The sequence below is a fragment of the Trachypithecus francoisi genome, unplaced genomic scaffold (genome assembly GCF_009764315.1).
Source record: "Trachypithecus francoisi isolate TF-2019V2 unplaced genomic scaffold, Tfra_2.0 Lachesis_group11, whole genome shotgun sequence".
Taxonomy (NCBI): domain Eukaryota; kingdom Metazoa; phylum Chordata; class Mammalia; order Primates; family Cercopithecidae; genus Trachypithecus; species Trachypithecus francoisi.
Window position 1 is genome coordinate 79,240,856 of NW_022681456.1, and position 144,179 is coordinate 79,385,034.

At 39.1% G+C, this 144,179-nt stretch overlaps 2 protein-coding genes and 1 long non-coding RNA gene across 6 annotated transcripts in view; 1 reads left to right on the plus strand and 2 right to left on the minus strand.

The window, feature by feature from the left end:
* Positions 1-8,334: 8,334 nt before the first annotated feature.
* LOC117089982 lies at positions 8,335-29,245 on the minus strand. Its single transcript, XR_004439830.1, has 3 exons — positions 29,117-29,245; positions 15,020-15,113; positions 8,335-9,550 (listed from the first exon to the last, which is right to left on the minus strand). It is a non-coding gene; the product is annotated as an uncharacterized LOC117089982 (long non-coding RNA).
* Positions 28,927-64,474, plus strand: TESPA1 (thymocyte expressed, positive selection associated 1). Of its 3 annotated transcripts, none has more exons than XM_033221783.1 (12): positions 28,927-29,075; positions 29,358-29,508; positions 39,522-39,729; positions 40,611-40,653; positions 46,179-46,228; positions 46,855-46,908; positions 47,665-47,701; positions 47,945-48,043; positions 50,145-50,353; positions 50,860-51,671; positions 52,830-52,929; positions 63,407-64,474. In XM_033221783.1, the coding sequence occupies exons 3-11, from the start codon at positions 39,567-39,569 to the stop codon at positions 52,926-52,928; spliced, it is 1,566 nt and encodes a 521-aa protein (XP_033077674.1). In that variant the 5' UTR covers positions 28,927-29,075; positions 29,358-29,508; positions 39,522-39,566; the 3' UTR covers position 52,929; positions 63,407-64,474. The 3 variants fall into 3 exon arrangements, with proteins under 3 accessions (XP_033077674.1, XP_033077675.1, XP_033077676.1); XM_033221784.1 differs by lacking the exon at positions 28,927-29,075 and adding an exon at positions 29,195-29,213; XM_033221785.1 differs by lacking the exons at positions 28,927-29,075; positions 29,358-29,508; positions 39,522-39,729 and having other exon boundaries at positions 40,616-40,653; positions 46,064-46,228.
* A 79,664-nt stretch (positions 64,475-144,138) lies between these two features.
* MUCL1 (mucin like 1) overlaps positions 144,139-144,179 on the minus strand; it is a 3,936-nt gene continuing 3,895 nt past the window's right edge. For both annotated transcript variants that reach the window (XM_033223541.1, XM_033223542.1), the window contains exon 4: positions 144,139-144,179. This exon is cut by the window's right edge and continues 153 nt beyond it. The gene's annotated coding sequence lies outside the window, so the exon portion shown is untranslated.

The window sequence follows — 144,179 nt, forward strand, 5'->3', positions numbered from 1 at the left end:
ACCTCACAATCATGAGGGAGGTGAAAGGCATGTCTCACATGGAAGCAGACAAGAGAAGAGAGCTTGTGCAGGGAAACTCCCATTTTTAAAACCATCAGATCTCCTGAGACTTACTCATTATCATGAGAACAGCATGGGAAAAACCTGCCCCCATGATTCAATTACCTTCCACTGGGTCCCTCCCACAACACATGGGAATTCAAGATGAGATTTGGATGGGGAGACAGCCAAACCATATCATTCTACCCTGGCCCCTCCAAAATTTTATGTCTTCACATTTCAAAAACAGTCATGTCTTTCCAACAGTCTCCAAAGTCTTAACTCATTTCAGCATTAACTCAAAAGTCCATAGTCCAAAGTCTCATCGGAGACAAGGCAAGTCCTTTCCACCTGTAAGCCTGCAAAATCAAAAGCAAGTTAGTTACTTCCTAGATACAATGAAGGTACAGGCATTGAGTAAATATAGCCATTCCAAATGGGAGAAATTAGCCAAATCAAAGGGGCTACGAGTCCTATGCAAGTCCAAAATCCAGGAGGGCAGTCAAATATTAAAGCTCCCAAATGATCTCCTTTGACTCCAAGTCTCACGTCCAGGTCACGCTGATGCAAGTGGTGGGCTCCCATGGCTTTGGGCAGCTCTGTGACTTTGCAGGGTATAGCCCCCCTCCTGGCTGCTTTCCCAGCCTAGCATTAAGTGTCTGCAACTCTCCCAGGCACATGGTGCAAGCTGTCAGTGAATCTACCATTCTGGGGTTTGGAAGACAGTCACTATTTTCTCACAGCTCCACTAGGCAGTGCCCCAGTAGGAACCCAATGTGGATGCTCTGCCCCACATTTCCCCTTCACACTGCCCTAGCAGAGGTTCTCCATGAGGGCCCCTCCCCTGCAGCAAACTTATGCCTGGGCATCCAGGCATTTTCATAAATCCTCTGAAATCTAGGTGGAAGTTCCCAATCCCCAATTCTTGACTTCTGCACATTCACAGGCTCAAAACCACATGGAAGCTGCCATGGTTTGGGGCTTGCATCCTCTGAATCCATGGCCTGAACTCTACATTGACCTCTTTCAGCCCCAGCTGGAGCAGATGGGATACAGGGCACCAAGTCCCTAGGCTGCAAACAGCATGGGGACCCTGGGCCCAGCCCAAAAATAATACTTTTTCCTTCTAAACCTCTGGGTGTGTGATATGAGGGCCTGCTGCAAAGGTCTCTGACATGCCCTAGAGACATTTTTCCCCATTGTTTTGGTGATTAACATCTGACTCTTCATTATTTATGCAAATTTCTGCAACCAGCTTGAATTTCTCCTCAGAAAATGGGATTTTCTTTTCTATTGCATTGTCAGGCTGCAAAATTTCCAAACTTTTATGCTGTGTTTCCCTTTTAAAACTAAATGCCTTTAACAGCACCCAAGTCACTTCTTGAATGCTTTGCTGCTTAAAAATTTCTTCTGCTAAATACCATAAATCATTTCTCTCAAGTTCAAAGTTCTACAAATCTCTAGGGCCAGGGAAAAATGCTGCCAGTCTCTTTGCCAAAACATAACAAGAGTCACCTTTGCTCCAGTTCCCAAAAGTTCCTCATCTCCATCTGAGACCACCTCAGCCGGGATTTCATTGTCCATATCATTATCAGCATTTGGGTCAAAGCCATTCAACAAGTCTCTAGGGAATTTCAAACTTTCCCACATTTTCTTGTCTTCTTCTGAGCCCTCCAAACTGTTCCAACCCCTGCCTGTTACCCAGTTCCAAAGTTGCTTCCACATTTTCAAGTATCTTTTCAGTGGCACCCCACTCTACTGGTACCAATTTACTGTATTTAGTCCATTTTCACACTGCTGGTAAAGACATACCTGAGAGTGGGCAATTTACAAAAGAAAGAGGTTTAATTGGCTCACAGCTCCATTTGGCTGGGGATGACTCACAATCATGTTGGAAAGAAAGGAGGAGCAAGTCACATCTTACATGGGTAGCAGCAGACAAAAAGAGAGGGCTTCTGCAGGGAAACTGCCATTTTTTAAACCACAAGATCTCCTGAGACGTATTCACTATCACAAGAACAGCATGGGAAAGACATGCTGCCATCATTCAATTACCTCCTACCAGGTCCCTCCCACAACATGTGGGGGAATTCAAGATGAGATTTGGGTGGGGACACAGTCAACCATATCAAGTAGGCATTATTATTATTACCTCTGTTTTATAAATTAATTAATGGGATACAGAGAAAATTGTTTGCTCAACATCATAGCACTCATATCCAAATCCCACAGGGCTGGTATTTGGATATAAGCAGTCTACCTCCACTACACTATATTGCCATCCAAAAGCAGGTAATGGACAGTTAAGTATAAGTCCAGAATCTATTCTCTGGATGCTCTAGGAAGGACACTAAAAGTAAAATGATTATCAGTAGTTCTTCTGGTGACTCATCCTGAAGCAGCTGGTGAGATGGCATCCTCATTTGGTTCCCCATTGTCCAGAATATGTTCAGAAGAGCCATATTTTGCCCACAATATGCTTGCTGGAGATTCAATTTTAGGAAATATTTTTGACCACCACAGCTCACAATGCAACATGAGAGGATGGTAGTATCTTGGTTCCTAAAAGCTTCTACAATAGGAAACATACCCTCCCACTCATGGGCCCTTCCCTGAGCCCTACCTTACGTCAATCTCATGTCTGAAGACTCTAAATCCTGAATATAGAGCAAAAAGAATAACCTGTCTCATGAAAATAGAATACAAAACCCTTTAGGATTTGAGTCAATTAAAGTGTTGAAAGGAGACCTTTGTGGGAGCTGGTTGTAGAAGCAAGCCATATTCTGTTCACCAGCCTGAGACTCAGCTTCCAGGTGGAGTTTTCTCATTGTTCCACTAACTTTAAGAATCAAAAATAGCAAAAGAATACAAGAAATATTCACATAGCCCAGTTCTTCAACTCTGACATTTTGCTTCTACTATAAATGATTCTTCTACCACAAGATCTAGTTGAAATTCTCATTTTGCCCTTGTTCCTGCCCTCCTATTCTCTCAGCTACAACTACTTTAACTTCTAGACTCCTTAATGCTGGTATGAACTAGGATGGCAGGGAGTCAAGAAACAGAGGCAACACATGCCACACAAAGCTGTACTAGCCCTTTGGAGTTCAAAAGTGAGTATTTTAAGATACCAGAATTTTAGGGTGGGAAAATGGATAAAGATAAGTGAAGAAACTGACATTTTCTAAGGGTCTGTACCACACAATTGTTGTATAGTAGTCTGCATATATTATCATCTCCTTTAGAAATACATATAACCAGCATTATCTGAGCTTTTTGCATTGAGTTGACAGCATTACCTCATCTAATTACCTGAATTACCTCATTTAATTGCTGCAACAACTCTTTGGGATGAGTGCTATTTTATCACTTTTATTAGGAGGTGAGGAGAATGAGGTCCATTAATTCATCCATTCAATAAATATTTGAGTGCTTTCTATGTGCAATAGGCACTGGGGATGTATCAGTGAACAAAACAGAAAGGACAAGCAACTTGTTCAAGATCACACAACCAGGAAATAAATGCTGTACTTTGAAAGCTTGCTTATTTCTATGCCTCTTTTATTTATTTTTATTATTATTCTATCCCTTTATTCTTGAGCATTGGAAGGATAGGATAGATTTTAATAAAAATGAAATAAGTTAATACCCCATTCCAGAATCCCATCTCCTCCAAAGAGTAACATTGGTTAGATAAAGGGAAGTAATGGTCCCAGGGAGTTACCATAAAAGGAGATTCCTCATGGCAAGTTGAATAGTTTCCACAACCCACCCCTGCCCTCTCCGCAAACATACACACACACACACACACACACACACACAGAGAGAGAGAGAGAAGAAGAGAAAGGGGGGGGGAGAGAGAGAGTGAATACACAACTATATGGTTACATGCCAATTTAGTCACATCCAGGGTGACAATGAGTTCTGGTTTTCTTAGCACAGTCATAGTTACCACCTGTTATAGATCAACTAATGCCTATTATTTTTAGAGCTTCACTTACTTTTTAAAATACCACAGCTTGTATGTATATTGTATTGTCACCCCACTCACACTGTGCATTGAAGTACCAAACTTGCCCATTCCTTGACTTTAGGACCATAACGCTCCCTGGTTCATCCTAGTTAACTCCATCATTAAAGGAAAAATCTGTCTCATCCTCGCTAGGCTGAAAAGGGTCATAATGAAGGGAGTTAGAGGAGTATAGAGATATTGGAGGCTCAGGGTTTAACAAATAAAAGATGATTAAAACGAGAATTGGAAAAGTAAAGTGAGGGAGGGGGAGTAAAAAGGCAAAAACAAAATCAAACTCTCTTTACCCTATCCAGTGACTCAGTGAAAAAATACTCTCTTTATATTCAGCCTCCACTCCTTCTACCTTCACCCAGATGAATCCAGGAGTTAGAAGTTCAAATCCAGCTTTAAGGGTGAGAGTTGTTTTCCCCCAGGCTAGAAGAGATTTAATGTCTTTAATAGCTAAATTCAGGCTCTCAATATTTCCTGTGGGTACCAGCTGTGGCCAGGCATAAACCACTGCGCTATCCTCTAGGAACCTCCTGTGGTAATTGGCCCGGAGATGTTGCTACCTATTACTAAGGGTGTTGGTGGAGTCTTTGCCTGTACACACTCATGTATAGTTATTTATTTGTGGTATTAAGGATTTTATCTTGCACTTAAGAATGAATGAAATGCCCAATCAAGTTCCCTGAGGCCTTAAGATGTGATAGATCTGCCCTCCCTGTCCACATCTTCCCTTTTACTCCCAGATGGCTCCAGAAAAATGCAGGCCTCCAGATGTATGAGCTTCTTTACCCTCTCCCTAACTAATTCCCTTCACTCTCTCTTCTTCAGGCTTTTGGGTATCTCCACCTCCCTCGCAGCCCCCTCCCTACTGTGTGCCCTCTTCCCCCTTCCTTCTTTCTTCTTCTTTAGTGCACATGTTCCTCGATTTGATTTACTTCTGTACATTGTGTGGCTGTGCAACCGTTGGTCCTTAGAGAGCCCTCAAAGGGAGCACTCCATCTGTCAGCCTTTCACCAATCCCACTCTGGCCCCCAGCCATCACTCCCTCCCTTTCCTCTTCCCTGTGGGCAATTTCTAAGAGAGCTGTGGAAGATTTAGGTAAACTTCCCTTTCCCCACTTCAGCCCACTTCAGCCCTAGCCGGAGGCCTCTATTTTCCCTGCTCTCCCCCACGCTCACTCAACTTGATTCCTGCTATCCCCTCAAGAAAAACCTTTGAAGTCACTGAAGTCAGTGAGAACAGTACTGTTCAGTGAAGTTGCTCTCCTACTGGGATGCCTGAGGCTACATAATTAAGACTTACTGATGCAACAGTACATCGGGTTATCAGTAAAGTCAGGATCAGGCACACTGATGGTAGGGAGTAGCGATGCAGAAAATGCCAATCACCTGATAATCCAAAATTATATCCCATTCAACACATATCTATTTGTTCAAATCCTGTGAGGTGCTGGGGATGCAAATGTGAATAAAATAGGAAATGATTCAGGAATTCCAGAGTTTCATAGTCCAGTGGTGACTATTTGCACATACGAATAACTTTAGTAGAGGAAAAGGTATGATGAGTATAAAACATGCTCTAGGATTCTAAGAAAAGCTGTCTCATGGCTCAGAGAATGGTTCCAGTAGGAGGTGAAATTTGATCTGTGCTTTGAGACAGATGCAGCTTTGTACTGTATTTCATTAACTCAGCACCAAATATGGTCTGGATATTTACATGAATTTTTCTCTAAAGCTTCACAGTAACCTACTTTAGGTACCATGTATAAGTAAACTTGCAGGCGTTTAACTTAAGAAGAATTTTTTAAAACTTAGGTGTTTTATTTTTGATTTTGGTGTGGAAGAGTTGTGAGAGCTGGAGAAAGTCAGCAGATTTCCTTGGTATATCATTTTTGACTGGGATTGATAATGCAAATATTTGTTTTCTGGGAAAAGTATTGCATAATAGTGCTAGCTTTTAAGATTCTAATCATTTGGAGTCATAGAGAATATCAAACTCCTATTTGCCAAGACCTCTAAATGTCTGCCTTACATTTATTTTTCCTCCATTGGGCAGAAAGTTTGGATTATTTTGTGGATGAAAATAAAAGAAAAACTAATATACCTATAGTGACTTGAATGAAGTTACCCACTACAATGGCTTGACTTATGTGACTGGAGTTTATCTGGAAATAAACAAAATCAAACCACTTATAGCCTCTTTGGAGTTGAGATGTGACTATATTCCTTTTATCTCATATTTTACCTAAGGTGTTTCTATCTACAGGAAACAATCCCATATTCAGAATTATTCTTGTGTGCAAGTAAATTAATCTGTTATCTGTATAAGTCAAAATAGGAAATAACTGAAATGGGCTCAGTAGAATCATTAATTCAATTTAGGTGAGCTCAAAAGATGAAACATCATAGCTTTTACCTATAATGTTTGCAGTAGATACATACAACGTAGAAAAGGCCATAAAGTAAATAAAAATGACATAACATACAAAATTATACAATATGATCACAATTACCTACAAGGCATACTAAGAATTTAAATCTTTCTACACCTGTAGTGTAATGGACTCACAGTTCCACGTGGCTGGAGAGGCCTCACAATCATGGTGGAAGGCAAAGGCACATCTTACATGGCAGCAGGCAAGAGAGAATGAGAGTCAAGTGGAAGGGGAATCCCCTTATAAAACCATCAGCTCTCATGAGACTTATTCATTACCACAAGAACAGTATGGGGGAACTGACCCTGTGATTCAATTATCTCCTCCCGGGCTGCCTCCCACAACACGTGGGGATTATGGGAGCTACAATTCAAGATGAGATTTGGGTAGGGACACAGCCAAACCATATCACAGGGTTTCACCATATTGCCCAGGCTGGTCTTGAACTCCTGGGCTCAAGTGATCCGTCTGATTTCCGAAGTGTTAGGATTACAGGCATGAGCCAGCATGCCTTACCAAAAATATGTCTTAAATAAATTTTTTTTCAGAATTCACAAAAAAAGATTAAATGAACATCCAATGACTGTTCACCATCCAAGACTCTTCAAAATCCTCACCTCGTAACTCTTATCTTGCTTTCTCTCCCCATTCTAAACTATTATATTGTCATTCTTACTCAGTTCTATTCATTCCTCACATTGAAAACTCTTTCTTAAACTATGCCTGCAAACCTTATAAATATCTTGACTCCTCCTTGTCTTCATAAAAAAATAACATTAAAACTCTAACAAGATAGTGATCTCTCTTGCCAGCAAAAAACTCAGCTTTGTACATTCATGTGGCCAACAAACATGAAAAAAGCTCAACATCACTGATCATTAGAGAAATGCAAATCAAAACCACAATGAGATACCATCTCATGCCAGCCATAATGGCAATTATGTCAAGAGATAACAGATGCTGGTGAGGTTGCAGTGAAATAAGAATGCTTTTACACTGTTGGTGGGAATGTAAATTAGTTCAACCATTGTGGAAGACAGTCTGGTGATTCCTCAAAGATCTAGAAGCAGAAATATCATTTGACCCAATAATCCCATTACTGGGTAAATACCCAAAGGAATGTAAATCATTCTATTATAAAGATACACACACAGGTATGTTAATTGCAGCACTATTCACAATAGTAAAGACATGAAATCAACCCAAATGCCCAATAATGATAGACTGGATAAAGAAAATGTGGTACATGTACACTGTGGGATATTATGCAGCCATAAAAAGGAATGAGATCATGTCCTTTGCAAGGGCAAGAGAGAAGCTGGAAGACATTATCCTTAGCAAACTAATGCAGGAATAGAAAACCAAACACCACATGTTCTCACTTATAAGTGGTAGCTGAACGATGAGAATATGTGGATACATCGCAGGGAACAACATACACTGGGGCCTGTCAGGGTTGGGGGAGAGCATCAGGAAGAATAGGTAATGCGTACAGGGTTTGATACTTAGGTGACGGGTTGATCTGTGCAGCAGATCAACATGGCACAAGTTTACCTATGTAAGAAACCTACACATCCTGCACATGTACCCCCGACTTAAAATAAAAGTTGATGAAAAAAAAAAACTCAGCTTTGTCTTATCAACAACTTATTTTGGGAGACATTTTAGAGATTCCATATTTAGAAACACTCAAAGAAAAAAGATGGGAAAGAAATATGACAGACTTTTAGCAATAATTATCACTTGGGCAGTAGTCTATGTGTGATTGTTTTAATTTTTTATTTTTAGAATAAAAATGTTTTACCACTTTAAAATAAGTTAATAGTCAAATGTACCATTCCAATGAACATTCCACATCATTGTAACACAGAGAACATTAAAATCATTTAGAAAGCAATTCACCAAGGTGGAGCAAGCCACAGACTTTGGCATCACAATTCTCTCTTCCTTCTACAGTCAACTAAATGTATATTATTATGCTCTAAAGCCATCTTGTCAAAAAGTGATGATGTCCAAGTATGCATTTTCAGCCCAGACTCCACCCTGGACTCTAGACCAGTACATCCAATTGCCAACCTGATATCACGAAACAATGACTAAAACATATCTCGAACTTAGCATGTCTATAGCTGAGCTTCTGCTCATCCCCCATATCGCTCCTCCTCCAAGCTTCAGGTTCTCAGTTACTATTGGCAACCCCCTTTCCCCAGTTGCTCAGGCCAAGAACTTGAGGTCATTCCTGGGTGCCCTTTCTCTTATGCTTCCAATCCATCAACACATTTTTATTGATCCCACCTCCAAAACTTAAGAATCCCACTAGTTTTGCCACCATCCTTGTCTGAGATGCCATCATGTTTTACCTGGAATACTGCCATAGTCTCCTGACTGGTCTTTCAACTTATGTCCTTGATCCTTTCATTCTATTCTCAACACAGCAGTGAGAGAGACAGTTCTGCCCCTTTTTAGCTCCAAAAATTCTAATGACTTTATATTTTACTCAGAGTAAAAGCCCAGATTCTTACAATCACATCCCAGACTCTCCATATTCTGCCCCCCTCCACTTCCTATCACTCTGATCTGATCTTGGACCCACTTTGGCTTGCACATTCTACTCCAAGATCATTGGGTTTTTTGCAATTCCTCAAAAGCCCTGATCCTGTCTCAGGGCATTTGCACTTGCTGTCTTCTCAGTGAGAAATGCTTTTACCCCAGATATCTACACACTCCCTCCCTCATCTCCTGCAACCCTTACTCACATCCAAATCATATTCAGATTAGATTATTCTGCCTCCCTTTATAAAATGAAATAATTTTTATTCTTTATTTGTTAAAATCCCATTTATTTGTTTAGTCCATACCATCTTCTCAGGGATTTTTCTTTCCAGGCTGAATCGGTCTTCTGTCTTTCCAGTAAATGAACAAGCACTTGATTTTTAATCTCTGTCATAGCACTTGTTCCATGCTGCATCATCACCATTATTGCTGTTTGTTCATTTCTCCTACAGAATGCAAACCCTTCTCAAGCTGAAAACTTGTCATACCCCTCAATGTAGTCTCTGCAACACAAAACACAGTACACTTATTACGTATGTTGAGCAGAACTCTGGTTATCTCGACAATCCCCACATTATTGATGTGACAAACTGACATCATTGCAGAAATATTTACAAAGTATTTATGATGCCCAGGCATTGCTCCAGGCACTGGGGATCTTGTGGAGGAATTGGACTAACGAGTTTCTTTCTAATTGAACGATATTTTTTATGTTTAAATCCAAACTTGAAAATTAAATTTCACAGCTTTTCTTAGGAAAAAATCTCCTGACATTTACAGTCAGATGTTCTACCTTGGTTTCAGCTTGTCCTACATCCCTCCTATTATGAAAGAAATCCTGTTTCTCTTTTCCAGGGAGAAGTTATTGTTGAGAATTCTTTACTCAAAACAAACATCTTTGTCCCATGCCTCAAGGAGCATATGACTTTAAAATACTTAAGACACTGTGGAAATGATTGAATTAAATGTGTTATAGTATATACATGCATGGCAAGAGGACATAGTGAGAGGTCTGAAGAGTCAGTCTGCAAAAAGGAGAAAGGAGAATGGCCTAAAATGAGAAGAAAGATGTAGAACTCTGCCTTCTCTGTCTTTATCTAGAATCTGCCCCTCCTTCTCCCATCAGCTCTCTTCCTTCTCCAGGATGATTTCCTCCCCTCCAATCCTCTCTACTCTTCTCCATATCTTGGTCTTGGATAACTCATCCTTTGGCTGGGTGGATACGTGTACAGAAAAAAATGGCCATAATGAGCAGCAAAGGGACACAAGGAACTGCTAATGAGGGAGCAGGTCTAGTAAACTGCTCAGGCTCTGCAGCATTTTCAAAATTAGGCAAGAAACAAATTATACGTTCCTTTCCCATATTCTGAAAGCAGCGCCTGTTACAGGAACACTTAAAATTTTGAACTTCAGACCCAGATGCATTGTTGTAAGTAGCTATAATGTTTGTTATCACCTTGTAAGCTGTGTTTCTTTTAGACATATGTTCAAACTGATTTTAGTCCACCAATAAGCAAACTGTGTGCCTGCTCTGAAAAAGGTCCTAGGAAAATGGTTACAAAGAACTCTGACAAATTATCTTTGCCCTTAAGGAAATGAGAAAGAAAATTGGCATATCTTGAGTTAATTTCACACCATTTTCTAATTTAATATTCAATATAAATTATGAAGAAACATTATTGCTTTTTTTTTTTTTGAGATGGAGTCTCGCTCTGTCGCCCAAGCTGGAGTGCAGTAGCGCGATCTCAGCTCGCTGCAACCTCCGCCTCCTGGATTCAAGATTCTCCTGCCTCAGCCTCCCAAGTAGCTAGGATTATAGGCGCCACTCCACCCAGCTAAGTTTTTGTATTTTTAGTAGAGACAGGGTTTCACCATGTTAGCCAGGATGGTCTCGATCTCCTGACCTCGTGATCCGCCTGCCTCGGCCTCCCAAAGTGCTGGAATTACAGGCATGAGCCATTGTGCCCGGCCTATTGCATCTTTTACAACAGATAAGGACACTGAGGAGCTAAGAGGAACATTAATCACCCAACGTGCACACTTATTAAATGCCATGGCTGGACTCTAACCGTTGTCTGCCTGACTGCAATGTTCATAATCTTCTTATTGTTCAGAGTGGTTGGGGAGATAGATAACTGAGCGAGGAAATGCTTGAAAGACAGCATGAAAGACAGAAGTATGTCCATATAAGGCATGTGTTTAGGAAGTGTAAAAATTGTCAAGGGCTATGGAATTCCAGACCTGTATCATGCTGATACAGTCTGGTTTATTCTCAAGAGAGGTCTTAAAATAAGTTGTTTGGTCTACTGTCCCTTTCTGAGAACAGTGGTTCATTCTCTCTAAAATTATAATATAGGTGTTGTGCAAAAATTAAAGCCCAACAGTGTAGCTGATTGGGCTAAGGGTCAGAGAAGACCTTGTGTGGATCTGACATGGAGACCAAACCCCTATGAAGGGGCCGAAGGCAAAACTCTCACAGTAGAAATGCTTCATTTTGGATGCTGGTGAGAGGAATTTAGCAGATCCTCTCTTGGGATGTAATAGTATTAAGGTTACACAGAAAGTGAGTTCGAGTCCAGATTAGTGCCTTAATTATCTCACTCTCCCTCTCTGTGCACACTGTCCTGGCATCCCTGGGACTCGGAATAATCAGGCTTCTGTTGTTGCATACTCCCGCGCTGTTTCACTTCCCCACATAGCCTTGTAGTAAACACACAGATTACTAGAGTCTTCTGCGAGTCTTTCTTTATCACCTGAAAGACCTTCCCTGACGGAACCTTAAAGACAGAGAAACAAAGAGGAGTAAAGTAGGCACCAGGATGCGGAAATGGCATGCGCCTAGGTGCATTACTTGGTCATCAGGGCCTGCTCAGGGTCTTGCTGAGCTAAATGTACTTTTCCATCTATTCATTCATTCGACCAATCTAAATCCAGTGTGTACACTGGGCCAGCTGTTGTGCTGAGAATATATGGATGAATACGACAGAGTCTCTTTCTGTTGGGATTTCCATTTCACAGGAAAGTCCAGTGATGATGGCTGTGCCTACTCCGGAAGGAACAGAGGGGAGCAGGGGGACGATTGCAGCTGCTGAGGACTGAGCTGTCTCCCACTTCCCCTTTCCCACGTCACACTTACTAACTGTTCAGCCTTCTGCTTTTCAGTGGTGTCAGGGCAGTAAATCCCAAGTCCATACGTAAGAAATGGTCTCAACTGATACCAGGATAAAACAGCTACCAAGCCCATGACTATCTGATCTGTGTACCTTTCTCACATCCCATCATTCACCACTTTGTTTTTGAATACTGTATGCTATAGCGACAGGAAGTTCTTTACACTGCCCTGGTCTATTTGTGCCTTTTCCATACGCTCATGCTCTTCTCATGTCATTTCTTCTATGGGACCATTTCTCTCTAAATCACTGTTTTAGTTCATTTTTACTTGACTCTCTGGAATGAACACTTAGTTCAATCATTCCTGCTTCTAAGAAACTTCTTGATACACTGAGGAAAACACAGGTGCCTATTACAAGTGGAATTGTGTTTTCCCCAAAGAGATACTTTGAAATCCTAATGAGAACCTCAGAATGTAACCTTATTAGGAAACTGGGCAATAGCAGGTGTAATTAGTTAAATGATGGTGAGGTTATACTGGAGTGGGGTGGACCCTAATCCAATATGACTGTTGTCCTTATAAGAAGCCGAATATGGACCAGGCGCAGTGGCTCACGCCTGTAATCCCAGCACTTTGGGAGGGTGAGATGGGCAGATCATAAGGTTGGGAGTTCGAGACCAGCCTGATCAACATGGTGAAACCTCATCTCTACTAAAACTACAAAAATTAGCGGGGCATAGTAGCACGCGCCTGTAATTCCAGCTACTCAGGAGGCTGAGTCAGAGGTTGCAGTGAGCTGAGATGGCGCCATTGCACTTCAGTCTGGGCGACAGAGTGAGACTCTGACTTAAAAGAAAAGGAGGCAACTATGTGAAGACAAAAGCACACACAAAGAACTCCATGTGAAGACAGAGATTTGCATCTACAGGCGTAGGAATGCCAAAGATTTCCGGCACACCATCCCAGAGATTTTCGGCACACCATCAGAATCTAGGAGAAGACAAGGGAGAATTCCCCTATAAGTTTCAGGGAATGCAGCCAGCTGATACCTTGATTGCAAGCTGCTAGCCTACAATAAACACCACTCAATTTCCAGTACTTTGTTAATGGCTGTGATTGGAAACAAACACAATGTCTCCCCTCTGAGCTCTCATTGCATCTTCTTTCTAATTACCTATGTATCTGTCTGTCTTTCTCTAGACTGAGTTCCTGTAGGGGAAAGACTCTCCTTTTCTTCTACCTTGGATCATCTCTGGAGCAGTGTTTGGTATGGTGCTGAAAACCTGGTGCTGAATGAACCAATTAATAAATAAAGAGGCAGAGAAGGTTGCGGAGGATGTGGAAGAACATCAGAGATCCAGTCAGATGTTTTCTTTTGTTTTTAGAAATTCTACCACCTGAATTTTTTCCTTCAATGCTTTGAAAATATCAGATTCTTCTTTAAATGCACTTCCAGAGGAAGTTGTCACACAAAAATGGGACAATTATTTGTGGGAGGAATTACTGTAGGCAAATTTGAGAGGAAAGTTGGTGGCAAAAGAAAAGGCCCTAACTGGGGTTGCCCAGACCTTTAAGAGGCAGATCGGCTCTCCCTCAGTTAGAAGGACATGAATTTGGGGTCCAGAAAATTCCAGAATTAAAACATCCCTCAGCTGCTCAAGGCTGTCTCTGGCTACTCCTTTCATCTTATCCTTTATGTGTGCAGGTCATGAAATTGCTATGACTTTCTTGCCCCTATATCTTTCCTCTCTCTACCCAGAATTCCTATCCTCGTTTTATTGGTCTTCTGAACAATTTTTCAAAACTTCACCAAGAATCACCTCTTCAGCGATGCCTTTTCTGATTCTTATTGCAAGCCTCTTATGCCTCCACTGCACCTTGCACAGATTTCTTGATTTCTGCACATCTACACACATTTAGACCCATCGTGAGGCCCTGATCTTTCTGAAGGTGAGAATTCTGCCTTTACACGTTTCAATACCCATCTCAGTATGTGGCATATGGCAAGTGCACAATAAACGTTTGTGGAATCAAGAAATGAAGTAAACCTGTATCTAGGGAAATTGTTTTACATCAAACTAAAGCCTGGCCTTGGAAAGCCTCTGTACTTTCATACTTAAGTCCTTATCCATAACCTAACTTAGTAGGTAGGCTGGCTGGAAATCTAACTGAGGAGTATGCTTCTGTAACAAAAGCTGAGTCTCAGCCAATCCCAGCAGCCATACTCCAGCCATTCACAGCTGTTGAAACCATGTTCAAGCAAGGCAAAACGCCAAGCTGTAACCAGCCTAGCTATTTCCGTACCTCACTTCCGTTTTCCGTAAATCACTTTCCTTTTTCAGTCCATAAACTCGCTCTGACCGCCAGGCATCCCTGGAGCCTCTCTGAATCTGCTGTGATTCTGGGGACTGCCCAATTCATGAATCTTTTTTTTTTTTTCTTGTTCCGTTAAACTCTGGTGGCCAGCACAATGCCACACACCTGTAATCCCAGCATTTTGGGAGTCAGAGGAGAAGCATTGCTTGAGCCCAGGATTCTGAGACCAGCCTGGACAAGATAGCAAGACCTTGTCTCTGAAAAAAAACTTATTTTTTAATTAAAAAAATCTATTAAACTTTGTTAAATTTAACTTGTCTAAAATATCTTTTTTTCACAATTGAAACTTTTATGTTGTTCCAGCCATAAATAAGGAAAGGTAAAAGTTGAAGGATCGGCCTTGGAACAGTGTTCTGCAAGGGAAGCAACACTCTTTTTCACATGAGACAGAAGTAAAAATAATTCAGCAACAATCATTTCAGGAGAGGTTGCAGTGAGTATCTGGAGGAAAGATTTCGGTGCTGGGACTGAGGGAGGGACTCACAAAGGTAGCAGAAGAGTCTCATTCCTGAGAAAGGGTTCCATGCCATTTTCTCTTCCTTGGCCTGACGATGGTGGTCAGGCCCAGCTGAGCTGACCTGCAGGAAAATGGATGGGACTTAGAAGGGTCATTTGAGTAAAACTCTCTTCTCTCATTCTGGTGTAATCTAATTCAAGGGCCCAGATTGGTTGGGGAGGACAAAACCACCCAGGCAAGAAGAGTCAAATATCCTCTGCAAATATTGGCAGTGCTCATTTACTTTTTATTGGCCCCGTACCCCAAAGGTGGGAGAGACAATTCCATCCCAGAAAATATAATTAGTCGGCCTGCTGGTTTGGACTCTAATTTAATCTGGGCAGCTGTGCCAGGAGCTTATATTAGCATGACACTGGGAGGCGGAGAATATAATTACCAAGCAATAGAGAAGGGGAGGAGAAGTGGGATGGTGACCAGTGTGCGTCTGTGATACAGGATGGAGTCGGGCGGGGAGGGTGATGTCAATGAAGGGTGAGGATTCCTTTGGGAGTAAGGAAGAGGAAAGGGGCTTCTGGCAGTGGATGGACGGTGACTTTAATTTGGCTTTTGAGAAATTATGTGTGCAGTGTATGTGTGTGTGTGAGTGTGTGCGTGTGTGTTGGGGTGTGTGGGTGTTGGGGGAGGGGGATTTGTAGCTCCAGGCTGGTCCACTCTGCATGACAAAGGTGAGTTTGAGAATTGATGGATGGGCCTTGTGAGTTACCCTGGAGGGAATAGATGGGGGATGTTGGAGCAGGTTATGGCTGAATTTGGGACAAATATTCTTAGATACATTTTCGGTGGATCAATCTAAATGGGGGAAGCAGAATGAGGACATGAAATTTGCATATCTATTACCTCCTTTTTGTTTCAGGCAGAAGCAATGTGATTAAAAGAGTACTCCTTAGGTGATTTCATTCGTTCATACAGGAAAGCTACCAGCTACAAATTTGCTGCCAGGGTACTTACTTTCAGCTGGGCTCTAGGTTAAGCTGCTTACACTTACTGTCTTAAGTAGTCTTTGTCAAGCTCAACAAAAGTGTTAGATGTTATAAGCCTCATGTAACAATTGAGGAAACTGAGGCCCAGAGATACTAAGTAAAATGCCCACAGTCACATAGCTAGTAAGTTTTAAAGGTATGATTCAAATCCAGGCTTGTCTGACTCGAAACACTATGCTAATAACCCACACCTTCAAATTGCTATCATCCTCTCCATTTATATATGGGGAAACTGAGGCTCAGAGCAGTCAAGTAATTTGCATTTGCTCAAAATGTGAGTTACTATCAGAAGTTAAAATAGAATTTGGATCTCACGCAATACTGCCTCTTTACCAGAGGACATATGGGGGAAAAGAAGAAGATATTGTTTGCCAAGGAGAGAGCTGGATATACAGAAACAAATAGAAACCAGGTTTCCTCACCCTCAACCCAACACTCTTTCACTGGAAGTGACAAGTGTGACAACAGCTAAAGTCTCTGCTCTCTTCTTATGTACTAGATGATATACTAAGCTTTACATACTCCCTCATTTCACTTGCACATCACTTAGAGGTCGCCACCATGATTGTCTCATGTTACATGAGAAGGCGAAGGCTTCAAGGCTGAGTAACTTGCCCAAATTCAAATAGCAGGTTAATGACAGAGCAGGGAGTCAAACCCAGACAGCCCAATCTCTAGTCAATGCCTCCCTATGGAACACACGGCCCCTCCAGGCATCATCACATCCCTCCCATTGTCGGAAAACCTTGGAAATCTTTCTTTATGACAAACCTAAGCCAGTCCCACTCAGATGTGTCTGTTATTGCAGACAGTAGGTAGACATGTAGGGACACACTGGGGATCTCCTTCTTTACCCTCAGAGTTAACTTTCCCCGTTGCTTATAACCTTTCCTCTCCCCTCCAAGGACTCGCAAAATCATTCTTGGCCCTGCCCTAACTGCCTCTTGTCTTATAAGAAAAAGCAGAGGGGAAGCCAGTTTCTCCTTTTCTTTCATACCTTGAGGTTCTGTTGCTCTTTCAGCTCTGTTTTTCCCAGGCAAATACCTCCCACTGGGGCCTTGAGAACCACTGGGAGTCAGAGGGAAGAGAAGCCAGCCTTCCTCCTCCCAAAGGAGGAAGATACGGAGGCCGTGCTCTCAGGCCTCTGGAAACCCAAGTTAGCTAGAGGAGAACCCCCCGACACCTGCCTGCAGAGTTCTGCTTGCTCAGCTGCTCAGCATCTGCCCTGCACCCAGAAGTGGGTGTTCCCTAGGGTCCCTGCCAATCTCCTGGGCTCTGGCAAGAGGAACCAGGGGCACAGATGTGTCCTGCATCCTGAAGCCTGCGGGCATCGCTGGGCAGCTCCACAGCTCACGACCGGGAAGCCATCTTGATTGTACAGATTTCCTCCTGCTGATGTCCTCCACCCCTATCGATTTCTCTCCTTATCTCTTCTCCCTCACTCCCCTAAATCCTCATGTGCCCAAAAAGGGCACAAGATAAAATTACAAAGATCACTCGACTAAAAGTCAAAAGGCTTGATTTTCCCACTAGCTGTGTGGACACTGATTTTCGTCTATCAAATGAGACAAATGTCATCTGCTCTCTATTTCCCACAACTTGTCATGAGAATGTGAGGAAAATGTGTATTTAGGAAGCTGGTATGTCTGTGACAATCAATGACGGGGTTTGCTCTTACAATTCTCATTGCAATCAATGGATTATAAAGTAGCATATATAATGCATGTAGGTTTCAGAATCACAGACATCAAGCTGTAAATCGTGGCCTTTTACAGAGATTCCTGAATCTCAGTTTCTTCATCTGTATAATTAGAATGCTAGTGCCTGCCTTGAAGGGTTGTTGTGAGATTTACATGAGAGGACATACAGAGAAACAACCAAAAGAGAGATGGGTGAGTTGGAAGAGCTTAATGTATGTTTATTTTCTCCCAGATTTGAATGTTCCCCAAATCTAATCCAGAGCTGTTAGGTCTCTGCACTTATGATTGCGCTGGTTGTGCCTTGCACAAGGGAATCTGCCCAAAGGAACAAATCCATCCAAAATGTGTGATCCGAGCCTGGCTGCACTGGCCTGTTGGGAGGGCATCCCCAATCTACCAAGATTCTTATGTGCTAGACTCAAGGTTAAAAGATTACCTGGAGCAGGTCAGAACTTGAGTACCAGAGTCTCAGACAAAAGGAAGGCCTAGGCCAGGCACGGAGGCTCACGCCTATAATCCCAGCACTTTGGGAGGCCGAGGTGGGCAGATCACTTGAGGTCAGGAGTTCGAGGCCAGCCTGACCAACCTGGTGAAACCCCGTGTCTACTAAAAATACAAAAATTAGCTTGGTGTGGCGGCAGGCGCCTGTAATCCCAGCTACTAGGGAGGCTGAGGCAGGAGATTTGCTTGAACCCAGGAGGCACAGGTTGCAGTGAGCTGAGATCATGCTACTGTACTCTAGCTTAAGAGACAGAGCAACATTCCATCTCAAAAAATAAAACAAACCAAAAAAAAAAAAAAAAAGAAAGGAAAAGGAAGGCCTACAATGTATCAGAGTTGAAGATAGTAAAATCACACACACACACAGCTTCTAGGGTGACATTTCTAAACACGGTTCTGATTTTATCCTATCCAATTCAATGTATTTTTGATGACTCCCAACTCTAAAGAAGATAAAATACCAAAATTAGTGGGTGAGAGTTGAAAGTTTAATAAGGAATAGGATATTGACATAGTTTAAAAATATTTAAAAGTACTTTTTAATTTAAAAAGGAAAATTATAAATTTACCGTGGAAAAAAAAGAATACCACCTTATATTACCAATAATAGAAAAACTGATACCACATGCTTCCTGATGTGATACACTGGGAAGACATCATCACATGTAGTAATCCTGACAAAACTGCCTAACCCAGACCGAATAACATGAACTGCAGACAAATCAAATTGAGAGACGCTCTAGAGAATAGAAGGACTATACTCTTTAAAACTATCAACATCGAGTACACCATGGACACAAAGCAGGAAGCAACAGACACCGGGGTCTACCTGAGGGTGATGAGTGGGAGGAGGGTGAGGATCAGAAAACTACCCATCAGGTACTGTGCTCATTACCTGGGTGACGAAAGAATGTGTACACCAAACCCCGCAACACCCAATTTACCCATGTAACATGTACACCCTGAACTTAAAACAAAACTTGGGAAGGAAAAAAAGTCAACTTCCATGAACGATAAAGAAAAGTAGATAAAGAATTTCAGACTAAAGGAGACAAAAGAGACATAAAAACTATATGCAGTGTGTGATCCTATAAATTATTTGGAAAATAATCAAGTTTGAATAAAGTCTGTAAACTAGATGACTGTATCAATGTTAATTTTTAAAATTTGGATAATTATACTATAGTTATGAAAATCGTTGTCTTTAATTTTAAGAGGTAAAGGGGTGTAATATCTACAACTGATTCTCAAAATGTTGGGAAAAAAGACATTATAATAAAGCAAAATGTTAACAATGTTAAGTCAGAGTGACAGGTGTACAGAAGTTCTCTATTTCAAAGGAAAACTGTTAAAGTTCTTAACCCAAAATAGGGTATTCAAGATTTCTTAGCTCTAAATTTAATTTAGGTTAATTATCTCAGGTTCCACTCATTCTTTCTCATAACACAACTCACAGTATGGCCATGCTGAGCTACTTGATTTTTCCCAGACATACTCTATACTTTTCCATCTTGGTATTTATGCTCACTCAGATCTCTCTGCAAGGACAGACTTCTTTTTACTCCTTAACCTTTCGAAATTGTATTCAACTCTGAACATACTTTAATTTAAAATGAGCAATGTGGCCGGGCATGGTGGTAGCTCATACCTGTAATCCCAGCACTTTGGGAGGCTGAGGTGGGAGGATTGCTTGAGCCCAGGAGTTGGAGACCAGTCTGGGCAACTAAGTAAGATCCTGTCTCTACAAAAAAATTATCCAGGCATGGTGGTGGTGCCTAGTTCCAGCTACTTGAGAGGCTGAGGTCGGAAGATCTTTGGAGCCCGGGAGGTTGAGGCAACAGTGAGCCGTCCCCATGCCACTGCACTCCAGCTTGGGCAATAGGGAGACCCTGTCTCCAAAGATGAAAAATAAATCCAAAAAATCAAAGGAAGAAATCTTCGATTGCTTATTCAGCTCCTAAATTCGTTCAGTCTCCTGTGATACAAATCAGACAAAGAGAGCTTGTCCAGATACTCCATAACTGGGTTAATTCATCAGTCTGGATTGGACAGCCTCCTGGGCAGCGGGCTAATCTCAGATTTCCACCTATGTAACTGTGAGATTAAAGAATGGGTATAAGCTGCCACCTGGTGGTTATTAGGAATACAGTCGTGAGCTGCATGGCAATATTCTGGTCAAGGACGGACCATCCCGTAAGATTATAATGGAGCTGAAAAATTCCTATCACTTAGTGACATCGTATCAATGGTAATGTGGTAGCACAACGCATTACTCACGTTTACTCACACGTTTGTGTTGATTGCTAATGTAAACAAATACTGCGTGCCAGTCATATAAAAGTATAGCACGTACAACTATGTATAGCACATATTTAATCATTATAATAAACAACAGTTACTGGAGTAACAGTTTACGTATGTAATTTACGTATTTACTGCACTATACTTTTATGTATACTGCTCTGTTCCTATACATATACTGAACTGCACCACACTTTTATGTATAGTTTATGTATAATTACATATAGTTTATGTATAATTATGTATAGTTTATGTAGTTTATGTATTTACTGCACTATAGTTTTTATGGTTGTCTTACAGTGCACTACTTCTACTTATTTAAAAAGTGAACTGTAAAACAGCCTCAGGCAGGTCCTTCAGGACCTCTTCCAGAAGGCATCATCATCATAGGGACATGACAGCTCCATGCCCCTGAAAACCTTCCAGCAGGATAAGATGTGGAGGTGCAAGACAGTGATACTGATTATCTTGACCCTGTGTGGGCCAAAGCTAATGTGTGTATATGTGTCTTAATTTTTTAAAAAAGTTTAAAAAGTAAAATAAAATAATTTAAACATTTAAGAAGTTTATCAAATAAGGATATAAATAAAATATTTTTGTACAGCTGTACAATGTGTGTTTTCAGCTGTTATTAACAAAAAAGTCAAAAATTTTAAATTGCATAAAATAAAAAATTTACAGTAAGCTAAGATTAATTTATTAATGAAGAGAGAAAAATATTTTTAAGTAAGTTTAGTGTAGCTTAGGTGTCCAGTGTTTATAGAGTCTACAGTGATGTACAGTAATGTCCTAGGCCTTCACAGTCACCAGCACTTACTCAGGGACTCACCCAGGGCGACTTCCAGTTCTACAAGCCACATTCATGGTAAGTGTCCTTTACAGGTGTACCATTTTTTATCTTTTATACTAGATTTTTACTGTACTTTTTCTACGTTAAGATATGTTAAGATCTACAAACACTTCCCACTATGTTCCAATTGCCTACAGCATTCAGTACAGTCATATGCTGTCCAGATTTGCAGCCGAGGAGCAATAGGCTGTACTGTGGAGCCAAGGTGTGCAGTAGGCTGTGCCATCTAGGTTTGTGTAAGTGCACTCTATGATGTTCGCACAAGGACGCATTTCTCAGAGGATGTCCCCATCACTAAGCGATGCATGACTGTGTACCAGGTTGGGGGTTCATCTGTGAAGACAGAGGTTTGCAGGGTGGGAAAAGTCCGAAAGAGACACAATCTCACGTAATTCATCTGTGGATCACAATATCTGCTTTTGAGATTGTTTTGAGGATTCAAGTTAAGATATATTAGTCATTCACTCATTAAATGATAGTAGTATTAGAAATGTAAAACATTACAGTGAGAAGAACCTTAAAGACAATTTATTTTTACTTCCTCCTTTTACATTTAAGGAATCTGCAATCAAGAAAAGAAGCAGAGTAAGGCCTAAAGGACAGGATTTTTTACTTCTCACTCCTTAACACATAGGTCAAAAGAGACAGGTTCAATGTAAGTATAGCGAAAATTATAATATGTAGCTGTGGAGCACTTCGAGTCATTGATATCTCCTTCACTCCCACTTTCTCTTGCTCCTACCTTCTAAGGGAGGCAGGGCAGGCTATGGGAGGGGGATGATTGCTGCCAGGCCAGGTGCCTGAAAAAGATGAGATGTTTCCTCTAGTGGGTGGACAAGAAAAGTTGCCTTTTGCAATTTAGGTGGGTGGTTACACTTCAGTTTCACTTTCTCTTGCATGTAAATCATTTCCCTCAGATTCTCTCTCTGCTTCTCTCTGATTCAGTCTCTCTTCTCTCTTTTCCTCCTCCACCTCTTCCTCCTACTCTTTCTCAAACCTAACAAAGAGAACTCTCCTTGGACCTGACACTCCTGCGTGCACGGACCACACTCTGGGGTGCCACACACACACACCATCTCGCCACCTGCAGATATCCCTCTGATGAGAAGGCCGCAGTTGTCCCACTTCCTCTGATTAACTGACACTACACTGAGGAAACACTTAACATCTTTCCAGAAACATTGGTCTATTGTTCTGCAGTTCATTGCTGAGTGCTGCCCCGCACCCTCTTCTGCTTTGACCTGTGTCCACTCTGCGCACCAGGGTGTCCAGACTCCTGTGCATGGGGAATGCAGTCTGACTTTTGTAAAGTGGCCTCAGACTTCAAGTCTTCTGCTTTGTGGAGATGAGAGATGAACCTAGGCTTAAAAAAAAAATCTGCCCCTTCCTCCAATCTGTGACCTCCTGCCCCTTTCTCACAATAACCCAAGTTTTCATGTTCTACCTCTAAGATCTAACCCCATATTCACTCACCCTACCTATTTTTCCCTTATACCAAATCTACAACAACCCCCAAATTTTACCTGCTACTTTGTCTTTTGATACTTATCCTTTTCAAGGTTTTGGAGTGTTGGGCCTGAAGAACCCAGTTTTAAATGTTCCCCAAATCCATGAAGTCACTAACCCCTGACGCTCCCTTCATGGTTTCTCCAAGGTTGCTATAGTCTAAATGTTCATACCAGCCCCTCAAATTCATATGTTGAAACTGTAACCCCCAAGGTGATGGTATTATGAGGTGACATTTTTGGGAAATGATTAGGTCAGGAGAGCAGAGCCCTCATGATCAGGATTAGTGCCTTATAAGAGAGACCGCAGAGAGCTAGCTCTCCCTTCCCATCACATGAGGACACAGTGAGAAGACAGGTGTCTATGACCTAGGAAGTGGGCTCTCACCAGACACCAAATCCACCAGCACCTAGATTTTGGACATCGCCCCAGAACTGCCAGAAATAAATTACTGTTGTTTGTAAATCACCCATTTTATGGGTTTTTCTCTGTTGTAGCAGCTTGAACATACTAAGGTAATAGCTCAACCCACTTTAAATCTTCTTTCATCTAAAAATTTTGACTGCTTTTCACTGTTCCTCTTCTTTCTTTCCCCGTCAATAATTATACCATTGCTATAAGTGTTTACTTTGTACCAGGTCCCTGGTGTAGGGAGGAATGCTGCTAGAAGCCCTCTTTTCTTCTAGGTAGAGAGATCAAGTTTTAAAACTATTCCACATTTCTTGTTTGTCAAGTCCGTGCGATTTTTCTTGATAGATCTCTCTCTAGCCCCAAAAGGCTCCTGCCTCCCATCCTATGAAACCCCCAGATCTCTCCTCCTCCACTTCACTTACACCCACATCCAGGCTCTGTCCTCCTCCATGGGCTTACAATACACTGAGCACTCACCACGCAAATCACACGGAAGAACTCAATTAAGACCTGTGATTCTGAGTTAAATGGGCTTGATCAAAAGAAAGATGAAACATAGCCTCACCGAAAAGTCAATCCTGTGTTCATAGCCATCTGAATATAATCAAAGATGTTAATGTCACGATTTAATCCAAAGAAGTGTCTGTAGTGCAAGAAAACTTTTCCAAAATAATTTCCTTGGGATGTTCCAAGGAAGGAAGGAAAGATAAGGGAAGGGTGGGGAAGGATAGGGAAGGGGAGGGAAAGGTAAGGGAGGGGAGGGGAGGGGAGGGGAGGGGAATCCATAGGCCAATACATTTGAGAAATACAAAACTTTCCCTTTTAAGAGAGTCACAATTCATGTTAATCTATTAAAAGCCTCAAGAAGTTATGCCTTAAAGCAGGGGGCCCCAACCTTTGGGCCCCAGACCAGCGCAGTTTGGTTGCCTGTTAGGAACCTGGCCGCACAGCAGGAAGGTGAGTGGCAGGCATGATGATCTGAAGTGGAGCAGTTTCATCGCCAAACCATCCCCCTCACCCTGCTCCCATGGAAACATTGTCTTCCATGAAACCAGTCCCTGATGCCAAAAAGATTGAGGACCACTGCCTTAAAGGAACATGTTTGTCTTTTGTTAACCCTGTATTTCCCCAAATTACTTGATCATACTAGAAAATAAGCCCTCTAAGGGATAGCATTTGACACTGTTTCTCCCCCTTGTATATCTTCCTCTCCTTCTACACTCCCCTCAGCCCCTTCCCCAGATCTATCTCATTTCCAGCACTCAGAAGGTATCCAGTAAAATACATTTTGGGTAGAACCGCAATCCAGATCACTGAAAGAACACCCTCTGCAGAGGCCTGAGATGGATTGCTCTTCTGTTCTACTGGACTTTTACAGAGGGAAGATACTGCCAGACAGAAGGAAGAACTTTCTGGCATTGAGTGGAGTAATTTAGGAGAATGGTTAGACTAGAAAAGTTATAAAATCCCATTTTCTGTATCCTTAACAACCAGAACATAGAAGCAGAGAAAAGAACAAGATGACCTTGGTGGACACTTTTCTGCCAGAAAGTTCAGAAAATCTGTGGTGCGTTAAACCACTGCTCTCTCCCCTACAATTCTATCCACTCTCTCTTTCTACTTTTGAGCCTTTGGGATAGGAAGGAAACAAATTCACTCAAACTCCCACATCAGCAATTTGGAGGAACAGACTCCTAGAGAAAAACAAAACAACCAAACCAAACCAAACAAAAACGGCATTTGCAAACCCCAGGATCTGAGAAAGAAGAAGGTTGAGAGCTGAAATGGAGGCAGATGATTTGCATCTGGGCCTGGGTAGAGGGGCCCAGCTGCTCGGCCCAGAGCAGTGGCTCTGAGCAGCAGCTTTCTGTCTTAGTACAGCCTCTATGGACAGCTGTCTTGGCTCTGCCCCAGGTCTGGGCAACCTGCCAGCTCAGCCCTTAGTTCTGCAGCTCCAGAACTTATACCCAACTACAGCCCATCTGTTTGATGGGCACATCAGTGTTCAGAAATTGTTCTTATTTATCAGTGTTTTCAGGTTACATGTGTGGAGGACAATATTATTCAAAAGCAATATTTACTTGACTTTTCCATGGAAAAGAGTATTTCAAAGTACTTTTTCTACTACCTTTATAATAATTTCTTACCAAATATCTGTCACTTAATATTTTCATTTTCCATAATAAGCTACATGTAGTTATAAAAGGGTAGAGAAAAATAGTCTGTACAGATGTTACAGACATCTAAAGCCAAGAGGATCTTAGAAAATATTTCTCTGTTTGTCAGAAGATGATAGTGATATCCAGTGAAATTAAGTAACTAGTATAGTTTTAAACTCAGATAGTTCTTTTACCCCTAGTTCAGTGTTTTTACTAAGTTCTATAAAACACAAGAGAGGGAGCCATGGAATGACAAATAGGCCCTATCATGAGGCACCAAAACTGCTGAATCACACAGGCAGTAGAGAGCAAATTCATTATCTCAGTTAGCATAAGGGTTTTTATTTTTAACCAAGGGAAAAAAATGAACAAGCTCACAAAAAATCCTTCAGAAACCCTGAGCAAGTCATTTTGTTTTCATGAAGCACCTGGGATATATGCTTAGAGAAGTTCGTGGTGCCAAAGATGTAGAGACATTTAATGTTTTCAAAGGGTGGGAAGGGCAGGTGAGAGGGAAAAAAGAGAAAGGGGAAGGAGGGAAGGAGGGGAGGAGAGAAGGAAGGAAGGAAGGAATGAAGGAAGGAAGGAAGAAAGGGAAAGAAGGAAAGAAACAAAGACAGAAAGAGTAAGATGATACAACAGAGAAAGAAGATATACAGAGCAATACCCTGGGCCTCCTTCTCCTCCTAGGAATCATGTGGTCTTCATCTTCGTCTTTCAGAAGCTGCTTGTAGAAGAGAAAAATATTTCTTTCAAAAAATAAACCACAAATGCTATAAACATATAAACCTACATATGTACTCACAAAAATTAAGAATAAATATAAATAAAAATCAAAAATAAATAAATCTTTTTATTAACAAAAAAAATCTCTAGCAATTGCTTGTGAAATGGCATCTTTATTTTATTTTATTTTTTTTTTTGAGACGGAGTCTTGCTCTGCCACCCAGGCTGGAGTGCAGTGGCCGGATCTCAGCTCACTGCAAGCTCCGCCTCCCGGGTTTAAGCTATTCTCCTGCCTCAGCCTCCCGAGTAGCTGGGACTACAGGCGCCCGCCTCGTCGCCCGGCTAGTTTTTTGTATTTTTAAGTAGAGACAGGGTTTCACCCCTAGCCAGGATGGTCTCGATCTCCTGACCTCGTGATCCACCCGTCTCGGCCTCCCAAAGTGCTGGGATTACAGGCTTGAGCCACCGCGCCCGGCCGAAATGGCATCTTTAATGAATGAGGTAATTTTGACAGATAGACATAGCATTTGGATAAATTGAAAATATTATATTTCGTGCAAATCAAAACCACAATGAGATACCATCTAACACTACTCAGAATGGCTATTATTAAAAAGTCAAAAAATAAAAGATGTTGACGAGGGTGCAGGGAAAAAGGAATGTTTATACACTGTTGGTGGGTGTGTAAATTAGTTCAACCCTTGTGGAAGGCAGTGTGGCGATTCCTCAAAGACCTAAAAACAGAAATACCATTAGACCCAGCAATCCCATTACTGAGTATATACCTGAAGGAATATAAATAATTCTGTTATAAAAATACGAGCATGTGTATGTTCGCTGCAGCACTATCCACAACAGCAAAGACATGGAATCAACCTAAATGCCCATTGATGATAGACTGGATAAAGAAAATGTGGAATGTATACACCATGGAATACTACTCAGCCATAAAAAAGAATGAGATCATGTCCTTTGCAGCAGCATGGGTGGGGCTGGAGGCCATTAGCCTTAGAAACCTAGCACAGGAACAGAAAACCAAATACCGCATGTTCTCACCTATCAGTGGGAGCTAAATGATGAGAACCATGGACACATAGAGGGAAACAACACACACGGGGGCCTGTGGGAGGGCAGAGGGTGGAAGGAGGGAGAGGATCAAAACACATACCTGTTGGGTACTAGGCTTCATACCTGGGTGATGAAATAATCTGTACAACAAACCCCTATGACAAGAGTTTACCTATGTAACAAACCTGCACAGGTACCACCGAACTTAAAATAAAAGTTAAAAGAAAAGAAACTATTATATTTCAAGAGTCTTAAAAATAGCTGCAATTTCTTGAGCATTTGCTGTAAGGTAGGCACTGGACTAAATACTCTGTATTCCTTTATTCTTATAGCTCTACAACCACTCCTGTAAGGTTATCCCCATTTAGCAGCCAACGAACTGAGACCTAGAGATGTTAATGTATCTAAGACTACAGAGCTACTTGATGCCAGAGCCTCACTCTAAAGCCTGCTCTCCTAACCATCAAACTATCAATGTTAACAAAATGCTGACATTTGGGCCAGGACAATTATTCCTTGTGCTGAACAGTCCTATCCCTTCCAAAGCACTTATCATCATTGGCCCTCAGGACTAACTACCAGTATCAGCTTCCCATTTCTTTGAAAATTAAATCTCCCTCACATATTTCCAAACTCTCTACAGAAGTGATATTCTCCATATCCCAAACATATTGAAAAACAACTGTTAAGGAAAACATTGAATTCCAGAAACTTAGGATTTAAGAGTTGTTAAGTTTCCATTAGTTGAGTTTTTACAGCTAATTTGTACAGAAAAGAATAGTAAATAAAGAGAATTAGGTGTGTTGGGTTTAGTGTTTTACTTGTTGACTGTGAAGCTAATTCTCAGAAAAGCACATATTTAGCATCTACTATGTCCTGAGAAAACATGTTAGATATTTTCATGCCTATGTAAAAGGAATAGGGTGGGGGAAGGGTTGAGTGAGAAACAGAGAGAATTGTCATTTTCCTCACATTATACTTGAAGAAAATAATGTTTTGGGAACTTAATTTGCCAAACGAGAATTTTATTTAGGATTATTTCTATCATATTATAGCTATACTATGGATACTCAATGGAGTTGTCCTACTGATGATTGGAAATGGAATTTAGAAATGTGGTTTAAAAAAAAAAAGTAGCCAAAAAATCAGAAAGAAGGTAATGAACATGTGAAAATCAGTCACAATTAACACATTAGAGGAGTGCCTTGTAGAATAAATATTGTGATATATATTCATAAATAAATGATTTAAAGAAGGAAACAGTAGAATCAGGAGAAAGAGAGAAAGAAGGTACCCAAAATGCAGCAGCATCCTACAGAGAGGAAAGTGTGTTCGGAGATACTGGAGAAGCAAGGAGGGATCGTCAGCAGTGCTGAATGCCACCGGTGGGTGAGAGTGATTGAGGACTGGGAGAAACCTTTTAGAGTTCATTAAGCCTTCTCCAAACCGAAAACCAATAAACTGAAGACATCTTTAGGGTATAACTGATTTTAAAAGTTCAGCTTTGAAAACGTGGGGGAAAGCAGTCATTTATTACAAAAACGAAAACTTTGAAGTGGTTTGAACATAAAAACAAAGTTGAGAAACTAACAGAAAAAAAAGTAAGCAGTATTCAAAAACAAGCTTCGGGGGAATTTACCAGAGTTTGAAAGTTATAAACACAGAGCGACTGGCTCAGAGCCCTCTCAAGTGTGTGATAGGGCTGGAAACATCTTCTCTGAGATAAACGCCAGATCATTTATGGCAGAGAGCTTTCCCATTTTCAGACAGCTCTCCTGAGACAGAAGGATTTATCTGCAGCAGTGGAATTCTAGTTATATGGTAGGAAGACTCCTGCACACACCTCTTTAAATGGACTGTACCTTTGCCTTAATAGGAAAAGATCTGTTTTTCTGGAAAGACAGAGGCAACTCTGGGGCAGGAAGGTCTTCCTAGTTGTGAGCACCGTGTCTCCAGATGGTTTGTCCTTCCCTCAGTCTCCTGAGCCGGAGCAAAGGATGTGGCTGGGCTGGGAGGCGGGGACTGCGTCTATATGTGTGGATGTGTGTGTGTGTGTGTGTGTGTGTGTGGTGTGTTCTCATTTCCGCTTCCCCTTTTGAGCAGGCAACAGCAGTTGAATGAGTTCAGGGAGAAAGGCATAATCTACAACATGATACTTTCTCCCTCGCTTCACCTCTGTGCCCACACCTGTGAAGGCCTCGGCCCAGCTTCGACAACTGCTTTGCCTCAAACTCAATTTTCTACCAGCGGACAGGTAAGTACAGCCTTTATCTCAGTTTCAAGGCTGTACTGATTTAGGGTGATGCTAGGAGAAAGAAGGAAACATGTCAGAGAAAAATCAGGCTGTCAAGATCAAGACAAGGGAAAATCAGGAGAAAATCTCCCACCGCTCTTACTTCAACCTTAAAAGCATCCATCATTATGCCTAGGAGAACGATACCGGGTGCCTTTTGCTTTCGTTTGTTTGTTTTCTCTTTATTATCAGAGAGGTAATCTTTCTAGATTCTCGAAATTTGGGTCTCTTTGATGACTTAAATAACTATTTTAAGAATTTTTTTTACTTTTCTCACCTGCAAAGTTTCTCTCTGTGTCTTGCTGAACTCATTGTTGCAGCAATTTCCATCTGATTATAACACTGAAAAGTTCTCAAGGAAGAAGTTTCCAGGTTTCATTTCAGGCCCTACTCTAGTGTCCATAGCTCCAAGCTTTGAGAGTACCTGGCTGAAATCAACTTTGCTTTCTATGGGTACGATCTCTTTCTTCAGAAGCTGTAGAAGAAACTTGTTGAGATAAACTGCAGCAAGATATATTGAGGTCAGCTATGAGGGAGGAGGTACACACTGGAGTGACGCAAGGTCAAATTAACTGGGAGGCTCAAGATAGATAGAGAGCCACCGTCAGAACCAGATTTCAGGGTTCACATCTCAAAGATGGATAGACGGATGTGTTGACCTCTCAGTGACCTACATAATATTGGGGGCTTCATGATCCTCCAACACCCCTTGCCCCAGTAGTAGCAGGCAGAGCATGTTACCACCTACATGAGTTTTGGGGTAGATGGAGGAGTGGAAAGATCCTCCACCCTGGGGTTTTCCCATGCCCCTTCTGTGCCACTGAGCTCACCAGTGGGTGGAAGAGAAAGGGTGGGTCCCCAGGGCAGTGCAAGGCCAAGAGAGGAGAGTTCCACAGAATTGATTTGACAAGACTGTGAGCATTTACAGGAGATATCCAAGGAAGTACTAGTTCCGCTGTATACCACAAGTGGTCCTGAGTAGAGAGCTAAGGAGACTTTCTAGATGGTGCAGGGCAGTACCTAGGATGGGAGGTTGGAGGTAGGAACCTTCAACTTGTGTGCCCAAGTATCAGACTCAACAGTTGTTCAGCTGAGTGATTAGAGATAAAGATCTTGTGTGATTCTCTTGCAGCATGAAGTGTTAGGAGGAAGAAGGGAAGTCAGATTTATTGTCTGTTTCTACTTAGACTATTATCAGAAATAACAAGCTGAAGATATAGCAGGAGGGATAGAGAGCAATCTAACTTATGAGTTATTCACATGCACCCCAGGGTGTTTAGAAACCATTTATAGCCATACTACCAACATGTCCTCATAACTCTTGAGTTTTTGAAAATTAAGATGGAACCGTGCGATTCAGCATTATGTAGTGAACATGAAGGCCTAATTGTCATTTTCAGTTCAATGTGTATGATTTGGATTCTTGTAAAGAATTAAAAGGAGGTCTCATCTCAGCCAATACTGTGACTTACAAGGTTCCTTCTGGGCTACAGTAAGGGGAAAAGATCACACATTTATTTCCACCTGCAAACTGACAACTGTTCTCTTTTCCACCTAAGGAACAAGACCAAAGTGGTTATTCCAGTACCCACAGTACTAGGTACCCTACCACACACAGGCCTGAGGCAGAATGGCCTAAACACAGATTCTAGATTAAGAAAAGAGTTCAGTCAAATAAGCAGAGGGACGAGGACAAGAAGATTGTGTGCAGATATTGAAAGGGAAAAGCAGGAAAGAAGAAAATGAGTATATGCAGGACAGAGCTTATTACCAAGGAGATAAAACTGGAGAGTTAAAGATACAAATTCACAGAGCTAACTCAATGGTTGAGAAATCTGCTCATTCTTCCTACTTTCTCTTGATGAAACCATCTACAAATCAGCTCAGATAAACTGCTGTTTCTTATTCTTGATATCTTTATTGCCCATTCAAATGTAGATATTTGATGTCTCCCTAGATTGAGAACATGGGATTTTTTTCCAAATACACAACTTTAGTATTTCCTGTAGCATTATACAAGCCTTTCTTAAAATTCATATCCTGAAAGTGGAAGTAAGAAAGAAAGGGAAGGAGAGGAAAAAGGTCTTAGATGATCTTCTTTCAGTATTTATTCAGCTACACTTATTTGTGGGAGAAAGAGTATGAAAAGGGAGGAAAATAGGAGTTCCATTGATAAATGGGCATTTTTTCTTTCTATTGTTTACCAGATAACATCTTCCCTTTTCCCTGAGCAGACTGAACTGCTCCTTGGACAACAGAAGTCTCAGAATGCTCAAATATTATACTCAGGGAAATTCTTGTTCTGATAATCTTCCAATCTGAGTGACATTAAAGAGGGTTAGGAGCTAGAAGACAGTTCTTATCTATGAAGGAATGTGAGAATTTGTTGCAGATTGGGGTATGTCAAATGGGGGACAATCCACCTGGGTTGAGATGGAATTTGTCCAGTTCACAAACAGAGAAATGTTAGCTGCTCTGGGATTTCCCACAGCTCTTTGCAATGGTAATGATGTGTATCTTGGCTGTGGATGCAGAAGGTCTTATGGGCCACATCATGGAAACCCCATTTCCTTCTTCTCTCCTCCCACACTGGTTCTCACGCTTAGTCTCAACTCACAGGCACTGCTTGGGACATAGGTACAAAACAGACAGAAGAGAAGAGAAGTCCGTCTCATACATGTCCCCCAGAGCACTAAAGACAAACCTAGGACTGGGCCTTGGAAACCAAGTGTGGTAGGAGGAAGGCTGTATGATATAAAGGAAGAAAGCATGCATCTGGAACTCAGAACTTGTGAGTTTGGTGCCCATTTAAAACCACTAATATTCTTTGTGACTCCAGACAAGCCTGCTTCTCTGTCTCTCTTTCTCTTTCTCTCTCTCTCTCTCCTCTCTCTCTCTCTCCCTCCTCTCTCTCTTGTATCCTCAACTACAAAATGAGTGACCAGGATTAGATAATCTCTCTGGTCCCTTGGAGAATTAGGTAAGAAAGAAAGACTTTTCATTGCTTACTTTTTATCTCTGCTTACCACATATTAAAAAAATCTTTTTTACCATCTTGGTTTTATACTATCAACTGTACCCTGCTGTTCACACCTTCCTCCTTCCTTCTTTCCTTCCTTATTCCTCAAGATGTTTCAACTTCAGTGAACATCTTAGACTGAGGGCAGATTCATAATCATATCTATCACTTATTAAGCACCACCTTTATACATCAGGGATTTAATATATGTTATCTGATTACAGCTGCCAGTCACCCAACTAGTTTGGCACAGTATCTATTTTGCACATGAAGAAAATTAGGTATAGGCTAGGTGCGGTGGCTCACACCTATAATCCCAGCATTTGGGGAGGCAAAGGTGGGAGGATTGCTTGAGGTCAGGTGCTCAAGACCAGCCTGGGTAACACAGCAAGACAAAAGAAAAAGAAAAAGAAACTTAGGTATAGAAGGAAAGATAGTGTTACCAAGGACAAACATGCAGAAAGTAGACAGAACGATGATTCCAAATTAGGCTAACTCTGATTCCAAGGCCCAAACTCTTTCTATAGTTTTCCTTTTCTTTCATTTCTAAATAATGCTCTGAACTTTAAAGAAAAAGCAGCTTTGGTTATCCTTACTGAGTCCCTTGAAAATTTCCCCATAGTGAAGTATCTGTAAGCAGAGCTGGTATTTGTCAGGTGCAAATTGGTAGGCTAATAGTTGCTAAAATATTAAAATATGTCTATAGCAAATAATGGTAATTATCCATTTTCCCAAGCCCTCTGAGTACCCATCACCAGCCCAGCTATCCCAGCTCTTTCCTCAAGACTCCCCAGACAGGCCCCATGTGGTGAGTGGGGCCCCACCACAGAGCTGTGACGGTATCAGCTCTCATTGCTCTGTGGTGCCCCAAACCATTACGAAATATTCTGAATGCCACAACAATCTGAAAGTAATGTGGAATTCCAGGCAGATTCTCTCCTCCCAACTGGAAGTTAGTGGGACCCTTGCCAAAAAAACCACTCTGTAAGCCTGAGGAAGGCTAAACTGCTTCATAATCACCTCGCTGGAGTCAGAAAGGAAACTATTCTAATGACACAAACAAAGCAATACTTCCCGCACTAAGAGTGTCACAGAACCAAATATAAATTACCTTGTGTTTATGCTGCCTTTTCTCTACTAGACTATAAGATGGAGAGCTTGCATAGCATGCGAAATGGAGAATTTACTAAAACAACTTCTCCTTTTTTTAAATCCCAAATTACATTGGATGGTGACACTGGGCCATTTTCTTTTTGTAATGTCAGCAGAAAAACTATATAACATGGAGTCAGACCAACTTGAGTTTCAATCTCAGCACACAGGGATGTGACCTTGGACAAGTAACACATCTCCATGAGTGTCAGGTAACAGTGATTAGCTCTAAAGTGGTTGTCAGGATTCAGTTAAGCAGTTTACAGGAAAGTTTTATGGATACATATACAGTACTCTCTACATATCAGTTATTATGAGTACCTACCTTTGACTTGCCCATATCAATGTGTAGTGAATCCCCGACTGCTTCCCTTGGAAAACAGAGACTAGAAATAGGTGATATTCTTCATGTCATAATTATGACATAGCTCTACAGGCTTTCTGCTGCTGCTACAGTTACTGCCTCTGATAATAATTTTTGTTGGAAGATACTCATTTCACAGCTCTTAACTCCCTAATCTTAAACCAGTAGAGGATATTTATCCTGTCTAAACTCAATCCTATCTGCTACAATTTCTGCTTTTAACTATAGCATCCTCAGAACAAGAATTCTGTCTTACTCCACTTGGTTGTAACTGGATTTCAGAACTCTTGACAGATTGTGGAGAAGGAATTATCGAATGAACCTCTAGAGAAATGTAGAAAAGAGGAAAGAACAAAAGGCTGGAAGTGGTAGCAGAGGGGAGAAATAAGGTTTGGGCTGATTCAGGCAAGAAGCAATAGTACCAGTGTGGGAATTTCTTAGTTTTGTGGGAAAATTGGAGAACAGATATCTGCAGGCTTTATATTTCTATCCTCACAGAGAAGACCAAATATGATCATATACTATAAGCCAGCATCAAGAGAGATGACAGATGAACTCCAGAAGGAAATTTTGATGAAGAAATGAATAAAAACTTGAAATGAAAGACTGGCAAATACTTTTTTTTTTAAATAGGAGAATTTGGTAGTTCAAGCTTCATAAATTAAGTCAGACTTGGGTGACCTTATGTTATATCAGCAAAGGACTGGAAAGACTATGCTCCAAGCCTTTTTCCTCTTTACTACAAGCTGTGCAAAAATGTACATTAGGATCCAAGGCCATGAGGACAGTCAGGAGCACCTGTCCTATGATGAATACTAATTGGGGATAATTTCCCAATGCCAGGGTGATTCTTGCTCCTCTGCAGGTACAGCACTTATGGAGTCCCTTCTCTTGCAAAGTACTGTGCTATGTTCTATGATGGGTTTAGGGGAGAAGTTACAAGTAGTGGTAAATGATGACAAGAGAGGTAGCCACTTACTGTCTTGTTGCATATGGTGCAGGCATGGATGTTAGTTGCTACAGGTAGGTCAGAGAAAGGAGATGACTTAAGTAAGCCGTTAAAGGGTAGAAAGAATTTGTTTGATTAGAGAGGAAGGTGGATGAAACTATAAGCTAAAGCAAAGAAGCAGAAAAGTTCAAGCAGTGTTGACAGTCAATGAGTAGCACCTGACTAACTCCCTGTATAAGTTCCCGTATGGCCTTCATGTTCAGGCTCACCAGTTTCCTGGATCCAGTGTGAAGGCCACATGTGCAGGAGCTCCATATGTTGGTGTTAATTTGAAAGGGAATTTGGTAAAGGGGAAGTAAGTCCAGAGACCATTTCCAATTTTTTAATGGGGAAACTGTATAAATGCACTTTCTTTTATGGGTACTATTCCTATGGGTATTTCAAACTCACCTAAATAAATTAATAAACAATGGTAGTGGAAGTAAATTTACACAAATGTTGAGTCCAATCAATCCATTTCCTGGAGGATTAAACTGAAACCTTAATAAAAAGCCTAACTGATATGCCATAAGTCAATTAATTGGACAAGTCAGAAAAATGTCCAAGTCTCCTGATTTCTAATCAGTTTTCTTTTCACTGCACCAAACTCCACTGTATTATCAGTGTACGTGTTTGAATGACTTATTTGGAGAAAACATCTTCATGTCTTTGTCTCTATTACAAGGGGCCCCAAGACCTACAAAGCTGCTATCTTGACATCTGTGTGCACCCGTTTTTTAATTCTCTCTAACACTCTCATGGCTGATGTGTTTGTCTGATAATCATTTGCTGCTTCCTGCAGATTTCCACAAAAAAAAAAAAAAAGAATACCCAGTTTCTTATCTCCCAGCAGTACAACTTCCTCCTATTACCACTAACCAGACACTACCATTTATTTTTGCCTCTTGATATTGCTGTACTTATAGTAATCCTGTATAACACTCCATGGACAGGTTTCTACAACTCAAGTGTTGCTGAGATTGGGAAAAAAATTATTTATGCAATTTCCCAGTCCCCTATCATGTGTGCTAGAGTTGTGAAGATTAGCTTAGATCTACCTTGTGTCTTTTCTTTAGACTTGAGATCACTGTTACTTTTTCAAGTAGAAAAATTATTACATTCTCACACAAATTGCCAGGAAAATGTCTGTCATTCTCAGTGAACACTTAACCTGTCTGGTCTTTTTATTGTCATACCTACAATTGCCATTTATTTGTAAGCCTTTCTTTGGAACTCTTAAGCATTAAGGATTGTTTCCATAGGCACTTTCCTTTAGGAATTAACATTAAGTAAAACTTCCGTACATAGGACATAGAGACAGGCAGTAAACAGGGACTAGTCAAGAAAATACAATTTTTGTTCTCAACTGTAGGAACTTCTAGGATAGAAACAAGTCTTAGAATAACCCTCTCTCTTTTCTCCAGCTTTCAACCCACAACATTTTTACATGCTTAGTAAGCACGTAGTTACCAGCTTATTGTTACTGTTTTGAAGATGATCTCCCTGCATGTGTCTCTGATGACTCTGAAAGGCACTGGGCTCCTATGAGGAACGGTCACCTTCCAGACATTCACTCATTTAGACAATGGGTATTCATTAAGTTATTACAATGTGTTAGATTCTGTTTTAGGCATTAGAAACACAGTAGTAAATGACCCCAAAATTCTGTCTTCTTAGAGCTCGTATTCTAATCAGAAGAGTAAATAATAAATTGGGTAAATAAGTAAAATGTAAAGTATGTTAGTGATAACACCTAAGAAGAAAAAACTCAAGCAGAGAAGGAGCTCAGTGAAAGTGATTAAGGTAGGCTGTGGAAGCCAGGCATGGCTCCATGGAGGAGGTTGGTTAAAAGCTGGACACTGCAGGGTGAGTGTGGCAAAGACTGAGGAAGACGAAGAGAAAGGGGGAAGAATATGAGAAAACTGAGGTTAAAAAAAAGAGGTAAGTATTTTCAGGGGATGCAGAGGAAATTACCCTATATTATTGCGATATATTTTTGAAGATGTGGGAGGAATGTAAAATAGATTCACATCACGGAGGATGTTGAAAGCTCCAACCTCCATTTCAATTAGTGAGATTCTGGGATTGTGCTAGGCATTATAGGGGTTCGACTGTAAAATGGCACATCCAGAAGTTTGTAGTACCAGACGCATCAAATGTTACGGCTGTAACGTTTTCATTGACAAACTGAGACCAAATAAAGGGATGAAATTTTCCAAGGTTATACCATTTGAAGTGGCAGAATAAAGTATGGAAGGCAGATATTCTTCCCTCCCTCCGTCCCTCCTTCTTTTCCTCCTTCTCTGCCTACCCTCTTGCCCTCCTGCCTTCCTGCCCTCCTGGCTTCCTGCCTACCTTTTGAGTTCTACTACCAAAAATATTCTGTGAGCGGAAGATTCCCAGTGATTTAGGGGAGGTCCATTTCCTTTGGGAATTAAAAACAATAGGCAAGTTAGCCTTTGTGATTTTCTTCTCTGGGTTCTGGAACCAATCTATTAAATATTTCAGATCACAGGACTAGGTAAACAAACTGATCAAGGCTTTTTAGATTCTTGTCCTAAGGTCATTCTAGTGGCAGTTTCATCCTCTCTTTATCTCCTCCTGACAGCTCTGACCAGAGAATAGCAAGTCATCTCTGCTACTCTTCTTTGAGGCTTCTTTATGACACAAACTTAATTTAATGATTTAATTTTCTCTAAAAGGCACAGGCAGTAGACAAACAGCCAGGTACCCAGGGTTAACGAGCAAAGTCTCATACTGCTAACTACTGTCTCACTTGGAAGAAAAATATGTCTTGGACAGGACCTAAAGTGAAAGAATTTAGATCAGACAACAGTAATTATGTACTATTTTTTCCTAGGTATGTTTTGTCTGTAACAAGCAGAGGCATTAAAAACAATTTTATTGCCCTAAGAATGCATTTTATGTTCAGGATGTTCTTTTCAAAAAAGCTATTTTAGTGCCTAAATCATTGGATGCCTCACTAACGGTTTTAAGTGTTGGAGGAACAGAAGTCTCTGTAAACTGGTAGTCTTCATTTTTATTTTATTTTATTTTATTTTATTCCAACAGTTAAAAGTGTAGCTCTTAAGATGAAGTTGTTTATGGCAGCTTGAGGGAATAGGGGGATAAGACTTGGAGAGTTTCAGTCCCACTCCTACTTGCTCAGTGAGGTGGGATGCAAGTATGGCCAGCGGGGGAGAGGCAGCAGAACAGAGTATGAGCCAATGAATATTACATTAGCCTCAGGCTTTTTAAAGCTCTATTTGGACAATTGAATGGTTCTCCCCTCTATTCCTCTTTGAATGTGTATCTAGTGCCATCATTGTGTCTCTTGGAAGAATACAGCCATGTTTAGGTAATGTTACATGAAATATGAATCTATAGGATTAGTAATTGCATTGATGAGCTGAGGAATAAATTTATAGTTACGTAGAAGCACAGGTTGACAAATGAGAAAGCGATTATCCTGAAGGTGCTGGCTGCTAATTGCTTAAGGCAGTGTCTCCTTGCTTTTAATCACAGGGTATTTTTTTCTGAGATAAATCATATGTGGACTCTTAATATATAAAACAGGAACATAAAAAATCAAGAGAAGGCCGGGCGCGGTGGCTCAAGCCTGTAATCCCAGCACTTTGGGAGGCCGAGACGGGCGGATCACGAGGTCAGGAGATCGAGACCATCCTGGCTAACATGGTGAAACCCCGTCTCTACTAAAAAAAAAATACAAAAAACTAGCCGGGCGAGGTGGCGGGCGCCTGTAGTCCCAGCTACTCGGGAGGCTGAGGCGGGAGAATGGCGTAAACCCGGAGGCGGAGCTTGCAGTGAGCTGAGATCCGGCCACTGCACTCCAGCCTGGGCGACAGAGCGAGACTCCGTCTCAAAAAAAAAAAAAAAAAAAAAATCAAGAGAAAAACTAAACAAACAAAACCTAGAATTCCTGTAGTTGGAGTGACACCCTGGTTGTGGGACCTTAGAAAATCTGTTTCACCGTTGAGACCCTCAACTTTTTCATACATCTTGATGAGGATTAAAAAATAAATGAATTTTATACATTTTAAACTTATAGATATTTTAGTCATAATGGAAGATTCTGGTAGACAACGTTTTTAAGGATTAAAGAAAAAATGTTTTCTAATACAGCATTTCGGCTACCCTGAGAAATGGAGATTCTTTAAGTCAGAAGAGTTTTCTTAATATCCATTAAATCGTGATGTCTGAAGCTTTCAAACTTACTGACTTCAAAGACTTACCCTGATATTTAGAGTTTTCAGAGCATTCCTTTTTTGCAAGAGAGACAGAAAATGAGCTAGGGATGTCCTCCCTACTCTTGAATGGGTAGAGAGACCAAGCTCCTTTGGGCAGAGACAGGAAAATTCAGGGGCAACCCTGAGCATCATGGTGGTTTCTGAGCACAGGATGAGGGAGCATCGCTGTTTTTCAACTCTTAGGACAGCATTACTGTTACGGGAGGCTCTGAAGTCTGAGCCAGGGCCATGGAGGCCTCTGTGCTGAGCCCCACATCCTGGGAGAAACGGCGGGCCTGGATCCGTCAGAGCCGTAACTGGCAGACCCAGGTCCTAGAAGAGGAGGCTGCCGCCGCCCTGCAGGATGTCCCAGATCCTGAGCCTTCCAGCCTGGATGACGTTTTCCAAGAAGGTAAGAGACGAACATCACACAGATGTCTATGTTGTCTGGTGGTAAAAGGTGACAGCAGGCCCAGGTCTGCAGAGTGTGAACAGGTCCCTTGTTTAGCGAGGCCCTCATGGAGGGCTGTTTTGACTGGTTTAAATATGTTTAAGAGAAAAGCTAAAGTAATACAAAATATGAGTTATGTGAGAAAGAGACAGGCATAGGATTAGGAAAAAGGGAAGAGCACATTTTTGCATCATCCTGAGAAGCTTCTGTAAGAACTCGAGGCTGGGGGTTCTCTATGAATTCTTTGCGGTGTTTCTATTTTGTCTGTGTAACAAGACCACACACAAGCTGGATGCCTGGACTCTGGCCACAATGCTGTCACTAACAAGCTGTGTGGCCTTTGGGAAGTCACTCACCTCTCTAAGACTTGTTTGTCCAGTTGAAATAGTGGTACCTTTCCTACATTCCTCAGAGCTTCTTTGAGGTTCAAATGAGACCACAGTCATAAGAGTAAAACAAAAATTCTGATGGAAATAAATGCTTATTTGATAGGAAGCAAAAAAGCACAAAAACAAGATTGTCTTTCTTTTTCTTTTTCTTTTTAAATGAGAAGGATCCACCCTTGTGGGAAAAGAACTCTCAAAAGACAGCAGTGGGCCTGACATCTTGGGCACTTTCCAGGTTCTTGGGAGGAAGGGAGAAAAGAAGCAGAGAGAGAGAAGAAATATCCACTATTTTTATATACGGTGTATTCCTCTCATATCTTAAAGAAAAGCTTTATGTAGAAAAAAAGATTCATGACGCAGCTTATGTAAGAATAAACTTGTGGAATGGAATTAGTTGCAGGGAGGAGGTCTGATTTCGTTCAGTTCTCACAGTGATCTAGTGTCTGACTTTTCTAGGGAATCCAATCAATAAAATTGAAGACTGGCTGCAGGATTGTGGGTAAGTGCTGGACAGGCAACGGGGTGGTATGTGACTGATGGCTGGATTTGCTAACAGGTACGACTCCTGGAAACTCAGAGATAGGAAGATAGATTTGAATTGGGCCTAAAGATTAGAAGTAAGGTTGAGGTGGTTGTTGGAGGGGTATTGCGGGTTTAGGGTGAACCGGTAATCACAACTGTGAATCAAGTGCAACTCGGGGCTAAGACTAAATTAGGCACCAGGTCTAGGAACAGAGGTTGTGTTTGGTCTAAAGCTAAGAGTGGATGGGGAATAGTTGGGGTGATTTCCAGACCCCTACTCCCCTGACTTTCCCTTTGGATTGGAGTCTTACATTGTGTAACAAAAGGAATTAGAAACCTAATCTTTCTTGCTGAAGAGCAATTCATCTGTGTTATTTATTTCTACTGCAGAACATAGGAGAAGTTTAGGGTTTACAACAGTGATTCAAAGCCGGGAAGAATTGGAGCAGGCACTTCAAGGCAGTGCATTATCTCTTTCCTCAGAGATACTTTAAATATGAGACCCCACAGCCCATCAGCCTATACCGTTCTTAGGCTCAGTATTCCCAGACACAAAAGGAAGGATTCTGTGACCTATTTAGTCTTCTGTGTAATAATGAATTCTCAGAATGGACAACTTCTGCCTGCTCCTTATTTTCCCTCCAGGAATGTCTCAAGTTTTATATAGCCTTTAATCTAAACTCATCTACTAATTGGCATAAAGAAACCCATTCTTGCTTATTTGGTAGGAAATAAATAGCACCAAATAATCCAAGGTTGTTTATTTCACCTGTGCCCAAGAAGGCAATGCCAGGAAGGATTTATTTTGTGTTTGTTTTGTTGTTTGAAAAAAAACCTGTTGTTCTCATTGCTCTCATCTTATTCACAATTCATTGACTTCAAAGTCAATTAGAGGACCCACAAAATACAGGAAGAAAAGAATGGTGGTAATCAGAATGGTTGCAGGTTTGGGTGAGAAGCCTAGGACGAGAACTGTCCTAGGATTTAAAATGTTTACCAGATATGTACAGGGGAAACAGTCAGTTCAGTTAATGTCCTTATCTCATTAACTACTCTTGAATCATCAATTCATGTCAACAATTATTAATTACACTTTTGCTAACTGTCTGATTATCTGAATAACCTAGAAGGGTGTCAAGTAGTTTAAAATATGCTCCTTGACTTAGAACATTTTTCATTCTAATTGAAAATAATAAATTCACAGAAATACAAGATAATAAACTCTAGAACTCATCTTTCTTCACTCATGCTCTACAAAGATAAACCCTGAACCAAAATTTATGACAAAAAGGTGGTCTGGTTAGTGAAAAGTCTCCAAGATTTGAGCCTAATTCTTGTGCTACTAAGTGTTTAACCAACCATAAGCAAACAACTTAAATTCTGTTCATTGTAGACACCTGAACTATAAAGTGGGACACTCAGAATAATACAGTCTAAGGGCTCTCGTGAGGTTTAAATGAGATAATATATGTGTATGTGTTTTGTGCTTTTAATAGTGACTGGTGAGTTTTATAAAGGAGGAGTTTATACCTACCCATCATTCCACAAAATGTCTGTCTATATCTATCCATCTATCTACATCTGTTTGTTTATCAGAAAAAATATGCCCAGAAATGATACATATTAACTCCTGGAAGGTGATTACCTGGAAGAAGGAAAAGAATTGACTTTAGAAGTAAAATAAGACTTTAGCTATATCTTTAATATTTAATTTTTTATTTTATATTATATATTACTGAATATTTTATTTTTTCTGAAGCAAATATGGCAAAATGTTTACATGTGTGAAAATGAAGTGACTGGAACAAGGGTATCTGCTACATTTTCATTATGTATCTGTGTTTTGAAAAGGTTTCAAATATTTAAACTTCAAAACAGCCATAAAGAGTTAAACAACATACTTGCATTTGTCTTTGGAAGGGGAATTGTTGGAGCAGAAAATTTTCCAATTTCCTCTGTTTTCTAATTCTAAGTATGTGATACTTCTTAATTGCATGGAAAAGCTAGAAAAATTAAAGGATGATAATGACGATGATTGATAGTGAGAGTACACTTGACTTTTGGTAATAGATAATAAAGAAGATAGAGGGAAAATGCATTCTAAATATGAGATTCTGAATTACCACAATATTCCATGCTCCAAGACCACAGAGAAAAGAGGATAAAGAAGGAGCCCACATTTACTGATTATCTGTCCACTCTGTTGCCAGGTGCCCTGAGGGGCACTTTTCAAATTTTGTTCCAAGACCACATAGTTTCAATTTTTCTTTCCAAAGCCAAACATCCTTTGGTAGCAAGAGCATTTTCTTTTCTGACAAGCTCTCCAGGAGAGTCCACCAACATCTCAGGCAATTTAGTGTCAATGTTTCTCAGTGCAATTGAATCTAGCGGCCGACTATTCTGCCGCAGGATCTGATCATGCATGTCTTTGCAAACTATGCCTCTCCTTTTTTCTTTCTCCTCTTAAGCTCTCGGGATTTTCTGGGACATGACTGTGCTGCTCATGAATCACCAGAGGTGGGGTTGGGAGCCCAAAAATCATCTGTGTGGGCTTCAGCTTAAATCTCTGCAGGCAGGTAGCTATGGAAACATCTAGAAGAAGCTAAAAATAGCCGTATACTTCTTCCCACAATCCAACCCCTCCTCCCTACTATTTGTTTAGGAACTGGGTATACAGGAAGAGCAATATCTTGGCTCTTTCATTTGAGGCTTAAAACGATGCTAAGGAATTTTTCAGTGCAAGGGTGGGAAGAGGGGAGCAGCTATAGATCTAGTCCCTGGTCATTGATTTTATGGCCTATCCAATAACCCATGGAAGACCTGGAACTTGAGTGATGGCCATAAAGTCTCAAATCATTGTGCTCAGTGAGAAAGCATCAATAGCTCCAGGCCCATGTCCACACTTCTGTTGAAGGTTCCACAGACTTCCCCAAGACCCATCAGGGGCTGTTCCTCATAAACAGAATAGAAACACTTGTAAGATTATAACTAAAGAAGAAAAATGTAGGATGAGCACCCAATAAAAACTTGTATCCAATGAATACAAGTGAGTTTTGCTTTGGACAAACCAGAAATTTTATCAGTGACATTTTAAATGTAAATTGTGTTGAATTTCAGCATACATATCAGTAACTTTTTTCTTTTTAATATAAATTATATTGAAGTATAATATACCTACTGAAAAATAAATGAGTATTAAATATATAACTGAGGCCAGGCACATGGCTAATGCCTGTAACCCAGCACTTTGGGAGCTCAAGGCAGGAGGAATGCTTGAGCCCAAGAGTTCAAGACCACCCTGGGCAACGTACCATTACTCCATCTCTACAAGAAAAAAAAAAAAGTTTTTAAAAATTAGCCAGGCATGGCAGCACCTGTAGTCCTAGCTACTCAGGCGATTGAAGCAGGAGGCTCGCTTGGGCTTAGGAGTTCAAGGCTGCAGTGAGTTATTCTCACTGCACTCCAACCTGGGAGACAGAGTGAGACCTTGTCAACAAATAAATAATAGGCAAATAAATAAATACATAAATAGCCCAATGAATTTTCACAAAGGGAATACACCCATGAAACCTAAAGCAGAGCATTACCAGCATTCCAAGCGCCTCCTTTCCATCCCTTCCATTCACTATCCTGCCTCCAAGGGTAACAAATACCCTGACTTGCAACATCATAGACATGTTTGGGATTATTTTGAACTTTATAGAAATAGTCATACAACACGTACTGTTTTATGTGTGTTTCTTTTGCTTAGCATTATGTTTATGATGCTTATCCATGTATTCGCATGCAGCAGTAACTCGTTCTTATTATTGTGCATTATTAAGTTGTATAGTTATTATGTAATTGTTTAATTTTATAATAAACAGGGATTTGGAGGCTTCCATTTCTTGGTTATCACGACTAGTATTTACTTGGGGGAGCATATACAGGCATGTCCACTGGGTACAACCTAGAAATGGAATTGTAGTCTATTTAAATTGTACCTCTAGTAATAGTAGGCCTTAGTAGTTGCACTACTGTGCAGCTACAACACAAGTATTAAATGCAGTAGTAAATTGCAATATTCCAGTACTTGACTATATTAGCTATCATGCTGTTTTTAGTAGTAATAGTAAATATTATATATAGTTACACATGTTTGTGGTATTATGCCACAGCATATTTTATGTAGTTATATATTAGGAAGACAAAAATATATTTATAGTTCTAGGTGCATTATTAGAGTTGCCTATTCTTAACGAGCTTGCCTATTATTTCACATTTTATAATGAATCTTTGATGTAGAACCTGCTTCTATGAATTTTCATAAGGACATGTGAAAATTCAGATTTTGGTAAACATGGTTGGTTTTTTTACTATTGAAATGAGTTACAAGCAAAATATATCTATATATGTAATGACTTATTTTGTAAAATGTAGGCAGAACTTGACCTACAGATATTTGGTTAGTAAGCCCATTCCCACTGTTACACATGCCGTGAAGTGATACTCCAGTAGCCTGAGAGTAATCTGGATTGCTGGAGACTGATGAAGAGAAAAGCTCCTTTAGGACCAGCACCAGTGGACGCTCTCCAGTTTCCCTGCTAACTCACGTTTCTGACCCTTTTCCCTCCAGCCTCCACTTGAGATTACGTTTAAAGCACCATGAACAACTTCCATGTAAAAAGCTTTAGGAAAGCAAACTCTACAAAATTCACAACATATCAGTGTTTGAAGTAGACTTAGATGATGATAATATCTAGGGATCCAAATTCCCTCACATGATATTCGAGAACAAAAGAGCCACAATGAGCCGGGACTAGAATCTAGATGTGCTGGTCCCATTTCAAAGCCCTGTCACAGATTACTTCACACACCTGTTTTTGACAGACAGAATTTCTTCCTTGTTTGTAAAACTGAGCTGTCTCTCACTACCATTTATGCTGATTTCTGTTTGTTCTTCTGGTGGAGATGGTAAATGTTTGATAAAACCATGTCTGACAATTTTAAAATATCTCTAACCAGGATACGATTTCTTCTGTTTCCTGAATGACATGATATTCAGCAATAACATGGTTCAGAGAGAAGGAAGGAAGTGTGGGTAGTTAAGGTGATCTAAAAGTTTTAAGAAAACCTAGAAATTTATATTTGCAATTTGGAAATTATGACACGCAAACCCCTGCTTCTATGAATGTAATTATCCAGTTTTGCTTCAATATTCTTTCTTTCCTATTTTACCTAAAGATCGAAGAATCATTGCTAAGCTGACTTTTGTCTTTTAGTCCTGTGGCCAGGACAACAGAAGTACAATCTAAAACATAGTGCATTCCAGCCCCGGTTTCCCCAACTATTTCTGTGAATTTTTCAGTCAAGTAACCACTCTGTCTTTGTTTTCTCCAATATAAAAGCAAATTAAATACTACTGACTCTTATTGGAAAAGAATATAAACATGCATGAGCTTTTAAAAGCTCCTTGGAAAATGTAGTAAGTGACTTCAACCTATAAGACTGTTTTTGGTTTAGATACTCTGAAGAAGGACTTTCTGAGGAAGCAGGACAGTTTATCTACAATGGTGAGTATAGGTTCTGTCCTTCTATTGTTCTTCTACCTGGAGAGTGATATACCTGTGTGTGTGTGTATGTGAGTGTTTATGTACATGTACATGCATAGGCATGCAAAAGAGTACCTGAGTGTTCTTAAACTGGCTGCAAAACACTGCTTGTGGTCACAAGGCTTCAGGAAATCCAGAAGAAAATGCTGGCTCAGAGCCCACAGGCTCACTAACAGTCATAGGCTATCTTCGGCTAGGGGTTGCTCAGATAACAACCACTGCTGTAGGATAAGAACTTTTATATAGTTCTTATATATTTATAATATGTGTTTATATGGGTGTGAGTGCACACCCCCACGTGTTTGCTGTTTGGCAGAGAATTGTGTACATCACTATGTGATATAGGGGAAAGGCTATAGGTGAACGTATGTATGATTCTTTCTGAATCAAAAGTGAGTATGACTTCTGAGGTGGTATACGTACGGTTTGTGGTAATTTGACAAACATGTGGATATCTAGTATGATTATGTGGTTGTGCAAGTCTAGTTTAAGGGCATATGAAGATGTTTGTGTATGCAGGGGTGTGTGTGTGCATGCGTATATGTTCCATCCTTATTTTCTGTGACCCTCACCTGATTATTGGACAGGCTTCTGCAGCCATGGGACCAGCTTTGAAGATGACTTGACCCTGGGAGCAGAGGGTAAGTGGCACAGTTCTCTGAGGTTGGGACGAGAACGGGATATACATTGGATGAGTTCTGGATAGCGTGGAAGTGCAAAACTTCAGAAAGAAACGGCCCATCCCTGGGGTCTTATCTATAGGGAAAGGGCAGTTTCATTATTATCTAACGTAAAATACAGAGGGCATCACATGCCCAGAAACACTTCCTCATCAGCCTATCATGACTCCTACTGGTTCATCATTGGAACTTTCCTTTGACCCCTGGGACAATGACATATAAAATTACTATAACATTTGCTGCCCAGATATCTTTAAGACTGTTTTCTGTACAGAAACTCCAAACAAGTGTGTGCACTGGGTGTAAAATAGAGACGATACTGCAGGAGGAGAAGGGCATCAGTAAAGAATGAAAGCACAGCAACCTACCAGGGTCTCCTGGGACCTGTAAAGAGTTGTGTAGGGGGACAGGAACACTAACCAGGAGGACCAAATGACTCTATCCTTTTTAGCACAGAGGGGCTCTTACCTAGACATCAGTCATGGGTCAGAAGTTCAGCGGCTTAAGGCCAGTTACTCTCTGGCATATCTGTCGTTATTCCAGAACTGTGTTAGGTAATCTTGAGGCCCCAAGAAGTGCAGAATTCATGGGGTCCAGCTAGCCTGTCATAGTGACAAAAGGAAACGGAGGGGACTGAGTTTTAAGTTCAGAGGGGCAACGCAGGTGATTTTCATTTTCCCTTCTAATTTGTTCTTTGCTTCTCTGTTTCTTGTCCAGCCACACTACTGGCCGCCAATGGCAAACTCTTCTCCAGGTAAGTGTTAGGTTCAGCCAGGGCAAATGATGTCTCCTTTAAAAATCAGTGAATTGGGGCAGGTCAAAGAGATTAAAATAAAGAGCTAAAGATTCACATTAGAAAGTGAGACTTTCCAATGAACAACAACTGCATAGACTAAAAGGTACCCATCAGGGGGTGAATAAGCCCAGCAGGGATTCCTTGAAGTCAGGGTGCAAACTGGAAATAAAATTTGTATGACATCAGCTTTGATCTCTGCAGGAGTTTCCTCGAGACAGCCAGGCCTTGCCAGCTACTTGATCTTGGCTGTAGTTTGGCTTCCAGCAGCATGACTGCGGGGACCAACAAGACTAGTTCAAGGTAGGTACTAAAGTTTGGCAGGGTGGAAGGGTGGAGAAGATGAGAAGCATAGGAGAATAGAACCAAGAGCCATGGCCTGTTTTTTCTCGGATATCTTACTGGAGCTTTTATGTACTTTTACTGCATACTTGAAAAATGTGACCATATTTGTTTCAAGAATTGTAAAAGATGCAGAGGAGTCTTCTCAGAGCTGAAAACTATGTGTAAAATACAAGCGTCTCCTCCCACTGAAACTTGTACCCAAGAGGTACAGTATTGGTACCATCACAGTTCCAAGACTCAGAGTAGGTGCTCAGTAAACAAAGTATTGATTAATTGACTAATTTGCTGATTGAATGAAGCAATAAAATATTAATTCATTCAGACATGCAGGCCAGGCAATGACTGTATGGAATTTGAAAAAGATGAAGCAGCACTATTCTCAAGAGCAAAGACGTGGAACCAACCCAAATGCCCATCAGTGATAGACCGGATAAAGAAAATGTGGTACATATACACGAATACTAGTCAGCCATAAAAAGGAACACGTTCGTGTCCTTTGCAGGGACATGGATGGAGCTGGAAGCTGTTATCCTCAGCAAACTAACACAGGAACAGAAAACCAAACACCACATGTTTTCACGTCTAAGTAGGAGCTGAACAATGAGAACACATGGACACAGGGAAGGGAACAACACACACTGGGACCTGTCAGGGGGTCGGGTGAGAGGAGGGAGATCATTAGGAAAAATAGCTAACGCATGCTGGGCTTAATACCTAGGTGATGGGTTGATAGGTGCGGCAAACCACCATGGCACACGTTTACCTATGTAACAAACCTGCACATCCTGCACATGTACCCCAGAACTTAAAATAAAAATAAAAATAAAAAAAGAAAAGATGAAGCAGACAAATAGCTTGACCCCGGGAGCTGAATGATTTAATAGGGTGGGCAAAGTATGCACACAAATAACTCTTTAAAAAAGATGAAAAGTCTGGAAAACTGGCATGATATAACGAAAAGTATCTGAAATTTGAAGTCAAACTTTGAATTTGAGACCTGGTTCTGAGACTTAAATTTTGTCACATGACCAGGTTTAGTAATTTATCCTTACTGAGCCTTAGTCGTAGTTCATATCCTAGTTCAATTTAATCAGAATGTCTGGAGATGGGATTCAAATATATGCATTTTTAAAGCCTGCAAAAGTGGCCCTTACATGTAGCCATGGTTGAGAAGCACTGATCCAGTTTTATGCCCACAATTCACAGACAGGGAAACTTAGGACCATGAAGATAAAAGCTGGCAAGCACAAGAGTAGATCCAGGGATTCTGACTGTCCAGCTATTAGCTAAACAAGATGGTCCCTATTTGATCAAAAAGCCCAGAATACTTTCTGAAGAGAGTGATAGTGATTATTCAAAGCCTCAAATAATAATAGCTTCCCTTAGCCTCACTGTTTGAAACACAATTACTAAGCTCTAGTGTCACCCAGGTTGGTGGAACTCCAATTTAGACGTAAATCCAGGTTGATACGATACAGGGCGAGCACATGCACGCGATTTTCTGTGACTCAGGACTTCTGTACTGAAAACAGGCTAGAAAGGAGCATACCTCTCAAAATCAGGTTTTGGATGTACTTATTGATTACTTTTTGCCCTGAGGTCAGGAATAAAAATGTTGACCTTCAGGGGTTCTGTGTTTCTTACACATTCATTGCTTAGGCGTCCCACACAAAAACCACTGGGGCAAGTCGGATGACAAATTTGGGAACTGCGCATTTAATGATTCAGCCATGAAATTTATTTGTATCTATACTGCTCTTCATTTTTCAAAATCCTTTCATATTTACTTAAATTTTTATCTATCTGCAATAAGTTGTTCAAAGTACTGTTCTAAAATTTTATTCAGTTTTTATAACTAGGGTTGGATTGTAGTTTCCATGTTTCAGACAGGTAATTTAGATTCAGAGAAGTGAAAGCTTTTCTCAAAGTCACAGTGAAAAACAGAGAAATGAACAGAAAAGAATTTCAGTCTTCTGACACTTTTATTAGATATTCTGATGTTCTGAATTAACATATGTCTCAAAGTTGTCCCTTATTTACCCAAACTCCCTCATTTCAGCATCTCAGAGATTCTCGACAAAGTGCAGGAAGATGCAGAAGATGTCCTCTTCAGTCTGGGCTTTGGCCAAGAGGATCACAAAGACACTTCTCGGATACCCGCCCGATTTTTCACCACACCCTCTCAGGCCAAGGGCATTGATTTCCAGCTCTTCCTGAAGTCCCAGGTGCGGAGGATTGAAATGGAAGACCCCTGCCTCATGCTGGCCAGTGAGTGTCCCTCCCAGACATCTGCTCTATTTCCCTTACCCTTTAGATTTTCACAGCAGGACTCAGTGGTTTCAAATCTTGCTTTCTCTTGGTTAGCTTTGACCTTTTGCCTATTGTGTCTATTTCCTCTTATGTTATCTTCAATGAAGATGGAGAACTCTGTCTGATTCTTTCTCTTAAAGAAATAGCCTTCAAGATACTTCAGGCCCTTACTGCTTCCTTTAGGCCTTCTTGCCTTTTGGTGAATCGTATCAGCATGATGTCTATAAATCTTATCCCTCTTTTTTATTTCCCAGTTGGAATATCTACATGGGATGGGGTGTCAAGAAATCATGAAATTCAAGAAAAAGAACCCTGGGTGTTAGAAATCTAAAAGGGAGAAACACTAGTAGGAAAATTGGAAGCTTCTCCTTGAATTTTGAGCTTTGGGGAGCCTTCTGAAGGGAGAGATTTAAGAAAATTTGCTGATGAACCCCAGACTCACCATCTTTAACTCTTTTACCCAGGCAGGTTTAAGCAGGTGCAAACACTGGCTGTCACAGCTGATGCCTTCTTCTGTCTCTACTCCTACGTGTCTAAGACACCTGTCCAAAAGTTCACACCATCCCACATGTTCTGGAATTGCAACCATCCAACTGATGTGCCATCCATCAGGATTCTGTCCCGAGAGCCTGAACCCCACTCACCCAGAGACCGCCTTCGGAAAGCCATCTCCAAGATGTGTCTGTACACATGCCCCCGAGATCGGCCACCACCACCCCACAACAACCCCAAAAAGAACGGTTTGGACCAAGTTGTGTTGGAAGCAGTGGACAAAGTGAAAGAAGAGAAGCAGGTCCTCCAACAAGACTCTGATTTGGGACAATTTTCACAGGAAGATCCTGTGCCCCCTGTTGAGGGTGAAAAGTTGCCCACTTCTCCCTATCCATGTGTCCTCTGCTGCAAAGAGAAAACACAGCAGGGGATGTCCACAGTGCTAGCACCATCGCAAACTCTGGATTCGAACCCCAAGGTACCTTGTTGCACACATTCTCTGTCCATAGAAGATCCACAGTGGAGCACAAACCCAGCTCAGATAAGGAGAGAGCTGTGTAGTCTACCAGCCACCAATATGGAAACCCATCCAGCCAAGGATGAGACTTTCTGGAAAAGAAAGAGCACAGCAAGAAAGAGCCTGTTCCAGAAGAATCTCATGGGCAGGAAGGTTAAGTCCTTGGACCTATCCATCACCCAGCAGAAATGGAAGCAGAGTGTAGACAGACCAGAACTGCATCGGTCTTTAAGCCAGCAGCCACAGGACACTTTTGACTTGGAGGAGGTAAGTGGGTTAGAGGTGAGGGAGAGACTGGCAGAGAAAGGCTGTAGATTCTTTCCCAGAAGATGAAGGGTTAGGACCCTTGGGGGAAAAAAAATCCAGGCTTCCTGTCCTAGCCGGATATATACTTTCTGATTTGAATTCAGGTTGAATATACAGGAAGAAAGAGAAAGAGGCCTGGTTTCCTAAGAGCAGTCAAGTTTTCAGAGCTCCTTTGGTAATACTTACCTGATCTGATTGCCACTTAATGTTCTCATTAAGTACACCTGTCATTACCATTGGCTGTGGTCCTCATAAGATTACAAATGGAAAGCAGTTTTACACAAAGCTAACCACTCTTAAATAAAATAAATTCTCCCTTACCTTGACAAATATCTAACCATAAAGACCTAGAAGTCCAGATTTCAATCTAGGATTCTCAGACTCTTAGGACTTCTGTGCTAGAACGTGACCGTGTGAGCAGAACCACTCCCCAGACCTGTCCCCTTCTCTTCCCATGCCCAGACCTGTCCTATACCATCAGGGACCTTGCATGCCCATGTTTGGTCACCCGAGCCTGCACATCCAAATGCCACAAGCTCCCACCTACACAAACAGCCATCGGTCATCATTTGGGCCTAGGTTGCATACAATACTGGAGAGGTCAGCCCTTGAGAGAACAGTCATCAGTCAAAACCAGCGCACATTCCTGCAACCGGCTTGGGGCCATTTGACCAGCAAACTTTGTGATTCTGGGTAACCAAAGAACATTCTAAAACGAATAGTGCAGGACACGTGGGCACATTCTCTAAGTCCACCAACTCTTTACATTGTCTAAGTCCAGCAACTCTTCTGACCCTCTAAAACTCAGAACTCCTCTTGCCTGGGTCTATGGAAGGTACTTCCATGAAGTATTGGGATCTCTTTAAAAAAACTTTTAAATCCTTGCCACAAAAGAAGCCGTGATTATTTGAAATATCATTTGCATGTATGTCACCTCTCCTTGAATGTAGAGCCACACCTAAGCTCCTGCCTTCCTCATTACTGTGTCCCTGACACCACAGAAGAGGCTGTCTCTCAAGTACACTCAGCCTCCTTCCCCTACAGCTACCTGCCACCTGCACCTTTCCTTACCCCCTTCCCCCTTGGCTCTGGCTGAGTTCTGTGGGATCTCGGTTACAGGTGCAAAGCAACAGTGAAGAGGAGGAGAGTCAGAGTCGCTGGCCCAGCAGACGCAGGCACCCGCCCCACCACCAGACTTTTGCTGGCAAAGACTCGTGAAGTAAGTGGGCCTCTCTCAGGCAATTCTCAAACCTGGCTGCACATTGTCATCAAATGAGGAAGGTTTTTAAAAAAACACCCATAATAAAGGGTCCCACATCCTGTGGTTCTGATTTAATTGGAAACCAATGACTAATTATTTTAAGCTTCCAGGTGATTCTATTATGGCTGGAAAATACTTCTCTAGATCAATGATGCTCAGGCTTTGGCAGCCACCACAATCACGTGGAGGGCTTGTTAAAATACAAATGACCGGATCCCAACTCCCAGAGTGTCTGATTGAGTTGGCCTGGATAGAACCAAAGAATTTGCATTTCTAAGAAGTTCTCAGGTGATGCTATTGCTGCTGGTCTGGTAATCACAGTCTGAGAAATGCTGTTCCTGAGACATTGTGTAGAACCTTAATATTCAAAATGTAGTCTACAGATACAAGCAGCATCAGCATCCCCTGGGATTTTGTTAGAAATGTGGACTGTCAGCCCCTACCCCAGACCTAATGAATCACAGTTTTACCAAGATCTTTAGGTTAGATAATTCATTGCATATTGAAGTTTGAAACGTATTGTAGTAGAAGTTTTGTAACAGGTGAGGACCAGCCATGGCAATCAATATCCCAATACCTGCTTTCAGCTATGTTCTAATCAGCCCATATCATTGGACTCAGAGCAGACTCCTCAATGTACCTCCCAGTCGTGCTCATTTAGGGTCTGATCCCCTTTCTGCAACTACAGTCTGATGAACATACCTCTCCCTCCCCTTGTCAAAGCAGGAAATGAATTTCACACTGTTATTTATTGCAGCTAAAATTTCCTGCCTCCAGATATGAGTTTTTCAGTATTAATTTTCTTTCAGAGGTATCTCTTATACCTTTAAATAGTTTGGCCAGTAATTTATTATTTAAACTAATGAAAATTAGTCTTCCTGTAGTTTTAACCACCCATCTACTACAACCACAAAGAAAATGACATAAGGGATAATGGTATTTTCCCCAGATAGTATAAATTAAAATCTTTATTGAATTAAGTAAATAAATCTTGCTTAGAGATTCCTTTGTTTTGGATATCTGGGTACCATTTTCTGCATTTTCTAGTCTAATTGTTTTCTTGGCTAATACTCCAAAATATCAGTGGTACTTGCTCAGACACACAAATATATTTACAACTCTAACTGTTTTAATTCTAATTCTCTGTGGTTTTAGGAATCTAAAACTCTTCTTTCTCTTTTACCTACTACCAACATCTCAGGGTATATGAATCATATGTATATACTTAGTCACCCACAAAAGAGGTAAATAGCAGAAGGCATCAATATGTCATACGCACTTCAGGAAGTTTCAGACGGTTTCAGTTGCTGGTTTGGCATGTTAGGAGTTGGAAGTGGCCACTCTGCCCAAACAATAAGTAAAAAGCTGAACAGACTGAAAAATTAGTAACTGTTCTAGACCCATCAGAGAAGTGGGTCACAGGGCAAACCACTTCCCCTCAAATTAGAGAATGGGCAAATACAAAGATTTATGACTTATCGGAGCAAAAACCCCAAAGCATAAACTCCCCCAGGAATCAGAACCACAGTAGAGAACCCGGACAATAACCTAGGAATTACTGGATGCTCAGCACGGACCAGTCTGAGAAATAAAAACTCTAGGGAAACCCAGTCATTGGGAGGCCCCTTATTTCTGGGAGTCTTACTTCTAGGAGCTCAACCAGGTTCTCACAGGAAATACTGGAGAAAAATCCCCTAGTGTTTCCAACAGGGGACGGGAGAAAGGAACCATTTTGAAATGCATCAGAGCGTTCTATTCCTCTTAACAAAGTCTTCCCTCGGGAGAAACGAGATACCAAAAACCTAACCGGATGAGGTTTTATCAGAGACTAACCGACCCGAAGGAAGGGAAACACACAACTCCAGCCTACTCTAGACAACCTGTCCCATCAAAGGGGACAGAGAGGACTGAGAAGCACAGGTGAGAGTCACAATCCAGAGGCACAGGCTCACTGGGAGACTCAGACCTAACCATAAGACCTTGGAACACTTCCTTTCTCCCTAAACCTTACCACCACATTACTAAAAGCCTATTTACATCAATTTCTTTTACTCAGTGCATCGTGTCTAGTTATTTAAAAAAAAAAAAGACATAGTAAAAGGCAAAAACAGGTTGAAGAAACAGAGAAAACATTAAAACCAGTCTTAGATATGACAGGGATGTTAGGATTAGCAAACTGGAAATTTAAAACAACTCTAATGATAAGGGTTCTAATGGATAAAGTAGTCTGTGTGCAAGAACAGATGAGAAGAGAGATGGAAATCCTTAGAATAAAAAATAAATGCTAGAGATAAAAAAATGGTGTCACAGAAATGAAGAATGCCTTTGATGGGCTTATTGGTGGACTGGACATGGCTGAGGAAAGAATCTCTGAGCTTGAGACTATAGCTATAAAAACCACCAAAACTTAAAAGCTAAGAGAAGAAGACTGAAAAAAAATAGAAGAGAATATCCAAGAAATGGGACAGTTACAAAAGGTGTAACATATGCATAATGGAAATTCCAGAAGGAGAAGAAAGAGAGAAAGGAATAAAAGAAATATTTGAAACAATAATAATTGAGAATTTCCCCCAAATGAATGTCAGATACCAAACCACAGATCCAGAAAGCTCAGAGAACACTGAAAAAATAAACGCAAAAAAACCCCCCAAAAATCTACACCTAAGCATGTAACTTTTAAACTACAGAAAATCAAAAATAAAGGGAAAAATCATAAAAGAAGACAGAAGGAAAAAACACCTTACCTATTAAAGAAGAAAGATAAAAATTACATGCAAATTCTTCTCAGAAAATGTGTAGTATATACTCCACAGGTAGGTTCTTGCCAAGAACTGAATATACTCTAAAATACAGCACTTTGCTTAAGTGTTGTTTGTCCAGCAGATGTCAGGCTTGCACAAGAAAAATGCCAAGATGTTCCACAAAGCAGGCTGTGTGCAGGATTTATATGGTTATACACTTCTGGGCAATCTATGCAATGCCCAGAATGCAAGTTCCTCTCACAAACCTGTCCCAACTTTGTCTAAAGGTTAGCATTTTAAAATATCAGAATTGAATTGCTAGGGAGAAAGTATTGCTGGGAGTCACACATTTCCAGTACCTAACTAGATTCCATTTTCTGCCTGTGATGCGGCTCCATTACAGCAGGAGAGATAATGGTTTAAAATGCTGTATTTTATTGATTCTAAGGCACACATTTTTCCACATTTTAACATCTCTGAAATTAGGTTGTGCCTTAAAATTCATAGTGTCAGCCAATTTAGTTGTCTTTTTTTGCCTCCTTAAGTGAAATGTAAAATAATTATCAGTCTTACAAAAGATGGTTTATCATAATCAATGAAATAGAATAAATTTATAAATTAAATACACTTTTTCTCTCAAGTAAATTAGGAAAATATTTTGTAGAATTTTTTTCTATAATTACCTAGAAAAATAAGAGATCTCTTCTTTCCTGACACGTCTTTGGCTGAGAAAGGGGTCACAGTAATTCCCACATTTTTCCAATGTCCTATGCATTTGTTTAACCATCTTTTCACAAAGCTATAACCTATTTCTCTCAATCCACTCCTCTATTACCCTTTAAGAAATCTCAAGAAGAGGGGAGAGCTATAGCAACAGCTCAGTACTGCCAATATTAAAGCCTGTGTGATAAATATGGAAGGGGGAAGTTCACTCCCCACAATCAAAGGCAGAGCTAAGTGGGATAATTTTTTCAGTTCTGCTGGGAAATAGTCCCACTTCTCCCTTGTTCAGAGTCTGTAATTATTCCCTGGAGATTAATGATCTTCCATTATAATGTCGTTTCAAGTCCCAGGTATTAACTACTACTTGTTAGTAGTGGATAGGAAGTGGTAGCAGCACTCAGCCAGCCACCATGTAGCATTGTGCAGCCCGTGCATTGCCCAGAGACACCCAGCTGAGCAGGCAAATGGGAATTAGAATCCTGCTCTACTGAGCTTGCCATCCAAAAACTCTAGGGCTTTCATCTTCTAAGAGCAAGTTCCAATTTTTTCTAATTCATTCACATAAGGTGAGTGCCTTTCTGTAATTAGCACGAGGGCAGTGCTGTGGTTTGAATGAATCCCGCAAAGTTGATACATTGGAACCTCAATCCCCAATGCAGTGCTGAAAGGTCAAACCTTTGAGAGGTGATTAGGTCATGAGGGCTCTGTCCTCGTAAATGGATTAATGTCACTATTAATCCATGTGGGAGAGGATTCGTTATCTCAAGTGAGATTGTTATAAAACCGAGTTTGGCTGTGTCTTGCTTTCTTGCTCTCTCGTGCTCTTCTCCCTCCATCTTCCACCATAGGGTGATGCTACAAGGAGGCCCTCACCAGATGCGGGCTTTTAACATTGGATTTGCCAGCTTCCAGAATTGTAAGAAATAAATTTCTCTCCTTTAAAAATTGCCGTATCTGTGGTATTGTTATGGCAACATGAAATGAAGTCAAACAGGCACCTTTTCTATTGAAAGAGGACCTTGACCCCCAGCCAACAGCTTTCTTCACTTGCCACCTTCTCATTTAGTGTCTGCTTGGAAAGAGGTTTTAATCTTCCTCCAAGTTCCTGAGGAAGGATGACCCACATCTTTCCTCATGATTTCCACCATGCTCAAAAATGTCAAATTCACAGCGCTTTCTATTGGTTTCCTGTGTTGACATTTAAACTACTTGACCTTTATCATGCTTATCAGAGGCAGAGCCAAGGAGAAAGTTTTTATATTTTGTTGTTCTTTTTGTTTCTTTTACCAGATCTGAGGTAGCACAGGCCAATATTTATTCTCTTTGTGAAGTGACCATACCTAGAGGTGGAAGTTCATGTTTTTGGTCAACCCTGCTGATGGCAGCAGAAGAGACAGGAGGGACTAGGGGGGAATGTTCATTCAGAGCACAAGACAAAGAAGAAAACTAGTTTAAGACACCCCCAAATGGTGGGTAACTCAAAGCACTATCTGTTTTGTGCTTGGTGGAACCTATGTAAGTTGGGTAGCTGCAGTCTTCTCTTTGATGTATGATTGTTCTGTATGATAATATTACCAATAACAGCAAATATATGTAGGTATTACTACACAGCAGACAGAATCCTTAGCACTTATGGATATTAAATCATTTCATCCTATGATATAAGATCTTTCATTATTCCCCATTTTATAGATGATGATACTGGACACAGTTATTTTTATATCAGAATAAATTCTGAAGAGGGACTGTCAGATGTGAAGTGTAGGAAGAGATTAGACAAGGGGAAGGGACAGTGGGAGCACATCATGAAAATGTGAATATTTTTCCACCTCATTTACAATTCTTACCAACATTGTTTTGCTTCTGTTGGGAAAATATAATTAAAAACAAAATCTCCTCCCACCCCAGGAAATTGCTCCACAAAGGTGCAAAAGAAAGAAAGCAGTTTTATTTTTGAATAAGCATTGAAGCAGACTATGGTATGCATTACAGAACATCCACTAAACAGATTGCAAAGACAGAATGAAATCTTACCCTTGTACGTAGCCAAGCAGATACAACCCATTACATGGCTGTTGTCAAATAAAAATAATTTGTCCTCAAGTAAGAAGACTTAACAGAATCATCTGTGGCTCACAGTTCACCCTAGACTTACCTGGCAATTGGAGTGGCCATCTGTGTCAGTCAAGTGGCTTTATGCAAAGAAAAAATAAACTTCTCATATTTTTAAGGCAGGAAGTGGTTTTGCAAGTTAAAACAAAGTGCTTAAGTTAGACGCCCACCTGCCCATGGAGACTGGAAGAGAGAGGTTCTATCTTCCTTGATAATTACATCTCAAAGGGATGGTTGTCAACCTTTGCCCATTTTTTTAATTGGATGATCTATTTGTTTGTTTTGTTACTAAGTTGAAGACGTTTCTTATATATTTTGGAATTATCATTTATTGAAAGAAGACATACAAGTGTCCAACAGGTATATCAAAAGATTCTCAATATCACTAATCGTCAAGAAAATGCAAATCAAAATCACAATGAAATATTACCTTAAACGTGTTAGGATGGCTATTATTGAGAAAAAGAGATATGTGTTGGCAAGGATGTAGAGTAACTGGAACTTCTGTACACTGTTGCTAGGAATGTTACGTGGTGCAAAGGCTATGGAAAACAGTACTAAGTTTCCTACAAAAATAAAAAGTGGAACTACCATATGATGTAGCAATCCTATTTCTGGGTATTTATCCAAAAGAATTGAAATCAGGATCCTGAAGAGACATTAGCACTCCTGTTTTCACTGCAGCACTATTCCCAGGACTAAGATGTGGAAAGAAACTTAATGTCCATCAGTGGATGAATGGATAAAGAAAATGTGACATATATATACAGTGAAATATTATTCAGCCTTTAAAAGAAAGGAAGCCTTGCAATATGTGATGGCATGGATGAATCTTGTGGACGTCATCTCTCTATATAAGACTTACATAAGACAGTATTTCTGAAAATGCTATACAGTATAATTACTAGAGGCTCTTTCTACCAGAAGGACTGTGTAAAGTAGTGTGGATGAAGTCAGGACCTCCTCTTTGCACATCCTCAAAAGCAATGCTTACATTGCTTTCAATGTGAATGTTGACACCTGAAGTTGTGTGCCTTGGCAGCGTTGGAAGTAGCCTTGGTGATCCATTTGAACTACAACTTAGAAAATGGGGATTATGCCATGCAAATAGAGATTATCTTTCTGCCTTCCACAGCCAAGGAAAGAATGAGACAGTATAGACAAAGGGAAGACTGAGGAAGAGACAAGAAGATACAGCAGTCTTCTTTTGTCTGTGGTTTTGCATTTTGTGATTTCATTTACCTGAAATCCATTTTATACTTGAATGGGCTCAGGAAAAGAAAAGGACTTAACAAGATCATGCAACTAGTTAGTATCAGAGCCAGAACTAAGGCCCAGGTCTCCTGAAATTCAAGCCAATGCCATTTTGATCACAGCGTATGGCCCTGATTGAGCAGGAGTTTAGGCTGTTACTGTGGATCAGGGCAAGCCTCACTACCTGTACTTGGATCTGACCTTCATCTACTGTGTGCCTTGACCCTTTAAGCTAAGTAGCAATTCTCTCACTACCTTTGTCACCACTGAAATGTACTTGCCTTCTTGTAAACTCACCAGCAAGAGAAGCATTATACGGAATAAGCAGAAATGTTCACAGGATGCTTTGAGCACATAGTGTAGTGAAAAACATGACAAGAAAATCAGTAATTATTAATACTTTTCATTAAATGCCATAAGGACCAGAAATTAACCTCTCAGAAGATCACATTACTTTTTTTAATGATATGTGTTGGCAAAGATGTAGCAAAGGTAAGTCTGGACAGATGCGTCCAACATTGAACGGGGAGAAGACGAGTGAGGAGAGTAGAAAAAGGAAAAGCAGAGTATTGATATTCTAGGCAGAGAAAAAGATAAGTTCAAAAACAGGTGAATGGAATATCACATTGTGTTCTGACACTACACCTTATGCCTAGTGGGAGAAAGGGGATGTGCTGGAGAAAGATCAAAACTGAAAATAAGAAAGATAAATAGAAAGGAAGTTATAAAACAAAGTCTCCTGTGTTATTTTAAGTGTTTTGATTTAGTCTAAGATAGGAACCCACTGAAAAATTTACAAAGGAAGTGATGTGATTAAATTTGTCTTTTAGAAAGATGATTCTGGCAGAAGTATGGGAAATGGACTGGGTAGGAAGCCAGCGGAGTAAGGAAAATAATTTAAGAATCGACTGCAGAAACCTAAGGAGAAATGTGATGATCAGAAATAAGCTGAAGGCAGTGGGAATGGAGGGGAGGGTGAGTGAGATTCTGAGATATTTAGAAGGTAAAATGTCTAAGCCAGGACTGATTAGACTTGTGTTTGGGGAGGAAAAATGGAATAAGGACAGAAAGAAAGATAGGGCATACAGGTTTCCTCTTGGGCGATTAAATGGATGTACATATCGTTTTATTAAGAATGAAGTAAAATAGGAATAATACTTTGGAAGGCAAATATATTAAAGTATAATTTTCAAAAAGGTAAAATAATGACTCTCATGCAAATGTAGATAAACATGTTCAAAGACTTTACTCAATTCATTAATTACTAAAGGTACCAGCAATATGCTTGACCTGGTCCAAAGACTATTTGAGAAGTCAGTTTATACAGAGAGATAACTTAATAGATTGCCATATTAGATACAAAACTGGTTAATATTCAGTAACAGCATAAACTTTATCTCTCGGATTACTGGTTCCACTGGATGGAAATTCTTTGCATCTCTACCCAACATAAATCTCTAAAGTAATCTCTGCCCTTGCAAAATTGTAAAATAGCAGTGTAAATAGAAAGTCAAGATTAACACTGTACTGAAAGAATATCTAGTTATCTTGTTTGACTATTTAGAAAAAGCTGATGTGTTCGTATCTGAACATGGTGAGTGTAAGGTACTTCTAAAATACTATAAAAAAGAGGCCCATGTCTTCATTGGTTTTCTGTTGCTATAATAGAACATTACAAGCTGGTTATTTTACTTTATAAAAGAATTTATTTACTACAGTTCTGGGAGCTGGGAAGTCCAAGGTTAAGGGACCACATCTGGTGAGGGACTTCTTACTGCTTCATAACATGGCAGAGAACATCACATGGTAAAAAAGCAAGCGGATGCCCTCTCAGCTCTCCCTTCCTCTTCTTATCAAGCCAACAGTCCCATCATGGGGCCTCAACCTGATGAGTTTATCTAATCCTAATTGTTTCCCTAAGGCCTCACCTCTTGATACTATCACGATGGCAATTAAATTCCAACATGAATTTTGGAGGGCAAACTCAAACAGCAATCCATAAGGCAGTTGGATAAAGGAATCTAGAAATTGAGGTTTTTGGAGTTCAAGGCTTACTTATAATAGGTGAAGGCATGAGGAAACATAGCTTACCCAAGAAAGTATGCAGAATCAGAATCTGAAGTAAAAAAGAAACTTAGAAATATTAATATTTAAGGATTTATCAAGAAACAATGTATATAAAGGAGTAATATTGATTAGAAAAAAAAAGTTGCAAATAGAAACCAAGTGATGTTTCTCTCAAGAAGGAGGGTGTAGTCTTCAGTAACATTTACCATAAAATATCCAATAGGAAGGAGAATGCAAAGATACCGTTGTATTTGTGACTAGATAACAATTACTAACCTTGATAAGAATATTTTTATTTGGGTGACAAGACTTTAAAATATTAATATGAAAAGTGAGGAAGAAATGATGAAAAGAAAGTAGGTAAATAATTTTTTTCTAGGATGGGGAAAGTTTAAGCATACAGTAAATATTTCCCTGGAAGGAAAGAATCAATAGAATGGGAAAGGCCATGGTTTAGGAGGGAAGGGATTGTATTAGTCTGTTCTCACATTGCTATAAGGACCTACCTGAGAGTGGGTAATTTATAGAGAAAAGAGGTTTAATTGGCTCATGGTTCCACAGGCTGTGCAGGAAGCATGGCTGTGGAGACCTCAGGAACTTTCATTCATGGCAGAAGGGGAAGGGGAAAGAAGCACATATTCACATGGTCAGCAGGAGAGAGAGAGAAGGGGGAAGTGCTACACACTTTTAAACAACCAACCAGATCTCATGAGAATTCACTCACTGTCATGAGAACAGCAAGGGGGAAATCCACTCCTATGATCCAGTCACCTCCCATGAGGTCCCACCTCCAACACTCAGGATCACAATTCAACAGGATATTTCGGTGGGGACACAGAGCCAAACCATATCAGGGATGATGATGGTGTGAAGTCACTGAGAACTGGGATGAGATGAGATCCAAGGCACTTTTGGAGGGTGTAGCTAGCCATAAAGTAGTGTGACAGATATTTCTCTGAGATTAGAGGAAAGACAAAATGGAAAAAAAATTATATGTGTCAATACAGTTATATTGGTCATCTGGAGAGGAAGTCAAGAAAAATTCTGCCTATTTCTTTCTCTCTTTTTCCTGTAGGGTTATTACTAAAAAGTGTGAGTCAGGAAAAGAATGGTAAAAATTTGAGAACTCTACTATGGGGAAAAAACAAGAGAAATAATTATTAATAAAAAAATGCATTGCTAGTTGAATAGGTGAATAATATTAGACTCATTTCAAGGTGCAGAACATGAATTGATAGTGGTTTAGTGATATTCTCCAACAGTGCTCAGCAATCTATACAAAAGAATAAAGGTATAAATATATGCTTTTATAAGTATTAAACAGTAAGAGGTAAATTCTTGCAGGAATCTCACCTCATGATGAAAAGAGCAGAAACCCTAAGTCACATGACTCTTTGCTGCTGCTGCTAATGACTTTAAATATCACTTATAATACTGAGAAACATTTCCACAGCTGAGGTATGAAAATTCCTACTAACCTCAGTACCCAGAGTTGTTTCAAAAATGCATAATATGTATCTTTTTTATTCCCATTGCAGGCTTTCTCCACCACCACAACAGCATGTGGTCTGACAGAGGTGACTTCATAGAAGAACCTAATTCCAACCTCTTGCAGGAAACTGCACTGCCCTCAACATCCAGCCCCTACACCTTGGTCCTCCAAACCCCCAAATTCTGCAAGAGAAAGGCAGCATGGTACATGGGAAAGAAGACCAGACTGAGCGATTTGGAATCTACATCCTAATGCTGCCACAAGCTGCATGCACAGAAAAAGACCTTAGGCACATCACTTCATTTCTCTGTACACTGGTGTATCTACTATGTATGTATTAAAATATATAATATGGACCACAGTAAACTGAACAAAGCCTTAATTTTCTCCCAAGCTTTGACATTGCCAAGGGCAGTCAGGAGACTTCAGGATCAAGTTTAGGGGACAAGTTTGTTTCTAATACTTTCAAAGGGCCCAAGCTAAGAGAGGAAGGACATCTCACTTTCTGGCTCTAAAAGCATGGTTCATCTCACAGTAGGATTCCCTCTATACCTCTGTTCATCCCTGTGTTCCTAACTAAATTCCAGAAAATCTTCCACAACACTAGACTCCTATCTTTCTTCTTGAGACCTCCCTTGAAGAAATCAACTTGGAGGCTCCTCCTTAAATCCAGTTTCTTTCTCAACCCAAAATTTTGCATCTTTATAGAAAAAGAGATAAGTAGGATTCAGAGTCTCTTCTCCTAGCCATTGTGGGGGAGGAAAACACTATTTCTGCTGGCAGAAAACAATACAAATAATTTTTTTTTAAATCATGGCATGTTTTTAAAGCTAATTAACAGCTGTAGTTTGCTTTGGAAGTTAAATGTTTTGTCAATAAACAGGGCTTGAGCACAAGCAGTGCTTTCTTAGGCAGTATGTGGTTTCAGAGCATCTTGGACACATTTCTCCGCTGAGAAAACGTTAGTATTAATAGGATGGGAGAAGTAAGATACATGCATTTCCAGAAGTGTATTATTTGGCTGCCTAATAAATTATGAGACAAAAAAAAAAAAAAGACAGGAAGAGAGGGACTTGAAGGAATTTGAGGGAAATCATAACCAAAAGTGAAAAGGAAAAAATTACACCAGACATGATAAACAGAAGTTGATTTTGTTCTGATACTATTGCCAGCATTAGGGGAGAAGGCACAAACTAAATCTGATACCTAGTGAGGCAGAGACAAAGGGCTAGGGTGGAAAAATTTTAAACCATCTGTGTTTACTAATTCGCCATACCAAAAGAAAAAAATGAACTTTCTCCTATTAAGATAGTTTTGCAACTTGGAAAAAGCCCCTATTCCAAGTTTCCTACCCTTCCCACCCACAGAAACCAGGAGACAGGGCACAACCTTCCTTGATGTTTGCATTTCAAAGAGGTGGTTCTCAGGTCCTAGAGAAAGATATTCCTGAGTTGTAAAACTGGAAAGAGGCTGGGAGAAGATTTACATCTCAAGAAATAGAAAGAACTACCATGAATTTTCTAAAGCAAATATTCTTAAGGGAGGTCAAGGGCCTGAAGTCAGGAAGAAACCTATTTGGGCAATCTGAGGGGAAAGTTAAGGCTATCTTGGTCACGAGAGAACAGAAAGAGCTGAGAGTATTTCATTTAAAGAATGATAAAGTCCATTCTCACACTGCTATAAATAAATACCTGAGACTGGGTAATTTATACAGAAAAGAGGTTTGATAGGCTCATAGTTCTGCAGGCTGTACAGGAAGCATAGCAACATCAGCTTCTGGGGAGGCCTCAGGGAGCTTTAACTCATGGTGGAAGGCAAAGTGGGAGCAGGCATCTTACATTGTGTGAGCAGGAGGAACAGAGAAAAGGGGAGGTGCTAACACTTTCAAATGACCAGATCCTATGAGAAGTCACTCACTATACAGTACCAAGGGGAGATGGTGCTAAACCATTAATGAAAACTCTACCCAGCAATCTAATCACCACCCACCAGGCCCCACCTCCAACAATGGGGATTACAATTTGACCTGAGATTTGGGCGGGGATGCAGATCCAAACTGTCAGGCCTCTGAGCCCAAGCTAAGCCATCATGTCCCCTGTGACCTGCACGTATACATCCAGATGGCCTGAAGCAAGTGAAGAATCACAAAAGAAGTGAAAATGGCTGGTTCCTGCCTTAACTGATGACATTACCTTGTGAAATTCCTTCTCCTGGCTCAGAAGCTCCCCCACTGAGCACCTTTTGACCCCCATCCCTGCCTGCCAGAGAACAACCCCTTTTGACCGTAATTTTCCACTATCTACCCAAATCCTATAAAATGGCCCCACCCCTATATCCCTTTGCTGACTCTCTTTTCAGACTCAGCCCACCTGCACCTAGCTGATTAAAAAGCTTTATTGCTCACACAAAGCCTGTCTGGTGGTCTCTTCACAAGGACACACATGACACAAACCATGTTAAGAACCTGAGACTAACAGCATCCTTGATCCCATCTCCATGAGGAAATGGGTTGGGGCTGCAGAATGAGGCAATCCCCACATTCAGTTCTGCCAAACACTACTCCTCAACAACTGAAAGTGGACAACTGAAAGGCATCTAGGGAGCGTGTCTATCAGAGACCTCATTTTGGAGGTAGTGGGGTATGGTCAAGATAATCTCCTCTGTTCCCTAGGGGCTTCCTAGTCTCTAGTCTCAGGCCACACAGTCCATGAGGAGTGACTGATGGATCTGCACAGGGAACACTAGGGAGGGAGAGAGAAACAATGCATGCTTCCCTGCTGCCCTACCCTCTCCACCCACGTCAAATATTCTGAAAGAACTGAATTGGTGAGAGTGAATCTTTTGCAGCAAGTTCTATTATTAACCCTAAGAACAACGACTTCCCTTGCTCCCCTGCTGCCTTAGCTCTCTCCAGAACTGCCTGGCTCCATCTCCTCCAACTGACTACTTGGGAGTACCAGACTCCTCTGCCAGCCTCCCCAGCCACAAAATGTCCTTAAGTGAAGGGACGATGAGGCAATAGAACAACGGAGTCTGCACTCCAAGGGAACTGGCTGATTGCTGCTGGACAACGGCTCATTGTTTCTAGCCCACTCTGCAGTTCCCTCCTCTCTCCCATGTGAGTGACAGAAGCTGGGTGGATGGCAGAGCTGCTGCATCGTTTAGGAAAAGTGGATTAGACACATGGCAATTCAGTGGCTTCTTAAGCGGAGTGCAGCACTGCAGTCTCGATAAAGTTGTAGGCTTGTTTACAAGCTGTAAACCAAATTGTTACACTGTGAACTTAGCAAAACAGGGGCTAATAATTCCATTCCCGATGGGTAAACTGAGGCTGGAAATTACAGACTATCACAATTCAAAAGGACTAGCCCAGTTGTCTCATTGAAAAGAAGCAAAAAAGGGCCAGAGAGAGCAAAGGAATGTGATCAAGATCGCAGACTGGCATCCAGGGCTAGAGCTCTGTTCCTATGGCCATGAGCAGAAATGCTTTTTTTTTTTCTATTATATGCATTCACCATGTTGTCCAAGCCTTTCCCCTAATTCTTCACTGTCCCCTTTCAGTGCTAACTTATCTCAGCCATGACTTTCTCCCACCCCCCATTTCTATCCTGCATTATCTGAAAGCCCTGTAGAAGGAAGAGAGGCCAATCTGGGAAATAGGCTGCTCTCAGGAAACAGGCCGGAGCTCATAAGTGCTGCCCAAAAAAACAAAAAGTGACAAGTGTATGTATGCAAATTAGAGTTCCTAAGTGAATTCTAAGGGGAGGCCAAGGAAAGCCAAGGTCATTACAGGGAGCTGATTCCAAGGAAAGTGACATTGGTGGAGAAGCATTTAGGAGATCACTATCCTGAGTTACAGAAAGGCCTCTGAGGCTACTGGGTGGAGCAGGGCAGTGGGGACTGCTGGGATGGGAAGTGAGGGAGAGGAGGCATTCATCTGGCTTGGAGAGGATATAGACTGTTAAATTTTAAAAATAGGAGACTATTCGCCTGAGGCTGTGACTGTAATTTGAGTTGCTTTCTAACAAACTGCAACCTAATTTAAGAGCACAGGACTACCTCATCTGAATTCTCAGATATTGCACATTCAGTTCCAGACCACTGCAATAAAGCAAATATCGCAGTAAAGTGAGTCATATGAATTTTTAGTTTCCCAGTGCATATAAAAATTATGTTTACACTATAAGGCCATCTATTAAGTGTGTGATAGCCTTATGTCTAAAAAAGTATACATCTTAATATTAAAATATTCTATTAATTACTAAAAAATGCCAAGGATCATCTGAACCTTCAGCAAGTCATAACCTTATTGCTGGTAGAGTGTCTTGCCTCCATGTTGATGACTGATGACTGATCAGGGTGGTGGTTGCTAACGGTTGGTGTGGCTATAGCAATTTCTTAAAATAAAACAATAAAGTTTGTGCATTGATTGACTCTTTCATGAAAGATTTCTCTGTAGCTTTCAATGCTGTTTGATAGCATTTTACCAACAGCAGAACTTCTTTCAAAATTTGAGTTAATCCTCTCAACCCCTACTGCCACTTTATCAACTAGATCATCCATAAGAAATAACTCCTTTTTTTTTTTTTTTTTGAGACGGGGTTTTGCTCTTGTTGCCCAGGTTGGAGTGCAATGGTGTGATCTGGGCTCACTGCAGCCTCCACCTCCTGGGTTCAAGCGATTCTTCTGCCTCAGCCTCCCAAGTGGCTGGAATTACAGGCACACTCCATCATGCCTGGCTAATTTTTGTATTTCTAGCAGAGACGGGATTTCACCATGTTGGCCAGGCTGGTCTCCAACTCCTGACTTCAGGTGATACACCCACCTCAGCCTCCCAAAGTGCTGGTATTATAAGCGTGAGCCACCGCGCCCGGCCTCGTTTGTTAGTTTTATCACAAGCAGCTATTCCATGACATCTTCAGGCTCCACTTCTAATTCTAGTTCTCTTGCAATTTCCACCACATCTGCAGTTATTTTCTCTACTGAAGTCTTGAACCCTTCAAAGTCATCCATGAGGGTTGGAATCAACACCTTCCAAACTCCTGTTAATGTTGATATTTTTACTTCGCCCATGAATCACAAATGTTCTCAATGGCATCTAGAATGGTGAATTCTTTCCAGAAGGTTTTTTATTTACTTTGCTCAGATCCATCCATTTTGTAAAGCCTTACGAAATGTATTTCTTAAACAACAGAACTTAAAAATTGAAGTTATTCCTTGATGAGCTGCAGAATAAATGTTTTGTTAGCAGACATGAAAAAAATTAATCATCCTGTACATCTCCATCAGAGCCCTTGAGTGGCCAAGTACATTGTCAATGAGCAGTAATATTTTGAAAAATAGTATTTTTTTTCTGAGCAGTAGATTTCAACAGAGGGCTTAACATATTCGGTAAACCATGCTATAAAAAGATGTGCTGTCATCCATCAGGACTTTTTCCATCTACACAGCACTAGCAGAATAGTTTTAGTATAATTCTCAAGGGCACTAGGGTTTTTGAAATGGTCAATGAGAATTGGCTTCAACTTAAAGCCTCCAACTGCATTAGACCCTAACAAGACTCAGGCTGTCCTTTGAAGCTTTGAAGCTGGATATTGATGTCTCCTCTCTAGTTATGAAAGTCCTAGATGGGATCTTCTTCCAATAGAAGGTTGTTTTACTTACACTGAAAATTTGGTATTTAGTGTAGCCACCTCCATTAATTACCCTAGCTAGATTTTCTGGATAATTTGCTGGAACGTTTACATCAGCACTTTGCTGCTTCACCTTGCACTTCTGTGTTATCAAGAGAATGCATTTCCTTAAACCTCATCAACCAACCTCTACTAGTTTCAAACTTTTTTACTGCAGTTTCCTCACCTCTCTCAGCCTTCATAGAACTAAGAGTTTTATGAAGTTCATAGAAGAGAGTTAGACTCTTTGTCTGGATTAGGCTTTGGCTTAAGGGAATATTGTGTCTTATATGATCTATCCAGATCACTAAAACTTTCTTCATATCAGCAATGAAGCTGTTTCAGTTTCTTATCATTTGTGTGTTCACTAGAGTAGCAATTTTAATTTCTTTTAAGAACCTTTCCTTTGCATTCACCACCTGGCTGTTTGGTGCAAGAGGCCTAGCAGTTGGACTATCCCAGTTTTTGATATGGCTTCTTCACTAAGCCTAATCATTTTTAGCTTTTGAGTTAAAGTGAGAGATATGTGACTCTTCCTTTGGCTTAAACACTTAGAAGCCATTGCAGGGTTGTTAATTGGCCTAATTTCAATATTGTTGTGTTTCAGGAAATAGGGAGGCCTGAGGAAAGGGAGAAAGATGAGGCAGGGGGACAGCCAATTGATGGAGCAGTCAGAAAACACACACAACCTGTATCAATTAACTTTCACATCATATTTGGGCAGTTTGTGGTGTCCCAAACAAGTACAATAGTAACATTAAAGATCACTGATCACAGATCGCCATAGCGTGAAAAAGTTTGAACTATTAGAAGAACATCCACAATGTGACACAGAGACGTGAAGGAGCACGTGCCGTTGGGAAAATGGTGCTAATAGACTTGCTCCATGCGAGGTTGCCACAAACCTTCTATTTGTAATAAGTTCAATATCTGCAAAGTACAATAAAATAAAACACAAGAAAATGAGTATGCCTGGAACGTTTTCGGTAACAAAAGCCAATTACAAGTAATTGAACTTCAACCAATCACAGGCAGCCAACTCACCACATCATGTCCAAAAAAGGCAAATGCTTTATCACACCACATCCAAATAAGGCAGATTCCTAGCTGTCAGATGATATCTCTACTCAGCTTCTGTGTGTAGCCTGTAAAAGTTCACTGTTCACAATGCTTGGCTGAGCTTTCTGAACTTTGTCTGGTTCTGTGTTGTATTAGTCAAGGTTCTCCAGAGGGACATTACTAATAGGATATATGCATATATGAAAGGGAGTTTCGTAGGGAGAACTGGCTCACACGATCTCAAGGTAAAGTCCTACAATAAGCCACCTGTAAACTCAGGAAGAAAGGAGCCAATAGTCCAAAAGGCTCAAAAGCAGGGAAGCCGACAGTGCAGCCTTCAGTCTGTGGCCAAAGGCCCAAGAGTCCCCAGCAAACCACTGGTGTAAGTCCAAGAGTTCAGAGGCCAAAGAACCTGAAGTCTGATGTCCAAAGGCAAGAGGAAAGGAAGGAAACATCTGGCATGGGAGGAGGATGAAAGCCAGAAGACTCAGCAAGCCAGCTTATCCCACCTTTTTCCACCTGCTTTGTTCTAACTGAGCTAGCAAACAACTGAATGGTGCCAATCCACATTGAGGGTGGGCTTTCCTCTCCCAGTCTAACTCAGATGTCAGTCTCCTCTGGAAACATCCTTGCAGACACACCCAGAAACAATAATTTACCAGCTATCTAGGCATCCTTCAATCCAACCAAGTTGACACCTAATATTAACAATCGCGTTAGTGCTGACTGATGCATGCATCATTCTTTGCTCAAATGAACTCTTTTAAATAAAATTTGTCTAAATTTTTAACAAGGTCTCCAGAGTTGCTAAAATCTAGGGATTGAGTGTTTATTTCAAGTTAACTCTTCCCAGGTATTTGGCTCTGGTTAGATTCAGCGACAGCTCAAGAGCACCCTGAGAGTTTCCTCATTTGTTAAAATGGGGATAATAATATAGAGGTTGCTTTCCTCTCAAGTTATTGTTGTGAAGATCAGACAAAAGAATAAGAGAGTGCTTTCTAAACCATAAGTCAAATATATACCAGGGAATTATATTTTTTCACAAGTTGCAGTTTAAGGCACAGCTACTCACTTTTCATATTCCACCACTCCCTAAACTTACCAGTTATTGGATCAATATTTTAAGAAAAAAATGCATTGTTCTGCCTTTTTACCTGCTGACTTTCAACAGGGTGAGTTAGGATGCAGTGATCTGTGTAAGGGTGCCTTCTGATCTTGGCACATGCAGGAGGAGTAGAGAAATGTACACAGGACTGAGACTAAAGAAACCTTGATTCTTGTCTCATCATGGCTCCAACCTGCTGCCTGACCCTGGACAAGCCTCTCTCCATCTTTCAGCCTCAGTGTTCTCATCCACTTCCAATTCCACCTGCAGCAGCCCACATCTTCTATCTACCCCTTTCCTGACATAATTTTTCTCCATAGAACTTACCCTATTTCACATTTTACATTTACTTATTTAATGTGTTTATTGTCTCTTTCTCCTTAGTAGAATGTAAACTCATGAGGGAAGGTATTTTTGTCTTTTTTGTCCACTACTATATCCTCAAGGGCAAGGCTAGTATTTTATGTCTGAGTCTCTCTGTGACTAAATACATGAATGACTGAAGACTAAAGATATTCAACTAGATGACTTCAGATTTACCAATATTAATTGTTTGAATCTTTGATTTAGTCATGAGGTATTTTTCCATGTGGTTTCTTTCTATCTTGCATTATCCTCTCCCAAATGAATTATAAGAAATGCTTCCACATTCAATGAGCTTAAAAACAGCCAGAATGATTCAAGTTAGATCTAAAGGCTTTCTTATACACTGAAATGAATTCTATGTTAGTTCCTACAACAGAAATAGATCTCGATTTTTCGATTTTTCCATTTGAATAAAATGTGTTTCTCAATGTATATTACTACTTACTAGAATGCGGGCACTTGGCCCTTCTGTTCATATGTATGCCCAAAGAAATAAGGTAAGCAATTTGAAAGTAGGGCCTTAGTAGCTACCCAACAGAGCAGTATGAGGGAAGCCAGGGCCCATTTCCTGTCCTTGAGAAGTCTAGTTCATCAGAAAGAAGTGATCCTGCCCAGTTGCAAAGAGATGAGTGAGATTTGTTTTTGTCTAAGTTTATCTGTTACTAAAAATGCCTTAAAAAGGCATTGGGCTGTGCTATAGATTTGAGTTTGTTCCCTCTGAAACTCATGTTGGAATTGTATCCCCAGTGTGATAGTGTTGGGAGATGGGGCCTAGTTGGAGGTTTTTAGGTTATAAGGGAAGATCCCTCCTGAATAGATTAATGTTCTCTTGTGGAGGTCAGTTCTTGTTCTCTCTTTTCTCATAGGGATAGATAAGTTTGTGGGAGAGTGGTTTCTTAAAAAGAGCCTGGGGGCCGGGCGCGGTGGCTCAAGCCTGTAATCCCAGCACTTTGGGAGGCCGAGACGGGTGGATCACGAGGTCAGGAGATCGAGACCATCCTGGCTAACACGGTGAAACCCCGTCTCTACTAAAAATACAAAAAAACTAGCCGGGCGAGGTGGCGGGCGCCTGTAGTCCCAGCTACTCCGGAGGCTGAGGCGGGAGAATGGCGTGAACCCGGGAGGCGGAGCTTGCAGTGAGCTGAGATCCGGCCACTGCACTCCAGCCTGGGTGACAGAGCAAGACTCCGTCTCAAAAAAAAAAAAAAAAAAAAAAAAAAAAAAAAAAAGAGCCTGGTTTCCTTGGTTTCTCTCTCTTGCTTCCTGTCTCACCATGTGATATGTTGTTGCACGACCTGCCTTTCTACTTTCCAACAAGATTGGAAGCAGCATGAGGCCCTCACCAGATACAAATGCCCAATTTCAAACTTTCTAGCCATCAAAATTGTGAGGTAAATAAACCTCTGTTCTTTATAAATTACTCAGACTCGGGTATTCTATTATAGCAACACAAAAAGACTAAGAGACTATTTCAGTTTGTCTAGTGGGTGTCAGGATGACTCAGCTGAAGAAAGAGCAGACTGAGTAGGGACTGAGTCATTGCTTACATATCTAAGCCACGTTGTTACCTGCAAAAAATGGAGAACGGATGTTCTTCCCTGCCAAAGAATGGGAGGAGAGAAAGAGCTAAGATTTCAGCATAACAAAGTTAAGACTAAACCCAGAGGGAACTAATTGTCAGAAATAATGAGGAAGTACATGATTACTGAGCAAGATGCTAAAAACTTCTGCTTTGGAAATTCTTGCAAACAAAAATTCTCCATAGAATTCAAAGGGCTGTAAGTTCAGAAAAACCTTTAAGAATTCATGGCAATGAAAAAATGTGGGCCGGGCATGGTGGCTCACACCTGTAATCCCAGCATTTTGGGAGGCCGAGACGGGTGGATAACCTGAAGTCAGGAGATCGAGACCAACCTGACCAACACGGTGAAGCCCCATCTCTACTAAAGATACACAAAAATTATCCAGGCGTGGTGGCGGGTGCCTGTAATCCCAGTTACTCAGGAGGCTGAGGCAGGAGAATCACTTGAACCCGGGAGGTGGAGATTGCAGTGAGCCGAGATCACGCCACTGCACTCCAGCCTAGACAACAGGAGCAAAACTCTGTAAAAAAAAAAAAAAAAAAAAAAGAGATGTGATTAAAAATCAAATATGCATGTAGAAAGGTAGAAGTATTGGCAGTGGAAAGGGATGATTAATTCCTGCTGATCAATTTTTGAGGTCCTACTCGAGAGTCTATTATACTTTCTTCTTAGAAGAAAAATGGTTGAAACCTCTTCATCCTCAATGTGTCTGTACCCCTGTGAAAGGAAAATAAAATCTCAGGACTCCAACTCACTATACCAAAGGAAAAAAATAAAGCTTTGAAACTGAGTCATGTAAAATGCTGACTTTCCTTTTTTTCCTAAACTGATAATGAGACAGGAGGACATATATCTACTCAAGGGGCCTCCCTCACCCTGACTATGTAAATTAACAGCTTATCTTCACAGGTATGGAACAAAAGGAAACTAAAAATTGTCCCCCTGTCGTCCCTGAGATGAATGTATATTTGACTTCTGTTCTATGTTTACTTTACCTTAAGCAAAGTACAGATTTATGAAGTGCAAGACAAATGTATAATTGGCTATTCCTCTACCTTTTCCTTTTCACATGTAACAGGTAGATTCAGTGATGGCTAACCCAAGCCTCACAAGAATGTGACATACTCTCCCTTTTTTTTCCTTCTTCCTTTCCCCACCCACCCACTTTTTCCACTTTAAATATTGAAGCCCTCAAAATCCTCTTTGGAAAAAATTGTTGGCCATAGATCCTACTGTGGCTTGTGTCTCTTCTTCCTAGGGACAACCTCAACCTTGACAAAATGAACCTTTAAATTAATAGAGAGACTGTTTTTTGGTTTACAAATTGGCAACCATGATGAAATTCTGAGTGGAGGTGGCCCTGAACATGTGGCAAATCTCCTATCAGTGCCTGGTACCAACTTGGGCTATTTTTGTTGCTCAAACCAATAGGACAACTTGCTGAGGTCTAGAAGCTTCATCCTCTCCAGCGAAGCCCCGATCTCCCAAAATTGGGGGGAGATCTAAGGTTTATTTTGCTGTTACAATTCCATTCTGGAGTTCTGCTTGTTTCTGGAAAAGAAGGTGACTTTTCCTGCTTTTACAATAGTAGAGAGCAGTCTTTAGCCTGAGCCTCATTCCTGGATAACAGCTAAGTTGAGATTCTGTCTTTAAAAATTCTCTTTAATGACTAAGTTAGTGCCAGAGGTATTCAAACCAGAGTGACTCCATCTTGAATAAGGGATGGGTAAAATTAGGCTGAGACCTGCTGAGCTATGTTCTTAGTCACAGAATGAGAAAGGAGGTTGGCACAAGATAAAGGTCACAAAGACCCCACTGATAAAACAGGATGCAGTAAAGAAGCCAGTCAAAACCCAACAAATCCAAGATAGCAATGAAAGTGACCTCTAGTCATTCCCATTGCTCATACACTAACTATAATACATTAGCGTGCTAAAAAGACACTCCGAACAGCACCATGACAGTTTACAAATGCCATGGCAATGTCAGGAAGTTGCCCTATGTGGCCTAAAATGGGGAGGAACCATCAGTTCCAGGAATTGCCTACCCCTTTACTGGAAAACTTATAAATAATCCACCTCTTGCTTAGCACATAATCAAGAAACAACAATAAAAATAGCCAAACAGCTTTGTCTATGGAGTAACCACCCTTTTATTTTTTCTTAATAAACTTGCTTTCATTCTACTCTGTGGACTCACCCCTAATTTTTCTTGCATGAGATCTGAGAACCCTCTCTTGGGGTCTAGATCAGGACCTCTTTCCACTAACATAAAGATTGACAACCAGCTATTCTTAACTTCTCTTTGCAATTAGAGTACTCAGTAATCATATAAATTGTGTGAGCCCTTCTATAGTTAAGTCATAACCTTATTAATGCTTATTGGCTTCATTGGGGAAGTTACCCTTTGTAAAGATGCTCAAAAGCCAGGAATATCAGCTATTTGCCTTAGCTAAAATCTGGCAATATTGAGACAGCCAGGTGAGAAGGGCTCCCTGGCAAAACTCCAGCTGGCCTGCACACTGGGAGGAGTGCACTCTGGGGTAGAGCCACAGAAGTTCATGGCATTTGCAGTGGGGAGGAGCCTGACCTCTCCTCTTCCTGGGTGGAACCTGGGATTCAATCTGCAAGACAGAAAGCACACTCTCTCACTTCACCAAGAGTCTGTTTTTCCTTTCCCTCCCCGCTTTTCACCCAATAAAACCTTTACACACCCTTCAAATTGTCTGCGAGCCTAAATGTGGATCAATATTCTACTTCTGAGCAATTATCCTGCAAATCCTGCCAGGTGATGGGAATAAATAGAATGCCCATCACTCAGAGGTTTCCTTTTGGAAAAGTAAGACCAAGGGAGCTAACCAAAGCCAAGCACCACACACCCAAATCCTAGCAAGCATAACTATAGCTACCAGTTGTCTGGGTGTGTTACAAGACATCCTTTCCTCTTTCTTGTTGGAGGAGGACTCAGTCCCACTGTTTCACTTTAGCATTTGGCTTACGATAAGGAGTCCATGCAAGTCCCCCTGAAAGATATTTTTGTCCCAAACTCAATTCCAAGTTTTGAGTTAAAGCCCTAGGAAGGAAAACTGAATCTGAGGGATCCAAAGGCAGATGATAACAGAAGTTAAAAGGCACAGTGCAGGTGAGCATTGCGGATTCCTGATGATTAAGCCAAGCTTCCCATTTAGTGAATAAAGGTCACATTAGTATCTATGGCATAAATGAAGTCTAGGAAACCCAAAGCTACTGACAGTAAGTGGGAAAGAGACATGGGTGACAGCACATTTTCCTGTTCTCTAGATCATTTCTTCTTCATAGGTGCAAGCCACCTTAACACCCATAGCAGTGCCTGCCAAGGTCACCAGGAGTTGAGGATGCAAAGATGGAAGAGGGAAAGAAGAAGGCCTTCCTTCTTAGATGAGTAGTCATTCATTTTCAGTATGTACCCCTCTTGAATGCATCCTGAACTCCTGGGACTCCCTTAAAAAGCACCTTTTTTCCTTGTTCCTTCATTGCTCTGTCTTCACTGATAATTGTGTCTCTGTACTATGGGACACTCCTCTCAGATGCATCCTCCAAACTGGAAAGAGTTGATTTCCCAAACCCTAAACTGGTTGGCTTAGGATTGGGCTCAGTGGAAGGGAACCCAAAAGCCTGACATGCCCACATAAGGGTAGTTTTTACCACTCAGGCTTTCGACCTCCCTCTCCTCTTGCCATTTTGGATGCCCACATGAGAGGACCCAAAATAATTTCCAACAGCCTGGGATTCCTTCGGGAGAAACAGAAAAGTCACTACAAACTCCTTTTTAAGAGGAACCTCTGTTTTCCTCATGGAACCCTCAGAGTTGTAAGCAGAGAGATTCTTAAATCTAAAACTTCTCTTTATTGTCATAAGTCATACCTCTATTTAAAGTGTTTTTCCTGGCTTTCTTAACTAAAATTTACTTACACCATTTCTTTTTCTATTTCCTTGGTTTGAGCATATAATGATCTTTTAGGCCCAACTTCTTAGCTCCGTACTTTGAGATGGAAATTCTCTATCTGATTTCACCTAAGAGTTGTTGCTTTAGAATGCAAATTTACAGCTGCCTAGCTGACAGTTGCCTAGGGCAATGAGACAGGCTCTCAGAAAAATTGCAAGTCTACAATGGGGCAGAGAAAGTTTGAAAACTGTCAAAATAATAATCTTATAAATCTATAAGATCCACTTCGGTCTGCCACTATATGTCTATGTATTTATACATGTCAGGTGTATATAATGTTTTACTACTGAAATATATAAAACAGCTCTAATTGGCTTAAAGAAAAAAGTACCTAAATCAAATATTTTATCAGAAAAATTAAAACTTTAACTCAAATACAATTCAGTTCACATGACTTTAGTAATCTTTGGTAAAGATAATTTTTTAAATCTTTGGTAAAATAAGATAGAAACATCTTCAAATTAATTTAGCAGATAAGATACTATCTCTGCTAAATGTTTTAAGATATAAAATTTTGCTTACAGATCTATTTAATGTGCATACATACCAGGGAATTTCAAGGGAGTGATTATCCAAAAACCCAATGAGGTCCAGATGCTTACATACCCTTCTTCATAGAAGAAGGTGAGATGGGGAGTGGGTATTGGAGTACTTGATTTTTCAGGAAAATATGCTCTAGGAGAGGTGGCAGGAAGGGGAAGGGTAGAATTTCACAGTAAGCAAAAGTTGTTTCATTATGTAGATAAAGTCTCCCAAGTAACCCCTCTGAGTTACCTTCAGAAGAATAAATGAAAAGCCTGTCTGAATGTGATGACTTCCAGTCTTTTCTCTTCTCTAATAGTCAATATTTCCTGGTTATTTGATGAGATTACCAGGGAGAAAATCTTAAAACAATTTTATTTCTTTTGTAAAGAAGCTCCCCTAGTCAGAATAGGAAGTTTCTCAGTACTTGGAAAAGAAAAAAGATCAGAAAGGCAGGGGAAAGTCAGAGAGATACCTTGGTTCTGAGGGTTTTTATTTCCTTTAATTCAAGCACTCAGCATGCCAAAACACCATATTTTGGAGCATTATCTTCTAAGCCCCAAAATGGCATGCTACGGTACACAGATTTTGAAATAGTTAAAGCTGTTCATTATCTCTCATATGGGCCAACTTGTTTGCTATGTTCAAAAATTTCTTCATAGAAACTACAACTATAGCTCATAATTGCCAGGACTCTGAACCCAACCAAGCCATCGCATCCCCTGTGACTTGCACATATACACCCAGATGGCCTGAAGTAACCGAAGAATCACAAAAGAAGTGAAAATGCCCTGCCCCTGCCTTAACTGATGACAATTCACCACAAAAGAAGTGAAAATGGCCAGTCCTTGCCTTAAGTGATGACATTACCTTGTGAAATTCCCTTTCCTGGCTCATCCTGGCTCAAAAAGCTCCCCCACTGAGTGCCTTGTGACCCCCACTCCTGCCCACCAGAGAACAACCCCCCTTTGACTATAATTTTCCTTTACCTACCCAAATCCTATCAAACGACCCCACCTTTATCTCCCTTCACTGACTCTCTTTTCGGACTCAGCCCACCTGCACTCAGGTGATTAAAAAGCTTTATTGCCCACACAAAGTCTGTTTGATGGTCTCTTCACACGAACGCACATGACATTTTTGTGCTGTGACTTGAATCGGGGGACCCCCCTTGGGAGATCAATCCCCTGTCCTCCTGCTCTTTGCTCAGTGAGAAAGATCCACCTATGACCTCTGGTCCTCAGACCAACCAGCCCAAGAAACATCTCATCAATTTTAAATTGGGTAAGTGGTCCCTCTTTTTACTTTCTTCTCCAATCTCTCTCACTATCCCTCAACTTCTTTCTCCTTTCAATCTTGACGCCACACTTCAATCTTTCCCTTCTCTTAATTTCAGTTCCTTTCCTTTTCTGGTAGAGACAAAGAAGACGCGTTTTATCCGTGTACCCAAAACTTTGGCGCCCGTCACAGACTCAGGAAGACAGACTTCCTTTGGTGTTTTTTTTTGTTTGTTTTTTTTTGTTTTTTTTTGTTTTTTTTTGGAGCAAAACTGCAAGTTTATTTTGGTCACCTAAGGTGTGGGGAAGAGGTCTGTCGGCCTCCGGCAAAGAAGGCCGACAGAGTCCCCCCCGTGGGGCTCTCGGCGTTCCTGGAGTCCTGACATCCTGATAGGAGTGAAGGACTGAGGAAGGCCGCGCGTGGCGTCCCTCCGGAGCGGCTTTTCTGGGAGTGTCTTTGGTGTTTAATCGTTGCAGGGATGCGTCTCTGATTACTCATCCACATTTCAGAGGTGTCTGACCAAGTAGGGATGCCTGCCTTGGTCCTTCATCCTTAGCAGCAAGTCCCACTTTTCTGTGGGAGGGTCAAGAACCCTGACCCCTTCTCTCCCTGTCTCTACCCCCTCTGAGCTTTTCTGGGGGAGAAGCAAGAACCCCAACCCCTTCTCTCCCTGTCTCTACCCCTTCTCTGCTTTTCTGGGGGGCAAGAACTTCTCGACCCCTTATTTCTGCACCCCAACCTCTTATCTCTACACCCCAACCTCTTATTTCTGTGTCCCGACCCCTTTCCAGCTTTTCTGGAGGGTGAGAACCCCCAAACCCCTTCTCTCTGTGTCTCTACTCTCTCTTTTCCCTGGGCTTGCCTCCTTCACTATGGGCAACCTTCCACCCTCCATTCCTCCTTCTTCTCCCTTAGCCTGTGTTCTCAAGAACTTAAAACTCTTCAACTCACACTTGACCTGAAACCTAAATGCCTTATCTTCTTCTGCAACACCACTTGGCCCCAGTACAAACTTGACAATGGCTCTAAATGGCCAGAAAACAGCACTTCCGATTTTTTCATCCCACAAGATCTAAGTAATTCTTGTCGTAAAATGGGCAAACGGTCTGAGATGCCTGATGTCCAGGCATTCTTTTGCACATCGGTCCCTCCCTAGTCTCTGTTCCCAGTGCAACTCATCCCAAATCTTCCTTCTTTCCCTCCCACCTGTCCCTTCAGTCCCAACCCCAAGCATCACTAAGTCTTTCTAATTTTCCTTTTCTCCCCTTACAATTTCCCAATTTTACCTATCCTAAAACCAGACAAGGCTTACAGGTTAGTTCAAGATCTGCACCTTATCATCCAAATTGTTTTGCCTATCCACCCCGTAGTGCCAAACCCTTATACTCTCCTATCCTCAATACCTCCCTCCACAACCCATTATTCTGTTCTGGATCTCAAACATGCTTTCTTTACTATTCTTTTACACTCTTCATCCCAGCCTCTCTTCTCTTTCACTTGGACTGACCCTGACACCCATCAGGCTCAGGAAATTACCTAGGCTGTACTGCCACAAGGCTTCACAGACAGCCCCCATTACTTCAGTCAAGCTCAAATTTCTTCCTCATCTGTTACCTGTCTCGGCATAATTTTCATAAAAACACACGTACTCTCCCTGCTGATCGTGTCTGGCTAATCCCCCAAATCCCAATTCCTTCTACAAAATAACTCCTTTCCTTCCTAGGCATGGTTAGTGCAGTCAGAATTCTTACACAAGAACCAGGACCACGTCCTGTAGCCTTTCTGTCCAAACAACTTGACCTTACTGTTTTAGCCTAGCCCTCATATCTGCGTGCAGTGGCTGCCACTGCTTTAATACTGTTAGACGCCCTAAAAATCACAAAGTATGCTCAACTCACTCTCTACAGCTTTTATAACTTCCAAAATCTATTTGCTTCCCCCCACCATCACTCAAGACAATGCTTATGCTGATAAGTTAGCTAAAAAAGCAGCCATCAAAAGGCATCAGATACCATCACTCAGGACAATGCTTATGCTGATAAGTTAGCTAAAAAAGCAGCTAGTGTTCCAACTTCTATCCCTCATGGCAGTTTTCCTCCTTCACATCGGTCACTCCCACCTTCTCCCCCGCTGAAATTTCCACCTATCAATCTCTTCCCACACAAGGCAAATGGTTCTTAGACCAAGGAAAATATCTCCTTCCAACCTCACAGGCCCATTCTATTCCTTCATCATTTCATAACCTCTTCCATCCAGGTTACAAACCACTAGCCTATTTCTTAGAACCTCTCATTTCCTTTCCATCCTAGAAATCTATCCTCATAGAAATCACTTCTCAGTGTTCAGTCTGCTATTCTACTACTCCTCAGGAATTTCTCAGGCCCCCTCCCTTCCCTGCACATTAAGCTTGGGGATTTTCCCCTCCCAGGATGGGCACATTGACTTTACTCACATGCCCTGAGTCAGAAAAATAAATACCTCTTGGTCTAGGTAGACACTTTCACTGGATGGGTAGACATCTTTCCCACAGGGTCTGAGAAGTCCACCACAGTCATTCCTTCCCTTGTGTCAGACATAATTCCTCAGTTTGTCCTTCCTGCCTCTATACAGTCTGATATCGGACCAGCCTTTATTAGTCAAATCACCCAAGCAGTTTTTCAGGCTATTGGTATTCAGTGAAACCTTTATATCCTTTACCATCCTCAATCTTCAGGAAGGGTAGAAGGGACTAATGGTCTTTTAAAAACACACCAAGTTTAGTCACCAACTTAAAAAGGACTACTTTTACCACTTTCCCTTCTCAGAATTCAAGCCTGTCCTCGGAAAGGTACAGGTTACAGCTCATTTGAGCTCCTGTGTGGATGCTCCTTTTTATTAGGTCCCCGGTCTCATTCCAGACACCAGACCAACTTGAACTACACTCCAAAAACTTAGATAAAGCGTAAAAACTCACCAACAAAGCAAGTAATTACGCTGAACCCCTTAGGCTTTCTCTAATTAGATGTCCTAAGTCCTCCCAATTCTTAGTCCTGTAATACCTGCTTTTTCTCCTTCTCTTATTCAGGCCTTGTGTCTTCCGTTTAGCTTTTTGATTCATACAAAACTGCATCCAGGCCATCACCAGTCATTGTATATGACAAATGTTTCTTCTAATGACCCCACAATATCACCCCTTACCACAAAATCTTTCTTCAGTTTGATCTCTCCCACTCTAGGTTCTCACCCCGCCCTTAATCCCACTTGAAGCAGCTCTGAGAAACATCGCTCATTCTCTCTCCATACCACCTCGCAAAAATGTTTGCTGCCCCAACACTTCAACACTATTTTGTTTTATTTTTCTTATTAATATAAGAAGGCAGGAATGTCAGGCCTCTGAGCCCAAGCCAAGCCATCGCATCCCCTGTGACTTGCACATATACACCCAGATGGCCTGAAGTAACTGAAGAATCACAAAAGAAGTGAAAATGCCCTGCCCCTGCCTTAACTGATGACATTCCACCACAACAGAAGTGAAAATGGCCGGTCCTTAACTTAAGTGATGACATTACCTTGTGAAATTCCCTTTCCTGGCCCATCCTGACTCAAAAAGCTCCCCCACTGAGCACCTTGCGACGCCCACTCCTGCCTACCAGAGAACAACCCCCCAACCCCCCTCTGACTGTAATTTTCCTTTACCTACCCAAATCCTATAAAACGGCCCCACCCTTATCTCCCTTCACTGACTCTTTTTGGACTCAGCCCGCCTGTACCCAGGTGATTAAAAAGCTTTATTGCTCACACAAAGTGTTTGGTGGTCTCTTCACATGGATGCGCATGACAATAATTATGTCTCTGAATTATATTGGAGCTGCAAATTTGGTTAGATTTTATGCCTTCTTAGGCCAATGCTAATACACTGAGAATAACAAGTAAGAACAGGTTAGTGATGTAAAATTGGTATGAATCACATCCCTGCCCTTTCCCACTTTGCACATTTGAAAGGATATGATGGAGGCCAGATCCTCAACCTTAGAAAGAAGTTTCATTTCCCATAAGGCAGCTTTTGCTCAAATTACATGTTATTATTTATGTGTTGGATAAAGCTTTCATTATATCAAACACATAATAAGGTAAAACTATGCCTATAATTTGGTGAGAAAAAAGGGCAACAACCTACATGGACAAACTAGGCAAAGGATATAAATGAAGTTGACTAACATTTATGTATTTTTAAAAAAGTCATAGACTAACATTAACACACCTAACGTCTTCTTTATTTTTATGAATAAAAATTCCTAGTCCATGTTTCTGTATGACCTTGCTAACATGCCCAAGGACATTTAAGTATTTTACATGTTGCAATAATACAGATAGCATGCAAGAGTCATACTTGGTGTTATGGTACCTGTATTAGTCCATTTTCATGTTGCTGATAAAGACATACCCAGACTGGGCAATTTACAAAAGAAAGAGTTTTAATGGTCCCACAGCTGCGCGTGGCTTGGGAGGCCTCACAATCATAGTGGAAGGTGAAAGGCACATCTCACATGGCAGCAGACAAAATAAGAGAGTTTATGCAGGGAATCTCCCCTTTATAAAATCATCAGATCTCATGAGACTTATACACTATCACAAGAATAGCACAGGAAAGACCCGCCCCCATGATTCAAGTATCTCCCACTTGGAAGTATTAATAAGTAATAAGGTCCCTCCCTCAACACATGGAAATTATTGGAGCTATACTTCAAGATGAGATTTGTGTGGGGACAAAGTCAAACCATATCATTTCACCCTTGGCCTCTCACAAATCTCACATCCTCACATTTCAAAACCAAATATGCCTTCCCAACAGTCCCCCAAAGTCTTAACTTGTTTCAACATTAACTCAAAAGTCCAGAGTCCAAAGTCTCACCTGAGTCAAGACAAGTCCCTTCCACCTATGAGCCAGTAAAATCAAAAGCAAGTTAGTTACTTCCTAGATAAAATGGGGGTACAGGCATTGGATAAATACACCTATTCCAAATGGGGATAAATTGGCCAAAATGAAAGGGCTAAAGGCCCCATGCAAGTCCAAAATCCAGCAGGGCAGTCAAATCTTAAAGCTCCAAAATAAACTCCTTTGACTCCATGTCTTACATCCAGGTCACGCTGATGTAATGGGTGGGTTCCCATGGTCTTGGGAAACTCCACCCCTGTGGCTTTACAGCATACAATCTCCCTTCCAGCTGCTTTCATGGACTGGCATTGAGGATCTGCAGCCTTTCCAGGCACACAGTGCAAGCTATCAGTGGATCTACTATTCTGGGATCTGGAGGATGGTAGCCATCTTCTCACAGCTCCACTAGATAGCACCCCGGTGGGAACTCTATGTGGGGGTGCCAACCCCACATTTCCATTTTGCACTGCCTTAGCAGAAGTTCTCCATGAGCACCCTGCCCCTGCAGCAAACTTCTGCCTGGACATCCAGGGATTCCCATACTTCCTCTGAAATCCAGGTGGAGGTTCCCAGACTTCCATTCTTAACTTCTGTGCACCCACAGGCTCAACACCACATGGAAGCTGACAAGGCTTGGGGCTTGCACCTTCTGAAGCCATGGCCCAAGCTCTACCTTGGCCCCTTTTAGTCATGACTGGAGTGGCTGGGACCCAGGGCACCAAGCCCGTAGACTGCACACAGCAGAGGGACCCTGGATGTGGCTCACAAAACCACTTTTACTTCCTAGGCCTCCAGCCTGTGCTGGGAGAGGCTGATGCAAAGGTCTCTAACATGCTCTGGAGACATTTTCCCCATTGTCTTAGTGATTAACATTCAGCTCCTTGTTACTTATGCAAATTTCTGCAGCTGGCTTGAATTTCTCCTTTGAAAATGAGATTTTCTTTTCTATTGCATTGTCAGGCTGCAAATTTTCCAAACTTTTATGCTCTGCTTGTCTTTTAAAACTGCTTGCCTTTAACAGCACCCAAGTCACATCTTGAATGCTTTGCTGCTTAGAAATTTCTTCTGCCAGATACCCTAAATCATCTCTCTCATGTTCAAAGTTCCACAAATCTCTAGGGCAGGGGCAAAAGGCTGCCAGTCTCTTTGCTAAAACATAACAAAAGTCACTTTTGCTCCAATTCCCAACAAGTTCCTCATTTCCATCTGATACCACCTCAGCATGGATTTCATTGTTCATATCATTATCAGCATTTTGGCCAAAGTCATTCAACAAGTCTTTAAGGAGTTCCAACCTTCCACATTTTCCTGTATTCTTCTGAGCCCTCCAAACTGTTTCAACCTCTGCCTGTTACCCAGTTCCATCATCACTTCCACATTTTTGGGTATCTTTTCAGCAGTGCCCCATTCTACTGGTACCAATTTATTGTATTAGTCCATTTTCATGCTGCTGATAAAGGCATAATGAGACTGGGCAATTTACAAAATAAAGAGGTTTAATAAACTCGCAGGTCCACATGGCTAGGGAGGCCTTGCAATCATGGCAGAAGGTGAAAGGCATGTCTCATGTGGTGGCAGACAAGAGAAGAGAACTTGTACAGGGAAACTCCCCTTTATAAAACCATCAGGTCTCATGAGGCTTATTCACATCACAAGAATAGGATGGGAAAGACCTGCCCCCATGATTCAATTACCTCCCACCAGGTCCCTCCCACAACATATGGGAATTGTGGGAGCTACAATTCAAGATGAGACTTGTGTAGGGACACAGCCAAACCATGTAAGTACCTAAATTAAGCTTACAGAATAGAGAAGGAGCAATATATTTTGAAAGGGAAATAAATCTCAGGACCCTCAAATCACTAAGCCGAGGGAAAAGTCAATGCTACATACCTCCCTCACAATTTGCCAGCAAGATAATTCCTTGTGGACAAAGGACAGAAAAAGCTCAAAGTCATCCTTTCTGAGGCTTGCCTGATACAAATGCATATCTGATTGCTTCCTCTGCCCTGCTGTTTATGTAAAAATGCAGATTCACTAAGCCAGACTAAATTGTGTAATCAAGGACTCAAATGAATGCAACCTTTTGTCTCTTATCTACTTCTGAACTAGAACCCCCCCCCCACTTCAAGTTGTCTCACCCTTCCGGACTGAACCAATGTACATCTTATACATATTGATAGATGTCTCATGCTTCCCTAAATGTATAAAATCAAGCTGTATCGCAACCACCTTGGGCACATGTCATCAAGACCTCCTGAGGCCGTGTCACGGCCATGCCGTCACCTTGTCAAAATAAACTTTCTAAATTGACTGAGACATGTCTCAGATATTTTGGGTTCACAATATAAAAAGTATGATTTGGAGAAAGCTGCATTTGAGACTTCTCTAAGTCACTGAACTGGAGATTTTGCAATCTCATGCCCATCCAGCTCCCACCGCATCACTACCAGTCATTGAAAGAAACACCACGAATATATGTATAACGAGTGTGTGCATGTGTGTGTGTCACTTTTTCAAATTCTGCTACAAAGTTGCCTACATTGTTTATGTCAATAATTCCAGGCCCATTTGTTTAGATATTCCTACTGATGTTAACCAGAAATCCCCACATTGAAGTTGAAGCCTTATTGTTATGGCACAGAATTATTTATAATACAGTCAGTCCCCCATATTCATGAGTTCTGCATCTGCATATTCAACTAACATGGGTTGAGAGTATTTGATCAATAAAAAATGGATGATTTATACTGAATATGTACAGACTTTGTAAGACAATGAGGTATAACAACAATTTACATAGAATTTACATTGTATTAGGTACATAAACAATCTAGAGATGAGTTAAAGTATATGGGAGGTTGTGCATAGGTTATATGTAAATACAGTCAGCCATCCTGATCTACAGGTATCATATTCATAGATTCAACCAAACATGGATGGAAAACACACCATTTATGGGATGTGAAACCCATAAATACATAGGGCTGTCTTTTTCTATTCGTGGGTGCCACAGGGCTACTATAGGACTTGAGCATCCATGGATTTCGGTATCTGTAGGGGTCCTGGAACCAATCCCTGATGGATACTGAGGGACAACTGTAATAGTCAAAAATTGAAAAATTATTAAATAGAAAATATAAGATATAATTACCAGCCAATCTTGAATGATTTACTTTACTTCAGATATGAAAAGTGTGCCCTGAGAAAAGGAACACAAAATGCAGCTATTGGTCTCTTACATAGCTACATTTCTCTGGTTAAGGGGCCTGATTGCTCATAAGCAAAAGAGGTGTGTGTGTGTGTGTGTGTGTGTGTGTGTATGTGTGTGTGTGTAAGTGTGTGTGTGCACGCGCACTCGTCTGTGTGTGTGTGTAAATCTTAAACTAGTCTTCATGACAACAGAAGACAGCTTATACTGAATATATGTGAATACTGTTAAAACAAACTAAATACGGCTTGAAAAAGACTCCATACATCTATATTTGAGTCCTTATGCATAAACTGCAACCTAATTTAACAGGTAGACAAGACTGAAAACCTAACTCAGGAGTATGCACCTGTAACAATCACTGCATCTTGGCCAATCTCAGCAGCCATACCTCAACTAGTTATATACACTGCTGAGTGTTCAAACTGTGTTCAAATAAATGCCAAGCTGTAACTAATCCAGCTGTTTTTGTGCCTCACTTCCGATTTCTGTATGTCACTTTACTTTTTTTGTGTATAAATTTGTTCTGACCATGAGGCACCCCTGGAGCCTCTCTGAATCTGCTGTGATTCTGGGAGCTGCCTGATTCGTGAATCATTCATGGCTTCATTAAACTCCTTTATATTTTGGCTGAAGTTTTTCTAACAATTTCTATCTATCTTTTTAACTTTCTATCACCTATCTTGCTACTTATCTGTCTATGGATCTACGAAGGGTAGTCTTGGTTAAACATAAATGTTAAAAAATTAAAAATGAATACAGGAATGATATATTGGTATGAATTATTTGACACAGGGAAAAAAAGTAAATTAATAAGAGAAGAGGAAGAACAGAACAAAATCAGAGGAATGGGTTATTAAAAATAATCTAAAATAGAAAACTGCAAAGGTGTAGTCAAAGAAGCTGGAAGAAAATAATTGATCAAGGACTTTCAAGAAATAGTCAATAGTATTACATAAAGCAGAAAAGTCAAGTAAGATAGTGTCACAGGGTTGAAAACTACATTAACACAAGGTAAGAAATGAATGGAAAATGGAAGAAGAGAAGATAGTAAATGTAGAGTGTTCTGGAATAAAGAAAGGTTGAAAAGGAAAAAGAACAGTGATGGGTAAAAGATTGGATAATTTCTTTTCAAAGATTTAACTTCTAGATTCCATTTTTCTTTTGTTTTGTTTATTTTAATGATTAATAAAAGAAGATTTACAATGAATTGCATAATGTGTTAAAAGTCAGGAATAACAAGAAATATAGACTTTAAGAAAGAGAAATGGAAGGGAATAATTTAGAATATATTGAAGAGAAGGGAATCTGGAAGATAAGATAACTTCATCTTGGAAAAGGGGAATATTCTAACTTATATGGAACAGGTTATAAGAAGCTAAAAGTTTGAATTCAAATAATTTTTGATAGAAAATCTTAGAAATATATCTGAAGATTAGCTAAGAAATGAGACTTCTTTAGATAATTATTTGGTTTAGACATCTTGGCCTCAATTCCATTTAAATGCCTAAGGTGCTTTGAAGTCAATGTCCTTGTCATTGGGCCTCAGGCTGTGTTGTGTGTTTTAGTTTTATTGTCCTTGTATCAAATCACTAAACCTTAATATGAAAAGCAGGTCCTATTAGATCATGCCTGATGTAAAAGGACCATCGACTAATATCCAAGCACTTAGTGTATTACCTACTTGAGCCTTCTGTATTTCACAGATTTGTTCCATTTACCTTCCTTGATCTTCTTGTGATGGCGGGTGTGTCCAGCCTCATAGTTCCAGTTGTAAGTCTATGGGAATAAAGATTGAGAAACTCTTTAGAAGCTAGTTAAGAGCGGCTTCACCCTGGATCTAAAGATACTTCAAGTTTTGATACTGGGAAATTTTATTCTTTCTTAACCACTATATGTCCATGGAAAGAAGACTGCCACATCAGTAAAAAAATTATTTTTTAGCAGAATTAAAGTTTTATCTTAAAAACAATTAGAAATTATTACTATTAATTATGTTTTTTAGGAATACTCATATTACTCCTGTTCCTTTTATCTATCATTAGTTTATGTAATTTGAATCTAACTGAGTTGGTAGGAAATTAGCTGGTCAACTATTTAGTAGGAGTATCAGTAATTTCTTAATTTATCTTATTTATTTTCCAGAGGACATGACCATCATTTCTTCTGAAGACACAACTACAATTAATAAGTTTCTGAGCTTATGCTTTGTAATCACACTTTCAGAGGAGGTATCATTGTAGTAATATTCTTTTCATTGTGTCAGTATATTCCTGAGGCCTATGAGTTGTCACAGAGACACAGGGGAATTTAAAGAGACTGACAGGGATATATGATAAGAATACTTTTAAATGACCGCAAATTCATTCTATTTCAATACTGTTCAATGGTAGAGTATTAAAATACAGACAAAAATATAGGTTACTTAAATGATGCATTTTATTTAGAAATCTGGAAGGAGATTTTGTAGCATTGCAAGATTAATGATTCCTTGGTTATTTGGCTATAAAGAACAAAGTTGTTATTTTTAGCGTAGGTATCAGATTAAGGAAAGTATCAGTAGATAAAGTTGAAAATGTCTGTATCATGGTTTTGACACAAATAAACCAACAAACTGAAGTACCATATATCATGTCCAGGCCCAGAGGACTGCTGCATTTGTACTAAAAAATAAATTGTGTATTGCTTTCAATGAACTTAATGATTTCCTCCCTAATTCTTAGTGAAGAAAATACGCATTGGGGAATGCCAGAAGACGTCATAACCATTCGCTTCTTTGAGGGTCTTAGTTATAAATGAGAAGAAAAGGATAGATTAAGATTAAGAGAAGAATGACAAAAGTCATTTCTGGTGTATAGGAGATCGATCCACAGATATTGGGGACTGCTATCTGGTTTGGGAATACGGAAGAAGCCATGCTTCGTTTGGAACTGAGAAAACATAAACCGTTAATTAGTTATCATGTTTTCCAGTGTCAAAATAACAGTGATAACCAATTTCTTTTCATTCTTGCTTTTATTCTTTGTCTCATAAAAGAAAAAAAAAATTCACTTCATTGCACAGGAGAAAAGAGAATTGAGCTTGTTTACCATATTGTGCAGATAGGTGAGGTAAGAATAAGAAACCAAGCCAACCTGTTCACTCCCATAATTTATCTTGTTTGAATCCATTTCTCCACAATGAGGGGTGCTAGGAAAGAGTTTATGCTCACTTTTAATCCTTCTTATGGCCTTTCATTTTATTTTGTTACATTCATATATGTAGTTATTTATTCAATGTCTATGATTCCAAAAGAATACTGTTCAGCATTTGGAAGAGAAAGAACCTATCATGTTTTTCAGCACTAACACAGTCCCGTCACATAGAAAGAATGTACTAAATACTCAAAGAAAGACCCTAAATAAATAGCCAGAATAACCAGGACTTAGTATTGGAACTTTTCTGGACCTCTCTTTTTATTAGGATGCTTCCAGTTTGGGATCACAGGGATATATTAGGTTAGTGCAAAAGTTATTGTGGTTTTGCCATTAAAACTAATGCCAACTTTTGCACTAACCTAATAGATAAAGCTTGGCATTTCAGTTCTCAACAGATTTAAGATCGCAGCTGTCTCATCTCAACACCTTTATCTTACCTTTTAGCCACAGGACAGCAACCCACTGCTGTCACTTCAGCCAGAGCCCCTCACATTGTCACCAAAAGTGAGTAGCATTGAAGATTTATCTCTGAGTCACCTAAGCTGCCCAGCCTCCCTTTGATTGTAGGAAGATACTGCTTGGCTTCTTTCCACTTGAATGTTTCATGTTAATGATAAGGCAGGTTTAGGAGAGATTGTAGAAATGTTAATGGGAAGAGAACAGAAAGATAGATGGACAAGTGATCTGAGCAGAGGCATATTCTTTCATTTTGACTGTGGCTTTGAATACTAAGGACCAATTTAAAACATGCTGAGCCTCCAGTGTTTTGCTCTCCAAAAAGAAGGGTTTATGGGGCAGATGTGAAACTAGAATATATCCAAAAAATTTTGTTAGAGGCAGAGGGCAAATTATTTGTGGTTTGGGGCAACTAGTTTTCTTTTTTCTACTAATGAATTCTATCAAACTTTTTTTTTCTTTGTAGAACTGAATTTTTTTTATTTATTTGTATTTAAGTTGATAAATAACATGTAGTTTATCATGTACATGATGTTTTGATGTACATATACATTGTGCAATGGTTAAATCTAGCTAATTAACAGATGCATTATCTTACATAGCTATCATTTTTGTGGTGAGAGCAAATAACATCCATTCTCTACATTTTTCAAGAATACCATGTATCATCATTAACTATTGTCACCTTGCTCTACAATTGATCTCTTGAAATGTATTCCTCCTAACTATAATTGTGTATTATTTGATGACTATCTCACCATGCCCGCTCTGCCCAACCACTTCAGCCTCTGATAACCACCCTTATACTGTATACTTCTATGAGATCAACAGTTTTAGATTCACATACGAGTGAGATTATGCAATATTTGTGTTTCTGTGCCTGGTTTAATTCACTTAACATAATGTCCTCCAAGTTCATCCATGTTGTTGCAAATGACAGGATTTTACATTTTCTATGGATGAATAGTATTCCGTTGTATGTGTGAATATATGTGTGTATATATTTATGTACAATATATGTCATATACATCACACTTTCTTTATTCATTCACCCATTGGTAGACACAGGTTGATTTCATATTTTGGCTGTCGTGACCAGTAATAAACAGGTGAGTGCAAGTATCCCTTTGAGATATTATTTCATTTCCTTTGACTGTACACCCAGTAGTGGGATTACTAGATCAAATGGTATTTCTATTTTTAATTTTTTTAAGACTCTTCTACTATTTTCCATAATGGTGGCACTAATTTACACTCCCAACAGTAGTGTGTAAGGTTCCCTTTTCTCCACTCCTTGCTAACACTTGTTATTTTTTTTTGTCTTTTTGATAATAACCATTCTAACTGGAGTGAGGTGATATTTCACTGTGGTTTTAGTTTGCATTTCCCTAGTGTTCAGTGGTGTTGAGTGTTTTTTAAAATACCTGTGGACTATTTGTAAAAGTTCTTTTGAAAAATGTCCATTCAGATCTTTCACCCATTTTTAAATCAGGTTCTGTGTTTTCTTCCTATTGAGTTCTTTGAGTTCCTTATATATTTTGGATATTAACCCCTTTTCAGATATATAGCTTGTAAATACTTTCTCCCATTCTGTAGATTGACTCTTCATTCTGTTGATGGTTTCCTTTGCTTTACAGAAGCTTTTTAGTTTGACAAAGTCCCATGTGTTTATTTTTGCTTTTGTTGCCCATGCTTTTGAGGCCTTATCCAAAAACTCCTTGCTCATACCAATATCATGAAGTATTCCCCTAAATTTTTTTCTAGTAGTTTCATAGTTTTCAATCTTATATTTAAGTCTTTAATCCATTTTTAGTTGACTTTTGTACATGGTGAGAGATAAGGGTCTAATTTTATTCTTCTGCATGTGTATATCCAATTTTTCCAATACCATTTATTGAAAAGACTGTCTTTTCCCCAGTGTATGTTTTTGGCACTCTTGTCAAAATCAGTTTGCTGTAAATATGTGAATGTATTTCTGAATTCTCTATTCTGTTTCATTGGTCTATGTGTCTGTTTTATACTAGTACCATGCTGTTTGGCTACTGTAGCTTATAGAACATTTTAAAATTCAGTAGTGTGATGTCTCCAGCTTTGTTCTTTTTGTTCGAGATTACTTTGGCTCTTTCAGGTATTTTGTGCTTCCATACAAATTTAAAAATTGTTTTCTATTTCTATGAAGAATGTCATTGCTATTTTGACAAGGATTGCATTGAATCTCTAAATCACTATGTGTAATACAGACATTTGACATTATTTTTTCCAATCCATGAACATGGGATATCTTTCCATTTATTTGTGTCTTCAATTTCCCTCATCAGTGTTTCACAGTTTTCTTTGTAGAGATCTTTCACCTCCTTGATTATATTATTTATACCTGCGTTTTTTGACACTATTATAAATGGGATTGCTTTCTTGATTTCTTTTTTTGGTAGTTCACTATTAACTTATAGAAATACTACTAGTTTGGAGGGCTTGCATGTGCTGCACTGGACGGAGCTGCAGCAGCTGCTTTGCCTTCCTTCGCCACCAGTCCTGGCCATGGCTGGGGAGGTTTGCGGACCTCGGCTTCAGGGCCTGAGCGGTGAGCCACACTAGGCCCATGGCCCTGCCCCTGGCTGTGTCTTCCTTGGCATCAGGGCCTCTCTGCCGCTCCCACCTCTTATGAGGTCTTCTGCAAGGGACTCTCCCACACCCTCCTTGCCTTTTTTGAGCTGGCCTGGCACACATGAACTTCCAATACTTGTATGTCGTTGTGGGCTCTGTGATCCTCAACATCAGCTTGCAGGTACACTTTTAGAGCCACAGGTACGGCTTGATGGCAGACTCCCAGAGGTCCCCGTGGCGCAGCCGAACTGCCTACCTCGAGTCCCACAGTCTGTCGAGACTGCTCAGGTGCCCTTCGTGGCTGGAATTTTCACTGCCAGTGGAACTCCTCTGGGAGCACGGAGAACCTGCAATTCCTAGAAAGAGGAAATAGGAGACTCCAGGAACAGAGAACTTCAGTTAAGAACCTCAAAAAGATCTAAGAAACTATGCAACCTTAAAATAAACACCTGACAAATTTCAGGACGTGAAAAGGGGCAGAGGATGCTTTTTCTTACTTTTTTTCTTTCTTTTTTTCTTTTTTTTTTTTGAGACGGAGTCTCACTCTGTCGCCCAGGCTGGAATGCAGTGGCCGGATCTCAGCTCACTGCAAGCTCCGTCTCCCGGGTTCCCGCCATTCTCCTGCCTCAGCCTCCCGAGTAGCTGGGACTACAGGCGCCCGCCACCTCGCCCGGCTAGTTTTTTGTATTTTTTAGTAGAGACGGGGTTTCACCGTGTTAGCCAGGATGGTCTCGATCTCCTGACCTCGTGATCCGCCCGTCTCAGCCTCCCAAAGTGCTGGGATTGCAGGCTTGAGCCACCGCGCCCGGCACTTTTTTTCTAAAGGCTAAAATTTTCAGGAAAAAATACCAGTAAACTTCAGGACTATTGGATTGGATAGAAAAGCAAGATTTGAAGGAGTAAGAAGCTGAAAGTATTAAGGATATGATATAGAAGGCATATCCTTCTTCATCCCACAAGAGAAAACAATAATAATTAGAAACTAGGTGGAAAAAAAAAAAAAAAGGTACAGGAAAAGCATCCTCCTCCAAGTACCAAATATAAAATGCTACAAGATTTTGAATGAATGGTGAGAGTGTAAGAAAATGGGCTGTATTTCAATGCTCCTGTGGCAGGATGTCAATCAAGAGCTTGGAACCAAAGCAAAAGAAATCCCTTCCTAGCACAAAGCTTGGCTATTCAGTGAATAACATTTAAACAATCATAAAATAAAAATGTTGTTTATGATTTTTATTGATTAGGGGCATACTTAATTAAGGTTACCAAGTGGAATGCAAATGTTATCTGCCATATTTTTAAAATATCAGTCAGAAATTCAAGTGGGAATGTTGAAAGAGAGAGAGGAAGGTAAATGGAATGGTGTTAGTGTCCTTATAAAGTGGAGAGTTGGGCAAAGTGCAGTGGCTCACACCTGTAATCCCAGCACTTTGGTAGGCCGAGGCAGGAGGATCACCTGAGGTCAGGAGTTCAAGACCAGCCTGGCCAACTTGGTGAAACCCTGTCTCTACCAAAAATACCAAAATTAGCCGGATGTGATGGCGGGCACCTGTAATCCCAGCTACTCAGGAGGCTGAGGCAGAAGAATCGATTGAACCTGGGAGACAGAGGTTGCAGTGGGCCAAGATCAGCCATTGCACTCCAGCCTGGGCAATAAGAGCGAAACTCCATCTCAAAAAAAAAAAAAAAAGTGGGAAGTTGAAAGATACGGTCTTTTGTTGAGGGAGAAAAGACATTTATTACTTACAGCATAACCATAAAGTTTCTAAAATAGTAATATTACTGTATTAAAGAGGGAGAATGGTGGGGGAGAACAATAAGAAGTCAACAGGAAATGCCTAAAGATGGAGAACTCAGAATATTTGAAAATATAAAAATTGATAGAGTACCTGGTGTATTTGAATATAGACTAGAGAGCCTTCATTTTCAAGAGAGCATGGGATGAATTAATAATCTGCAAATTTTTCTTTTGTTAAGAAAACAAAACTGAGGTAATTATGAACCCCAGGAAAAATAAAAATTCAAAAACTCACTGTATACCTCGACTATGAACAATACTAGTCATATAAAGTTAGTCATAATTATGTAAGTACTGGATACTGATTTTATAAGAAATAATTCTACAACATTGGGAGGATGGGAGAGAAGAGAGATGTGTGTGTAATGGTGGCAAGTCAATCAAGATCTGTTATAGAAAAGTCCAGTAAAAGCAGTATACACGTGTCTTTTCAGAAAAAAAAAAAAAACTACAATAAGAAACTGCTAAGGGTTAAAAGTAGTTGTCTCTGGAAAAATGAAATCAAGGGTGGGTAGAGAAAAGTAAAAGGTTTGCCGGTTTTCACTACCAATCCAGCAGCATTATTTGATTTCTTTTTAATTATGTATATGTTTTTCTTTGATTAAAAACTAATATAAATAAACTTCATTTTTTAAAGTTCAAAAAAAAAGAGAGAAATGCTACTAGTTTTTGTATGTTGATTTTGTATCCTGCAACTTTACTGAATTCATTTATTACTTCTAACCGTTTTTTGGTGGATTCTTTAGGCTTCTTTCTCTACATAAGATCACGTCATCTGCAAACAGGGAAAATTTAACTTCCACCTTTCCAGTTTTGATGCCTTTTATTTCTTTCTTTTGCCTAATTGCTCTGGCTAGGACTTATATGATTGTATTGAATTGAAGTGGTAAAAATGGACATCATTTTCCTGTTCCAGATCTTAGAGTAAAAACTTTCAGCTTTATACCCATTAAGTATAATGTTAGCTGTTGGTTTGTCACATATAACCTTTAGTTTGTTGAGGTACATTCTTTCCAAACTAATTTGTTGAAAGTTTTTGTAATAAAAAGATGTTGAATTTTATCAAATTCTTTTTTTGCACCTGTTTAAATAATTACATTGATTTTGTTTTTTATTCTTCTAAAAGACTAAATATAGTTACAGTGATGTATCAGGTTTATTGATTTGCATATATTGAACCATCCCTGCCTCCCTGGGACAAATCACACTTGACCATGGTGAATGATCTTTTGTTGAATATGCTGTTGGATTTGGTTCGCTAGTATTTTTTGAAGAATATTTACATCTATGTTCATCAGGGATACTGATGAATTCGGTTATAATTCTGTTAATTCAGCAGAGTTTTAGTGTTTTAAAGAAAAAATAAGTCTGGCAGAGAGCTAGACTTAGAGTAGGTGAGTAGTAGAGATCCTAGTATGAGAGGAAGTAATTATGAAATTGCATATGTCCAGGGAAACATGAGCTATACCTCCCAGGTTAAGAAGAGAATTCAAGATAAAACACAAGAAATCAACCGCTGCAGGAGAGACACTATAAAGATGTTGGCAGGATTCTAGTTATCATGGCTGGTCCAGTTGTGTAAATGAGAAATCTATTACACACAGACAATTATCTGAAAAGAGCAGCCAGTCATTTTACTACCTATTTGGGGGTAAGAGGGTTATAAAATTATTTTAAAACTTTTTTAATTATAGGAAACAAATTAGACTTACCCCCAAGAGAAGCTGCAAAAGCTAAAGGGCGTTAAGAAATTAATTCCTAATCTTATGTTAAGCACTTGGGATGTAGTGTGAAAATGGTAATGAGTGGCCTACATGTGAGAGCCTGTCAGTTGTGTTTTTAGGGGATCCCAGGTTGTTTTTGAAAGACTGTGACTAGGTTTACCTATTTTTTTCTGTGACTAGCTCATGGCTGGGCTTGGTATTTTCACCCTCCTTTACACATTTTCTAGGAACTTCCTATCGCAGGATATCTTGCTGTTCACTCACCCCTACTGACTCCTGATTATAACCTCAGAAACTCTCAACCTTGAGTTCATTTAAGTCCACATATACACCTTTCTTTTCTTAGTTGACTTTCTCCATTTTTGTTGGTTTTTACCTTTTTTTTTTTTTTTTTTTTTTTTTTTTTTTGTCTCTCAGCCTTCCTGTATGATATGGTTTGGCTGTGTTCCCCACACAAATCTCATCTTGAATTTCTAAGAGGTACCTAGTGGGAGATAATTGAATCACAGAGGCAGGTCTTTCCCATGCTGTTCTTGTGATAGTGAATAAGTCTCATGAGATCTGATGGTTTTAAAAAGAGGAGTTCCCCTGCACAAGCTCTCTCTCTTTTTGCCTGCCACCATCCATGTAAGATGTGACTTGCTCCTCCTTGCCTTCTGCCATCTTTGTTCCTCTGTGGGTGTGCATTTGCAGTATATATACCAAAGATCTCCATGGACTTAGAATGAGCTAACGTATGGTTATTTATATTTCATTTTATCTTATTAGAGTATTGGAGGTGAAAGCAAGTTGAAGATTATACCAGTTCTAGCCTTGTTTAAAAATAAGGAAAGAGACAAAAAGTAGAAATTGGTTTATCAAGTTCTTTAATTATTCCAACTCCAAACTTTTCATCCTTATTCTAATATTTCTCTGATAAATATTTCACTGAAACATGCAGGCTTTTCTCTTCTTGTTCTTAGAATTAAAATTTGCAGGGAATTTTGTTCTCCATTTTTCTCCATATGATCTCTTAGAATAATTCCATTTTTTGTTCCTCTCTTTCTTTCACCTCTGTTCCTTTCTTTCTCCTTCTGTTTATTTTGTTCCTGCCTTTTTTCTCTAATTCATGATTTATTTTATTTCTGTAAACAACTATTTATCCAGAGGCATCTCTATGCTAGAAATCTGTGGGTCACATGGTTTTGGGCAAGAATAACAATAATAACAATGTCATCAACAATAATCATATGCAATAACAACAAAAGGGGTCTCCTGCCACATAAATCTTTTATTTTATTTACCATATTTACCATTTTAAGTGCACAGTTCAGTGGATATAAATGCATTTATATCCTTTTCTTTCTTCATCCCCCCGACTAGCCCCTCTCTTTCCTGGCTTCTGGTAACTACCAATCTACACTGTATCATTATGAGATCCACTTTTTTAGCTCCCACATATGAGTGAGAACATGTGATATTTGTCTCTCTGTGCATGACTTATTTCATTTAACATAATGGCCTCCAGTTCCATCCATGTTGCTGCAAATGACAAGATGTTATTCTCTTTTATGGATAAATAATATTCCCTTGTGTATATATACCACACTTTCTTTATCCATTCATAGGAACTTAGGTTGATTCCATATTTTGGCTATTGTGAACAGTGCTGCAATAAACATGGGAGTGCAGGTATCTCTTTAATACATTGACTTCTGTTCTTTTGGATATATACTCAATAGTAGAATTCCTGGATCATATAGTAGTTCTACTTTTAGTTTTTTGAGGCACCTCCGTAATGTTCTTCATAGTTTCTGTACTAATTTTACATTTCCACCAAAAGTGTACTAAGATTCCCCTTTCTCCACGTCTTCACCAGCATCTATTATCACCTGTCTTTTTTATACAACCCATTTAAACAGGGAGATGATATCATGATGTGGTTTGATTTGCATTTCTCTGATGATTACCAATGTTGAATATTTTTCTCATGTAAGTCTTGGCCATTTGTATGTCTTCTTTTGAGAAATATCTGTTTAGATCTTTTGACAATTTTTAGTCAAATTATTTATTTTTTGCTGTTGAGTTGTTTGAGTTCTTTATATATTCTATTTATTAATGTCTTGTCAGATGAATAGTTTGCTAATATTTTCTTACATTTTGTGGCTTGTCTCTTAAATTTGTTGGTTATTTCCTTTGCTGCACAGAAGCTTTTTAGCTTGATATAATCCCAATTGTCTATTTTTTACTTTGTCTTCTCATACTTTTGCGATCTTAGACAAAAAAACTTTGTCCATGCCTATGTCCTGAAACATGTCTCTAATGTTTTCCTGTAGTAATTTTATAGTTTCAGGTATTCATTTTAAGTCTTTAATCCATCTTGATTTGATGTTTGTGTACAGTGAGAGAGGGGGGTCTGATTTAATTCTTCTACATGTAGTTATCCAGTTCTCCCAGTACTATTTATTGAAAACATTGTTCTTTTTCCATTGCATGTCCTTGGTATCCTTGTGAAAGGTGAATTGGTTGTAATTGTGTAGATTTATATCAGGGTTCTCTGTTCTGTTTCATTGGTCTCTGTGTCTATTTTATCTCAGCATTGTGCTGTTTCAGTTACAATGGCTTTGGAGTAAATGTTGAAGTCTGGTAGTGTGATACTGCTAGTTTTGTTCATTTTGCTCAGAATTGCTTTGGCTATTCAGGGCCTTTTCCGGTTCCATGTAAATTTTAGAAGTTTTTTTCTATTACTGTAAAGAACATCATTGGTATTTTGATACGGATTGCACTGAATCTGTAAATTGCTTTGGGAGTATTGTCATTTTTCCAATATTGATTCTCCCAGGCCATGAATATGGAGTATCTTTACATTTTTGTGTGTGTTCTTTTCTCATTCTTTCATCAGAGTTTTATACCTTTTCTTTCACATCTTTGGTTAGATTGATTCTTAGGTATTTTATATTTTTGTAGCTATTGTAAATGGGATTGCTTTCTTGATTTCTTTTTCATATTGTTGGCTATTGGTGTATATAAATACTACCGCTTTTTGTATGTTGATTTTGTATTCTATGGTTTTACTGGGTTAGATCATCAAGTCTAACAGTTTTTGGTAGAGTCCAGGTTTTTTTAGGTATAAAATCATGTTGTCTATGAACAAGGCTAATTTGGCTTCTTCCTTCTCAGTTTGGATTCCCTTTATTTCTTTTCACTGCCTAATTGTTCTGGCCAGGACTTCCAGTATTACCTTGCATAATAGCAGCAAGAGTGGGGATTCTTGTCTTGTTGCAGCCTTTATATGAAAGGCCTTTAATATCTCCCCATTCAGTACAATGTTAGCAGTGGGTTTATCATATATGAGCTTTATTATTTTCAGGTATGTTTCTCCTATATCCATTTTAATGAGAGTTTTTAGCATAAATGGATGTTGAATTTTATCGAATGTTTCTTGGGTATTTATTGAAATAATTGTATAATTGTTCTTGATTCTGTTGTGATATATCATGTTCACTGAGTTGCATATGTTGAATCATCCTTGCATCCCTGGAATGCATTTCACTTGACCACAGTGATCACTTGGTCTTTTTAACGTGTTGTTGCTTTGGTTTGCTAGTATTTTGTTGAGGATTTTTGCATTTATGTTCCTCAGTGATATTGGTGTATAGTTTGCTTTTTCATTGTGCTCTTTTCTGGATTTGGTATCAAGTTATTGCTGGCCTTGTAGAATGACTTTGGAAGTAGTCTTTCTCCTTCAATTTTTTTTATGAGTTTGAGTAAGATTGATATTAGTTCTTCTTTAAATATTTGATAGAATTGAGCAGTGAATTCATCAGGTCCTGGGCTTTTCTTTGAGGGGAGACTTTTTGTTATGGCTTTGATCTCATTATTACTGCTTTGTTGAGAGTTTTTTTTGTTGTTGTTGTTTTTGTTTATGTTTTTGTTTTGACAGAGCCTTGCTCTGTCGCTCAGGCTGGAGTGGTGCAATCTTGGCTCACTGCAACCTCCACCTCCCAGGTTTAAGCAATTCTCTTGCCTCAGCCTCCCGAGTAGCTGGGACTACAGGTGCCTGCCACCACACCTAGCTAATTTTTGTATTTTTAGTAGAGACCATGTTGGCAAGGCTGGCCTAGAACTCTTGACCTCAAGGGATCCAACCACCTCAGCCTCCCAAAGTGCTTGGATTACAGGCATGAGCCCACCTGGCCAAAATTTTCTATTTCTTTATAATTCAATCTTGGTAGGTTTTATGTGTCCAGGAATTTATTCATTTCTTTTGTTTCCACCTCAATATAGACATTATGGATTCTCTATGCCTTATTTAATGTTGGCAGTGTTGCTTTTGTTTTACACCAGTGGTGTAAAACTTCAATCATTATTCACATTGACAAACTGACAGAATATTTAGGAATTCTCTTTATTTACATTGTTTGACTGTGAACAACTAGGAAATAGAGTGCCTGGACTCTGTCATCTTGGGATCTCCAGTATATCATTGCTTCCCTAACATTTTGTTTGCAGTTAAATTTCTGAAGTATCTGTTTAGAAATATTAGAGCCTTCTGGCTCATATTTATATTCAAGCTTTTTTCTCAGAATTTAGGCAATATATTTTCTTTATTTTCTCATAGTAACATCCCTTTTTCTCAACTGGGTACTTTTCACAGTCATAATTTTTATATATTTTGTTTCAGATTTTTAACCTTTCAAGGTGAGGGATTTTATATATTCAACATTTATGTTGTATATGGCAAGCACAAGATTTAGCAAGGAATAGGTAATGATGAATACATGTTTCAGGAATGAAACTGAATTCGTTTAGGATTGTTCTTAATGTAGCTAAATGCAAAAGGGCAAATTAGACTAATCCTACTTTGGGAATAGAAGCGAATGGTGAATTTGAAATAGGGAGCAGTCATCAGAGAATAAGGAAAAACTGTTAGTATTTACTAAAAAACATAAGTATAATAAAAGTGTAGTATATCTACCACATACTTTAAGTTGCTCTCCCCTCTGATTCTGGTCAAAATATTTTCAGGTATGCAATCAAAAAGTTGCTTATTGATGCTGCATTATCGATTTTTTTTTTAACAGAGTCTCACTCTGTCACCCAGGCTGGAGTGCAGTGGTGCAAGCCCAGCTCACTGCAAGCTCCGCCTCCCGGGTTCACATCATTCTCCTGCCTCAGCCTCCCAAGTAGCTGGGACTACAGGCGCCTGCCACCACGCCCAGCTAATTTTTTGTATTTTTAGTAGAGACAGGGGTTTCACCATGTTAGCCAGGATGGTCTTGATCTCCTGACCTCGTGTTCCGCCCACCTCAGCCTCCCACATTATTGATATTTTTAAATATCAATCTTTAAAAGTATACACTAGATTTTTAAAACTATGATCTGTAAAAGAGACTATCCTCCCTGTTACTCTGTGCTGTAAATTCCACAAATACACAGTATTGACTGCTTCATTGCTTTATGTATAAAACCTTTATGTTTATTGCAATAAAGAATATTATTACAAGCAATAATTTATCAAATTATTTAATTATAGTATTAAATATCAGTTCTGTCATTTAACACTGTGAAGTTATGGGCATATTACTCACCCTTTATGAGCCCCAATTTGTTTCTCATCAAAATGGAGATAATGTATACAATTTCTAAATACAATGTCAGAATTTGAGTTAATAACAACTACAGTCACTTGAAGTAGTATCAGACATATACTAAAAAGATCAATAAATGTTTGTTTTCATCTTAATGCTAATGATTATTTTTATTTGGATGTATCTGTGTTTGTCTACCATGAAAATTAATGTATTTCCCCTTCCTCCATGGGTTTTATTCTTTTATAGCATCTAGTTTAATTGAACATGTCACTTAACTTATGACTTACCTCTATTAGGTGATGTGACCAATTTAAAATAATATATTCTTACCCCTGGATATGAAATTTGTAGAAAGTAAGCATTCTTGCATTATTCTCTTCACCTCCAAACTTTCATTGTTTTGATTCTTTCTTTTTTATTTTTGAGACAGAGTCTCCCTCCATCACCCAAAGTGGAATGCAGTGGTACGATTTTGGCTCACTGCAACCTCCACCTTCCTTGCTCAAGTGTTTGTCCTGCCTCAGCCTCCCAAGTAGCTGGTATTACAGGCATGCACCACCTCTGGCTAAGTTTTGTATTTGTATTAGAGATAGGGTTTCACCGTTTTGGCCAGGCTGGTCTTGAACTCCTGACCTCAGGTGATCCGCCCTCCTTGGCCTCCCAAAGTGCTGGGATTACAAGAGTGAGCCACCGTGCCTGGTCTGTTTTGATTATTTCTACAAAATGAGAATTTATATTGTATTTATATGGTGTTTGATAACATGGTATGTTATCAAACACATCATGTTTATTTTAGTCATAACCCTGTGTTTAAACTGATTCACAGCTTACTGCCATAGTTTCTCTACTCTTTACTTGCTTGAGCAAACTTCTTTCTCTGGTTGTGTTCATGAAGACTTACTAGGAGGTATATCCCTTTAATTCCTGCTTTGATATTAAAATTTCATTTTATCTGAATCTAAAAATATTGTCAGAGATTTTTGACTTTTAAAATTTACAGGTATTATCCTAATGTCTTGTAACATTAAGTGATGGGATGAAGAATTATGAAGCAAGCCTGATTTATGCCTTGTGGACTTTATCTTTTTGTCTAACTGGTAAAAATCTCTGTTCATTGTATTTTAAAATCCAGCAATACCTAGTCGGATATTTCTTTGTTTTGACTGCTCTGTTTCAACTGTTTTGGGCACTGTGTACTTTTTGGCCTGTTTATTTTCATTAATAAAAATTTATCTAAAGTTATATCTTTAAACATTTTTCCACTTTATTATTCTGTTTCTCTTCTTCACAGATAATATCTCTGTTAATTTTTCATACATTTGTAACATTTATTCTAGGATGACTTTTTATTTCTTCATTTATTATAATGTAATTATGTTTGCTTTTTTTAACTTTGTCTTCCATGACCCCACTGTATGTTTAGCAAAACGTGTTCATTTAATACTGTTTCTTCTTTAAATCATTGATGCATAATATTTCATGTATTTATAGGATACATGTGATATTTTGTTACACGTATAGAATATGTAATAATCAAATCAAGGTACTTAGGGTATCCATCCTGATATGGTCTGGATCTGTGTCCCCACTCAAATCTCATGTCAAATTGTAATCCCCGATATTGGAGACAGGATCTGGTGGGAGGTGATTGGATCATGGGGTGGATTTCCTCCTGGGTGCTGTTCTTGTGATAATAAGTGAGTTCTTATGAGATATGGTTATTTTAAAGTGTGAGGCACCTCATTGCCACACCCGCCCTGGCCTTCCTCCTGCTCCAGCCATCTAAGATGTGTCTGCTTACCCTTTGCCTTCTACCATGATTGAAAGTTTCCTGAGGCCTCCCCAGAAACTGTTGTGATTCCTGTACAGCCTGCAGAACCATGAGCTAATTAAACCTCTTTTCTTTATAAATTACCCGAGCTTGATTATTTCTTTATAGCAGTGTGAGAATACACTAATACAATCATCTTGAGTATTTATCATTTCTATGTGTTAGGAACATTTCAAATAGATTCATACTGTATGGTTCCATTTACATAAAGTTTAAAGACATGCAATTTAGGATATTATTTACTCTGGGAATGAGTAATGATTGGAATGAGTCAAAATAGCCATTTTGATATCCTTTTAGGGGAAGTATGTATTCAAGTATTTTGTTCATTTTTAATTGGTCTTTCTTTTTCTAATTGATAAAAAGGAATCAAATTTAACTTTGTGATTTATCTCAAAATAATTTTGTGTATAGTATGTATACTTTTTTACTAGGTATGCAATTGACATGTAGGAGTTGAAAAGACCACCTTTCCCCATTGACACGTACTGAATGCTTTGTATAAATCAGATGACTATATATCTTTGAATCTGTTTCCAAACTATTCTATTTGTGTTGACAATACTCTTTTTATTTTTATTTATTTATTTATTTATTTATTTATTTATTTATTTTGAGATAGTCACCGATTTCCTTGCTCCATCACCAAGGCTGGAGTGCAGTGGCGTGATCTTGGCTCACTGCAACCTCCACCTCCTGGTTCAAGCGATTTTACTGCCTCAGCCTCCTGAGTAGCTGGGACTACAGATACACACAATCACGCCAGGATAATTTTTGTATTTTTAGTAGAGAGGGGGTTTCACCATGTTGGCCAGGCTGATCTTGAGTTCCTGGTCTCAAGTGATCTGCCCACCTTGGCTTCCCGAAGTGCTGGGATTACAGGGGAGAGCCACCGTGCCCAGACAATACAATATTTTATTTAATGTAGCTTTGTAGTAAGTCTTGAAATCTGGTAGTGTAAATTCTACAGCCATGTTCTTAGTCTTCAGCATTGCCTTGGCAATACCAGGTCCTATGTACTTTCGGATAAATTTTAGTATCTATCTTTCAATTTCCACATCACTATGTGCTGAGATTTATTTAATTGAGATTGTTTTAATTTTAATAATATTGACTCTATTGCTCCATTAATTATGGTATATTCTTTATACATTTAGTTCTTTTTATCTTTTTTTAATTGTACTTTAAGTTCTGGGATACATGTGCTGAACGTGCAGGTTTGTTACATAGATATATATGGCCCATGGTGATTTGCTGTACCTATCAACCTGTAATCTAGGTTTTAAGCCCCACGTGCATTAGGTATTTGTCCTAATGCTCTCTCTCCCCTTTCCCTCCACCCCCCAACAGGCCCCGGTGTGTGATGGTCCCCTCCTTGGGTCCATGTGTTCTCGTTGTTCACCTCCCACTTATGAGTGAGTTAGTTCTTATATTTTCTTTATGATGCTTGTTAAGTGTAGAGCTGTGGCAAAATTCTGGTCAGATCAAGTCTAAGTTCTTGGTGTGCTTTTAATACTCTGATACATATATGTGGGGGGATTTTCAGAAGCAGTTCCGATATACATTCTACACATTTCTTCAGAGGGTTCCAATGGGACCGAGTGTCATTGCCTACATTAACATTCAGCTGAATAACTCACATCTTATTGTCTTTTTTGACTTACTACATTATCCCTATTCCCTCATTTCCTCACTCTCTCTTGCTCCCAAATAATCTTTTATATCCAAGTCCTTGTGGTATAAAATGCACAAGGTTTTATACTTTGCTTTTAGGAAAACCCAAAACAAGAGGGAGGTTGATTTTAAGAAATGAGAAAAAACATTAGTAATCAGTTTTTTGCACCCATGTTTTAGATTTAAACAAGATAGTTGGGTCCTTTCTTCATTAATAAATAGGTGTATGAATACCTGGGAATAAATCTAATGAAATATTTTAAGATATGCTTACTGAAAAATGCAAGCATTATAAAAAAGAAAATTTAAAAACGCCTATAAAAATAGAAATTCAGGGATATGCTATGTTTATGGATTGAAAAACTTAATGTTTTGAAAATTGCAATCTTAGAAATTGATCTATAGATTAAATACAATCTCATTTTTAAAACTAGGAAGGTTTTTTGGTAGAAATTGATGAGAATCTTCTAAAATTTGTATGAAAATGAGAAGGGCCAAAAATAGCCATGACACTCTTGAAGATAAAAGGTAAGACTGAAGAACTTATAAAAAATGAGCAATTATAAAGGTATAGCAATTCAGAGGTGCAGTAATTGTTGCAAGCACAGATATTAGACCAAAGGGCTGATGAGAGTACAGAAGCCCACCAAGGCACATGCAATCACCTGGTTTATAACAAAAGCATCAATTGCAATACAGAGAATAAAGTTATTTGTTTTTGGTAAGTGATACTGGAACAATGAGAGTAGTATTAAACAAACAAAAAAAATGGGTCCTACAAAAAAAATGCATCATGACTCTTACTTTATGCAATATGCAAAACTTAATTTCAGATTGATTACATATCTCAATGTGAAAGACAAAAAATGAAGATTTTGAAAAATATTTAGGAAAATATCATCCTTAATACACCAAAATTAATACACCAAAGATTTCTTAAGATGCAAAAAAGTGCTAACAACAAAGAAAAAAAAGACTAAATGTAACTAAATTAAAATCAAGAACTTCTGCTCACGAAAAAATACCAATGTTAGTGAAAATGTAAGTGACAAAAATGGAAGAAGATAATTATGCTCCATACTATATGTCTGACAAAGAACTAATATTCAGACTAAACAAGCAACTTCCAAAGTTCCACCAACAATGGAGACAACCCAGTAGAAAACCTGGCAAAATATATGAGCAAGCACATCACAAGATAGGATATGCAAAAGGACAGTAAACGTATGAAAGGGAATTCAACTTCAACAGTCACAAAGAACATGCAGATTAAAACTACAATGTGAATATCATTACATACTCTGTGGCTAAAAGAATAAAGGCGCAAACACCATGTGTTGGCAAGAATGTGGAAAAAGAACTTACGTATACTTCTATTGGGAGTGTAACTTGGTAAAAATATTTGATGTCATCTAAATATTTATTAATGTCATCTAAAACTGGACTTATGTATATGTGATGACCTGGCAGTGTAACCTCTGGGTTTATATACAGTGGCAAAAAGGGAATAATGTCTTTTCTTCCCATGATAAGCATCACAGCTGTCACCCCTGCCACAAAAGACAGGTTACCAAGAGAAAAAAAAAAACAAATTTATTTGATCATAGCTCCATATGAGACAGGAGCCTTCAGAATGAAGATCCAAAGATACAGAGAAAACTATCGAATTTTGTGCGAGGTTCAGTGAAGAATGGACAGCAAAAAGGGTATGATCTAATAGGAAAAGGCTGAGTAAGGAAACCCATCAAGGCCTGTTGTTTAGATTCTTCTTGGTCTCTCCATGCAGCACTCTTTCCCCCAAGGTACGGGGCAGGACCTTTTCTGGAATGAGGGTCTTATGACCTACAATCAAACAAGGTAGATCAGAGAATTTCTTTATGGCTAGTTGTTATGTAGAAAGGTGGGGGAAAGTTAGATAATATTTTTAGGTGCTATAGCTGGCTTTAGGGCAAAGGTGTTCTGGTTTCTATGACCCATCTCCGGGAAGAGGGATTCTAGTTTCCACGGCTAGCCTTGGGGAAGAATGAGGAATAACAGACAGGAGAGAAGAAGAAGGTCAGAGAGAAACTGTATCTGAGGCTGCTTCTGAGGCCTTCTCTTGTGGGTATCATTTCCTGAGCTTCAACATATACACAATAAAATATATACAAATGTTTATCTAGGTGTACACTCAATAAAATGCACGTTTATGTTAACCAGAAAACATTTTCAAGAGTGTTCATAGCAACAGCTATTTGTAAGAGCTAAAAAACTGAAAACAACCAAAATACCCAACAGTAGGAGAATGATATAGTGGTATATTTATTCAGGATAACACTATTTAGTTGGGAAATTGTAAACATTACAACTGTACACCAACAACAAAGATGAATGACAGAAACATTATCTTGAATGAAAGAAAATAAACACAAAATAGCTCTTACTGAATGATCCCATTTCTGTAAAGTCAATTTGATTGCTGGTTTCAAAGTTCTATTCAATTTGTGGTTATGCATCAAGCTGTATGCAAATAATCTGTGAATATTTTCCTATGATATTATACTTCATCCAATTTTTACATTAAAAACATGTAAATTCGAGGATTCCTGATTTCGAAATTTTAAAATAAAGAATCCACTGACATCTCCTAATCAACTGAAAAAGAGAGATACAAATTTTCAAAAAGAATTCGAAACATTTTTTAAAGGAAATTACTCCTGGGAAAATACAGGATTAAGAAATTTAACAAATACTTCAGTTGTCAAAGTATAGCTAACTTTTTTAAGACTTTATTTTTTAGAGCAATTTTAGTTTCACAGCAAAATTGAGTAAAAGGCACAGAGATTCTCCATGTACCCCTGTTCTCACACAGGCACAGCCTTCCCCATTATCAATATTTCCCACTAGAGTGGTACATTTGTTACAGCTGATGAACCTATATGGGCACATAATCACCTGAAGTCTTTATTTAGTTTATGTTTGGGTTCTCTCTCTTTTTTTTTCTTTTTTCTTTTTATTATACTTTAAGTTCTAGGGTACATGTGCACAACGTGCAGGTTTGTTACATATGTATACAGGTGCCATGTTGGTGTGCTGCACCCATTAACTCATCATTGACATTAGGTATATATCCTAATGCTATCCCTCCCACCTACCCCCTCCCCACAATAGGACCCAGTGTGTGATGTTCCCCTTCCTGTGTCCAAGTGATCTCATTGTTCAGTTCTCACCTATGATTGAGAATATATGGTGTTTGGTTTTCTGTTCTTGCAACAGTTTGCTAAGAATGATGGTTTCCAGCTGCATCTGTGTCCCTACAAAGGACACAAACTCATCCTTTTTTATGGCTGCATAGTATTCCATGGTGCATATGTGCCACATTTTCTTAATCCAGTCTGTCACTGATGGACACTTGGGTTGATTCCAAGTCTTTGCTATTGTGAATAGTGCCACAATAAACATACGTGTGCATGTGTCTTTATAGCAACATGACTTATAATCCTTTGGGTATATCCCCAGTAATGGGATGGCTGGGTCAAATGGTATTTCTAGTTCCAGATCCTTGAGGAATCGCCACACTGTTTTCCACAATGGTTGAACCAGTTTACAATACCACCAAGAGTATAAAAGTGTTCCTATTTCTCTACGTCCTCTCTAGCACCTGTTGTTTCCTGACTTTTTAATGATTGCCATTTTAACTGGTATGAGATGGTATCTCATTGTGGTTTTGATTTGCATTTCTCTGATGGCCAATGATGATGAGCATTTTTTCATGTGTCTGTTGGCTGCATAAATGTCTTCTTTTGAGAAGAGTCTGTTCATATCCTTTGCCCACTTTTTGATGGGGTTGTTTGTTTTTTTCTTGTGAATTTGATTGAGTTCTTTGTAAGTTCTGGATATTAGCCCTTTGTCAGATGAGTAGATTGCAAAAATTTTCTCCCATTCTGTAGGTTGCCTGTTCACTCTGATGGTAGTTTCTTTTGCTGTGCAGAAGCTCTTTAGTTTAATTAGATCCCATTTGTCAATTTTAGCTTTTATTGCCGTTGCTTTTGGTGTTTTAGACATGAAGTCCTTGCCCATGCCTATGTCCTGAATGGTATTACCTAAGTTTTCTTCTAGGGATTTTATGGATTTAGGTCTAACATTTAAGTCACTAATCCATCTTGAATTAATTTTCGTATAAGGAGTAAGGAAAGGATCCAGTTTCAGCCTTCTACTTATGGCTAGCCAATTTTCCCAGCACCATTTATTAAGTAGGGAATCCATTCCCCATTTCTTGTTTTTCTCAGGTTTTGTCAAAGATCAGATGGCTGTAGATGTGTGGTATTATTTCTGAGGACTCTGTTCTGTTCCATTGGTCTCTATCTCTGTTTTGGTACCAGTACCATGCTGCTTTGGTTACTGTAGCTTTGTAGTATAGTTTGAAGTCAGGTAGCGTGATGCCTCCAGCTTTGTTCTTTTGGCTTAGGATTGTCTTGGCAATACAGGCTCTTTTTTTGGTTCCATATGAACTTTAAAGCAGTTTTTTCCAATTCTGTGAAGAAACTCATTGGTAGCTCAATGGGAATGGCATTGAATCTATAAATGACCTTGGGCAGTATGGCCATTTTCACAATATTGCTTCTTCCTATCCATGAGCATGGTATGTTCTTCCATTTGTTTGTGTCCTCTTTGATTTCACTGAGCAGTGGTTTGTAGTTCTCCTTGAAGAGGTCCTTCAAATCCCTTGTAAGTTGGATTCCTAGGTATTTTATTCTCCTTTAAGCTATTGTGAATGGGAATTCATTCCTGATTTGGCTCTCTGTTTGTCTGTTACTGGTGTGTAAGAATGCTTGTGATTTTTGCACATTGATTTTGTATCCTGAGACTTTGCTGAAGTTGCTTATCAGCTTAAGGAGATTTGGGGCTGAGATGATGGGACTTTCTAAATATACAATCATGTCATCTGCAAACAGGGACAATTTGACTTCCTCTTTTCCTAACTGAATACCCTTGATTTCTTTCTCTTGCCTGATTGCCCTTCCAACACTATGTTGAATAGGAGTGGTGAGAGAGGGCATCCCTGTCTTGTGCCAGTTTTCAAAGGGAATTTTTCCAGTTTTTGCCCATTCAGTATGATATTAGCTGTGGGTTTGTCATAAATAGCTCTTATAATTTTGAGATATGTTCCATCAATACCGAATTTATTGAGAGTTTTTAGCATGAAGGGCTGTTGAATTTTGTCAGAGGGCTTTTCTGCATCTATTGAGATAATCATGTGGTATTTGTCTTTGGTTCTGTTTATATGCTGGATTACATTTATTGATTTGCATATGTTGAACCAGCCTTGCATCCCAGGCATGAAGCCCACTTGATCATGGTGGATAAGTTTTTTGATGTACTGCTATAATTTCTGTTCTTTTACATTTGCTGAGGAGTGCTTTACTTCCAACTATGTGGTCAATTTTGGAATAAGTGCGATGTGGTGCTGAGAAGAATGTATATTCTGTTGACTTGGGAAGGAGAGTTCTGTAGATGTCTATTAGGTCCACTTGGTGCAGAGCTGAGCTCAGTTCCTGGATATCCTTGCTAACTTTCTGTCTCGTTGATCTGTCTAACGTTGACAGTGGGGTGTTAAAGTCTCCCATTATTATTGTATGGGAGTCTAAGTCTCTTTGTAAGTCTTTAAGGACATGCTTTATGAATCTTGGTGCTCCTGTATTGGGTGCATATATATTTAGGATAGTTAGCTCTTCCTGATGAATTGATCCCTTTACCATTATGTAATGGCCTTCTTTGTCTCTTTTGATCTCTGATGGTTTAAAGTCTGTTTTATCAGAGACTAGGATTGCAACCCCTGCTCTTTTTGTTTTCCATTTGCTTAGTAGATCTTCCTCCATCCCTTTATTTTGAGCCTATGTGTCTCTCTGCATGTGAGATGGGTCTCCTGAATACAGCAAACTGATAGGTCTTGATTCTTTATCCAATTTGCCAGTCTGTGTCTTTTAGTTGGACCATTTAGTCCATTTACATTTAAGGTTAATATTGTTATGTGTGAACTTGATCCTGTCATTATGATATGAGCTGGTTATTTTCCTCATTAGTTGATGCAGTTTCTTCCTAGCATCGATGGACTTTACATTTTGGCATGTTTTTGCAATGGCTGGTACCTGTTGTTCCTTTCTATGTTTAGTGCTTCCTTCAGGATCTCTTGTAGGGCAGCATTTGCTTATCTAAGCATTTGCTTATCTGTAAAGGATTTTATTTCTCCTTCACTTATGAAACTTAGTTTGGCTAGATATGAAATTCTGGGTTTAAAATTCTTTTCTTTTTTTTTTTTTTTTTTTTGAGACGGAGTCTCGCTCTGTCACCCAGGCTGGAGTGCAGTGGCCAGATCTCAGCTCACTGCAAGCTCCGCCTCCCGGGTTCACGCCATTCTCCTGCCTCAGCCTCCCGAGTAGCTGGGACTACAGGCGCCGCCACCTCACCCGGCTAGTTTTTTGTATTTTTAGTAGAGACGGGGTTTCACCGTGTTAGCCAGGATGGTCTCAATCTCCTGACCTTGTGATCCGCCCCTCTCGGCCTCCCAAAGTGCTGGGATTACAGGCTTGAGCCACCGCACCCGGCCTAAAATTCTTTTCTTTTAGGATATTGAATATTGGCCCCCACTGTCTTCTGGCTTGGAGAGTTTCTGCAGAGAGATCTGCTGTTAGTCTGATGGGCTTCCCTTTGTGGGTAACCTGACCTTTCTCTCTGGCTGCGCTTAACATTTTTTCCTTCATTTCAACTTGGTGAATCTGACAATTATGTGTCTTGGAGTTGCTCTTCTTGAGGAGTATCTTTGTGGTGTTCTCTGTATTTCCTGAATTTGAATGTTGGCCTGCCCTGCTAGGTTGGGGAAGTTCTCCTGGATGATATCCTGCAGAGTGTTTTCCAACTTGGTTCCATTTTCCCCATCACTTTCAGGCACACCAATCAGACGTAGATTTGGTCTTTTCACATAATCCTATGTATCTTGGAGGCTTTGTTCATTTCTTTTTATTGTTTATTCTCTACACTTCTTTTCTCACTTCATTTCATTCATTTGATCTTCAATCTCTGATACTCTTTCTTCCAGTTGATCGAGTCAGTTACTGAAGCTTGTGCATTTGTCACATAGTTCTCGTGTTATGGTTTTCATCTCTATCAGTTCTTTTAAGGACTTCTCTACATTGGTTATTCTAGTTAGCCATTCGTCAAATCTTTTTTCAAGGTTTTTAGTTTCTTTGCACTGGTTACATAGTTCCTCCTTTAGCTCTGAGAAGTTTGATGGACTGAAGCCTTCTTCTCTCAACTCGTCAGAGTCATTCTCCGTCCAACTTTGTTCCATTGCTGGCAATGAGCTGCACTCCTTTGGAGGGGGAAATGCACTCTGATTTTTTGAATTTCCAGCTTTTCTGCACTGCTTTTTCCCCATCTTTGTGGTTTTTTCTGCCTTTGGTCTTTGATCATGGTGACATACTGATGGGGCTTTGGTGTGGGTGTCCTTTCTGTTTGTTAGTTTTCCTTCTAACAGTCAGGACCCTCAGCTGTAGGTCTGTTGGAGTTTGCTTGAGGTCCACTCCAGGCCCTGTTTGCCTGGGTATCCGCAGCGGAGGCTGCAGAAGATAGAATATTGCTGAACAGCAAGTGTTGCTGTCTGATTCTTGCTCTGGAAGCTTCGTCTCAGGGGTGTATCTAGCCATGTGAGGTGTGAGGTGTCGGTCTGCACCTAGTTGGGGATGTCTCCCAGTTAGGCTACTCAGGCATCAGGGACCCGCTTGAGCAGGCAGTCTGTCTGTTCTCAGATCTCAACCTCCACGCTAGGAGATCCACTGCTCTCTTCAAAGCTGTCAGACAGGGACATTTACCTCTACCGAGGTTTCTGCTGCTTTTTGTTTAGCTATGCCCTGTCTCCAGAGGTAGGGTCTACAGAGGCAGGCAGGCCTCCTTAAGCTGTGGTGGGCTCCACCCAATTCAAGCTTCCCAGAGCTTTGTTTACCTACTTAAGCCTCAGCAATGGTGTGCACCCCTCCCCCAGCCTCGCTGCCACCTTGCAGTTAGATCTCAGACTGCTGTGCTAGCAATGAGGGAGACTCCGTGGGTATGGGACCCTCCGGGCCAGGTGTGGGATTTCATCTCCTGGTGTGCCATTTGCTAAGACCTTTGGTAAAGCACAGTATTAAGGTGGGAGTTACTTGATTTTCCAGGTGTTCTGTGTCTCACTTTCCTTTGGCTAGGAAAAGGAATTCCCTTCCCCTTTGCACTTCCCAGGTGAGACAATGCCTTGCCCTGCTTTGGCTCTCACTAGTTGGCTGCACCCGCTAACCAGCACCAACTCTCTAACATACTCCAGTGAGATGAACCCAGTACCTCAGTTGAAAATGCAGAAATCACCCATCTTCTGTGTTGCTCACGCTGGGAGCTAGAGGCTGGAGCTGCTCCTATTCGGCCATCTTTGGCGTGCCCTCCCGGATTCTCTCTTGATGTATATTCTATGGGTTTAGAAAAACGTATAATGCCATGTATCCACCCTTATAGTATCATACAAATACTATTACTGTCCTAAAATTCTCTGTGCTCTGCCTATTCATTCGTCCTCTCTTCAGCCCTGACAACGACTGATCTTTTTACTGTCTCTATAGTTTGACTTCTTCCAGATGTCTTATAGTTGAAATTATACAATGTATAGCCTTTCCAGATAGGCTTCCTTAGCTTAATAATATGAATTTAAGTTCTTCCATGTCTTTTCATAGCTTGATACCCCATTTCTTTTTAGTAATGAATAACATTCTATTGCCTGAATATACCACCATTTACTTTTCCATTCACCTACTGAAGGACATCTTGGTTGCTTCAAGTTTTGACAATTATGAATAAAGCTGCTATAAACATCTCTTTGCAGTAAGCTTTCAATTCATTTGGGTAAATATCAAAGAGCATGATTGCAGGAACATATGGTAAGTGTATGATCAGTTTTGTAAGAAATGGTCAAAGTGTCTTTCAAAGTGGCTATACCATTTTGCATTCCCACCAGCAATGAGTTAATGTTCCTGTTTTTTCACATCCTCACCAGTATTAGGTACTGTCAAGGTTCTGAATTTTGTCCATTCTAATAGGTGTGGGGTTGTATCTCATTGTTGTTTTAATTTATATTTCTCTGATGGCATGTAATGTAGAGTATCTTTTCATATACTTATTTGTATCTGTATATCTTCTTTGGTGAGGTGTTTGTTAAGGTCTTTAGCCTAAGTTCAGCAAATTGCCATGATGAAAAATGTCATATAATATGAACTCTTGAAAATCACATCTTGTTTTTTGCTGCTATGAAAAACCAAGAATGGCATAAAAAATAAAATCACACACACACACACCAATTTATAATCTAGCTGCATGAAAATAAAATAACAGTAAATCAATGTGAACTCTGTATTAAAATAATGCTGCATAAAAGCACAACATGATCTATGAGAGCAAGGATGGTTCAATATCAATAATACAACCAAAATAATTTGTAAATTCAATTAGATAAATGTAATTATCTTGGCTGATATAGAAAAACACTTTAACTAAAGAAACATTTTAGAATACTCAAAATCAGACTTGAAGGTATAAAAACATTTATGCATATTCATATGTATGCATGTTTCTTCACTTATTTAAGAGACAACAGCCTAGAGAAATAGATGCATGGTGAAAGATAAATGGTAAAGCAAAGCCTATCCACATTTTCCTAATTATTTTCTGTGAGGGTGCAGAAGAAAGAACTCACTTATCTATTACAGCATACCAAAGTGTGTGCAGGCATGTGTGTGTGTGTGTGTGTATACCCACATATTGGAGGTGGGGTATATTTGTTTTTGTTTATTTTCATTTGTTAAATTCATCTGTTTTTAAATGAGGATTTAGGATTTTTTTCTAAGCTCATTAGGATCCCTTGGATATGTGAATTTGCTAGTTGGTTGATCCATATTTAGATACCAGGCCCAGACAACCTGAAGTTATTTTGGGGGCCTTTGAATGTTGTTCAGGAGAGAGAATAAATGGATAATCAATGAACTATTAACATGCAGTTTAAAGAAGTTTGAACAGACTGTCACAACCTAATGGATCAACTTTTGTAATGTTTCTAAGAGTCTCAGGACAGAGATGTCCTTTACCAAAATGATAGAGCTTATGAAATATAAGCATTTCTGAGGTGAATTTACAGTCACAGATTCTTCTCCTGATAAGGCTACTTTTATAAATTTACATTTTTGTCTACTCTTAAGATATCACATAATTTCCTTATAGTATCCTAATAACCTGTGACCATTCAAACTTCCTGAAACTCTGACGTACCTGTTATAAATTACAAAAGGCATACTGACTATTCCATTTGTGTTAGAGAGATATAGAGGAATCAATTATTCATATGTAGAACATGAGACATTTCAAAAGGGGAAAAATTACTCAAACTCCACATTAAGCCAAACACATGGAGATAAAGGCAGGGGGATGTCTACAATAGAATGAAAAAAAAAAAAAACTTAGAAGATATAATGATTAAATTGGAAGAACACATTTGTGTTCTAGTTTGGAAAAAACGTCTAAGAAAGGTATTTTGAAAATATTCAAGCCTGAGCAGCATAGTGAGACCCCATCTCCACAAAAAATAAAGAAAATTAGCCAGGCATGGTAGCGCATGTCTATGGTCCCATCTACTCAGGAGGCTGAGGTGGGAGGATCACTTGAGCTCAGGAGTTTGAGGCTGCACTGAGCTGCAATTATACCACTGCACTCCATCCTGGGTGACAGACTTAAAAAAAAAAGAAAGAAAATGAAGAGATATTTCAAATAAACAATCTAATTCTAAACCTAAACGAACTAGAGAAAGAACAAGCTAAGGCCAAAGATATTAGGAGGGAAATAAAGATTAAAGCAGACAAACATAAAATAGAGAATTTTTAAAAATAGAAAAAAAAAACCTAACAATTGGTATTCCAAAAACATAAATAAAATTGACAAACCCTTGGCTAAACTAAGAAATAAAAAATCCAGAGTAAAAACCAAAAAAGTCAAAAATGAAATAGAAGCATTACAACTGATGCCCAGAAATAAAAAAGGATTACTATGCACAATTACAGGCCAATAAATTATATAACTTGAAAGAAATGGATAAATTCCTAGAAACATATAACCTAATAAGATTGAATCATGAAGAAATAGAAAATCTGAACAGACATTTAACGAGCAAGGAAATTGAATCAGAAATCCAGTTCTGCTTAAGGCACTGTCATGACACTCCCATTGGTTTTCTTTCTTCTTCTTTTTTCTTTCTTTTAAACACAGGGTCTCTGCACAATCATAGTTCACTGCAGCTTTGAAACCTGGGCCTCAAGTAGTCCTCTCACCTCAGCCTCTCAAAGTGCTGCTGGGATTACAGGCATGAGCCACCACTCCCAGCCCCATTGACTTCAATATAGAGAATATTTCTTATGTTGCCTACCAAGCTATTTAAGATCCAACCTCAGATTAACTCACATTGTGCTGATCCAACATATTACCCTCAGCATATCAGATCCAATATATTGTCTACATTTAACTCAAAAGGACCTGCTTTATCTGAGCCTTTATATTTGCTGTTCTCCCAGGGATCCTCCCCTTGGTTCATTTCACTAAACTGCTAGAAGCATTTATGGCCTTGTATAAACATCACTGAAATAAGAGTGGTTCAATGACTCCCAACTCAAGAGAGATTGTGTTCATTTTTATAACCTTCTGTTTGACCTTCCATTTTACACTGTTACATTCATCACAAGTAATTATTTATTCAATGTATTTCTTACCTAAAGAAGGGTAGTCAGAATATGGGAGAAGAATACATTATTTTAACCAGAACTTCGCAAAGGTGGTGTCACATAGCAAGCAAGTAATAAATACTTGTAGATGAAATAAGTTAATAAATAGCCAGAGTAACCAAGAATTAGAGTTAAGAACTTGCCTGGGAAGGAGGAGCCATGTATCTGTAGCAATTCTGTATTCGTGAGATTGCTCTCAGCTTTTGGGTCCATGTGAATATGAAAAAAAAAAAAGTCCACTTTTCTATTACTGAAGGAGAATCAGAATTGTATATGTCTCTTCCAATGTCTCTCTTCCATCTTAGCTACAGGACAGGAGCCCATTCTTGACATGGAAGCCAATGCTTCTGACAGTCACTACATATGAGTTGCACCAACATTTATTTATTTTTATTCTAATTCTCCTGAATTGTCCAGCTTCTCTTGAGTAGAGAAAAACATCTCTGGGCCTCTCCTTTCTGTGTAGTGCCAGTGATATAACAGATTAAGAGTAAAAGGGGTTTTAGTGGGAAGGAAACAGACAGACAATGTGTCTGATGGGAATGGGGAATACTTTACTTATTGCAATTAGCTCCGGATCTAAGTAGAGCCTCTGGGACTTTTCTTCCTGGGGGGTGGGGAAGCAACACAGATATGTTCAAAACACAAATGGATCCCTAAGTATTTTAGAAAGATGTAAAATGGTACAGCGACTGTGTGCTCCATTGTGGGGAAACATGGTCATTTGCAGCTTTGGCCAATAACTAAGATCAGGGTTTCACACAGCTGCAATTGTTTAACTGCCTCAAAAGGATATAAAGCCTCGGCATAGGCCTAGTCAGAAAAGTGGAGAACTTGCAGAATTACTAGTGCCCTGTATGAAGAAAGTTTCTGCCATGTTTGCACCTGCCCTGATCTAGCAAATCCCAGGGAAAATGAGTTGTTACTCCTACTCAAAAAAGGAAGCATGAGACAAAGAAGGATTTAACTAGAGCTTGTAAGATTTGGATTACAATACTCTCCCTTACGTGCAGGGGATCCATTCCAAAACCTCCAGTGGATTCCTGAAACCACAGATAGTAATGAATCCTATATGTATTATAATATTTCCTAAACATACCTAAAATAAAGTTTAATTTATGAATTAGGCACAAGAAGAGATTAACAAGAACAATAATAAAATAGAACAATAATAACAAAATACTCCAATGTTATGTAAATGATGTATGATAATCTCTCTCTCCCTCCCAAAATATATTATTGCACTGTAGATCTTGGAAATCTCAACATATAATTTATTTCCTTTTCTTATCAAGTCAACAACTTCTACCTTTTCACTTAAAGGAAGCACTTTATGGCTCTTTTTCACATATCCAAATTTCCAACATGGCGAGTCTTATGCTTTGGGGCCATTAATAGCAAAATAAGGTTTACTTGAATACAAGCACTGCAATACAGTGACAACCAAATTATCCAGATGGCTATGAAGTGACTAACAGACAGGTATTGTGTACAGCATGGCTATGCTAGACAAAGGAATGATTCATATCTACAGCAGGCTGGAGAGGGATGGTGTGAAATGCAATCATGCTAGTCAGAATGGTGCACAATTAAAAACCTATACATTGTTTATTTCTGGAATTTCCCATATAATGCTTTTGGACTGGGGCTGACTACAGGTAACTGAAACCTTGAAAAGCAAAACCATGGATAAAGGGGAAATACTGTATGTATTAACAAGAACATATTAATGACCATGGAGGAGGCCCAGTGTCATACATAATGTTACTGTTATAGAGCATCATTTAAAGAAGAAAAGAGACTTATTACCTCATCTTATCAAAATATGTAATATATACATGGGATTAAGATGTTAAGATGCTACCATATTACTTGAAAGAGATTTCAGACAGAAAAATCATAGCTACACCATAAGGATGTAAAATTGTGCAGGTGAGATAAGTTTGTTTTCAAATCACCAACTTCATACCTGCCTATGATAATGTAATTGGTATGTATGTGGGACATGAGTATGTCTTTCTTAGCGAAGCTGAAGTTTCCTTTTAAAGAGTAACTTAAAAGAAATCCTTTTAGAGAAGGAACCATGGCTAAGTTGTGTGTGTGTGTGTGTGTGTGTGTGTGTGTGTGTAGAAAACAGGTTAGGGAGTTATCTCCACTCCAATCTCCAACTTTTCCAAAAACTCCAACTCTCCTTCGCAGGGTATTTGGCTACTACTCACTGCCTCTACCCTCCAGATTCAGAACTAAGTTGCTTCACCCACTTGTTCAAGTCCACAGACACCTGCTCTCACACCTACCCTAATCCCCAATTTTATCCATTTACTCTGCACCCTCTGTTGTGCAGTTGACAACTTCCATCTTACCTTGTAGCTTCATCTTTAAAAGAGCAAACTTTTAGGAACACTTCACATACTGATAATCTCCAAGGTTCAGAACTGTCCTCTTTTTTTTTTTTTTGAGACAGTGTCTCGCTCTGTCGCCCAGGCTGGAGTGCAGTGGCGCAATCTCGGTTCACTGCAAGCTCTGCCTCCCAGGTTCATGCCATTCTCCCACCTCAGCCTCCCGAGTAGCTGGGACTACAGGCACCTGCCACCATGTCCGGCTAATTTTTTTTTTTTTTTTGTATTTTTAGTAGAGTTGGGGTTTCACTGTGTTAGCCAGGATGGTCTCGATCTCCTGACCTCGTGATCCGCCCACCTCGGCCTCCTAAAGTGCTGGGATTACAGGCGTGATCCTCTTTAACTCACAGTTCCTAGGCAGTGCACACTTCACTTCTACAGTTACCCTTCAAATACTTCAGAAAAATAGCATCAGCAGTTACATTTCAGATTATGTGTGTGTTTGTGTGTGTGTGCCTTCTTTTTGTACCTTAAAAAACCGAGACGTATGTGCATGATTCACTACTTCACACTACGTCTTCCCATTTAATAATTTGCATTACAAAGCAAGTCCCACGGTCTCCATTTCAAATTAGATAGTTTTTAAAAGCAGCAATTGATTGACTCAAGATCTTTATATTGCATTACCTACTTTTTACTCATTATCCTCATTAATTTTCTGATAAATTCTTCCTACAGTCCCTCATATTTCATTCTTCTTGCCGTTAGTATTAAATGTGTTGGAAGGGATATTATTTTTTCATTTCTCTTTTCACTCCATATTTTCCCCCAGTCTGTCTGCCTTTCTTTCTTCCTATCTGTCTTTCTTTTCTTCTTTTCCTCCTTCATTTTGTTTTTAGCTTCCATTCTGCTCAGGCTGTTTATTTCATTTGTTTCAATAAATATTGATGATATCTATATACCAAAAAGTCTTATAGGCACAAGAGATTTTTTAAAGTAAGCGAAAGGACAACAGAAATAAAATGTTCTCTCCTACTTTATGAAGCTAATGACTGAGGTCAAATCATAAAATTCAAAAAATAGAGAAAAATCATAACTCTAGTAATTGTTTTAGAGGGCTTAGATTGGAGTGTTTTAATCAGATTTAATATAAGGGTGTATTTTAGTAATAAAAATCAGAGAATTCCCTGAAAAAGTGCACATTGAGCTTCGATATAAAGAAGGAATTAAAATCAACTTTTTGAAATGAAAGAACTTTTTAGGAAAAGGAAGTATCGTTGAGCTTCTTCCTTTCCCAACACTTCAAACTTTGGTGCATAATATTTAAGAGCACATCCAGGGTGTTCTGTGCTTTGGGGAAAGAAAGTTTCCTGTATAATACCATTCTTCTCCTGACTTCTTCTTTGCCACTGAACACACACATCTTCACCACCACTCTCTCCTACAGACCATCAAGACAAACATAATTTACATTTTATTCCTTTTTTTGACAGCTATCAAAAAAATACTAGAATAACCAGCTTGTCTATTCTACACCACTAAGAACGTATTCCCCATCATCTCTGACCAGTAAAAGCACCTCCTTTATTTACTTTTCTGTACCTCATGCTGATTCCAATTCCTGTTTTATTTTTCTGCAAAACAGTTATCACTATGTGATATATTTTATTTATTCTTTCATTATTCTGTTCCTCACAACTGAATGTAACCTGTAAAAGACTGGGATATTTGTTTTGCTCACTGCTTTTTCCTCGATGCCCAGAATAGTATCTGCCTTAGAGTAAAAGCTTAATAAATATAATATTTGTTATAGCATGAATATGCAAATTTCCAGCATGATTCAACAACAAGATTTAGGTAGAAGAATATTAAACATATTGGCATGTAGATACCACCAATATCTCTAGTCCAGATATTTTTTAAAAATTAAACTGCTGATCTCACATCCATTTGACTTTTCAAGATTACTGTAAATGTACAATCTTAAACTTATTTTCTAATTGTGTTCTTCATCTGTCTTATTTTACTCCTTCACTCTATTTCTGAAAACAGCATCACCTTCCATCTACCCTCCCATTTAAAAATCCAAGTCATTATTTCTCATAGTCTTGACCCTATCAATTCCTCATTCTAAACACCATGTGAATCTATCCTCTACTCACCAGTCCACTTGTTATAATTCCCAGAAAAGCTGTTATATATGTTCTCTGCCTGCTATTTCTTCTACTTAGAGTATTTCCCATCACTTGTTAATGTGTTTTATCATTAAAAAAAAAAAACTCTTTTATTCTCTATATTCAGTTGAAATTCTATAGGAAATTGTTCCCCAGACAAATCAAGGTATATTAATCCTATGCATCTGTAAACTACACTTTCATGTTCTCCAAGTCTCCTGTTGCACTTAGCTCATTGTATTACAAGCCTTTCCCTAAATATTCAGGAGTTAGATTTCCAAATCCTTGTTTTCCCAGTACCTGGTGTAATCCAGCACCCAAAAGGAGCTGTAGCTTTGTTCAACTTCTTTTTACCCAATGTGCAATTTTATAACCTGACATCATCACTGATATTTTAGCTTATTCTATATTGTCTGAAGAACTATCAAATTCATGAGGTCAGGGGACAATGTCTCTCACATTTTAGTGTCTTCAACTTGGTTACTGAATGTATACAATTTTCTAGGTACTTTTTGTGCTTTCCCTGGGACACTGATACAACCTCCCGTTCCGTATTTATATCCATGATTTCTTCTCTTTAGACCTCAAATCATCTTTTCTCTTTTTTGGTTTTCTTATGATAGCACTGCTGTCTCTCACTCAGATGCTCATTTTGCACAATATCTGAGATAAACATGTATATTATGTATTTTATTCTAGATTATAAATTATCTAAAGGTGAGAGATTTTATGTCATCTCTTATATGGAAGTGTAAAATATTGCCTCTAAAGTTGTTGTGGATTCAAACAATCCTAGATTTGTCATGCGCTGGTAACAGGAACATGAAAGACTAAGTTGACGAACTGTATAATTGGGCACTTCATCTGTGTATAATGGTAGTGAAGAGGGAAAACCTGTGGGAAATTTTCAGGATGTGGTGACCAAGTCTGATGGATTGGTGATGCAATTACACAACTCTGTCTTCCCCTTTCTGAACATGTTTATTTTACTTTGTCATATTCAATTGTACTGAAATTGTGCTTCTTTTGCCACAAGAATAAGACATTTCTGCTTCGGACACTATTCTACTTTTTCTTGTTAGATGTGTACATGTCTAAGAAAAAAATGAACTGGAAACTGGCTTCAGATAATGCAAGTAACCATGAATTGACCGTGAGTACTGCCCTACTTACTAGTGGCAGAGAGAATCCTGTCATCTTGACCTTATGCTTTCTTCCTAGGAATGACAAAAGTATGTTCTAGCAAGACTACTCTGCTTCCTTTCCCTGTGGGAAAATAATATGATCAAAACAGACATTCTCACCCACAGACACAAAGTCTGAGCTGACACAGGTAATAAGCGGCACACACAAAAAGAAATAGTAGATAACAAGGAAGTACGTAAGTTGTCAATAAACTGCCATAAAAATGTCAATGCTCCCTAATGTCCCAACTGGCAATTTTGCAGAAATTCACAAGCTGATTTTAAAATGTATGTGGAAAGGCAAGAGACCTAAAAATAGAAAAAATGACTTTGATAAAGAACAACTAAATTTACTTCAACTGAAATTACTATATTAAATTTAAAATATATAAAGCACTTAGAGGATTGTGGAAAATAAAACATAATGAAAGAATAGTCAAAGAGGTCAAACTTTTAAAGTAAAATAATTTGAGGTATCTGCATTATTTAAATATTCTCTTTTATGAAATGTCTATTCAGTGTGCCACTTTTAATTGGGTTATTTGTCTTCTTGATATTTTATGGAAATGGCTTACATATTCTGTATATGAGTCATTTGAAAATTGACTCATATGTGTATGTATGAATTAAAACTATGAAACTGTGCTCCCAGATGTGAATTTTCAGTCACTTAATGGTGGTTTTTAATGAACTAAATTTCTTGATATGCTCTAATTATACATCTTATCTTTATAGTTAACACACTTCTGTCCTAATGCTATGGTTTGGATGTGGTATCTCCCTGCCAAAACTCATGTTGAAGTTTAATTGCCAATGCATCAGTGTTAGGAGGTGGGGTCTAGTGGGAGGTGTTTGGGTCATTGTGCAGGATCTCTCATGAATAGATTAATGCTCTCCCATGGAGTGAATGAGTTCTCACTCTGGTGGGAATGGATTCGTTACCACAAGAGCAAGTTGTTTTTTTAAGAAAAAGAGTCTTTCTTCCTCTCGCATCATGTGATCTCTTTGTACACATGTGCAGCCCTTCTGCTTTCCATTATTAGCGGAAGCAGCTTGAGGCCCTCCCCAGACGTAGCTGTTCAATCTTGAAACTTCTAGCCACTAGAAGCATGAGTCAAAAAAACTTCTATTCTTTATAAATTACCCAGTCTCAGGTATCCTGTTATAGCAAGACAAAATGAACTAAAACACCTGATTTTTGAAAAATCTTTGCTTACTACAAAGGAAGATATTATCCTATGGTATCTTAAAAGGAAACAATTTAATCTGTATTAAAATGCCTGTTTCTGTTAATTTAAAGTACTGATATTAAGGATAAACCTAATATCTTATGAGTTATAATAGCCAATGAGTATTAGAAGAATAAATATAATTACCTAGTATTGCCAATGCTCCTAAATTGAATCGATTATCTATTAGAGTTGACTATGATGTCTATGGCTTCACCAACAGCCCTTTGTGAAGCATTGTGTAGCTGGGCTTTGGGGCAGGACCTTGAGGGTAACATCAAAAAACAGAGACTTTATATGGATTCAAAGAGACCTGCAAGTATGTGGATACTTTTACAAAAATCAATAAATGTAAAGGAATAATTACAGATAAGAATGAAGAACACTGAAGATTTAATATGTGACTTATTAAGTATGAACTAACTCCCACTGACACAGACAAAGGAAATGATCAGACTAGCAAGTCCAAATAGGAATTGCGCTTACAATTATAATTCTGCTCCAGATTTCATTTCCATTTTCAAAGCCCTCAGGCCAAAGTGCGCAAACGGATCTTTCTGTGCATTGTTTTACATTGATTATTTGACCGCAAACCTTTACGATTCAGATGTTTGGAAGGATACACGAGACACCCACAAACTTCAATTCTCAGTGATAGGCTTACTGTTTGTTTCAAATTTTTAGCAATCTAGTGAGCTACTCTGAATTTCAGTCTTCTGCTAATTAAGCTAATGACAAGAGAGAATGGTCTGTATGTGTTGTAGTCTAGTATGTGTTTTATTGAATTTACATCTAAGTTGGGGTATTTTAGCAATAGTAACTCCATTTTGATAATACATTTGTGAAAATGATAATACATTTTGAATTTAGGTGTCTGCATATTTACTGCTGGTATATTAAAATATAATCGATTTTTGTATGATTATCTTATGTCCTGCATGCTTAGTTAACGCACTTATAGTTCTAAGAATTATTTTTTCAGAGTTCTTAGTATTTTCTACATAGACAATTATGACATCTGCAAAGTTTTCCTAGGATCTTTTACTATTTCTTCCTTTCTGCTCCTATACTTTTACATTCTTTTCCTTGCCTTATTGCAGTGGTGAGAACTTCCAGCTTTATAATTAATAAAAGCAGAAAAACATGTACATCCTTCCCTTGTCCTGACTTCAGTGGGGAGACCAGTCATTGTCATTAAGTATAATGTCAGCTATGTTTTTGGATGTTTCTTCTTTCTAATTTTCTGACCTTCTTTATCATGATGATGTATTACATGTTGTCAAATTACTTTTCTGCATCATGTGATCAGGTAATTTTTATCCTGTTTATACTGTTGATTACATTTATTTATTTTTTTTCAAATATTGAACCAATCCTCAATCATGGAATAAGCAATACTTGGTCATAGTGTACAATTCCTTTTATGTATTGCTGAAATTTAGTTGCTAATATTTTGTTTAAAATTTTTCTGTTCATTGGTGGTGTCGTATTTCCCTGCTTGTCATGTTTTTTTGTGTCCTTCTGTTGGTATCTACACATCTAGTATAGCCATCCCTTGTTTCAATGTTTTGAAATTGCCTTTGTAGGGGAAGAGTTTTTCCTGAAGATGTACATACGTTGTTGGTTGAGTAGGCTATTTTGGCTTTGATTTTGAGTGCCTGCACTGTAAAGAAAACAATTAATAACATGAAATGATAACTCACAAAATAGGAGAAAACATTTACAAACCATATATCTAATAAAGGGTTAATCTGCAAAATAAATAACTCATACAACTCAATAGAAACAAATAACTTGATTTTTTAAATGTGCAAATGAATAGACATTTCTCCAAAGAAGACATATAAATGGCCAATAGGGTGTTTGCCAATAGGTAGTGCAATGTTTGTGTGATTTCTTTGGCAGTACACAGGACCCGTAGTATCTGTGATTTCCTTGGTGGCTTATGGTACAGTTGTTAGTTGAAGTTGTAGTAAGGGTTTATTGAGGACTTGGACCTAACTGAGCCAGACTTTTGGCCCCAGTGTACAAGAATAGCTTATGCTGGCTCCAGTGTTAGTGGGTACTGGAGGGCTAATTCTTGGGCCTCTAATCCATATGTTAATATATCCCTCTATCTATTTATAGTTTTGATTTGCATTTTCTTGATGATTAGTGATGTTGAGCATTTTTTCAAATATCTATTGGCCAATTATATGTCTTCTTTGGAGAAATACCGATTCATTTGTGCATTTTAAAATCAAGTTATTTATCTGTTTCTATAGAGTTGCTTGAGCTACTTATATATTTTGTAGATTAACCCCTTATTAGATATGTGGTTTGCAAATATTTTTTCTGATGTTATGATTTATCTTTTCATGCTATATTTTTTTCTTTGCAGTGCAGAAGATTCTTAGTTTGATGTACTTTCACTTTATTTTTGTTTTTGTTGCCTGTGCTTTTGGTGTCATATCCAAGAAATCATTACCAAGGCTAATATAATGAAGATTTCACCCAACATTTTCTTCTAGGAATTTTGTATTTTCAGGTCTTTCATTTAAGTCTTTATTTTAGGGTTGTTCTTCTGTCTGATGCAGGATAAGGGTCAAATTTTATTCTTTTATAAGTGGATTTCCAGTTTTCCTACACCAATTGTTGAAGAGACTATCATTTTTCCATCATTTATCTTAGCATCCTTATTGAAGATCAGCTGACCGTATATGTATGGATTTATTTCTGGGCTGTCTATTCTGTTTCATTGGTCTATATATCTGTCTTTATAGCAACATCATACTGTTTTAATTACTGTCATTTTCTGAAATATTTTAGTCAGGAAGTATGATGCTTCCAGCTTTGTTCTTCCTCAAGATTGATTTGGTTGTTCTTGGTGTTTTGTGGATTTCCCTAAATCTTACAGTTGTTTTTTCCATTTTAATCCAAAATGCCGTTGACATTTTGACAAGGATTGCACTGAATCTGTAGATCACTTTGAATAGCAAAGACTTTTTAACAAGATTAAGTCTTCCAATTCATAAACATGGGATATCTTTCTATTATTTGAAGCTTTAATTTCTTTTATCCATTATTATTGTTTTCAGTATAAGAGTCTTTTTCCTTCTTAGTGAAGTTCATTTCTAAGTATTTATTATTTTTGGTGCTATCGCAAATGGGATTGTTTTCCTAATTTTCTTTCAGAGATTTTATTGTTAGTTCATAGAAATGCAACTGATTTTTACATGTTGTTTTTGTGTCCTACAACTTTACTGAATGTGTTTGTTAGTTCTAACAGCTTTTTGGTAGAGTCTTTAGGGTTTTCTACAAATCAGATCATATTGTCTGTAAAAGGAACAATTTAACAGCTTTCTTCTCTTCAAGGTTTTAGGAAGAGCTTGAGAAATAATAAGGTTAATTCGTATTTAAATATTTGGTAGAATTCACCCATGAAACCATCTGGTCCTAAGCTTTTCTTTGTTGGGAACTTTTAAATTAATGAATCAATGTTTATACAAAGTATAAGCCTGTTATAAACATTCTAGTTCTGTATTATTTAATGTTGATAGATTGTATATTTCTAGGAATTTATCCATTTATTTTAGGTTATAGTTTACTGGTGTATAATTTTTCATAGTTGTGTCTTATGATCCTTTTCATTTCTGTGGCGTTAGTAGTAATGTATTTTATTTCATTTTTGATATTATTTATTTGAGCCTTTTGTCTTTTTTTCTAAATCTAGCTAAGAGTTTGTCAATTTTGTTTACCTTTTCGGAAAACCAACTCTTAGTCTTACTGAGGTTTTTCTAATGGCGTTATAACAACATTTTCATTTATTTCTTCTCTAATCTTTATTATTTCTTTCTTCTGCTAATCTTGGGTTTAGTTTATTCTTCTTTTACAGCCCCTTTAAGTATAAATTTAGGTTCTTTAAGATTTTTCTTTTTTTAATATAGGCATTTATTGCTATGAACTTCCCTCTTAATACTATTTTGGTACATTCTGTAAGTTTTAGTATGTTGTACTTCATTTTTGTAATTTCTAATTTTCTAATTTCTTTTTTATTTTTTCTTTGACCCAGTGGTTCAACAGTTTGTTGTTTAATTTCCACATATTTGTTAATTTTTCAGGTTTCTTTTTGCTGTTGCTTTCTAGTTTTATTTCATGGTGGTCAAAAAAGATTCTTGGTTAAATTTGAATCTTTTTAAATTTGTTAAGATCTGTAATTTAACATGTGATCTATCCTGGAGAAAGACTTACACGCTTAACAGGAATCTATATCCTTCTACTGGTAGGTGGAATGCTCTGTATATGTCTTTTGAGTCCATTTGGTCTACAGTGTTATTCAAGTCCTCTGTTTCCTTATTGGTCTTTTGTCTGGATGTGCTATCGACTATTGAAAATAGGGTATTGAAGAGTTCTACTATTATTGTATTGTTATCTATTTCTCCCTACGGTTCTGTCAATGTTTGCCTTATATATTTAGTTGTGTATATGTTGGGTGCATATATATATTTACAATTTTAGTAGCCTCTTGATTAATTGGCCCCCTTATCACTATACAGAGCCCTTCTTTGTCTAGTGTGTCAAATTTTGACTTCAAGTCTATTTTGTCTGATATAAGTATAGTCATCCTATTGTCTTTTGTTAGCATTTGTAAAAAAAAAATTCTCCCCTACTTCTAGCCTATGTCTATTCTTCATTTCAAAGTGAGCTTCTTATAGACAGCCTATACTTTCAGTCTTATATTTTTCATCCATTCAGCCATTGTCTTTTCAGTGAGGAGATTAGGTTAATTCATTTACATTTAAGGTAATAAATAAGCCATGGTAGAAACTTTGTACCCTAGAAACCAAAAAATGCCATAAATAAAAGACTTTGTTTTTAAAAATGTTTTAAAAACATTTATCAGCAAATTACTGGAAATATTTATGTATGTTTGTGTTCCTGACTGTATTTTAAGTTCTTAGAGTCACATTTTTTGCTCTTCTGACTTCTTACACTTCTACTACCATCATCACCAGTATTTGTTTAAATGCCTGATGTAACAGACAAAACAGACAAAATCAATATTAATTTTATTAATAGTAACAACAAATTAACTTAATTGAATAAAGCAACCTTCCTCCTGGGGCTATTGACTATCCTTCAAGAAAATGGATCAGAATAGAGTAGGAAGTGAAAATGAGATGTAGATTCCAGAACTCAAAGCCTTACAAAGATAAAGACAAAACAAAGTTTACAGATGCATCAGAAAATATTTGTTCCCTGTAAGTCAAGAATGTGGAGTTTTAGGGAAGTGTAAAGTGTTTCATGCCCTCACAACTACATGAGCACAAAGTTTTCTTTCTTTCTTTTTTTTTTTTTTTGAGACGGAGTCTCGCTCTGTCGCCCAGGCTGGAGTGCAGTGGCCGGATCTCAGCTCACTGCAAGCTCCGCCTCCCGGGTTTACGCCGTTCTCCTGCCTCAGCCTCCCGAGTAGCTGGGACTACAGGCGCCCACCACCTCGCCCGGCTAGTTTTTTGTGTTTTTTAGTAGAGACGGGGTTTCACCGGGTTAGCCAGGATGGTCTCGATCTCCTGACCTCGTGATCCGCCCGTCTCGGCCTCCCAAAGTGCTGGGATTACAGGCTTGAGCCACCGCGCCCGGCCAGAGCACAAAGTTTTCTAAGACCAAGGAGAGCTTAAGCATTATGCACACATACACCTTGAGAACTCATATTGCCATTTCTTAACTTTTATAGAACTTTGAAGACAGCTAAATGCAATGGCATAGGACCAAAAAGAGTACAAGGTATCTGCATCTGATTTTTGTCTCCATGACAACTTGTGTCTTTCTCTCTGAATCTTTCAATTTTTATAAATATCAAAAGATTTCCCAAATAGATTTAAATCTAAAGTAAAAATAATATAATGGGATAAGTAGTTGGATTAAAACCAAGCTTTGATTCCTAGTAGCTGTTGTGATCTTGGCATGACATAACTTTATTGTCATAGTGGTCTTTTCTGTAAAATAAGAATGATAATACTTGTAAACCGTACAGTCTTAGAGGAAAATAATTGTCCTCAATATCTCCTTTTTTTATGCTTAAATTTTTTTAAATAATGCAATTATGTGTTTGTCCCACTTATTCACTTTCAATGTCATTGCCACACTTTCAACAAACAGCATGTGAGAAAGCAGAGCAAAGAGACCTGCATTTACAGATAGCCAAAACTCATACAACCTGAAATCTAGTGAGGGTCAAGGTGCATATTTCCAAGTAAACAATTATAAATTTATTTTAACATTCCTAATGTAACACACAGTTTCTGCATAACAAAATTAAATCATTTACTTAAGGTCATATAACAAAAGCTAAAATACAGGGTTCTCCATTTACTAACTCTGTAACTTTGTAAAATTTATTTAAGGATTAACCTTCTAGTTCCCCAGTTGTAAAATGGGAATATTAATATAGCTTCAAAGTTTAAATAATCTATTTAAGTTAGGGTTAATCCTCATTATTCATAGGTTGCATATCTGCACATCTGTGTACTTGCTAAAGCTTATTTCTAATTCCAAAATCAATACTCGGTGTACTTTCATGGTCATTTATGGACATACAGAGCTGGTGAAAAATTTGTCACTGATGTGCATTGTTTCCAGCTGAGGTTGAACAAGGCAATGCTGTGCCTCCTTGTTTCCGTTCTCATACTGTAAAGTTTTGTTGTGTGTGATCTACTCAGTGCCGTGTTTTCACATTTTTGTGACTTTTCTTGATGATTTCACTGTTTAAAGTGTCTTGAAGAATAGTGAAGTTCTGTCCAGTGTTCCAAAGTACAAAAACACTGTGATGTGCCATACGGAAAAAATATGTGTGTTAGATAAGCATCATTGAGACATGAGTTATAACGCTGTTGGACATGAGTTCAATGTTAACAAATTAGAATATATATTAAATAGAATAACTTTAAAACAGAAACACAAATTATTTTAATAAAGTTTTGCTTTGATCAGTTGACAAAAATGTGCCAGAGGCTTGCAGGAATATAACCCTTTACTATGCTAAGAACCATGGTTCATTATGCACTAATTCAGAGTTTGTGGAGACTTTATAAAACATAACTACTGCAAATATTTATAATTGACTATACATATAAAAAGAACATAAAATATTTCTGGATCTCAACAACGAGTAGATGTCATCACCTTCTTAGCCATCATTAACATCATTAAATAAATTCGAGAGTTTGGTCTAAGGTTAGAAAGTCTGACTTAGAGATAAACGGAAGATACACTAAACTAGCACACAGTCAAGTATTCTAAAAGGAAAACTGTTCAGCTTGAGTCTAAGGGAATCATCAAAGGATGAGTCACAGGACTATTGGGACACCATCTGTTTTTGTAAAGAAAGCTTCGTTGGAACATAGTCACACCCATCTGTTTACCTATTGTCTACAGCTGCACTACAATAGCGTTGTTGAGTAGTTCTGACAGAATATATGCCCCCATAAAGCCTGTCTGCCCATTTAAAGTCTGCTGACTCCTGGGTTTACAGGGAAAAAAAATTCTCTTTATATACAAGATAGAGCTTTAGAATTAGAAAAACTCTTAGCACTCTTTAAAATGCCAAAATGTAGACAGAATATCTGCTGTTTTCCTCTCTTATTCTGATAAAATTCCCAAAACCAAGCACATCTATCTCAGGATGTGTGGATGTATGTTTGTATGTGTATGTACCTTTCCCACAGACTATCATGTCCATAACAGAGATGGGGGAAAGAGGACAAAGGAAATACTGGCTCCAAGTTGCAATCCACACTTTGAAAATGTAGGATATATACAGTACAACCTGATTATTTTTTATTGTCCTTCATACGCAAATGACTGATTACTTTTTGGCTCATAATGGAAATTAAGGCACTGCTTAATTTCCTGAGCAGCCTGATGTTGAGTGGCACGCTAGATCAAACTTCACATGAGCACTCTTCTGTTCAAAGATTTATCCTGCTGCTTTCAGGAGTTTCTGTATCAGTGTTTCAGTGTTCAACAAACTGTGAGACTACAAATTCTCTGATTCAAGTCAACTCCATTAAGGTTATTGGGACAGAAATTGTTAAGGAAGATGAACTGACTTTCACTTTCACTTTACCCACCAGATAATAAAATTTCCAAGACTTCTTCAACCCTCATTATAATTATTGACTGAATATTGTCAACTTAGCACATCCACACTCCTTCACCGCTGAGAAAGGTTTATTATAAAAAGAAAAAGAATAAATGATTTGGTAGATAGAAAAGGTGAAGTGTAGAAAAAATAATTATTTTAAGAATGGAAAAATATGAGAATACTTATAGGTGCCATGAAAGGTGCAAGCTAAAGGTGTTATAGGGCTTAATTCATATATCAAGCTTACTAAAGACATGTGAAGAGAAAGAACTCAGTGGAAAAAAAAGATAGATCAAGCTCATGTAATTTCTCCACTAGAAGTCATATCCTCAAAAAAAGGTTTAATATGACTGCTGTCACACAAATATTTTAGTTGAAGGAGTCACAGCTTGGTAGTGACTAGCCGCCAAAGTTGAAGTCTGACCAGCAGATGACAAAAAGTAGGGCTTACTGCAAATCCAAACACCTGTGTCCTAGCCTTCAGTTCTCAGGTTGAGTTGTTGTTTCTTCAAATGGTTGTTTCTCCGAAAACAATTCTTATTGGGCTGAACCATCCTATTGCACAGGAGAACTGAAGTTTCTTCCTAGTACCTGTATTTCTCTGCTGTTAACAAATCTGTGAGCTGGGCCTGGAACCCACTTTCTATACTCTTCCTCAGCAGTAGAGCTGTCCTGCCACACACTATCACGAAGTCCTTGCCATTCTTAATATCAACGGGCATGACAAATCTCCTAGTAAATAGCCATAGGTCCAAAATAGAATTTTAAAATTTTTAATCAAGTATATTTGAAGGAGACCTAATTAATTAAAGGAGGGTGGACTGATGTTAATTATGTTTTCAGTTATAGGTCTCATTATTCTCTCTAACCACATACTTTGTGTTGTGGCCACCCTCAAGCCAAAGATAGATTTACAATTTAGATCTAGGTTTAGACTTCTTATATTGAATCTAAATGGAGAAGGATTGTTAGCCATCCAAATAATGCTCCTCTGTGAGGACTGAATTTAACTGGGCACTTGAATCCTTCCTGATGGCATAGGAAGGAAAGTGTAGGTCAGACACTTGTCTACAGAGCTAGAGCAGATTAGATTGAGAGAAATAAAGTCTATACATCAGTCAGTATCTGATGTTAAGTCCTCAGACTTTATTTCTCCATATGACTCTGTGCATATTGGGTAACACAAATTCCATTGTACTCAATATCAACGTACCTTGTAAGGAAGGGAAGTAGTCATTATTTTCTTGATGTGAGTAGAACGCCTGTAATATTAAACATTTTAAGAACCAAAGTGTAGTTTGAGGTAAACCTACTCTTGCTCCACAACTACTGATGCAAGTTATTTTTCAGTGAAGGACTATTCACTGGGTAAGAGATGATATACTCCTTATGTTTCCCTCACTGTTTCCTGAATATGTTATACTATAAAACTATAAGTTTCTTTTTTTCTTCTTTAGAGGACCATCTTATCACCACCTCCAAAAAAGACATAAATCTGGTAAGTCTTTGAATCTCCCCAACTTGAAAGATTTTAGAAAGTCCTAGCCAGAACAATCAAGCAAATGAAAATAAATAAATAAATAAAGGGCATCTAAATAGTCGGAGAGGCAGTCAAACTATCTCTCTTTAAAGATGATATGATTCTATACCCAGAAAATCCAAGCGTCTCTTCCCAAAGGCTCCTAGATCTGATAAACAACTCTACAAAAATTTCAGGATACAAAATCAATTTTTAAAAGCCAGTAGCATTTCTATACACTAACAACATCCAAGCTGAGAGCCAAGTCAAGAACACAATTCCATTCATAATAGCCACAAAAGGAATGTTGAACAAAAATACCCAGGAACACAGGTAGCCAGGGAAGTGCAGATCTCCACAATGAGAATTACAAAACACGGCTGAAAGAAAACAGAGATAACACAAACAAATAGAAAAACACTCCATACTCATCAATTGGAGGAATCAACATTGGCAAAATGGCCATACTACCCAAAGCAGTTTACAGATTCAATGCTGTTTTTATTGAACTAATAACATTTTTCATAGAATTATAAAAAAGCTTTTCTAACATTAATATGAAATCCAAAAAGGAGCCCAAATAGCCAAAGAAATCATAACCAAAAAGAACAAAGCTGGATGTGTCACACTAGCTGACTTTAAACTATACTAAGAGGCTACAGTAACCAAATGGCATAGCAGTAATACAAAAAAGAGACACATAGACCTATGGAGCAGGGTAGAGAAGCCAGAAATAATGCCACACACCTCCGACCATCTGATCTTTGACAAAGCCAACAAAGCAAGCAATGGAGAAGGGATTCCCTATTCAATAAATGGTGCTGAGATAACAGGCTAGCCATATGCAGAAGATTGAAACCGGACCCTTTCCTTTCACCATATACAAAAATCAACTCAAGATGAATTAAAACTTAAATGTAAAAACCTAAAACTATAAAAACCCTAGAATAAAACCTAGGAAATACCATTCTGGACATCAGCCCTGGCAAAGATTTCCTTATGAAGACTCCAAAAGCAATTGCAACAAAAACAAAAAAATAACCAGTGAGACCTAATTAAACAAAAGAGCATCTATTCACAGCAAAAGAAACTATCAACCAAGTAAACAGACAACCTGCAGATTGGGAGAAGATATTTGCAAACTATGCATCTGACAAAGATCCAATATCCAAAATCTATAAGGAACTTGAACAAATCAACAAGCAGAAAACAAACAACTCCATTTAAAAAACGGATAAAGAACATGAGCAGACATTTCTTAGAAGACATACACACAGCCAACAAACTTACGAAAATACGCTCAGCATCACTAATCGTTAGAGAAATGCAGATCAAAACCATCTGCATGAGATACCATCTCATACCAAAATGGCTATTATTAAAAAGTCAGAAAAATAACAGATGCTGGTAAGGTTGCATATAAAAGAGAACACTTATACAATGTTGGCAGGAGTGTAAATTAATTCAGCCACTGTGGAAAGCAGTTGGGCAATTTCTCAAAGAACTTAAAACAGAACTACCACCCAACTCAGCAATCCCATTACTGCATATATACCCAGATGCATATAAACTGTTTTTCCATGAAGACACATGCATGTGTATGTTCATCCCAGCACTGTCAACAATAGCAAAGACATGGAATCAACCTAGATGCCTATCAACTGTGGACTGGATTAAGAAAATGTGGTACATATATACCATGGAATACCATGTAGCCCTAAAAAAATAAAATAAAATCATATCCTTTGCAGCAACATGGATGGAGCTGGCAGTCGTTATCTTAAATAGATTAATACAGGAACAGAAAACTAAATACCACATGTCTTCACTTATAAATGGAAACTAAACATTTAGTACACATGGACACAAAGAATGGAACAATAGACACTGAGGCCTACTTGAGGGTTGAGGGTGAGGATGAGAATCAAAAAACTACCTAACAGAAGGCAAAGGAGTCCAGGCATGGTGGCTCACACCTGTAATCTCAGCCCTTTGGGAGGGTGAGGAGAGTGGATCACTTGAGGTCAGGAGTTCGAAACCAGCCTAGCCAACATGACAAAATCCCATCTCTACTAAAAATACAAAAATTAGCTGGGTGTGGTGGTGCACGCCTGTAATCCCAGCTACTCAGGAGGCTGAGGCAGGAGAACTGCTTGAACCCCAAGGGCAGTGGTTGCAGTGAGCCAAGATTGTGCCACTGCACTCCAGCCTGGGTGACAGAGCAAGACTTCTTCTCGACAATAAAATAAAATAAAAAAGAAGGCAAAGGAAGAGCAAAATCACATCTTACACGGTGGCAGGCAAGAGAGCTTGTGCAGGGGAACTCCCATTTTTATAACCATCAGATCTCATAAGACTTATTCACTACCATGAGAACAGTGTGGGTGAAACTGCTCCTGTAATTCAATCATCTTCACCTGGCTCTGCCCTTGCTACATGGGAATTATTATAATTCAAGGTGGGATTTGGATGGGAACACAGGCAAACCATATCAAGTGAGGAGAGACATCTTGAGTTTAGGGCCCAATGCTCCCCTCCCTGCATCCCTAAACCCACTGTTTTTTCCATCACAATCACCACATTCCAGCCTATACACATTGGGTTGGGTATAGACTAGTGTGTTTTGCAACCTGAGATCATCTCAGGGAATCGATCCTACAGACAAATCTGACAAATAGAACTCTCTTTATGAGGCTTCCCCAGCCATGTGGAACTGTGAGTCAATTAAACCTCTTTCTTTTATAAACTACTCAGCCTTGGGTATGTCTTTACTAGCAGTGTGAGAACAGATTAATACAGCACGCTAGCTGCCTTCCTTATTGTTGGAGATCCATTCAAAGAATAAAATAAGAAGTTTTATCACAATTATCATGTAAGTCTTCCCCCTAAAATATCAAGAACTAAGTGGAAAATCCTACGAATACATCCTCAAATTAAAGCAGTAAGGTCTAAAAGCATCACGTCAAGGTTTAAATGGAATGAGATAAATGCAATTTATTGGATTTTCTTCTTTCAATCAAAATTCAAGGTTAATTTTAGCAGTGCTTCAGATCATTTTTGGCATCTTTTATTAGCAACAAGTCAGAACTTTAAATTAGGAATAAATTTGGTGCCACAAAGAAAATGATAGGACTCTTCCAGAAAGGTTTTCATTAGTTAGAGACCAAATTAATTTGAATACTTGATTGTTTTCGTCCACAGAGGAAATACTTTTCTTTAAAGATTGTTTTTCTTTGTTTCTCTGCTTGTTTCATATTTGGTAAATTCCCAGAAAACCCCTATTATTGGTATAATAATGTAAATAATTGAACCAAGTAATAAAGCATGCAAATAATTGATTGAAACAAAAAGAAAGAAAAACTACCTATCGGGTACTAGGCTCATTACCTAGGTGACAAAATGATCTGTACACCAAATACCTGCAACACACAATTTACCCATGTAACAAACCTGCACGTGTATCCTCAATCCTAAAATAAAAGTCAGAAAAAAAAAGAAGATATCTATTCTCACAAGTCAATATTTTCTTATCCCTAGTCTTTGACAATCTGCGTCTTTCTAGCATTTCTAAGATACAATCTGAACACAATCTGAACATAGCAATTTGATAACAAGAAGGTTACCCTCAAATTTATTTCATTCTTTCACCTGCTTATTGGAACAAACAATAATTCTTACTCCTTTATGATACTTGAAGAAAATTACTTCCAAGAAGTTTAAGGGGACTTTTCTTCTGTTCATTAAATTCAGGGCTGTAGAGAAAACAGCTTCTTTTTTTTTTTTTTTTTTTTTTTCATTATTTCTGTCCTCTTATTTCTTTTCTTTTTTTTTTTTTTTTTATACTTTAAGTTCTAGGGTACATGTGCATAACGTGCAGGTTTGTTACATACGTATATTTGTGCCATGTTGGTGTGCTGCACCCATCAACTCGTCAGCACCCATCAATTCATCATTTATATCATGTATAACTCCCCAATGCAATCCCTCCCCCCTCCCCCCTCTCCCGATAGGCCCCAGTGTGTGATGTTCCCCTTCCCGAGTCCAAGTGATCTCATTGAAAACAGCTTCTTAATAAATGCTGTTTAACCATGAAGTCTCTGAAAACTAGATCTTATAAAATTTGCAAATATCTATATTTTATTTCCAGTAGAAAATGGGAAATAAGAATGTGGTAAGTAGGGGTCTAGTCTCATTCATCTACATGTGGCCATACAATTTTCCCAGTATCATTTATTGAAGAGACTGTCTTTTTCCCAAGGTGCTATTCTTGGCACCTTTGTTGAAAATCAGTTGGCCATAGGTGTGTGAAGAACTTGTATCTAATTCTAAAGAGGACACTGTCTGGAAGTTAATGGTGCACATGCCTTAAAATATTCTCCCTAAAGACCACTCCTATTCTCATGTCATACCAGACACTACCATGTTTTCTGGTGAATGTCCAAACTTTGTCCTGCCATGATCTGATTGCCTACCATTTCCTCAACTTACCACTAAAATTGTAGACAACTTGAAATGGGGACTCAGGCTATGGTCAATTCCTTACTTTTTAGGAGGGTCTCCTTGACTTCTTGTATGATCACATAAACTTATATGATCACATAATACTCCTTGGGAGTATTATGTCTGGATCAAATGGAGACAGAACTAAAGAGCCTAGTAAGTTTTTTTTTCTTCTTCTTCTTCTTTCTACTTTTCTCCACCATAAAAGCGCCACCATACAATACCTCAGTGGAATTTGTTTGAACTGAAAAATGTCTAACTAAATCTTTCTACTGCCTAAGAAAACGTATTTCATGGTCTGAGCTTCATCCACCAACTTGGATACAGCATGCAGAATTCTCTGGATTCCTTTAGCTCTGACAGACACTAGCACAATGAGTTCAGTGTTTCCACATACTACATCCACTGTTGCCTACACCTCAAAAATGGCCAACAAATGTGTTTTTTAAATGCTCAACATCACTAATCATCAGGGAAATGCAAATCAAAATCACAAGATATTATCTCACTCCAACTACAATGGCTAATATCAAAAAGAGAAAAGAAAACAAGTGTTGGCAAGGATGTGAAGAAAAGGGGACACTTGTATGCTGTTGGTGAGATTGTAAATTAGTACAACCATTGTGGAAAAACAGTGTGGAGTTTCCTCAAAAAGTTAAAAATAGAACTACCATATAATCTAGCAATCTCACTACTGAGTATGTAGCCAAAGAAATGAAGTCAGTATGTCAAAGAAATACATGAACTCCCATGTTTATTGTAGTAGTATTCACAGTAGCCAAGGTATGGAATCAACCTAAGTGTCCAACAATAGATGGATGGATTTTAAAATTTGTGGTATATATACACAATGGAATACTATTTATCCATGAAAAAGAATGAAATCCTGTCATCTGCAACAACATGGATGAACATGGATGACATCACGTTAAGTGAAATAATCCAGACACAGGAAGACAAATACCACATGAGCTCAGTCATCTGTGGAATCTAATTTTCTTAAGTTGATTTCATAGAAGTTACTAGAACAGTGGTTACTAGACACTGAGGAGATGAGGGGAAAGTACAGGGAGGGAAGAGGTTGGTAAATGACTACAAAAAAGTTGCAATTAGATAAGAATAAGTTCTGGTGTTCTGCTGCTCAGAAGAGTAACTATGGTTGATGGTTAGGTATTGTACATTGCAAAACAGCAGGAAGAGAGGCTTTTCAATGTTATCACCTGGGAGAAAAAATAAAGGCATGAGGTGACGAATGCACAAATTGTCCTGATTTGATCATTAGACAGCATGTATGTATCAAAACATCAAATTGTGCCCCATAAAGTTATGCTATTACAGTGCATTAAGAAATAGAACAGCGGCCGGGCGTGGTGGCTCAAGCCTGTAATCCCAGCACTTTGGGAGGCCGAGACCGGCGGATCACTAGGTCAGGAGATCGAGACCATCCTGGCTAACACAGTGTAACCCCGTCTCTACTAAAAAATACAAAAAAAAAAAACTAGCCGGGCGAGGTGGCGGGCGCCTGTAGTCCCAGCTACTCGGGAGGCTGAGGCAGGAGAATGGCGGGAACCCGGGAGGCGGAGCTTGCAGTGAGCTGAGATCCGGCCACTGCACTTCAGCCTGGGCGACAGAGCGAGACTCCGTCTCAAACAAAAAAAAAAAAGAAATAGAACAGCAATTTCTTCAGGTCTATCCTAATGTAATCCTTGTGACGAGTAATTTGACAGCACATACGATTATTTAAAATCTATCTATGCTTCAGCAATTCTATTCCTTGGAATTTATCCTACAACTGTTTGTTCATGTATAAAATCACTCTTATACAGGAATATTCATCATATCACTGCTTATAACGGAAAATATTGGCAACTATTTACATCTACACACACAAAAAGTTTAAATAAATTGTAATACATTTCTAGTCTAAAGAAGAAATTATTTTGGGAAGCCGAGGTGGGTGAATCATGAGGTCAGGAAATCAATACTATCCTGGCTAACACTGTGAAACCCCGTCTCTACTAAAACATACAAAAAAAAAACAATTAGCCTGGCGTGGTGGCGGGCGTCTGTGGTCCCAGCTACTCGAGAGGCTGAGGCAGGAGAATGGCGTGAACCTGGGAAACGGAGCTTGCAGTGAGCCGAGTTTGCGCCACTGCACTCCAGCCTGGGCGACAGAGCAAGACTCCGTCTCAAAAAAAAAAGAAAGAAATTATTAATGAATATGTATTACCTAACTTAGCATAGCTCTTAGGTTGCTAGTCATTTAAGTTTTGAAAGTCTTTTTAAACAGACATACTGTAACATGAAATAAAACTAGTCATCATTCACAAATTAGTACCTGTTAAATTATTTTTACAACACGTACATGTTAGGCATGCATTACAAAAGCAAAAATCTAAAAAGCTAAGGACATGGGATTTGTTTTCTCTTTACTACTGTGCTTAATATATTAAGTAATAGATATCAAGCACAATTGGCCTTGGAACCACACAGGTTTGAACTGTGAAAGTCCACTTACACACAGATGTTTTTCAACCAAAGTCAGATGGAAAATACAGTATTCGCAGGTGGCGAGTGGATGGGAAGTGTCTTGGAGCCAATCCCTTGCACACATGAAGAGATAATCATATTTCATTTTTACTGCATCTTTGCTTGTACATTTGTCCTTAGATTGAATTTGTAAATGTTATAATCTTAAACATCCAATATCTATAATATTAGTTAGGCTAGTAAGCTCAAGAAGAATAAAAATGTATGATCATATACTTAATGCTAATCAATCAGAAAATGTAGCTGTTTTTATTGAACCAACAATATTAAAATAATCTTATTTACCAAAAATGCACCTAAGTCACCTGAATTTGAAAGATATTTGGGTTAGTTCTTATATATCTGGGAGTTTGGGGATTATTTAATATATATATATAAGCACTGACCAATCTCTAAGCCAATTTGAACACAAGTTCTTTCAGAGAATTTGTAAATTGATTTGGTAATCCAGCAATAGAAAAATGTCACATATACATAACATACATCAGTTGCTCACTGATGCAAACAGATATTTTATAGCTTTCATTTTAAAGATTGGTTATAAGTCAATAATATAAAACACTGCTTTATATAAAACAGTTGAATCTCATCTTTATACCACTTTACATGTTTAACCTAATTGTGTTTCTAGCAAAAATGGGACATGGTAAATTTGCCCATTCGACATGAGGGCTAAAGTTCTTACCATTATTTGTTGAAAACACCTTTAAGGCTTTCATTGCTCTGATGGACAATTTAATGGAGGCTGGGACTACATTCTAGTCCAGTGACTAAGGAGACATCAAGCACCTGTTTGGATAGCTTCAATATCCATCTAAATGGATAATAAAATATCCAGTATGTTTCCAATTAGCCTTTTATCTGTTAAGCCTCAGGTAGTTGCTATCGGGGGAAACTGAGTCCCTTAGGAGCCCCCAGTGGTAGCAGAAGGTTTAGAGTTCAAGTGATTATAAGGAGCTGAGGGATTGAAGCGTGGAGGAAAAAGTCTAGCAGAAGTGAATAGAGGAGTAGAAATGGTAGGGTTTAAAGGCAGACATATCAAAGGATTCAAAGGTGCTGAAGTGAAGATTCAAGGTGGTAAGAAGAAGGAAGAGAGGAACTGATGGAAAAGGAGAAGTCTTAGAGGAGCCAGTTTGGGGAGATGGTAAGTTTCCCAAAGAGGTCAATGAAGTTCTAAATTATCCTTGGCAAAATCATGCCGACCGGAAGGAGGTAGGCAGATTCAGGGAAGCATAAAGTCTGCAGGAGTTCAAGAGGGGGATTTTAGTCAACTAAAAAGTTCCCATGAGAGAGACAGGATCAAATAGAGAAAACAAAGAGACCTCACAAAGAACCAGGAAAAAAAAAAGTGTTCAGCCCAGGAGTCATGGAGTGCATCCTCACTTGAAACAAATGAGCTAAGAAGAATTTTCCAGCCCATGGCCAGGGCCAGAGCCAGAAGTCAGGAAAAGAATCATCCTTACTCCAAACAAAGAAGCAGTAAGAAAGACCTCCAGCCCCACAGTTATTTGAAACAATGAAGCCTGAGCCTCTAACATAATTTCTGCTTTCCTGGGACTCTAACCTAGCTTCTTACAAACAGAGAGCACAGAATCCTAATGCAACCTCCATCTGCAACTCTAACCCAGCTTCTAGAATACACACAGAATCTTAATAACAACCTGTCCTTGCTGATCATCAACATCATTCAGAGTAATGCTTCAAGAGTCTGACCCACCAATGGATCTCACCAATGGGTCAATCAATCAGGAGTGAAGACAAAGCCTTCAAAGGTACACAATTAGAGTCCTAAGTGAGATGTCCAGGGTTCCAATGATGAATCTGATCATAATCAAGTCAGTGAAAAAAACCAATATGCCATGTCTTATTCATATATAATACATTGTGCAACTGTGCATTCAGGTGTCAAAGTCCTCTAGCCAATAACCACCAGGAGCACATCTGGATTGAAAAAGTTGGATTTCTTACTTGTTTGAATGGGAGAAAGCACACACCATGGGGAACTGAGAGAGGTGTCTTATTGTCAGGGTGTTTTGTATTTTAGGATTTGGGCTTGAGTCAGGAGATTTGAGGGAGGGATCAGGGAAGTGAGACTAACCTCTGGATTGGATGCTGTCAGCAAATATGAACAATGCTAAGATTAGGTTTCTTGATAAACAGTATCTGAAAGGAGGGCAGACTACTGTGAAGCTTAACCTGTAATTCATAGTGAAGGAGCAATCACTGAATGAGAGAGAGGAATGTTTAGTATTCTAAGGTTTACACACTAACGCTGGTTTTGTCTGTGCTTAAAAAAAAAATATGCATTGGTTTTTCTTTTTACTCTCAATTCATCAGTCACTGAATGGCCTTGTCTGATGCTGGTGTTTTGTGAGATTGTGTCCAACAGGAAAACACCATTGCCTAACTGTGAGCATCCAGTCACCCTCTAACAACTCTGAAACTTGGCTGTGTCAAACCAGTACCCAGGTGTCAGGAGTTCCTTTCCTCTTTCTTACCACACGTGCTAAGTCATTACAGATAAGAAAAAAATTCTGTCAGTTGATAGGAGAGTTTGGTGGAATCAAACTGAACATTTGTATCTAGTAAGTATTGATTAGTCTATCCATGTTAGAGAAATCTCTAGTCTTTAGTATTAAGCACAAAACTAGTGTCTTATTTAAAAAAGAAACAAGTAGGAAATCTAGTTATTAGCAGGAGCACAAGGAAGTATTAGGTAAAATTTGAAGTGTCTGTCACTTGGATTGTCTAAACATTGGACAACCACCCCATAGTCCCTAAGAAATACCACTTTTATGTTGTTCATAGTTATTTTTTATTTGAAAGAAAATAAACTG

What these genes read in the sequence shown, in the direction of transcription:
- TESPA1 (XM_033221783.1), top strand. Translation starts at nt 39,567, where the DNA reads ATGGAGGCCTCTGTGCTGAGCCCCACATCCTGGGAGAAACGGCGGGCC. An exon ending in CCCCTGCCTCATGCTGGCCA is followed by an intron (nt 50,354 to 50,859) that starts GTGAGTGTCCCT and finishes TCTTTTACCCAG; the next exon opens with GCAGGTTTAAGCAGGTGCAA. An exon ending in ACACTTTTGACTTGGAGGAG is followed by an intron (nt 51,672 to 52,829) that starts GTAAGTGGGTTA and finishes TCTCGGTTACAG; the next exon opens with GTGCAAAGCAACAGTGAAGA.